The 144,179-nt window shown below is 36.2% G+C and overlaps 1 protein-coding gene across 3 annotated transcripts; it reads right to left on the minus strand.

Moving 5' to 3' along the window:
• Positions 1–928: 928 nt before the first annotated feature.
• On the minus strand, positions 929–111,112 carry Nlg3 (Neuroligin 3). 3 transcript variants are annotated; one of them, XM_049842151.2, is made up of 12 exons: positions 110,769–111,112; positions 55,096–55,658; positions 47,488–47,640; positions 36,055–36,252; positions 24,707–24,823; positions 23,027–23,152; positions 8,136–8,286; positions 7,683–7,895; positions 6,193–6,331; positions 4,198–4,349; positions 3,440–3,598; positions 929–3,196 (listed from the first exon to the last, which is right to left on the minus strand). In XM_049842151.2, the coding sequence occupies exons 2-12, from the start codon at positions 55,547–55,549 to the stop codon at positions 2,347–2,349; spliced, it is 2,712 nt and encodes a 903-aa protein (XP_049698108.1). In that variant the 5' UTR covers positions 55,550–55,658; positions 110,769–111,112; the 3' UTR covers positions 929–2,346. The 3 variants fall into 3 exon arrangements, with proteins under 3 accessions (XP_049698108.1, XP_021197425.1, XP_021197424.1); XM_021341750.3 differs by having other exon boundaries at positions 8,136–8,268; positions 47,488–47,643; XM_021341749.3 differs by having other exon boundaries at positions 47,488–47,643.
• Positions 111,113–144,179: the final 33,067 nt, after the last annotated feature.

Below are 144,179 nucleotides of genomic sequence, written 5' to 3' on the forward strand. Positions count from 1 at the left end.
TAAGTGTGCTATACGTGTACCTATCAATTTTGTTACTATGTAATATGTGTGTGTCTGATGAAGTGAAACTATGAATCAAATGGTTGATTCGGAATTTTGTCGGAAACACGCAAAAACAGCATTGGCTGTCGCCGTCCGACAGGGACATCGGATCGGACCACCTAAAAGCGTTCTTAGGGATTTCCCTTCAAAATTTTTATATTTATTTTCCTTTTGTATTAAAACGTTTATTATAAAGAGGATTTAGCTGGGAGCTGTTTCAAGTGTCGGGAACATCGTACACGCTGAAGCCTTACTGAAAAAATAAACGCACATTTTTTTTTGCTTTTTTATCTCAAGATGAACTTTCTTTGAGGTCAGTCTTGTACTTGTAAGTGTGAGAGATAGGAGTAGATTTATTTATTGAAAATATTTATTCTTTATAAGGCAAAGTTATGTATTTAAGAATTCTGCTTCTGTTTCCGTGACCTTAGGAAGATGCTGTGTGATTTTTCTGTTTTGCATATAACCTTTAAATTTTCATCGCCTTATCTTCAAATACATACCTCATTGTTGTTTGTTGATCATACTGCAATAGCCAGGCTTGCTAAATAAACTTTTATTTTCAAATTATTTTGGCAATATTCTTACTAAAAAAACACTATATAATTTTGGTAATATATAGAAAAAAAAAACAAAGCAATATTTTCAGGATTTTATTTTATTAAAATTTTTAGTCTGTATTTCGGTGAGTACTTTTTAATGAAGTCTTTTTACAGACTTTATTGATATCTATAAATACACTTACGTCTTTCGTAATAACAAAATTTTGTGCAAATGGACAGAACAAATTAAGTACTAAAATAAAACTGACTTTAAAAATCAATTTTTGATTTTACTTAAGTGATTAAACAAAAACAAAAATATTTTTTACAAAGTATTACTCCAACGTAACTCATTTCACTTAATTTCTCATACACCTGAGTTTTGTCAAGCTCAACAATTCATTGACTATTTTACAATATTATCATTGACTTAAATTGTAATTAATGTTAAACAATATAAACGAACGGGATCAGTCGTGGTTGGAAATCTAAATAAAAAGGATGTTTTACAACCTGTTATACCGTTTCCTAATTTATTTACATATTTACAAACACTATTGGTCCATCTATGTTAAAAATTAAAAAAGTCGCATTTATCGAAGAAACAGGTGATCTTGAAAAGTCAAAGAAAAAACTTAAATATTCAAAAGAATTGCTCAATGTCCTAGACAACTGTGAAATTTAATCCTTTTATGCAATTAACTTCATTTAAAACAACTAAAGACCACCTGTTTCTTCAGAAAATCTTTTTTTTTTCTATAAAAACTAAAATCACTTAAAAACCGACTTTTTCGAAGAACCATTATTGCTTCTAACTTCGATAAAACTTTCAGCGAAGATTACATTGGTGTCTCTTTATTCTTCAAATATCTAGTTTTTAAATTCAATATTAAACCCAAACTCGATCGGCTGTTACAATTTTATAGAAAGGTCATGAAAGAAAATGGCCTAAATTTCATTATCTACAGATGTTCAAAGGGAAATCAAAAAGGACCCTCAGTTTCTGTAAGGTCTGTGCGCTTGAACTATTAATAAAATACACTGATTCACATTAAAGCCGGCGACGGCAACGTTGTAAGTGAATTGAAATTAATTTTTCAATCGTTCAGCTTTAACGATATTTTAGCATCGGTTTAATCTTCATAGCCAGTATTACGGCAAATAGATATTAAATAGAATAAAACCTTATCTCAAATAGAATGTACCTCAGATTATTACGTCCTCGAATATTCCAGAACATAAATCTCGCGAATATAACGTTTATGAAACAATGTAATGTCTTAAACCGCGCTGAAACAAAGAAACTAATTCCACATTCATAGAATTTTAACAGCCGACCGAGAACAACGACGATTATCCTTTAATATTTTATTTAAATTTCACTATTTTTGAGATTATCATAATTGTAAATAGGATGGATATGCGGCTGAGCTGCTGAATTATATACAGTTATTTCGCTATTTACAACCATAATATACATACATCGATAGATCGTCCATAACACGCTATTATATACCGTCTTAGATATGATAATCACGAACGTCACTTATTCAAATGTTTCACTTCACAAAATCACTGATTCAGTTCACATTGTCTTTGGAAGAGTATTTAATATTAATAACCTTCAAAGTTCAAGCGGCACAGTTATAGTCTATATGTAGTCTGTGACACACTTGAGAAGGTCCGGCTCAAGTCACACGATCTCGTCATGGTGGACTACGTCGCTGCAACTGCCGGCGCGTTGCAGTCAGGCACGCTGCCGTCACACACGCAGTTCCTCCATCGTCACATTCGACTTCGCGTTCAGTTGCGTGTTCTTCTTCGTCAGAGTACTCGTATTAATCATCTGCATCTGATGTGCTGATAATAAAGGCTGGTTTTCTTGCAATTGCCCACTTGCTAACGTATTTATATTACTTTTCCCAAGCTTTGGAGGCGGAGGCGCCCGCGGCAACGTCGCCATACTTGCTACGTTATTGCTTGGCAAATCAGCAAACTCCGGCGGAGGTAGCTGATGATGAGAGTGATGGTGATGACTCAGAATAGTAGCTGGGTCGTTTTTTAAACTAGTTTGGTAAGTTAACGCTCCTTCTAGATCACCACATATGTTGTTCGGCATCTGGCCATTCTCCACTCTTTTTTTTAAGTGAGCCCCGTTGGTGTGGCCGTCTTGGCCGTTCATTCTCGTTTTGTCTCTTTGGTAGTATACGCCAGCGAATATGAGAACATTTAGTATGAGGAGTGAACATCCAATAGCGATGGTCACACTAAGAGCTGTGGAGTAAGCTGCGAATCCATCTTCTGGTGGGGCTGCTGTAGTTGCATCAGTTTTATGTACTTCAGTACCAGCAGTACTTTGAGTAGGAGCATTAATACCAATAATGTTGAAATTCAATGGTGAAGTAATATTCAGGACTCCTAGGACTGGGATCTTAGTTGCTAGTCCAGTGTCAGTAATGACCATGTCTGTAGTCTTTTTGAATGGTGGGCTGAATGTTTTGATGGTCGGCTGGAGAGCAGACTCTTCGTGTTCGAGCTGATGATGAGACGGAGGCACATCCTCGCCTCCAGGACGGTGGAGATCGGGTACAAGGTTCAACCAGAACGATAGTCTGTTGGCAAAATAAACGCTACACTAAAGTATTTATCTGATAAAATTCCCAAGTTTATTAAAACAATTTTGTAGGTAATACTTCAACACTTCAGCGTTAAAGAACGCGACATTATTAAAGGAGAAAGCTGGAATAAAAATTCAGTAATATCATTTTTCAAAGAAATTAAAACGCTTTCTTGGAAAAAATGCAGGAAGCTTCTTTAGAAACATTCGTAGGATATCCTTTTGTAGTGAGACGTACCTGTGAGCTCTGTAGTGGTTCTTCAATTTGGCTTTAGTGTCGATGTTCAAGTACTTCTTATGCACTGCTTCGTACGCCGTCCATTCAATGTTCTTCATCCTCACCCGTTCCTGTCTGCCGGCCCTTATTGGATCACTCTCTTGCGCTTCGTTAGGATTTCTAGACAAATGGAATAAATATTTGAAAGGTATATCTTTTATTCATCGAGTATGATAAACATAATATTTTATAACATTGGGTGTTTTTTTTTCTATCAAAGTTTTATAACGCGATAAGAGCAGATGATTTTGCAAACAAATAACACTGTTGTAAGAATACAATTCAATCAAATAGGTGATGAAAAAACATTAATAAAAAAAATGTACAAGCTCAAAATTGTAGGCAAATTAATTTCAGAAATACTATAAACATCTTAAACGAAGAGATAACAGATGTTGAAAAGAATCCAGATTTTTCTATTTGATTAAATTCATAAAAATGTTATGACAGAATAAAATTGAAATCAGGCCGAATAAATCTTTTATGAAGAATAAAGGCCCTCTATTTAATCTCGTAGATTCGCACGTTAATACTACGAACAAATAACGTAATAACTTTATTAACAGACAATTTATGCCAGGCATCCATTTTTTTTAAACATACAGGAAACAATGTTATCAAAATTGCTAGAAATTATTTCTGATGATCTAATTGCCATATCAAATCCATGGAGTACATTCTGATCAAATTTATCAAATGCCATAAGAAATTCCACTTACCCAGTCTTCGCAAAGTTGCCCCAATACAGCATGACGGATTCTGACAAGGCCACTTCGGCCTTCGTATAGTTCCTCGCGAAATGGGCCAACCCACCCACCAGGGGAGCTCCGAACACATAAGGCAACTCCTCACCATGGATGCACCCTTGTCGCTGCAGAAATACACAAGATTTAAGTAGAGTCGAAATTAGCACTTCGAACTCAAAGTTCCAAAAATAAAAAAAACAATTGCCTGCACTATTTACCAAAATAATATCGTCTACATAAAATTAATGTTGTAAAATGTAAATCATTAGTGCTACTATTCTGTTGTTCTTCAAAGCACCTTCTAATTCTAATATCATCATTGTTAAACCACGCACGAATGGTGATATGAAGTCACCCTTCCTCCATACATAGAAATCATTAGCTAACTAACTATTGCCTGGGACCTTCATAACACCAATTCCATACAAAATTGTTCCTTAAGCTGCCTCATTGCCCTCGTTAGCTCATCTATTGCAAACAAGGTAACTCCACACTCCCATATTAACGGAACCATCGCCTCACCATCCAGTTCAGATAGAACTTCCAATTCCCTATCGAACTTAGCTGAGAAGGGTCTTCATTAAATGGTCAAATAATAATTGCTCCTCAAAATGTGGATAGTTAGCAGTTTGTCGGAAACAGGCTGATGTTCGTTTTGTGATGTATCGATGTTAATGAGTAGGTTAAACTCGCGCTATTATTAGTAAGGGCGGCATTATCTCGGATTGATGTCCAAATTATGCGGTAAAACTGTTAATTTAGGACCATTTGGGATTAACATTTGGACGCAATGAAATAAATTATTTGTCAGGTTTAACTCGATCATTTAATTTTCCCATCTATTTTGTGTGCGAGAATAATTTGGTAATAAATATGTGTATTTTGCAATTTTCCTACGAAGCTTCAGCATCAATTGCGTTTGCAAAACTGAAAAGCAATTTTATTCACGCCCAGGCAAATAGGTGCTGCAATATTTATAAAGATAGATGACCTAAATGCTTCCTCGGCACGTATTACCTTTGTGTTCTGGGCCGCGAGTTCATTGGGACTAATATTTGCATGGCCTGTACAAATGTTTGTTCCATTTCCGAATGTTCGAGAATGTGGAACACCCTGCTAGCTATTTAGCTATGTCGGTATTAATTCAGTCACCGTCATTGGCTCATTTACTGGCCATTGCTGGACAAAGGCCATTTCTCAAATGTTAACAGGCACCTTGATATTTTGACAGTCATAATATCTCAGATATTCTCAGATCTTCAGAAATTGTTACTTGCCAGAACATTCGAAATTGAAGTGTAGGCGTTTAAACTCCAGCCCCGACATTAATCCTTTAGGAATAATTATTCAAAACTATTTACCATCTAAACTTAATCGATTATGAACTCCAAAAACTAAACAAACTCGAGCTAAGTAATGCAAAACTTCAACTTAATTGAATAATTTCATAAATCCAATTTGTGTTGTGTTTTGGCTCGTTACCACAAAATGTGAGCTGTTCAAGGCTACTTAATTGTTTAGTGAACTGCTATGAAATAAGTTTCTGAGAAACAATTATTTTGAAATTCGTTTAACTGTTCATGTTTGCGAAATTCTTAGTGATGTAAGTTCTTTTTATAAGTATTGTTCTTCTTTATTTGCAGGTATTTCTTTGGATTACATTCAAAAAGAGAAAAGCAAGCATGGCATGAGTTTATTAAATTGATAAATGAATGAAGATCAAAACCAATGGCATGCAGCTGCATCCAATACACTGGAAACTGATCCCCACTTATTTAAAAATAGGTTCGGCTGATAACAGGCCACGGAAGGAAACTTGACAGTAAGTACTACTCGCTGGCTGAATAAGAGAGGTTAGATTAGCAGTCGCATCAGGTCAAACAAGAATTCTGAGTGCAACGTATTTTCTTTACCTGATTATGATACCATATCAAAAAATCGGTAGGTAGCAACTTTTTTATCACTTACCTGAGGATAATCTCCATACTTTGTCTGGTAGTCAAACACGTACAAGTAAGAATTCCGTCTGAGTGCAGAATGTGTGTCTGCTGTCAACACCATTGGTGCTACGATTTGAGCATCGCTTAACGCTTCTAGCGTTTCGTCCCTGATAACAAATTTTATAACATTAGTACAGAAACCTTGACATTTTAGTTTTACACTGCAAACAATACAAATTGACTGCGATTCAAGGATTGAAGAAGATCATCACTCTACGGTTAGAATAGTTTTAAAACTGCGTTACTTTCAGAGATGGGAATTCTGACTAGATGAAAGACCATTAAAGTACTATATTTATCCTTTTTGATACCAGAACTGAAGAAGATCCTAATAATTATGGCTAGCGATCAAATAGCTGTCTCAATTAATATTGAATAATTAATTGTAATTAACCTGAATGTCCTATTAATTAGCATCAATAGATTTGATGGATTGATTTATGGTAATATTAGTCAATTCTTTCAAGATTATGACATTTGATTTTGACGCTATAGGACAGTATCTACTACCATATTTAGAAGATTTTAGAGTACTTAAATATTTTCGTCTGATTCAACGTGAACAACTAGACTAGACCATGTCTGTGGTCTCAACTACGTCAACTATGTAACACTATCGGGATAGTTATCCCACTCCATACTGTACCAAATTTTAACCAAAACTATTGAGCAGTCTGGCCACAAAATTCCATAACATTTAAATAGTTTTCATTTCCACAGACGACGTTGATGTTAAACTTTCTTCCAGTTTTCTAACACTAAGCTTAAGCTCAGTTTTAAACAGTTCCTAAATACAGTCGTGTTAACTTCGTCCATCGCTTGAGTCTGGACTTTCTAGACATTAGATATTGTCCTGTTAAGAAATAGTTCATTTTGTAGAAGTAAATGAAGCACGTTTCTTGAAGATGCAAAGTTTTTAATGACAAGTGATGTAGATACTTTAATTTTTTATTTATTACAAAGATAGTAAGTCTAGGTTATACTAAGCCCCACAAAACCTTTGCAATAGTTTTACTGTGGGGTATAAATATGTAGAAATAGATCTAATAAAACATACCTGCACTCGTACAGCTTTCTAGCAATTTCATTTCAAATTCTATTTATAATTGTAGGTATCGTTTAAAATATTTCTCGTACATGTATTTCACGTTTTATTTTCCCGTTTCTTGAGCACACGTGTATTTTTCTTGGTATACGTAATCTGATTAGGATTCTTGAATTTTCCGTAAATAATATAAAATCTTAAAATAACTACGCATGTCGAAAGAATATTTTAATGTTACAACATGTGGACTCTTTTAGTAAGAAATGAGTCTCCTACTTGATGAAAGCTGCACTTCTGCTATTTGGAAATTTATCTTATTGAAACACTCATAAGTCAAAAGTCATTCAAAGTCACATGTTCCAAATAAATGGCATCACAATCTTTATGGCTGGTAATTTGAAGAGCACACTTACCTAATATTAATCGGATGCTGCACAGGCCGCTCCCAATCCGTATACTCATTAATTATAGTCGCCAGGATCTCTGACAGATGGTAGCTGTAAGTATTCCTGACGAAAGACTTGAGGATTTTGGACCTCCTGTCGGCTTCTATGCCATACTGCACGTCATCACCACTGAAGGCGAAGTACGCCTCCGCTTTTGTTACTCCTAACATTAAATCGTACCTGAAAGAGGTGCTGGATTAGAAATGGATTTGATTGATACGTGTGTAAAAAATATAATGATTTCAAAAATCTGTCTAAATCTATCAAGCAGGCACCTGCCTTAATTTCAGGAATAGCACTCAAAGAAGATAATCAATCAGTTAAGTCAAAGGCCATAAAAGTGACCATTTCAAAATATGTCTACTCATGAACAAACCTTTACAGATACTACTATGGAATATAAAACAAATGAATACTTACTTAGTAAGCTGTGCCACAGCACTCTTCCTCATCAGCACGGCATTGATGATGTTGATGGCATTCTGGGCCTGCTTGCCCAAAGGTGCATGAGCCACCGCCTGACCTCCCCACTCGTACCCATTCTCAGGGTTCACTAGCAGATCACCGGTATCTGGTAAGAGGACACAGTATTGTATTATACACAGGAAGACCAAGATGTGTATCTTGATCTTCCTGTGCATAAAATGTTTTAATGGCTACATGCTATTTATGGTAGATTAGAGGATAGAATTTGTTGAAGACGGAAGGACGATTACTTTATTTCTATTGCATAAACAATCTATCTATACATATAATAAAAAATCGGTAAAAAAACTTTTAAGTCAAACGGTTTTATCTTATGTGCACTGAAAACTAGAAAATAAAAAAATACTTAGTTACTTACCTGTCAACCTACGTAGGTGGTCTTGGTCATATTAGACTAAAATAAAAACGTGGGGCCCATTAACTGTTGCTGTAGTACTTTCTTCTAGTGGTATAATAGGTGTGGATTGCATCGACTTACTATAATCGTAACTGGAGATTTTGACAATCAATAATCGGCTTCACCAGCGAACGCCAAGCTCATGATCTACCAAAGTATAAAGATATGCTTTGCCATAGGTAGGATTTCAGAGGGGCCCCACGTTTTTATTTTAGTCTAATATGACCAAGACCACCTACGTAGGTTGACAGGTAAGTAACTAAGTATTTTTTTATTTTCTAGTTTTCAGTGCACATAAGATATAAAACCGTTTGACTTAAAAGTTTTTTTACCGATTTTTTATTTTCTAGTTTTTAGTATTTAATGAAAATGCCTACCGAATATTCCTCATTCTATCTAATTCATTTAGTGCATCATTATTACACGGTCTCTTATCTGATAATTTATTACAATCAAATTTTTTTAAAAGTCATTTTTTTAACGACGCCAAAAATCATCAAGTGACCCCTCCCTGGGTCAGCAGCGGTAAGGGAGTGCCAGACTCTTACTGACTAAAAATAGTTATGTTTCGTCGTAGGCCTTTTATGTACCAGGGCCACGGTAACTCTTTCGAACAATCCCGCAGCCCAGGCAGGCCTTGGCCCTGTTGGGCCCCGCTGGGGTTGCTGACAGTATTCTACTTGTGCAGCCCTTTCATTTGATACCCATATTGAGGGGGTTGTGGAAAAATATGTAATCCGCCATTTTGTGCCGGCGGCCATATTAGATTTACAATGTTATTGATATTTCTGTATTGTATTGTCATCGGAATAAAAGGTGTATACAAAATTTCAGATTAATCGGTTGACAGGAAGAGGGTGAAATTTGAATTACTAAATTTGACCCAAAAATATAACAAACGGGATGAGCTAAATAAAACCGTTTAAAAATTGTTATCAGCCATTTGGTAGCGGCGGCCATCTTAGATTTCTTAGTAAATTAGATTATTAGAATTTTGCATAGTAAATTGTATTCTACTTGTTGAGACCTTTCATTTGATACCCATGTTGATGGGATTGATAAAACCTAAGTTATCCGCCATTTTGTAGAGGCCGCCATCTTGGATTTGAATTTTATATAGTACATTGTATTCTACTGGTTGAGCACTTTCATTTGATACCCACATTGACGGGATTGATAAAATCTACGTTATCCGCCATTTTGTACCGGCGGCCATCTTGGATTTGCAATGTTATTGATATTACTATATTGTATTGTCATCGGAAATAAAGGTGTGTACCAAATTTCAGATCAATCTGACAACAGGAAAACACTGAAATTTCAATTTCTAAATTTGACCCAAGAATGAATAAATAATAAAACAAACGGGGTGAGCTAAATAAAACCGTTTAATAAAATGATAGGAAAGTCAAAACTGTACATTGAATATTTTTTTTAAAGAATACTTGGGGGGTGATCTATTATCGATTCTGAACCCAAATATATAGTTTTTATAATTTTTGTCTGTTTGTCTGTTTGTCTGTATGTTTGGTCTCACTGAACTCGAAAAGTACTGCATAGATTTAAATCAAATTTTGCATGAATATTACCTGGGGGCCGGTTCAACATATAGGATATATATTATCACGCTATCACCTACGGGGGATGAGCAATGATACCCTAAAATTATAGATGAAGAAAATCATGCAGAAACAGATGTGCCATAAAACTGATAGTAGGTAAAATATCAATAATGACAGACTTCACTTTGTCATGGTATGTTCTTACTTTCAAGAAAAAATTATATGACAGCGTGTGTATTTCGCTACTATAAAAACACTACAAGAAATATCAGCGCATCATCAGGGACATTTTTATAATTCTTTCACCATTAGAAAGCTACATTATCTGCGAGTAACATAGGGTATATTTTATCCCGGTGCGGGCAGTCCCACGTCCCGAAGAAATTATGAACTTCCCCACATTCTTAAAAAGTCTACATATGTTGTTCTGACATAATATAAGCTATACCTCTCATAAACATGAATATCCAATCATTTCATCCGATAACAAACATGCATCACACTGAAAGTGCATTGCGAGTCTAAGATTTTATTATTATATAAAAAAAACATTGTAATTAATATTCAGACATCCTTAAAAATACGTTCCTGATTTTAATATATTACATTATTTTGGATTCACTTACATATAAATAGAAGGTCCTTATTAATATACTTTTTGAGTAATGAAGAATGTAGGCAAAATACGACCGAAAACATTGTGTCACTTCTAAAATTAACATCAATGGGAATAACTACCTGTCACAATACGTCAACAAGATGTCAACAGAAGACAAGAGTTCGTTCGTTCTGAAAACGTACAAATTACACGTCGCAGGCCAGAGACATACTTGCTTTCAACTTCTGATCACAAATCATCGAGCTAAGAATTATATCGCAAATACACCGTTTACAATTACGAACAGTCACAGTCAGACCCACGGACTGAGTCTAAAAAGACACCTTTTGTATAGCTACGTTTATATCATTTATATTATTCAGTTACAAAGACAGAATTACTATCAAACGTGTTTTCGCTAAATGTTCTATTAGTTTTTGCAAAAATACATTCCCAACTCTGATCTCATGGAGGTGGCGCCCGGGTGCCCGGGATGACAAAGAATGAGGCGGCGGCGTAGCGACTGAAAATTCCCAACTCTCATCCCAGCCACTGCGGTAAGACACCACGAAAGCCGGATGTCGAGGGACGGCTTCCGGCCACCGTAGGCGTGAGCGATTAGTTTTGAGTGGGTCATCGACCTTCCGGCTTCTGGGAGACCCGTTATTTCACGCGCCCCTCAAGGAGATTCAGCAAACCCCTGTGAGGCCCACTAGGGCCAAAGCCTGACACTCCCTCACGCTGCTCAAACTGATGGCTGAGAATTACGTAACTTTCCAGGATGCCATGCAACGTGTTGCAAATGCCCAGGCCTTTGAGAGCTTGATAATCCTTTTCTCCACCTTAACTTGAGTTTTGTGGTACATGAACAAATTAGAATAGTAATGAATTAGGTCATCTTCATCACGTTTACCAACTCTTAATGTTCAACATGCACACCCGCTTCTCTAACTTTATTGAAGGATCACTAAAATTGTTTCAGTTAGTTTAGCTACGCTACTATAGCCCGTTGTCAAACCTTTTAATATCAATTCTGTAGAAGTGTGAATATCGAATGTGTAATATATCGAATTTCCGTTTGTGCATTGCACAAAAACCAACGTTATGATTTTCGAGAAGTCAAAAGAGTCGGCCGGCTAAGAATTATATTCATCGTTGGTTAATTGAATACATTTTCAGAAACCACAATCACAGTAGATACCAAAGCGAATGATCGCTTCATAGAGCTCCGATTTTCTCGTGACGATCAAGTCAGTTCTGGTCTGTTCGCTCATCAGATCTTTGAAAACGGTTCGATGATAATATACTGTTCTGTCCTGTTTACCTACGTGTGACACATAATATGGTATTTAAACGTCCTCCGCAAGAGAGCCAACGTTTGTGCTATTTATAAAGACGAAATTTTACCGTTGTGCAGTAGTGACGCACAGTATACACTTATGTTTCTTCTGATCTGCTGGCTCCACCAAGAAATGACAAATTGCGAGCGTACATTTTGAAAATCTTGGAAGAACTGCAGGCTTCAAGTGCCAACACACGAATTGGACTTACTCCCTCGGACGTATACTTTACCTGATCGTGAAATTATGCAAACATTTCGGTGGAATTCCAACATAACATAGTGAGTGAGTGCACAGAAAATCCCCGAAATACAAGTAGTGAAACTATGCGCTTGCCTGATGACTCAGTCATCATCCACCCAGCTATTCCTCAATAGTGTGGGTGTTGGCTTCCAGTCAAACCGAATCTTTTTGAGTACCAATGTTTACTTGGAGTGCCTATCTGATCTCTTCAACCCAGTGAACTAGACACCGCGTTATCCATGGTCAGTAAAACTGTTTGACAGACTTTCTGGCTCCTGATTTGTCGCAGCTGCTGCAGAAAATGTACAAATGACAACTTTGTCAGACCTTTGTTTTATGTGAGAATTACGTAATAATTTTCCAAATCGGTTGACTAGATCCAGAGATTTCCTCAACGTCACAAACTTTACTTCTTTTGTTTAGATAAATAGTCACACATCGTCGACACCACCTTGATTGATCAACCCGTGCTGCTGCTAAGTGGTAATCCTAATTATATTGTTATGTAAAAGAATACACCTACGCTACGGCATAAGTAGTATTTTGACAATTCCAAATTGCCCACGCAGACGAAGTCGCGGGCAACAGCTAGTTATTAATAAGGTCATAACCAGGCTAAATATGATGATGGTCCATTGTGTAACAGAGAACTCTCTATGAATCTTGCGAGCACTCGTACAGTACTAGTATCATAGTTTTTTATGATAAAAGTGTAAAGAAAGTTAAAAGCATTTTGATCAATCTAAACAGAATGAAAGCACAACAATTTCCAAAATAACACAAAAGTAAGGCAAACCAAACAAACTTAAAAATTGTCAAAGCTGAATTTTATCAAAAAGCAAGCGAGACAGAAACGGCCATTAATTGTCCGACATCACAAAAAGCGGAGATCAACGTATAGCCCGGTCAAAATAGACATAAAAGTAGTGGTCAAATAACAAAAATTCCCACAGAGCCGATTTTTGGTGGAGAGCTAGATTTGATCATTATAAATAAAATACTAAAAGTCCCCATCGATCCCATGTGTGCGTCAAAAGTTATTCGAGGTCAAATGTCAAAATTTTAGGTTTTTTGATTATTTTTCGAAAACGGTAAGTTTTATCAAAAAAAGACATCGGACCAAAATCGTAGATCTTTAAATTTTCTACAAAAATGGCATTAACAGTTTTCTCCTAAATCTTACCATTCCTGAGATATAGCCATTCAAAGAGTCACACTATACATGATATGCACATATAAGCCACGTACATACGAGGGCTGCCTTTAAGTTGTATCGTTTGAAATAAGTACAGACAATCTAATAGGTTAATACCATTTATTGTTTTTCAAAGAATTCTCTGCGATATTTAATGCACTTTAGCACGCATTAAACCCAGTTCTTGAAACATTTATTCCATTCTGAAGTGGGGGTAGTCAAATTGGCCGATTTGTATGAGTCAACAGCCTTTTCAGGTGTGCTGAAAAGTTTACCACGAAGACTTTACTTAATTTTGTGGAATGTAAAACAATTGTTATGCCCACGGATCTATGTCACGGTATGTTACATGTTGGTCTGCGACAATTAACTGCCGCATAGCCTCGATATTATCTTGGGTCATATCGGGTTTGAACTACCTTCAAGTGGCTTGTCTCTAAGGCTAGATTGCCCACTTTTAAATCCTAAATATGAGCGTACTGCAGTCCTAAGGCATGGTTCTGCATCATTAAACACAGAACAATTTTTTTTAAAGCGCTGAAGTCGCGACAATGCGCTTTTAAAGTTGTAGAAAATTATCGCACGCTTATTTTCCTTCGACATTTCCATTTTTATCCAGAAGACTGGGGTTGGAAGGAAGGTACAAATCGGCCAATTTGACTACCCCCACTTTAGAATGGAATAAATGTTTCAAGAACTGGGTTTAATGCGTGCTAAAGTGCATTAAATATCGCAGAGAATTCTTTGAAAAACAATAAATGGTATTAACTTATTAGATTGTCTGTACTTATTTCAAACGATACAACTTAAAGGCAGCCCTCGCATGTACGTGGCTTATATGTTCATATCATGTATAGTGTGACTCTTTGAATCGCTATATCTCAGAAATGGTAAGATTTAGAAGAAAACTGTTAATGTCATTTTTGTAGAAAATTTAAAGATCTACAATTTTGGTCTGATGTGTTTTTTTGATAAAACTTACCGTTTTCGAAAAAAAATCAAAAAACCTAAAATTTTGACATTTGACCTCGAATAACTTTTGACGCACACATGGGATCGATGGGGACTTTTAGTATTTTATTTATAATGATCAAATCTAGCTCTCCACCAAAAATCAGCTCTGTGGGAATTTTTGTTATTTCATATGTCTATTTTGACCGGGCTAGTAAGAAAAAAAATCCCGTTGTTCAACAAACTGAGCTAACAGAAAACGTTGACGCTCGAAGAGCGCGAGATGAGAAAAGTTCCCTGAGACAATTTAATAACAGCGGGTGGACGAGACGCCGGAATGCCGATGTGAAAACACGGAAACTTTTGTGGATTTATGTCTCGTGTTTGGGTTATGGTAGCTGCACTTCATGAAATCTTTGCTGTTATTTTTTGGCTGTTGAAATTGAACAGTTCACAAATCACACAAATCAATTTTTAAAACCTTAAGACGATGAAAGAAGGTAACGATATTGGAGCAGCATATTGCTTGAAGGTGCTAACATGTCACGTTATTGTTTCAAACTGCTGGACATAGACAAAGAGCATTAATTGTGGTATCTATACATATAATAAAATGATAGGAAAGTCAAAACTGTACATTGAATATTTTTTTTAAAGAATACTTGGGGGGTGATCTATTATCGATTCTGAACCCAAATATATAGTTTTTAGAATTTTTGTCTGTATGTCTGTTTGTCTGTATGTCTGTTTGTCTGTATGTTTGGTCTCACTGAACTCGAAAAGTACTGCATAGATTTAAATCAAATTTTGCATGAATATTACCTGGGAGCCGGTTCAACATATAGGATATATATTATCACGCTATCACCTACGGGGGATGAGCAATGAACGATAATTTCTGTTAACGTTTCTGCAACAGCGGGTGCAATAATGACACATATTTGAATGTTGAACTTTGTAAGTTTATCGGCCTATTATCAATCTTTACATAGAAAATAACGCTTTTATAAGTAACTTGAGCAAAAAACTGAATTTAAAGAAATGATTTCCTAAAATTATAGATGAAGAAAATTATGCAGAAACAGATGTGCCAAAAAACTGGTAGTAGGTAAAATATCAATGAAAACAGACTTCACTTTGTCTTGGTATGTTCTTACTTTCAAGAAAAAATTATATGACAACGTGTGTATTTCGCTACTATAAAAACACTACAAGAAATATCAGCGCATCATCAGGGACATTTTTATAATTCTTTCACCATTAGAAAGCTACATTATCTGCGAGTAACATATTGTATATTTTATCCCGGTGCGGGCAGTAGTTCCCATGGGAAGCGGCACCCACGTCCCGAAGAAATTATGAACTTCCCCACATTCTTAAAAAGTCTACATATGTTGTTCTGACATAATATAAGCTACACCTCTCATAAACATGAATATCCATTCATTTCATCCAATAACGAACATGCATCACACTGAAAGTGCATTGCGAGTCTAAGATTTTATTATTATAAAAAAAAACATTGTAATTAATATTCAAACATCCTTAAAAATAAGTTCCTGGTTTCAATATATTAGGTACACTAGCTGTTGCCCGCGACTTCGTCTGCGTGGGCAATTTGGAATTGTCAAAATACTACTTATGCCGTAGCGTAGGTGTATTCTTTTACATAACAATATAATTAATATTACCACTTAGCAGCAGCACGGGTTGATCAATCAAGGTGGTGTCGACGATGTGTGACTATTTATCTAAACAAAAGAAGTAAAGTTTGTGACGTTGAGGAAATCTCTGGATCTAGTCAACCGATTTGGAAAATTATTACGTAATTCTCACATAAAACAAAGGTCTGACAAAGTTGTCATTTGTACATTTTCTGCAGCAGCTGCGACAAATCAGGAGCCAGAAAGTCTGTCAAACAGTTTTACTTACCATGGACTTACCATGGATAACGCGGTGTCTAGTTCACTGGGTTGAAGAGATCAGATAGACACTCCAAGTAAACATTGGTACTCAAAAAGATTCGGTTTGACTGGAAGCCAACACCCACACAATTGAGGAATAGCTGAGTGGATGATGACTGAGTCATCAGGCAAGCGCATAGTTTCACTACTTGTATTTCGAGGATTTTCTGTGCACTCACTCACTATGTTATGTTGGAATTCCACCGAAATGTTTGCATTCGTTCACGATCAGGTAAAGTATACGTCCTAGAGAGTAAGTCCAATTCGTGTGTTGGCACTTGAAGCCTGCAGTTCTTCCAAGATTTTCAAAATGTACGCTCGCAATTTGTCATTTCTTGGTGGAGCTAGCAGATCAGAAGAAACATAAGTGCTGTGTATACTGTGCGTCACTACTGCACAACGGTAAAATTTCGTCTTTATAAATAGCACAAACGTTCGCTTTCTTGCGGAGGACGTTTAAATACCATATTATGTGTCACACGTAGGTAAACAGGACAACAGTATATTATCATCGAACCGCTTTCAAAGATCTGATGAGCGAACAGACCAGAACTGACTTGATCGCCTCGAGAAAATCAGAGCTCTATGAAGCGATCATTCGCTTTGGTTCCTACTGTTATTGTGGTTTCTGAAATTGTATTCAATTAACCAACGATGAATATAATTCTTAGCCGGCCGACTCTTTTGACTTCTCGAAAATCATAACGTTGGTTTTTGTGCAATGCACAAACGGAAATTCGATATATTACACATTCGATATTCACACTTTTACAGAATTGATATTAACTACTAACTGAAACAATTTTAGTGATCCTTCAATAAAGTTAGAGAAGTGGGTGTGCATGATGAACATTAAGAGTTGGTAAATACGTGATGAAGATGACCTAATTCATTACTATTCTAATTTGTTCTTGTACCACAAAACTCAAGTTAAGGTGGAGAAAAGGATTACCAAGCTCCCATAGGCCTGGGCATTTGCAACACGTTGCATGGGATCCTGGAAAGTTACGTAATTCTCAGCCATCAGTTTGAGCAGCGTGAGGGAGTGTCAGGCTTTGGCCCTAGTGGGCCTCACAGGGGTTTGCTGAATCTCCTTGAGGGGCGCGTGAAATAACGGGTCTCCCAGAAGCCACTCGAAACTAATCGCTCACGCCTACGGTGGCCGGGAGTCGTCTCTCGACATCCGGCTTTTGTGGTGTATTACCGCAGTGGCTGGGATGAGAGTTGGGAATTTTCAGTCACTCCACCGCCTCATTCTTTGTCATCCCATTTCTTCTCGCTCCAGATCATGGTTTAAACCGGGGCCGGGTGCGATAGGTCGCACAGTCCGCACAGTGGTGACACCCGGGCGCCACCCCCATGAGATCAGAGTTGGGAATGTATGTTTGCAAAAACTAATAGAACATTTAGCGAAAACACGTTTGATAGTAATTCTGTCTTTGTAACTGAATAATATAAATGATATAAACGTAGCTATATAAAAGGTGTTTTTTTAGATTCAGTCCGTGGGTCTGACTGTGACTGTTCGTAATTGTGAACGGTGTATTTGTGATATAATTCTTAGCTCGATGATTTGTGATCAGAAGTTGAAAGCAAGTATGTCTCTGGCCTGCGACGCGTAATTTGTACGTTTTCAGAACGAACGAACTCTTGTCTTCTGTTGACATCTTGTTGACGTATTGTGACAGGTAGTTATTCCCATTGATGTTAATTTTAGAAGTGACACAATGTTTTCGGTCGTATTTTGCCTACATTCTTCATTACTCAAAAAGTATGTTAATAAGGACCTTCTATTTATATGTAAGTGAATTCAAAATAATGTACCTAATATATTGAAACCAGGAACTTATTTTTAAGGATGTTTGAATATTAATTACAATGTTTTTTTTTATAATAATAAAATCTTAGACTCGCAATGCACTTTCAGTGTGATGCATGTTCGTTATTGGATGAAATGAATGGATATTCATGTTTATGAGAGGTGTAGCTTATATTATGTCAGAACAACATATGTAGACTTTTTAAGAATGTGGGGAAGTTCATAATTTCTTCGGGACGTGGGTGCCGCTTCCCATGGGAACTACTGCCCGCACCGGGATAAAATATACAATATGTTACTCGCAGATAATGTAGCTTTCTAATGGTGAAAGAATTATAAAAATGTCCCTGATGATGCGCTGATATTTCTTGTAGTGTTTTTATAGTAGCGAAATACACACGTTGTCATATAATTTTTTCTTGAAAGTAAGAACATACCAAGACAAAGTGAAGTCTGTTTTCATTGATATTTTACCTACTACCAGTTTTTTGGCACATCTGTTTCTGCATAATTTTCTTCATCTATAATTTTAGGAAATCATTTCTTTAAATTCAGTTTTTTGCTCAAGTTACTTATAAAAGCGTTATTTTCTATGTAAAGATTGATAATAGGCCGATAAACTTACAAAGTTCAACATTCAAATATGTGTCATTATTGCACCCGCTGTTGCAGAAACGTTAACAGAAATTATCGTTCATTGCTCATCCCCCGTAGGTGATAGCGTGATAATATATATCCTATATGTTGAACCGGCTCCCAGGTAATATTCATGCAAAATTTGATTTAAATCTATGCAGTACTTTTCGAGTTCAGTGAGACCAAACATACAGACAAACAGACATACAGACAAACAGACATACAGACAAAAATTCTAAAAACTATATATTTGGGTTCAGAATCGATAATAGATCACCCCCCAAGTATTCTTTAAAAAAAATATTCAATGTACAGTTTTGACTTTCCTATCATTTTATTATATGTATAGATTATTTTGAATTCACTTACATATAAATAGAAGGTCCTTATTAACATACTTTTTGAGTAATGAAGAATGTAGGCAAAATACGACCGAAAACATTGTGTCACTTCTAAAATTAACATCAATGGGAATAACTACCTGTCACAATACGTCAACAAGATGTCAACAGAAGACAAGAGTTCGTTCGTTCTGAAAACGTACAAATTACGCGTCGCAGGCCAGAGACATACTTGCTTTCAACTTCTGATCACAAATCATCGAGCTAAGAATTATATCACAAATACACCGTTCACAATTACGAACAGTCACAGTCAGACCCACGGACTGAATCTAAAAAAACACCTTTTATATAGCTACGTTTATATCATTTATATTATTCAGTTACAAAGACAGAATTACTATCAAACGTGTTTTCGCTAAATGTTCTATTAGTTTTTGCAAACATACATTCCCAACTCTGATCTCATGGGGGTGGCGCCCGGGTGTCACCACTGTGCGGACTGTGCGACCTATCGCACCCGGCCCCGGTTTAAACCATGATCTGGAGCGAGAAGAAATGGGATGACAAAGAATGAGGCGGTGGAGTGACTGAAAATTCCCAACTCTCATCCCAGCCACTGCGGTAATACACCACAAAAGCCGGATGTCGAGAGACGACTCCCGGCCACCGTAGGCGTGAGCGATTAGTTTCGAGTGGCTTCTGGGAGACCCGTTATTTCACGCGCCCCTCAAGGAGATTCAGCAAACCCCTGTGAGGCCCACTAGGGCCAAAGCCTGACACTCCCTCACGCTGCTCAAACTGATGGCTGAGAATTACGTAACTTTCCAGGATCCCATGCAACGTGTTGCAAATGCCCAGGCCTATGGGAGCTTGGTAATCCTTTTCTCCACCTTAACTTGAGTTTTGTGGTACAAGAACAAATTAGAATAGTAATGAATTAGGTCATCTTCATCACGTATTTACCAACTCTTAATGTTCATCATGCACACCCACTTCTCTAACTTTATTGAAGGATCACTAAAATTGTTTCAGTTAGTAGTTAATATCAATTCTGTAAAAGTGTGAATATCGAATGTGTAATATATCGAATTTCCGTTTGTGCATTGCACAAAAACCAACGTTATGATTTTCGAGAAGTCAAAAGAGTCGGCCGGCTAAGAATTATATTCATCGTTGGTTAATTGAATACAATTTCAGAAACCACAATAACAGTAGGAACCAAAGCGAATGATCGCTTCATAGAGCTCTGATTTTCTCGAGGCGATCAAGTCAGTTCTGGTCTGTTCGCTCATCAGATCTTTGAAAGCGGTTCGATGATAATATACTGTTGTCCTGTTTACCTACGTGTGACACATAATATGGTATTTAAACGTCCTCCGCAAGAAAGCGAACGTTTGTGCTATTTATAAAGACGAAATTTTACCGTTGTGCAGTAGTGACGCACAGTATACACAGCACTTATGTTTCTTCTGATCTGCTAGCTCCACCAAGAAATGACAAATTGCGAGCGTACATTTTGAAAATCTTGGAAGAACTGCAGGCTTCAAGTGCCAACACACGAATTGGACTTACTCTCTAGGACGTATACTTTACCTGATCGTGAACGAATGCAAACATTTCGGTGGAATTCCAACATAACATAGTGAGTGAGTGCACAGAAAATCCTCGAAATACAAGTAGTGAAACTATGCGCTTGCCTGATGACTCAGTCATCATCCACTCAGCTATTCCTCAATTGTGTGGGTGTTGGCTTCCAGTCAAACCGAATCTTTTTGAGTACCAATGTTTACTTGGAGTGTCTATCTGATCTCTTCAACCCAGTGAACTAGACACCGCGTTATCCATGGTAAGTCCATGGTAAGTAAAACTGTTTGACAGACTTTCTGGCTCCTGATTTGTCGCAGCTGCTGCAGAAAATGTACAAATGACAACTTTGTCAGACCTTTGTTTTATGTGAGAATTACGTAATAATTTTCCAAATCGGTTGACTAGATCCAGAGATTTCCTCAACGTCACAAACTTTACTTCTTTTGTTTAGATAAATAGTCACACATCGTCGACACCACCTTGATTGATCAACCCGTGCTGCTGCTAAGTGGTAATATTAATTATATTGTTATGTAAAAGAATACACCTACGCTACGGCATAAGTAGTATTTTGACAATTCCAAATTGCCCACGCAGACGAAGTCGCGGGCAACAGCTAGTCCTTAAATAAAAATGTCTTTCATACCTAATTTAGTAGCAAGTGATGCAAATCTTTTCTATCTTCATCTAAACGCGTTTTAAATTGACTGTTTAAAATCTATTCCTATCATTTCCTGTACCTACTAACAAAAGACATTCAAAACGTCCACGTAAACTCTCTTAACCCAATTCCGGAATCCTTTATTTACCCTTTCTTAAACAGCATTAAATCTCCGCTAAGAAATTCGCAATGCTCATCTACAGAAGCGCTCGGGTCATCCAAATGAATTGCAACAAATCCTCGCTTTAATTCCTCAGTTCTTAACAGCTGTTGGTTCCAGCGAAGATTTGTAAAAGTACGTTGCAGAGATCAGTCTTAGCCGCAAAGCCCGAGACAAACAATAGAACAGTGATTATGAAGAAAAAGAAAACAAAATGATTAAACTAGTAACGGCTGTGTGGGCTACAGTGAACGGTGAACGGATTTATGAATCCGACTCGATGAAATATCTTAAAGATTGTGCTGTGGTTATAGAATTTTTAGAAGTTGGAATATTTAAATTTGTTTAGTAAAATTTTAATAAACCACAGTAATACTTGATGAAAACAAACAAATTGCTATTGGTTTAAGATTCTCAAAATATTTACCAACAATCCCAAACTTAGGAGATAATCAAAGAATGTTTTCGTAATTAGTTTTGTTGTGGTCTCCCATTGGGCCGAAATGTATCGATAAACTATTTGGGCGCTCGCCAATAAAATTGAGTCGTAACTACGAAATTGTACTTACAATGTCCTAGAAAGGATATTTCTTTTTGACGTCGAGTTCCGTCGATGGAAGAATAAAATATTATTTTCTTATAGTACTCATTAATTCGCTTATCCCTCGTCTGTTTGGAACATCCACAATGTAATTATCATGATTATATGAGATAACGTTATCAGCTGCGTTACTTACATTACCTTCTTGGAAATAAATTACTTTTCCTTTATACTGTTTCATCTAAATTGGAAGACCTATCATATTTGTTAGATAGCCCGAAATTGGTATCTTTTCCTTTATTAATATAAGTTAATTTTTTTCCTGATCTAGCGTTGAGAAAATTTTTTCTATATTTCAGTTGCGAATACAATTTCTTGTTTATACAATAATAGCGCTGTTATAAGTTTATTGAGGGCTGCGATTGATGTAATAAAAATGGCGATTCCATTGTAGACGTCTTTGTATATTTATAGACAAAATATATTTGGAAATAAGATTTCTTTTTTGAAATACTCGTCAATAGAAGTGAATGTTTATTAATCTTGACACAAATCTTTTTGGCAAAGTTAGAAAATATTAAGAAGTGCCCGTCCAAAAATAAACGACCTTTTGTGTTCCTTGAAAACATTTTATCGGAATTATTTTAAAAGTTGCTTCAGATAAAATAAAATCTTGACTTTTCGTCACAAAACGTACACCTACGACTTACAAAGATGAAATATCAAAGTAGGAAAAGCAAAACACTAATATAAAAGTAGCGTTCAAACAGCCCATGGCATAAATGAATATAATAAAGCTGCTACTACATATTTACATGATACTTTACCTATAACAACACCGTCGACGCTAGGCCCGAAGGCATAGGCGAAGTCGGGCGCCTGAACTGGTGCCGACAGTAGCGCCTCAAGCGGGCGCTCGCGTAAACACCGGAGCAACGCTGGCGGTGTTAGTTCTGCGGACAAAGTTGCTTTGTTAATCATATTGTTTGCTACTTCCTCGTACGTGTTATACGGAACAATTAATAATTTTGTTGATGTATGTTTGTTGTTTTATACTTTCTCTATTGTGTCACTTGTTTTTGGGAATTAGTTTGAGTACAGGTGTTAGGTAATTGGGCTGTGTGAAATTCCAAATCAAACTTTTCATTACAGAAGACCTAATTTCGTAATATTAGCGTACTCTTTGAAGGACCATTCAATCAATTAACTAGATACACATCGTCTAGCGTATTTATTATTTATCATCGCTCCTAGCATTCCTTGTCTCTCAGTAGTCTCATTTCACAAACTACAAGCACGTGACTATCACCTATAATTCCCTTACAGAACAGTTGAGCTGCTGAGCTCTAAACTCCAGGTGTCACTCCATTGTCACTGGTATTCATGTCACCGTCCAAACTAAACACAGCGCTTCACATTGCACTTAATACCACTAGTGACTCGGCTTCTGTGACACAATTGGACGGTCGGCCATTTTCGTCCCGGAGAATTTTAGCATGTTGCAAGTGACGTAATGCATCTGAATATGAATTAGGTCGCTGCTATTATTTGAATGGTGAAAGGTTTCCTCTATCTAGATCACTTTAAAGCTTAGAGATATATTTTGGGAATTCATAATGAAACAATCTTTGTCTATCACCCAAAAATCTTCAGTGACCGTAATGCCTTCTAGCAAAGTAATCAGTGTTGATTTATTAAGGAATTCATCAAGTATTTATAATCTACGTTGCGACTGTTGACAGAATGGAAAATGTATTTTCCAATTAAAAAGGAATGTTAACTATGTTCCAAGGAAACAGTCTCGCTATTTCAGGAACTGATTATTCATTTTGGAATGCTCAACTTGGTCCATTCCTTTTCTTTCTTGACTATTGTACTATCAGAATACCGTAGCAGCATTGCGAGGTTGCAGCATACTGAGGTCGGAACCTTTTCAAGAATCGGTATTCATATTTTTTTCCATTTGTCTTTTATTTTGCGGAACTGTGCGAGAGGTCAAAATAGTTTCTTTGCAATCTTTCTTTCTAGCCATTAAAGAAAATGCTGTCTCTAAATCTGCGGGATGAAATTCTTAATACATTTTTATAAAGTCTGTATTTTTCTTGAAAATTTTAGGTGGCTTTATGGTAGGGGTTTTCAAAGCTGGTAACTTGAAGTGTGTCGCGTTGGGAGGCACCACGTGCGTCAGTTGGAGGATTGCCAAGCGTGATGCCCCAATACTGTGGCAGTTCACTTAACAACAACTTACTGGGTTGTCTACTGCGTGTGGACTAGTTTAGCGCAGAGATAAACATAGCGTTTGGACATTTGATGTGTATCTTTTATCAGGATTTGATGGAGTAGTAGTGACAATACATAACAGATACCGATTTTCATATTCGATATGACTGAATTAAAATCGATTGAAGTGTACATACGGAGAATGGCAATCTCTATCAGGTACCTACATAAAATGATTCCCTAAAAAATCACTATAAAGTAAATTAATGAATATTAATAATAATTACCTGGGGAACAATTGGCATGTGTGGCCACTATCGCGGCGTATTTGCTAGGGTCAGCAACGAGGGACCACGGACTCAGTCCAGATCCTGACATGAGAACTGCTCTGTGAAACAGTAGTCCTGAAACAAATTCACAAAGTCAATACATTTGCAAAACTTGATACATACAATCTTTTCTTTAATGGCTTGGTTGCTGTTTTTACAAACAAAGCTATAGAATAGTCTAAATTGTCAGCACTATTATTATAAAAATGCAAGTCTTGGATATTTTAAAATATTCACAAGGTACTGACGATAACAGAAACGTTTTCCAAGAATTTTAAAACGGTTTCAAAACAAGCTTATTTCCGCAAATACTGTTTACAGATGTTTATTGCTTGAAACACTTTGGGATGATGAGTTTTTGGGATAGATAACGAGGTACATAATTTTATCGCGTTTAACATAGTGGATTGACAATTTAACCGTTCTGCAAGGATGTTACTTATATGTAAGGCTCCGTGTAGACCAAAGGATTCTTTCGTAGGGTTTTATGGTTACTTCACTATCAAATTATTTTAATATCAAAGAGTATCGCAGAGTATTGTTTCGTTCCCTCTTAAATAATTTGATAGGTAGAATAAGCAATTAGAAGTAATCTATTACAGATCTGTTAATGGTAGAGCCTATTTCTTGGTACCATATCATAGTCCAAGAGCGATACCAAAACCAACATCGAACCTATCGAATTTTACTCAGCTTCGATAAAACGCTTTCAATCTTCATCATCTTCAACAAGTTCGTACAATAGCCCAACATTTTCACGTTCCTAATTTGTTGGAGCACTTTATCTTGTTTGTCTATCAGAATCTGGAACGTCAAACGAAGCATCGTCAACGTTTTAAAGTGAAGTACTCGCGAGGGAAATCTTGGTGTAGATATACTTCAATTTTCCGTCCAAATAGTTGGTACACGTGTTCGCTTGTTTTTCATAGGAAAAGTTTTGAGCGATACATAACGTGGAGATTTAAAGTTGGAATGTTCTGTTGTGGTTGGTAAATATTTTTGCTGCTTTTTTTTTGACGTTGCGTTAGTATGACGATTCATTTTTTGTTTGACTACCCAAAATCCAGTTTTTTTTTTTATATTAATATCATCAACCTGATGACAAGCCTCTATTTTGTAATAAATATATTCTTGTCTTTATAGTTTTTTTTTATAGGTGTTAATGCACTGATATAGAAGAGTGATTCTTAGTTTAAAATGAAAATTTTAGTAGACTCTAACAGAATAATATTTCTTGCAACACAATAAGCAAATATTTCTTCACTACGAATGACATTAATATCGCAACATTCAATAAGACATTCTCAGAAGAAACTCGTGTTCATCGCGATAAAGCGTCAATACTTTGCCTGTCATAAATATTTCCGTGCAAGTAAACATAATAATAAAAGTCTGCTAAAAACTAGATATTTTCCTTCGTTCGCCTGTCGGAATGGAAATAAAATGTAAAGCTAGAACGTGGCGAAGACTTGAGGCTCACAACTGGGTCGGCGATAGTTTCAATTGTGAGAAAACACCCGATTAGGGGTGTCTAGAGAGACATTGTTGGGTAAGTGGTAATTCTTAATAATGGACTTTTGAGAACGTCTTTATGTTAGTAGGAAGTTGCAGAAAGATGAGCTAGCGAAATAGTCGCTTAAGCACTTTTTAATGTGACGTGACATTATAAGTACGTGTTTTTCTTGGAATTGTAGATAGAAAAGTATCTAGTCAAAGAAGTATTTTCAGTCAGAGAGTTGACACTGCCAACAAGGATAAAAGGTACGTTATAAGAAAGACTATTTTATGAGTTCTTGATGCAGAAAAAGGACTAAAATAGTAGTTCCATAATCATGAAAGTACTTAGACAAAGGATTATTCCTTCAAAAATAAAGAAAGAAGGAGGTAACAAGAAAGAATTTACTCGCTTTGTTTAGTATTTTGCTCGTTCCAAACATTAAACTGAAATGGCGCTTCGCACAGACATCTTCAATGCAGATAGAAGTTTTCTAGCCATTTAGTAGAAAAGCAAGCTAAGATAACCTTTTCACGAAACTCTTTAGCTTAAGTATATTAGCGACTCGCCCCGGCTTTGTACGGGTATAAATTACTTATAAACTAAAACCTTCCCTCTTAAATAAATCAATTTATTTAAAAAAAATCTTGTTTTGGAATTTGACCTTGCTTCAAGATGCATTTATTTATTTTTTCAGCTAAAAATACGGACTGGATAAATAGCCAAACTGCTATTTCTAATGGAAATATTCATTTTAAAATATTCTTGTATTTTTCCAGCCAATTAGGTAAGAGTTTCTTTTTGCTTAAAAAGCTTCTATCTACCAACAAAATGCATACCGCTTTAATTAGGAAAGACCGTAATCCAAAATAGAGGAGCTTCAAAACATTTTTAATCTCAAACACGAAGAAATAACTATAAAATTAACGAATCCCGGAGTTCTCGTGGAGGAGATGCTTTTAAAAACTAAATTACTATCACATCTTAAGGAATACCCATTTCTATGCGACGTCGGCGAGCATCCACCAACGAAATGAAAGCTTCAGCTAAATGTATGGATGTAAAAATGTCACTTACAGGGATTTGTACTTTTATTTTTGCCCTGGATAAACGGTTTGGAGATGTCATGTCTTGTATTTTTGCGGAATGAGTTAAGAAAGTCTTTGTTCGTTTATTTTATTTTTGTGTTATAATCACAGCTTTTTTGACAACTTTTGTTTAAAATCTTTATTCCAAGGTCATAACGTAAAGGAAGCTATTCCAAGGTCAGAATGGGTAACAATTCCAAGGTCAAAAATGAACTTATAAATTACGTAAAATTATATTCCTTTGTTAAGAGCTACACAAAATGCTTAGTACAAAACAATAAAAAATAAAACACCAAAAACGATAACGACCCTCACTAGCCCTCTTCATTTGTGATTTTTCTTTATTCCTTTGTTTTGCGAGTTGTTTACTCTCAAAGAGGGAACCTTATTAATATCTCTTCATTAGTCTTTGTGCCGTACCGGAACAAACGGGGAAGAAATAAAAGAAACACTGGTTTCAATATCAAGATACTCTTCATTTTAATACCGACCACGATTTATCAAGTAACTTGAATGAATTGGAGTCAATCGTTCTGCGTTGAGGGTTTTTGTATTGGAAATAAATGATCAGTTAGGATTTTTAAAATTGGAACATTAAATTGCAAAGACCTTTAACTTATTCTCTGATGCACGATGAGAGAATGCAAATAAATGAATATGAATATGAATATAGGTGTATGAGATTTTTAGTTATACTCAATGTAGTTTGATACGGATTGGCTACATAAATATATATTGATATATGCGTTACTATTAAGTAGTGATTATATGTATAGCTGTTTTTACAGAAGAGATGGAGATGGTTTTTTAGAGTTAAATATAGGGCAGTCAGTAATAAGTTATCGGAAAACAGTAAAGCATATATGTATAACCAAAATAGTTTAGATTCCCTAATTCCGTGCAAATATAACCAAGCAAATAAAAATAATCCCGATTCCATTAAATACCAAAGCACAACGACAACTGGAGCAACAAAAGATACCAGTAATAATGTAATTGGAACGCTTACTCAAAGAGCTTAAAGCAGATTTTCGAGCACAGCTTTCTTAATAGACTTAAAAATAAGCGCATATTAGCGTCTGCTTCGAGGCAACGAGGCAAAATAAGAACAGATCTGAGTATCTTTGAGATAGCTCAGTGGGAGGATATAATATTCCTCCGCGTTTCAGATTTGATTAAAACGCGGTCTGAAGTTGCATAAGTGCAGTTGTGTACATGAATGGTATTTGGTGCTTTGTTGTGTTATGTTATACATGTATTGACAAGTTTATGGTAAATACATGGTTTTTGGATGTTTCACAAAAAGTTTTTTTTACACAAAGTAGTTTTTGTAACATCATCTTTGTTTTATGTGTTTGAAGCTTATCTTAAATACTTTCTAAGCCTAACAGTAGGACTGTCCAAACATTGAAATGCCACTTGATTTTAAAGTCAGCTCAAACATTCTATTTCTGTAAAGATTACGAAAATTACATCAACTTAAAGTTAAGTCACGTTTAAGTATTGGTATGTCTCGCTTATAGAGTTAATGAAAGCCCACATTCACACAACTACCCTAAATTCCAGCCATCAACATATTTTCCGGCTAACATACCCCGAACACTTCAGACAAAAATGATAGTCATCGCTCCACCATCTCAATTCGCTCCGAACAATGGCGCCTGGCTAGTTCAAAATAGCCGCATTTCTCAAACTCAATGTAGGTCGATGTCCGTGAAATAAGATGAATGGTAACCCTTTTCAGCGGGAATTGCAGACTGCATACGTTGAATTGAAGCGGTTGCTTATTCCCAGACTCAGTTCCAAATGAAATGATTTTTGTTCCATTTTCGTGTGGGCTTTGTCTCGTCGCTTGCTTTATTATGCTCGGTTTTAGTAGTTTAACGAGATGTTGTAATTAATAAATGGAAATTGCATCTGTGTTTCATTTTGTCGTACAAAAGATTTTCTAGAAATTTCTATGCTTCGCTGCGAAATGTGAGAATGGAATTCTTATACTGGACAAAGACGTGTGGAATACGATGAATTTCAAAGGATGTCTGCGTTTATCTGGACGTTCAATATCTATGTTTTATTTCACATTTATAGCACTATCTCTAGCTGGCTCACTTTCAATACATCCAGAAGAGGTCGTTATTCATTTTGGCGCTATAATTTATGTTCATCGATTTTTTCATTGTTCTTTTCTGAAATTTATTCCTCACCCGTTCGGTGGGTATTATGGTTATCTTTGCAACAATTTTCCTTGTTATTTTATATTCTGCACCAAAATTTATGGAAATAACGTACTGTATAATTTGCATGTGTTTTACAAAGAACCCTTTTAAATGGGTTCCTTATGTACGTCGACTTCTTCGTCAACAATAACAAATAATATCATGTATGTTGAACTACTTACCCAATTCTGCCCTTGGAATACACTAGAACATTATTATACATTGAAACAAATGAACCACACAGTACAAATTCAATTCCCAATACATATTTCAAGCCAATCACCTGCAGAAAAGCAAAAAGAAAACAAACGAAGAACAAAACTCTAATTCCATAAAGGCACTTTCATAGCAATTCCCATTTCCGAACACTTCCTACGTCGGAGCGAAATGCAAAAATAAATAAAACTCATTTCGGAAAACGGGAAATGGCGAAGAATCCACAACATTCGAGTAGAATACTGGTTTTAATTACAAAAGCAAACTAACGGAACAATAAACCATGGAATGATGTTGTTTCAAGCCCAGTTTGCTACGTGAGGTACATAAAACTCAACAATAAACGAAGATATTGTTCTCTATCGAGTTTTTCTCAAAGAAATTACGTTTCATTGTTTTGTTGTTACGTGTGGGTACTCAATAGTCCACTTGGTATTATAGATAAGCAAGATTTTTCCTTCAGAATGCATCGGGCGCACTTTTTTGATTACCATTGCAATTCTTTGATAATGAATTACATCACATATCTACTTATTCATAAAAGTACCTAAAGCCGAAACAATTAAGGACTCATAATCCTGATAATCCGATGGTATTCCCATAGTGTAGTACTCTTTCAAACCTGACACTAATTTAATCGCAGCCCACACTTAAAACATAGCCCCATTTTATAGTTATCTCTGTTCCATTTGGACATTATTTGATACCTTCACAAAGTATTAATTTATCACCCAACACAGTAACATGCCCAAAATAAATCATCGTATCGTTTACCGCAATAGAGTAACAATATTGTGACCTATTAAATACTACACGTTATTAATTAGACATTCGATACTTTAAATTAACCATAGATTATAATAATTAATTGTTCAGTAAAGTTTGATCGAACGAAAGCATCTGTCTAGTCATTTCCTAACTATGTAGGGATAGGCTTCTTGGCCAACAAGTCACATAGAGGTAGGTCAGTATCAGTGTTTTACAAGTAGCGACTGCCTATCTGACCTCCTCAACCCAGTGGTCTGAGCAACTTCTTAGTAAGGCTACACGTAATGACTGGCAAAACATTTCAATGACTTTTCTACACTAGAGCTTAATAGGTAAAGAATAAAACGTATGATAATGTTTTGAAATATCACAGAATATTCTGTATTGCACGTAATATATTGTAGCCTGGGTATTTGCAAGTTGGAATTGAATAAGGGCGCAGCGCTGATACGAAATATTTCCAAGGTGTAATAAGATGGAGCGAATCTTCGTACAATCATGCGAATGAATGGGACTTGTATGTGCCAGAAAAATCTAGACATTTCTCATAAGAAATATCTAGACAGATAAAGACTATAATTGTTCTGCCAATGATTTTATCCGCGTTCCAAGGGAACAACTTCTCGCACTCGGATAAAAAGTTCGTTATTTCGTTATTTATTTGGATTTTTGTTGGAAATCCGAAATCTAACATGTAAGGGTTCCAAATTAATGCTTTTGAATTCAAGTAACCAGCTGAGTAATTTGCAACCTACAAAAAAATTGATCATGAATTGAATAAATTGAACACAAAATACACCCAATCAAATAGCAGGAAACTTTAAAAACAAAACCAAAATTAAACAAACAAACTAACTACCCGGAATACAGAATGATCATGCATAAATCAATCGTCATAAAATTCCAAGTTTACAAAAATAGTTTTCGATCACGTCAACTGACTATCACCTTATGCATATAGACAGACGTATTTTAACAGAGACGCATGAATATGTGAATAATCAAATGGATTCAGTTCACGCGAGTTATATGAAATTCAATGAAAAATAAATATTGCTTTTGAAATAAACCTTTACTGATGCTGAATTTTTATTAAACCTATTGTGTTTAAAAAACGTTTTGAAGCATTTCAATTACTTTTTGTGTTAAATAGTGACGAATTTATATTGTGGTCGCTTTGTTTCTGTTTTAATGCCAGAATGAAAGGCTAATTCTGAAATTAATGATGATAGTTATAATATTTTAAATGCTTTGGTTTGATAAATTTAATTTTGGATGGCGTGGTTTAATTTTAAGAGCATCTTTTTTGGCAATGTATTTGACGTACTATTTCAACTTCGTCTATATTTTATTTTGTTAAACGTATAAAAATACTTGGTAAAACATACGAATTCTGTACATTTAGTACAGCATTTTTTGTAATATTACGTTGTAAATTAAAACCAATTAGCGTACTTATTCAGAAATAAGAGAATAAAACAAAAAACTCGATTCAAAATAAACCTTTTGAATAATTCCAGAAATTAAAACAATGTTATTTATCCAACTATAAATTAACTTTGCACCTCTATTAATATCAAAACGTCATTAGTATCCCACATTAAAACCGGCTCCATAATAAGCAAACAAACTGAAACAAAATTAACTAAAACTTCACTCGAAACTAGTCCTTATTCCCTTTACATAAGTTACGAGATAGTTTTGCCGATAAAATCCAGAAGGAAATTAACGAATGTTTATTCAAAAGTATTCTCTATCCCGTTGGGATAAGGTGCATTGGATTTTATTTTAGTTTTACGAAGTTTGAACCCAAATTGTTTTGTTCCCTTCATCAGGTATGCTGCGAGGGGCTTTCGGTGGGAACTGAACGCAAAATTACTTCCTTAAAAGTGTGGCCACGAAATTGGAGGTAAGTGTAGATTAATTGGCATTTAAATTCCAATAAAATTATATACAACAATATAGGAGGATTATCTCGTGTAGAAAATATTATTATTATGAACATCATCCACAGATTAATAAGTTAACTTACTTCACAGCAGCGATAAGACTTCAAAGTGTTAATGAATAACGAGCAAATACTTTTTCTGAGGACATCATGGTACTCAACTATAAGGGCATAAAACGTGTTGCAAAAATTACATAACCAACAATGAAACTTCCACATTTCGAGTAAAACGGAACTAGCCTAATACCTAAAGATATTGATAGCAGCACAAACCATCCTCACCGATCGCTTGATAAACCTATTTCATGTCCAATTATCCCACTGCATCTGTTTCCGAACGTTTCAAATAGATCGTTTGGGACTGTCAACTATGCAGATAGGATACATTTCACCACGATATGTATATCTCTTCATAGACTTGCATGCGTTTTGACCTTTCACGTGAAATGGTAAGTGAAGAGTGGTGTCCTTTGGTAATATTCTGACGTGAAAGGTGCTAATTTAATGAGCCCACTTTTAATTGTACATTTGGTTTTATAATTTTCTTTTGCGAATTTTGGTTAATACAATATTTTGAGTACAGGAACGTTAAATATGCACGTTAAATGTAATTATTTGCTTAAGATCATCCATCTCTAATATTAGCTGCCTAGAGTTTACTAAAAACTGTAAATCGTATCCAAGTCTTAGCTAGAACACGATTTTGAGATCTATCTTTCAATTTCAATAATTAAGCAATAGTTCTGGTAAGTTTACTTAAACAGAAATTATTATACCCACATTTTACCCGCTCATTTAGGGAATCCAAGACTACCACTCTCAAACCGCGATAAATTGCATCAGCGATTTACTTTCTCTTTATCTTTTAGTAATGCCGCCAAAGAAAGAAATAAGTATATAGTGAAATAAAGAATAAAGTGAAATAAAGTTAAGTTCTGTTGATACTTTCATCAGGACCGTAGACTCCAACAATTAGTCTAACTTTAAAGTCACTTTCTATATCCCAGTTCTCATCTATTTCATTGAAGGTCTTTATTGAGCTTCTTTTGTTATCCATCTTGTTTAAGATTGTTAAATAATTGTTTAATTTTATTAAATATAATCGCAAAGTTCCGCCTAAATTGTTCGCATACAAAAAATTATACGCGGCATGAGTCCACTGCTAACACGTGTTCGCGCACAAAGCTCAGAATTTCTCGGACATTTTAGAAATGTTCGCACTCAGCTTGTTACTGTTAGTTAGAACGGATAGACTAGAAGAAGTATTTATGTGTTTCAGTTCCCCATGTCGTTCCTCTAGTGGCGTACATCTGTGGAATCTCGCCTTAGATACTGGGCAACTAGTCTCTAGGCAGTCAATTTGTTACGTTAAACTTGATACATGAAAACTGATGTTGGATAAAGTCAATTTAAAGATTTTTTAATGGTATCTTAACTCAATTTACAGATATTTTTCTTGGTCATTTTACTTTGCTTATTGAAATGTGTATGAAAAAAATTCCGAAACAACTGCATTTGGCAATATTTTTCTATTTTAATTAAAGTTTAATGCAGTGTCAGCTTGAAAAACCAGACAATATCTGCGTATAAAAATATATTTTTTCATCGTGATTATTTTCAACTTAAACTGAAACGTTTACCTACATAGCTACATGCAACATTACACAGCTCTGATCTCTAATATGCTAAATGGTACCGCGCGTTTATACGGGATGATTTTAACCACGGCTGGGTATGCAGATATACCGTGGTTTATGGGGGCCCACCCTGTTTCGGTAATAGGGTAAAGAGAACCCCGTAACGTTGCAGTAACTTTATGGTGTGTACTCACCATAAAATGTTACATTTTGTGATTTTGCACCCATCTTATGGGATGTTGGATGATTAAGTTAAAGATCTTCTAGAATACATAACAGTTTATTTCCGTGTTCAATTAATATTACCAAGTAAGTGTTCTGTGTGGTTCTTACTTTGCGCACCTGGATAAAAAGTTCATGTAACCTTCTTCAGTCAATGGGGTAAAACAATATTTAGGTAGTATTTTTTTACTATTTTCAGACACTTGATATAAAACTATAGTTACTTTTTTCTTAACAATTAAAGAGTTTAATTTCTCATAGTTTGCAAGATATTAAAACAATTTACCTTTCCACTTTAAACCGAGAAAACTACCAGGGTATCATAACACCAAACGTATGGTTAACACAAACATTGCCAATGTACCAGTAAGTTAGGACAGTTTGCACATGGCCACATACTGATAAAGGTAATGTACCAATACTGTCACGTAGCTGTGAATACTGGCTTATAATGAAAGATATTTCAGAGGTATCTTAGTAGCTACATTAGATACTATAGATTTTTTTATAGACTCCATCAAATGGTTTGTTCTTGAATAAAATAAGGTTGGAGTCATTCTCTATCTGTACCATTAACCAATGCAATACTCAAGTTGCAGATTTTCAGTTGTCACTGACACAAAACGCATAGTTTTTGCTCTATTAAAAACACCAACTCAAAAAAAAAACTACCAAAAAATTTTGCACTTACAACTTAACAACTTAGTGAGCACCCAGCTTTACTCTAAACCCACTCTGTTAACGTAACGCAGCTGAGATAAGGCCGTGTGCACAACGTTGGGTGCCAAACATCTTACACAGCATTTTGTTAGTGTCGCACTCAGTTTACATGTGCACCAAAATGGAAGCAAAAATAACAGATTTTGGTCTCTTGTGTTAACGTTTCGTGAATCTGGTAAAGATTTTTAGCACTTTGAAGCAGAATTTGCATGATTACGTTTAAAACTAGAAATAGGCGTGTTAAAAATGTATAAATAGATTGGAAGTCTACTTCAACATCGCATTGAATGTTACATGTTTTATAACAAATGAAAGCTTGATGTAATCTAACTCACTTATAATGGAATATTAATTATGATTATTTAGCATAGCATGTAGTTAGGAAAAGGCTTGTTATATGATGGTCACTAAATTGGTCTATTCAAGGAACAAAATATCAATAAACTTTTTTCAATTTTTTTTACTCTAGATAATGTGCCACAACAGCAGTTATGTATGAGCCTTTGCGGTTAATGGACCATCGAAGTGCATTATCTTTTGTAGTTTACTGCCAAAATATTGCTGACGTAGACCCGAGGGTCCCGATGGCGTCAATATTTTGAAGACGTGTACCGAACGTGTTAAAGTGTTTATAGAATAACATTATAGGGTGTTTCGAGTAGAGATTTTGAAAAGCAGTTCGTAATTTAGTTGTATTTTTTTTTAATGCATTTCACTTTTAAGGACGTTTTAACTGAACATAAATGCTACATGTTTACTCGGTATTTTAATTTTTAGCTACCAAAGTTCACAGAGATATTTTTCACGGAATACTTCGTAAGTGACCGCAGACACAGCAGTAAGTATTTAAATGGTGATTAACTAATATTATTAGCTGCCTTTTCCTTAAATTAAAGCATTATCTATTTACTGGCTGTGTATTTTATATAACTTGTAACATAGATGGACGAAACTCCGCTTAAAATTTTTGAAAGGATGACCTAAAGTTAGACTTACCTTCTGGCACTGCCAAGGATGTGAGCAAGAAATGCACGCAGGCGGCTCCCGTACCATGTCCCATCAAGGTGACATTAGTGGGGTCACCTCCGAAGACAGCCACGTTTTCCTTGATCCAGTGGAGGGCTGCTATCTGGTCCATGAGACCGTAGTTAGCGGGTGAACGAGGATATTCGTCTGATCGAGGGTTGAGGAAACCTGTCAAGAAAATAATAGATGAGATTTTGTCATGAGGTATTTGTTAAGTCCTTTGTAGAGTGGTCTGAGAACGTTTGAGTAGGTTATGGTAATTATTATACATAAAATTCATTTTCTTAGGCTACATTAATAAAAATCTGATATAATTCCAGGTACAAAATCAATATTTTGTTGAATACAAAGTAAGTAAAATTGCTTTATAATCGGGCAATTTTGATTTGTTAGATTTATCAGGTCACATTCTATATTACCTAGACTTTATCATCCGTCTAGACTTTTCTCATATTATTAAACTTAACAAACTGAATACAGCGCTTATTCTTCAGGGAAATAATGGCGTGATGTAGAGTAACCTTAAATATTAAATGGATATCCTTCTAAACTACCTACGGGGTCACAATGAGATAAATATTTAAAAGAAAACAGATAGGCTCCGTCCTATTCTAATAATATATTAACCATTGACTAAGTTTGGAAGGCGATGAAGGTAGATAGATAGGTAGAACGATTGATGAAATTCTTGTGTGAAAGATAATATAGCTGAATAGAATTTCACTAGTAAGAATATATGTACAGAGGTAGGTATTAGATAAGAAAATTGCATGAAATTTAATCGTTTTCGTTTGAAATAACATACGAGGATTACAACTGAATTCTCTTTAAATATTTGGGTCTATCTCGTTAACATTGAACGAGTCGTGTAATATACACAAATGTATCTATCTCATTTTGAAGAGATTGCGCGATTTCAAAGTATAATGATGTTATAAAAATAAATTGCGTGCCCCAAAAAAATATATTTTACTTAAATGTTGTTATACGTATCGCAAAAAAATATATACATATTTATTTTATTTTTCACAAACATTGTTAGCAGAAATCTTTCACACGTTACGTAGATCGGTATCGTCACACGGGTTGATTCAATTTTATCTATCGAGTTTTTTTTTTCAAATTAGATTTGTTTATATATTTTCACGTAAAAATGTATTTTCGTTTTGATCTAGCAACGTTAAAATATAGGATTTTTATTTGATCAACTAGTTTGGCACCATTTATTGGATTAGTATTTACTTTTGTTTATGTTTTTGATTCTCTTAACTCGAAATATATGTCGTTAAATAACCAAAATGCTAGGTAATTAGATACGACGGTAGTAGAAAATGCTAAGAGTTATAATAATTCATTTATAATTGCTGCCAAAGATTTCCAACATAAAATTAAGAAAAAGAACTACCTACATTATTTTATTATTCCTTCCTATCAAGGATAACAATGAATATTTTAATGACTTACACAGAAATACTTAACAGAATAATTATAATATTACCTTTAATAAAAATGTGACAATTCTTTCTCATTATTAACACACTAGAATTCACACAATAGTAGTAAACTATTTGAGTAAACTTCCCCGGGACGAACACAAAAGTACCGAGCAATTACTAGCTCCTAGAAATTAGTCTTTGTTAAAACAGTTGAGTAACAAACGGTTGGGAACGTTCCAGTATTTATTGAAATATATTACTTCATTCTAAGTTTATCGATCTGTCTTGTATTTTACATCTAGGTAACTCCAATGTTCTGAGTTTGTGAAGTGTTTCTCTGTTGTAGATTAGAACTTTATTTAGTAATGTGCTCGACTCCTACCTCATCATCTGCCGATCCTTTTGTCTACTATATTGGGGTCGGCTTCCAGTCTTACTGGACGTAGCTGAATATCAGTGTTTTATATGGGGAGACTACCTGTTTGTGGTCCTTGATCTTGTTACTATTTGGTAAAACGGATTGACAGACTTTCTTCTGACTACTCTTGAAGGCTGCCAAAAATGTACATAATGACAGCTGGGGCTCACCAATTTAACGCTCATAAGCTTTAACGCTCGTAAGTCATAAAAACTAAATACCTACCGTAATAAACATTTAGTATTGAACTTCATAGAAATAAAACCGAAAACTTTCGAGTCTGTAACTCAGAAATGCACTAACGTCTTGTTTATTACGTTTGCGCCATAAAATCTAGGGTACAGTGGTAACCTTAATGTTTGAGTTAACGCAAACAATTAAGTTTGCGTTTATTGAGCTAAAATGGCCTTTAGGTACGGAACAATACTTCAGATTAGGAATAAAAGCCTATTAAGAAAGGTTTAAATGGGTTTCGGGGAGTAATATAAAATCATTTACAGGATCTTTTTTCAACAATATTCATCACAGCACTTTCACACTAGCAGATTTTCAGCGTAGTTTTTTCGCGAAGCAACGCTCGGTCCCATGTCAACTGACAACTACAAACGATGATACCTCACACATTTTTGCAGCAGAAATGGGTTCCGCGTAGAAAAACCGAGCGTAAAAATCCGCTAGTGTGATGGTTGAGATGCTTTTATGTGGGTAAATATTGTGCGAACAATATGTATAATAATAATTAATGATAGTTCGAATTGCTTTCGCACCTACCTTTTGCAAACAGTTATAAAGCGTGGGTGGGCCTGATTGAGCAGTAGGTTGTAAATGCCACAACTTCATACAATATACACCTACGCAGCGATTAATTGTTGAGTATTTCTTTACAAAGACATTGTTTTAGAAAATGTTTCATACCTACAGGTTGTAGGCGTCATTGGAAGCTCGTGTCTAAGAAACAGCCACGAGGCAAACGTTCAATGAAATCGGCTTATCCGTTTATGGGCACAAACAGACACATACATATATACATAGCGATTCATTTTTTTTTGGGTTAAAAACGGTGGGACTGCCTGCTTGTGGTTTTACTAAAAACCTACCCTTATAAAGTTGGAAAAATACTAGACAGACGCACATTATTGTAGGCGTTATATATCCAGGTAAATAAAAAATCAGCCCATATCGTAAATGGAAGTTTCCCATGTACTTAATTGGATACGATATTGGATCCGATATTTCAGGTAATTTTAATATTTTCCCCGACTTAGTGGGTGGCTTTTCTTCACGTAGATGATATTACCTATTTGCTTACATGAATTTAAAGGTCGATACCGTAACGGTACCCTTTCTATAAATATCTTTGGATTTTGTATTGGGAATGTGGAAAAGAAATCTAATATGATATCTGATAAGTATGGAGCTTATCATAAGGTTGTTATTAATTTAAGGTCTAATTTTAGATAAGACGCTACCTGTGTACCAAATTTCATTTGAATCGGTTCAGTAGTTTTGACGTGATTGTCAGATAGATAGAATAACTTTCGCGTTAATAATACTTGTTAATCAAACAATCTTATGTAGTTTTTAAGTAGGTACATTTGTGAACTGCCAAATGTTATACGCATATTGCTAACGTTGAAATGAGTACGTAAAAAGTTTTTAATTTCATAATATAACTTTCCTGTTATTTATTCAAATTACTTGAATATACGCTTCATAAAAATGTTTACATTTAATTTGGCATACATTAACAGACTTGTTCTTTTGTTCTTACAAAGAAATTGTATTTATTCTAGCAAAAATAATATCATTCTTGAGAACAAACCCAAATTATTCGAGATAACAGTGAATTTCTAAGCTTTTTTGTCGTACAAGATAATGTGGTGTCTCATAATTTGGTATGTATTTTAAGACTAGACCTAATTTTCGTCATAAAATAAAGACTAAATTATGTACCACAATCTTACTTGTATATAAACATAAAGTTAAATCCATTAGAGGTGTTTATTCAATTAACAAACCCCAAAAAGATAATTTCAAGAAACTTTCGTTAAATTATTCGAATGAATTTTTCCAAAAATAAAATACAGTTAATATACATTTATTAATTTATTCGAAGCGTTGATGTTTTGTTCATTATTTATTCATAGAATCCATAAATTAAAAATGTTTTATTTTAATTTTGTGAATGTAAATGTTTTTCACTTGGACTGTTTATTTATGGTAGACAAAGATTTCTGATGTTTTATCATTTTGTAAATTTTCCTGTGTTTAAAAAAGACAGTGTGCATACGTTTTTCCATTAACATGTTTGGGTACTACAAATGGGAATAGCATACTAAGTAATCCTTACCAATATTTTAACTGCTAAAGTATCTCTGTCATTCTGTCTGTCGCGCTTTTACACCAAAACTACTGAGCCGATTAAAATGAAATTTGGTACTGTCTTAAGATTTTGTTTAGAGCCTGAGAAAGGACATAGTTTAACTTTACCCATATGCTTGTAATCCTTTGTTTACCTATACGTAGGTACAGAATATATGGTAGACAAGCGTGACCTGTATTAAAAATTGGTTTTCAAATCAAAAGTTTTAATTACTTATGTTGTGAGGCACCCGTTTGCATGTTATACTGCAATGTTTATTAATGAGACTTTTATGAGCATAGGAAACAATGTTTTCTAAAGGTTCCTCAAAATGCAATGTCAGTTGGCAGTTCGGTGCAGTAATTTTGGAGTTTTTGAGAACAAACAAAAAAAAAACTTTTTATATTAGTTAAGTTAAAATAAATTGCAACACTTCTGATAGTAATTTATAAAAGACATCCGAGTTTAACTTTGAAATATACTAAAGCAACAGCGGTAATATCACAGTGCAGTAGTATAAAGTAACATTCAACATTTAAAAAGTGAGTAACTCAAAAAGCCAGCCGTAATCCTATTTAAAAACGCTGTCAAAACTACAGCAGAGTTCATAGAAAATATTGAAACGACAAAGCAAACAAAAGTACTGTCCATATCAAAATTCAATCGCCAATAACAGGAGCAAGTAATAGTAGTAATAAACAATATCAATACCATTATATCTGAAGGTTCAACTACACTAGACATTGCTATCAAATCCTTAAGAACAATCAAAATATCCATTGTTATAGTCTATATTTATCAGCTATATCCTTTTAACAACGGGGCCTTATCAAATCCGACGGCTGTGATAGCTTGAACAGAGAATAAACCGCGGAGTAAGGAAAGATGAGCAGAGATACCATAGTGCAGGTAGGTCAGGCGTCTTCGAGTAGGTCAAATACGCACAGTGGGCATGATTAAAACCATCTCTTATTAATGAACTAACGAGGCGTTTGAGTTCTTTGTGACATCTGTCAACGATATTGGTATAAGGAATATAAATGCGAAGACAGTAACGTTTCCCGTCCCCCGTTCATCCGCATTTTGAAGCCCTATTTTTGTAGAAGATTCCGTTAAGGCACCTCCGCTATTCATTTTGTTCTCCATGGAATAAACTCAGAATAATGCTGAAATAAACTTGGATTGTCTCACTAAGTGGAATATTATCCGTTTGAGACAATGATTTCGGGAATAGAATGCTCGTTGAAGAGCACTTGTTTTCTTAAGTACGTAATGTAAATGTGGACTTTGTGTAAGCATGTATTTTTGGGTTAAATAAACTTCCTAAATGTGAGGTTTGTTTTCGGTGGCCAGGTTGGCGTGGCATTTCCTTATAGCATTTTAGATTTGTTATACTGTTAAAAGTATTTGTGCAAAAAGAAATCTAATCTCTACAGGAAAAAGAAGGAAGATGACATAATATTTCTATTTACAAAATGTGTTATCCAACCATCAATAAAAAAATCTGCTAATTTAATCATACAAATAAAATAGTATTTTTTCTTTTGTTATGAGATATTTTATTCTCATTTAATAAAATATCAGCTATTAAAGGCAAGCCAAGTAAAATCGACTGCTTTGAAGATTTATGGTATCATTAATATTACTCAAGTCAACGCGAATTTCCCAAAATAAATAATTTGATTACAATATCTGTAATTTATCATAATCTAAAGTAAAGTAATAAACACAATTTAACAAATTAAATAAACTTTTGATGGCTAAACTTTGTTGGTCAAACGACTTGGTTTAAATGAAGTGTGTTGGTGAACTATCAATTTATAATTCGAAAACTGATATAATTTTAACCATCTCTCTGAGATTCATCAGATTTGATTATTTAATTAAACTTTGGGTCATTTAATATTGAAATCACGCAACTTTGCCAATCTTGTTTGGAATTAATAAATTTTAAATTTCACGGGTCCTACCCGCACCATGGTTTGTGTAGGTGTATGAGTTATAATACCTTTGGGAATAAAAAGCCTTACAGTATTAGCAATTTTCACAACCACAATCTAAATTATTTTACAAACGCGTAACACGCGAGTGGCGCGGCGGTCACCGCCGGTGCCGGACGTGTGCGAGAGCGGGCTCTCCACAGTGCCTGGCGTGTCCGCTGGAGGGCGCCACAGTGTCGTGCACAGTGTCGCACGGCGGCGAGCGCGGTCAGTAGCGCGGCGGTCACCGCCGGTGCCGGACGTGTGCGAGAGCAGGCTCTCCACAGTACCTGGCGTGTCCGCTGAAGGGCGCCACAGTGTCGAGCACGGCGGCGAGCGCCGTCAGTAGCGCGGCGGCTACCGTCGGCGCCGGCGCTTGGGAACAACATCTCCCAAGCCGGATCGGAAATCCCCCGAAATTGTGTCTTGGCTAAATAGCAGACCACCACTGGTGGCAAGACACCGAGGCATCGCAGGAAGGCCTAGAGGCAGCGATAGGGATCGTGTTATCGTATGTCAAACTGCTGCATCTAACATCTCTCCGATCGTAGCGGTTCACCGTTCCATTGGATAAAGGGATGTTAGACGAGAGAGTGCTCTTGCGTTTGCGCGTATGTTTGAGCACTATAATATATCCTGCGCATCTGACTGCTTCCGTATAATGGACCCCGATTTGGCGAAGACTAGTGGCGATAGGTTGAGGTAGAGAGGTTCGGGCTGATGCAACCTGAGCTTTGTCTGAGACCTGCACACTAGCGGCTCTGGGGGTGTGAGTACATGCCGTGGTCGTTTTCTCTTTGAGCTGGGGGGACAGAGGGAATCCGGCAGCACCCAGAGCGACAAAGCAGCCCTTTTTAGGGGAGCACTGCTTTCCTTGCTCAGCCTGGGAGGGGGCTAGAAAAGGTGCCCTAAAAAAATGCTCACCCCAAACACTCTTTGGATAGCAGTAACCACGGCTGCTTCCGCATCTTTTTATTCGTGGTCGACGCAATAGAAATAAACTTAAAACACCTTTACTGACTTTTGGTGCATGGAATGTTCGCACCCTTCTCGACCGGGAGACAAACGCCTGCCCAGAACGAAAACGGCCATAGTTGCTCGAGAACTCCGCCGCTACAACATTGATATAGCTGCTGTGAGCGAAACCCACCTTGCCGATGAGGGCGAGCTAGTCGAGCATGGCGGTGGCTACACTTTCTACTGGAAGGGCACTGCTGCAACAGAACCAAGAAGGTCGGGAGTTGGTTTTGTGATCAAGAATAATCTTGTGAAGACACTTCAAGAATGTCCAATCCACATCTCGGACCGTATAACCACATTGCGCCTTCACTTAGACGGTGACAATTTCCTTAATGTTATCAGTGTCTATGCACCGACGCTAGATAGTTCTGACGACATCAAGGATAAATTTTATGAAGAACTTACACAATGTCTCCATAAAATACCGAACAGAGAAAAGATTCTCTTGTTAGGGGACTTCAATGCTAGAGTTGGTCAAGATTATGAAGCGTGGCCTAAAGTTTTGGGTAGGCATGGGGTAGGCAACATCAACTCTAATGGCCAGTTGCTGCTTAGTTTATGTGCTCAATTCCAACTTGCAATCACAAACACCATGTTTCGCCTTGCTGCTAAGCACAAAACTACGTGGATGCACCCACGTTCTAAGCACTGGCACCTCATTGACTATGCCATCACGAGGCAGCGAGACATCTCTCAGGTCCTAGTCACTCGTGCTATGCGCGGTGCTCATTGCTGGACGGACCATAGACTAATTGTCACCAAACTGCGTCTTTGCCTTCGGCGACCATTCAGGGCTAGCAGGAAAAAGCCTCAGAACATAAACATTGAGAAACTCAAACATCCGGGACCCCGAAGCAAATACGCTGAAACGCTGGCATGTGATATACACTCTCATCAAAATACCGGTGATATTGATGCAGACTGGAACGCTTTATCGTCGTCCATTCTTGACGTAGCCATTAACACCATAGGGCTAAAAAATAAACGCAAGCAAGACTGGTTTGATGAGAACGACGAAGTTCTTTCTAAAGCTATTGCCAAACACCGAGAACTTCTCAAGCGCAGTAATAACAGCGCACTTATAGGGGAGAGTGACCGTGAGTTGCGTAAACTCACGAGACACACTAAAGATAAATGGTGGCAAGACAAGGCTCAATACATCCAGTCGCTTGCTGATAGTAATCAGCTCGGTGATTTCTATAGCGAAATTCGCAATCTCCTGGGTACCACCAACTTCATAAAGGTACCACTGAAGTCGCTGGATGGTAAAAGTCTGCTGAAAAGCAAAAATGAAGTGTTAGATCGTTGGACAGAACACTTCAATAATCTACTTAATGTAGATCGAACAGCCGATCTACACTACATAGACAGTTTGCCTCAACTTCAAATAGCAGAAGAATTGGATGATGCCTTGTCTAAACATGAGGTACTTTGTGCCATCAAACAACAGCAAAATCAGCGTGCGGTTGGCCTAGACCTTATACCAGGTGAGCTTCTGAAGTACGGCGGCGAGGAACTGCATTCGCGCGTCTGGGAAATGTTTGTGCTTATGTGGGAGAAAGAACAAGTTCCTGAAACTTTTAAGTTATCACGCGTCAGGGCTCTCTATAAGAACAAAGGCGACCGGTCGGAATGTGGTTCTTACCGCGGTATTTCACTGCTCTCTGTCTCTGGAAAAGTCTTCGCCAGAGTACTTCTAAACCGCCTCAGGAACCTCTCTGAAAAGATTCTGCCGGAAACCCAATTTGGTTTCAGACCAGACAGAGGAACTTGTGAGGCAATATTCGCAGTCCGTCAACTCCAGGAAAAAAGTAGAGAGCAGGGACAGCACTTGTATCTCTGCTTTATTGATCTGGAAAAAGCCTTTGACTGCGTCCCTCGCGAGGCCCTCTGGAAGGTACTGAGAAAGTTGGGGTGTACAGAGAAGTTCATAAGACTCCTGCGACTCCTGCACGATGACATGCAATGTTGTGTAGCGGTTGAAGATGACCAATCGAGCTTCTTCTCCGTCACCTGTGGAGTGAAGCAAGGTTGTGTCCTGGCTCCCACATTGTTTGCATTATATTTCGCAGTTGTAGTCCGGGAAGTATTGAATTCTTCTCCTGAAGGAGTTCGTATTCGTTATCGGACTGACGGCAAACTTTTCAACCTGAATAGACTCAAGGCGACCACAAAGGTGTCCTATGCACATATACAGGACATTATGTATGCAGATGACCTCTGTTTCGTGGCTGAATCCCCTGAAGGCCTGCAACAGCTAGTCACGAACCTTCACAAGCAGTGCTGAACATTTGGTCTAAAAATCAGCATCAAAAAGACAGAAGTAATGTCTTCAGACAATCACGGACGTCATGAACTGACCATTATGCTTGGTGAAGATGTCCTGAAGCAGTTCGATAAATTTCGATATTTGGGGAGCATTATAACATCAAAGTGCGACCTTGACGCCGAAATCAATAGCAGAATTGGTGCTGCAGCCGCTGCTTTCGGCAAATTCGACAAGAAGGTCTTCAGCTCCCATGACCTAAAGATATCCACAAAGGTTTCTGTGTATATGGCAGTTGTGTTGCCTTGTATACTCTACTCAGCGGAAACATGGACACCGTACCGACGCCACATCAAGCAACTAGACCGCTTCCACCTCAAATGTCTGCGCAAAATATTAAATATCCGTTGGTTTGATCGTGTGCGTAACACAGAAGTGTTGAGGAAAGCCAATGTAGGTGGCATTGAAGCATACCTCATGAGGAGACAGCTTCGTTGGTGCGGGCATGTACTGCGCATGCCGGATACTAGAGTGGCCAAGCGCATCCTCTACTCCGAGTTGCAGGAGGGCAAGCGGAAACGTGGCGGACAGCTGCTGCGATACAAGGATGTGCTGAAGCGTCACATGAAAAGCTGTTCCATTGACCCGTCTCAGTGGGAGAATCTGGCATCCAACCGCAGAGACTGGAGAAGCCGCGTTAAAGCCAAAGTCTTTGACTTTGAAGCACGCCGACTTTCTGAGTTGGATGCCAAACGAGATGAGTTGAAAGCTCGACCACCTGTAGCTATCAACTACAACTTTGTGGCTGGTACCCTGACATGTCCGCAGTGTGCGCGGACTTTCACGCACAAAATTGGATACTCCAGCCACATGAGAGCACACGCACGCCATTAGGGTCGAAGTGGTCGCCGTTGCCGAAATCGGCGTGGAAGATTATTATTACTAAATTATTTTACAAACAGTCAAAATAAAGGCACTACCTCTAAAATTCACATTAGAGGTAAAGTCTTTCATAATATTATAATTAGTTTAACTCTACAAACACGCTCTTCAATTTAATTATTTCTAAAGATAAGTTAACAGCCATAGAAGTTAGACTTAAAATTATTTAAAGAGGTCTCTCTGGCTGAAATTGAAATGCAATTAGCATTGCAACGAAACTCACGGAGTTTCGGAGTCCTGGCGGCTGCTTTGAAGTAACAATCTTATTCACGACCCAAATTAACGAAGCACGGGAGCGTGTCCGTCTTCTCAAGCACGGAATGGGAATAATTAAATCCGTTTCAAGAGACTTTTTTGCTCACAATTTTTAGGAATACAATTTAGGAGCGAACTATTCATATTTTGGAATAGAATGACAATTGGAGGCTCGAGGATCAATATAATTGTCGTCTCAAAAGAAAGGAAATGTAAGGACGTATTGTGGTAATTCATAATGTATTATCTGTTTTCACAAAAGAAAACGAAAATCTTAGAGATACTCCCCACTTCAATCTTAATCGATGGTCAACGTAAGAGGGCTCAAGTGTTCTACTGGAAGGCCCGACCCTACCCTTAACTTACCATGTAGAGGCTCTCTACCCTACTTATTATTCAAACATTTCACTTTCCCGCAACCTGTACTTAATAGTGTCAACCTTGGCCCACGTGTCGACGTGTCCCCATAAAACTGGACAGTGTAGATTTATGGAAGAAACGATGTCAAGGAAAAATGAACTTTAACACCTTAAAATATCGAAATTGAACAAGTGTTGAAATATAAAACTGTTGAATACCTTTTTTAGAATTCAACATCTGGACTGTTTGTCTCCTGTCAAAGGTCGCTTAAATCCAGCAGTAGACTTTACTAAGGTATTGACACAAAATATAGATGCAAATGAACCTCAAGAAGCTACAGTAGCTTCAAAGATTCTAGTACTTACCCAAGATCCCGAGCCTGTAGTTGATAGTGACGACGACAAGCCCCGCGTGGGAGGCGAGGACGGTGCCATCGTAAGGGTTGCCAGAACTCCACTCGTAACTCTCCCCGTGGACGAACACTAGGACTGGGTAGCGGGCCACTGCGTCTCTTACACCTGCTGAAAATGTTAGAGAGGTTAGAAGAGAAAGTGTAAAGTCATGGTAGTAATGAGAGGGCTTATATCTGATGTGAGTTAGCAGAATCTGTCGTTATTTTCGTCGTACATGTTATTCTAGAAAACTTCAAAAAAAATATTTTGGCCTTAAAACAAAAATGCTGATGAAACCAATAAAATCAAAAAAATAAAATTAAACCAACAAAAAGTAATCTCACGTCACGTAGCTATTATTAATAAATTCCATAACAAAAACAAGAGCCCCAAAACAAATAGTAGTTAATCAACAATAAAGAAAGAGCGATAACAGATAATCACCAAACTTATCCAAGTGAGCAATATAGCTGAGGTCATAACCGAACTAATACGTCCCTCTCAACACGAGGACACAAAGATATGTTATACCTATACGTTATCTTTATGAGCGTCTAGAAACCAATAAATGTACTGATGATAGCTCTCAAGATGATAACGGATGGTCTCACCATTTTTGTGAAGAATACCTAAGTGTACATATCCATTTCACAAAAGAAGAAAATTCATATCACATTTTTAATATTATTGGACCGAAAAATGGGAAACGATGGATTTTGCTAAAGGTTAAAAATGCAGTCACATTACGCTCACACTGAAACAACTCGAGTTTGAACGGAATTCAAGCTAGACGTTCCAAATGTGAAACCAATTGAAATGGTTTACTTGAGATCTGAAGTGTTCGACGTAGAATATGAAAAGGGAAAACCACATGTAAATGGATCATTATAATACATTTTCGAGAGCGATAATGTACCGACCTGTCACTACTTATGCAAAGTTGTGACCTTTTAAGCCAACATATTACTTACTGCTCGCCTGAAGCTTGGAATAATGCCAACGCACTTAGTGTTAAAATTTGGCGTTCAGCTCACTCTGCAAAGATAAAAATGGGGGGAAACGTACCTACTTTAGTTTAAAAGGTCGATAATGTAGGAACGGTAATGCTAAAGGCATAAGTAGGTATATAAGATTTAAGAGCCACTACAGAGGGACGTAGTGAAAGAATTTCTAACCTAGTTAGCCTATTTTCCCCAAATGGCCTTATTGGATTTTTTTCTTTATTTTCGTTGCAAAGTTCTTTTGTCAGTTTTGAATCGGGTGAGAAAATGGCGAAGAAAGACGATAATCGACTTTGTAGGATGGAGATAAGGGCTAGAATAAAGTGAATTTTGATGACACATTTAAATCAGAGGGAACGAATAGTGGGGCATGGCGGGGATGGGGAAGGTTTCAAATAAATAAAGTGAGAACCATATCAAGAATTTAATTTATTACGCAGTGCCCAGTTTTTATTTTACTCGTAATGTATTAGTGTATATTGATCAAAACAAAACTTTTCCCAAGACATCTTAGAAAAAAAGTCATTCAAGTAATAAGAAAGTGTGAGGTCACCGAACAAACAAAAACCGCTCGAACAGTACTAATTCAGAAAGCATCGGCAACAATAGGACGAGGACGACAAAAATTTACCACATAAAAATTCAAACCTGAACAATACCAAAAACTCACTATCTCGCATCTTTCCATTCAGATTGTCTGATGGAAACAAAAAAAAGGATAGCTGTCTATCGGATTCGACGGGAATTTCCAGCGAAGGTTCGAGATATCTCACCCGTCCTCCCTCCAACCCCACTTCGTCTTATCTCAGCCATGATGGATCGGGAAGAAAAGGATAAATCAAGTTTTTGTTGGAAGTTAGATGTGTGGTGCAAGATGCGAGTGGATAGCTCACGAAGGATTCACATTTTAAACTGTCCAAATAAATTGAAGAAAGAAAAATATATCAAGCGCCACAAGTATTCGAATCATCCATTGATCTTGAATCTGTTTTATATTTGACTTCGTGTACAGTCTAGAAAATTGATACAGTCAGTTTAAATTAAGATTAGGTCAAAAAGGACACCTTAAAGCGACCTCTCAAAATGACACGAAGTACGAACAATTATCACGTCATCCAAGATATGACCAGTTTATTACTTAGACCATTACAGTAGGGACTTTCATAAACAGAGTCTGGGAACATCAAGGGTATCTTGCAAATCTGCACGGTAATGAGGGTAGAAAGGGATAGATACACGTTTATAGATTATCCCGAAGCATGATGTGATGGTAACAAGGCTTCAAAAATTGCTTATGATTTTGTTAAGTTGGGAAGATATTGAAAATTTCTCAATTTTAAAATGTGCTTCTTCTAATTCTGTAGGGTAAGAAATCTAACAGTAGGTAGTTGACATTTTTATTACGATCTTTGCTCAGGTTATTTGGTACTTATTTATTTTTATCTGATAAATCTACTCAAACAAAATTTGTTTATCATATCCTTACAAGTGGTACCTTAATTTGATTGGAATTCATCACTACTATCACTTCTAAGGTATCCATATTCTATTAGCTTAACAAGTTGAGCAAAACTTCATGCGAAGCGAACCGTATCATGATGATTATTCACCCCTCAGTCAAACTACGTCCAAATTGAAACATACTCCCGTATACATCATATCCTCCTCATCGATTGTAATGCAATTCACAAAATCGATGTGTTGTAAGTCAATCCACTCTTAGATATAAATCAAATCCGGAGTTCCGAAGCAATAAATCCGTATTTGGGTCACCATTTACTTGTAGCCATCGTGTTTTATTCAGTTGATGATATAAGAAGCGTTTCTAATAAAAAACCGTGGTGCTCAGATACGGAGTTTGACGTTGGTATTTAATATTGTTGATATTTTTTGTTCAGAATTTTTATAAAGGATTGAGTTAAGTTTTTGGAGCGGTTGATGTGAAAATTCCGGATGAGTGGTCTCTTGAGCTAAGAATAGAAAACCTTGTAATAGTAATAGATAGGTTACTAGGTTATAGTCAAGTAAAGATGGTCTAATACAAGGTTAAAGATAACTTCTGAATTACATCCTTCTCATTAATTTTTATGTAAGTGCATTGAGTAAGTGTCGATATTTAATTACTTCAAATCCACGTTAATGTAGGCACCTATAGCCCGTTTGATAAAAAGGGTTTTATTTTACATCGGTTTATCTAGACGATATACAAGTTTTCTTATAAAAAAATTAAGAATTAACAAAAGAACAGGACCTTTTTTGTGAACAAGGCCATTCATTACGAAATAGACTTAACTTTTCCCCAGAAATCTTGTAACAGTTTTTTGTTACGAGCTCCAAAAATCTAGATAAACTTTCTCGTCCCGATCAAACAGCGTTCTCTTGGGAGGAGTATAGAAAACTTTAGCCTACATCTCGACATGAATAAAGAAAAATATTTATCCACAAAAGTGATCGTGCTGCTTTGGGCCACGAGGGATTTTTTTCAGTTAACGCGAGTGAATCTAGGTCTCACGTTGGGATAGAGCGTTCTAATGCTCGCGTGGTCGTTGTTTTGAGATGGCACGGTACTACGTCATTCATGTTCATATGCCACAGCTCTTAGCTTGCTTGTTGATTTAGTAAGCGTATTAGGTAAAGTAACCAGGTCAGATATACCTTAAAGTTTCACGATCTTCGATGGGAATATCATTTATATCCCCTTGAGTTTCTTTGACTCATTATTCAAAAGTCAAATCAACAAGAATATTTCCATGAAAACCTATTGGGAAAAAATGATTTTAAATCTCTAAGACCAGCAACTATTTTATCAACACGAATGCAGACTCCCATTGTAAATGTCAAATATATTTACAAAACAGCCTCTGTTACCCAAGAAAAGCCTGTAATGCTTCCAATATTTCATACAGCGTATCCCTATCACGTTCAAATAGAGTTAACGTTGCTCAATCACTTCTCCGCCATTGGCTTTAAATGTTAAGCAATTCACTCGAATACGAGCTTAATATAATATAACATTTATAAAGAAATATAAGGTAAATCCTCATATCAAAGCAGTATTTGATATAGCGAAATATAGAACGAGTCTAGAGGATTTTTACTTTACGTTTGTTGAGTACTTTTGTCATGTTTTAGCTTGATTAGGTCGTGCTCACCGATTTGGTAATGTAAGACCTCTTTGCTTTCGTCGGGTGAATGGAGCTCAAACGCCGTTGGTGAAATCTTATCACTTTTTTTTGTTTCAGAATGGAAGTGATACATTTTGAAGTTATGAGAATATGTACATCCCCAATATTTCAATTCATCCCAAATAAAATGTCTGAGGATTTTGCTAATCTTTACACCTACATTATATCTGAAAAAAGTGGCAATTACTGAACTGGCTATAAGAATATTATAGCGAAACACTAGCTACAAAAATCCGACCACAACATAAAGAGCCTAACCCTAAAACCACCTGATCTATCACACAAAAAAGCATGACACCACAAAACACTTTACGCCTACGCCACAAAATTTCCCGCGAACCAGAAAAACGTAACAACACTATACATCATTGTAAGTAGATCCCGTGCTTCATAAACCGCCAACACTATCGGTTCTCCCTTGATGGATCGCATCGGGGGCATAAATCAACTTTCGCTATATAAATCCATAGCTCCACGCAACTGTCAAATCAATTTTTTGTTATAACCTCGTGGTTAGATTATCTTGTTATCCTATTTCGGGATTAGATTCCGCTAAAGTGGTTGTTTTTCGTGCTAAAAGAATTTTGGGCGTGAAATACATTTTTTGGGACGTGAGTGTCAAGGAGTATGAAGTATTTTTTGTTGCTGGGTGTAGTGACAGCGCAATTATGATAGAAGCCTCTAAGAAGCTAGAGGAGAAAATATAATGTGGAAATGAATTAAGTTAAATTGGTTCCAAGGAAATCCATGCTCAAAATATGGAAAGCAAATGTTGACATCGGTCAATGATAGCACTTATAAACAAGCTAAAATTACCGTGTGACTAGTACGCAGAACATGTATTGACATCCATCAAAAGCAAATATGAAAGATCGTGCCCAATCCACGTGAGATAGAATTTATTCAGCGCATTCAAATTGCATGGCCACGTTTTGGTCCGTGTAAATTCTGTACCGGAATTATGAACGCTTCGGGTACGAATACCGTAATACCGTTTAGACTCAAATACCGGAATCCGACGTACCGTAATTCGGAAGTTTTCCGGAACGCACGATGCTAAGGGAAGTATGTAAATGCTTAAAATGATCGTTGCCTTTTGGGATCTCATTTTCGGTATTTTAACATTTTCCTCTGTAGTTTGTCGCTAAAATTTGAGCGATGAATTTAATTCGTGATGAATTTGACTTTGTATTTTATTGCTTTCTGTACTATCTACAATGTCTACATTGTTCTTTGTTGTGATCTGACCTACTTGGCTATCAATGTTGTGAGCGCTCAGCTGTGAGCCGAAAGTAAAAGATTTTCAAATGTCGCGTCTAAATGGGTCATTTATATGTTTTTCTGTGACAATACATCACCATTATCTGTATTTTGTATATACATATTTGCATGATTGTTTTTCTCGTTACCCATATCTTCTTAATGCAGACATACATTAATATCTTAATCCCAATCGTCTACATCATAAACCCTGCCATCACATAATCTTCAATCCTCATTATAATTTCCGTGTACATCAGCGTTATAGACATAGGTAGGAATTTTTGGGATCCACATAGAGCGTCATTTACGGTTATTAAAAAGCCCGAAGACTATTTCGGTGTGGGGTCCCGAAACCGCGTACGTGTTCTGAGTTTGGTGCAAAATTTGTCGGCAGATCGCATTTTTAGGGGAGAAAATCATTTGAATTTCAATGTAGATCGAAAATTTCACGGTGTATTAGGCAGTAGTTATGTTGGAGGAATCGTAATGTTAAGGAAACTGTCAGGTTTATGATAACGATAGTACTGAGGATAAGGATTTTAGAAAAAAGCTGAAGGCTGCTGAAGACTTTTAAACAAAAAGTAGATTCTGAATCAGATAATTATTAATCATTGTTTAATAGCCAGAACTACAATCAAAAACATTTTAATGTACATTTCACAATTCACTTAAAATATCAAAAGTAAAGCGTTACATAGAAAAAGAAATAAATAACGACACAGCAGCCATTTTGACGTGCCAACTCAAAAAGCGCCAAACAAATCTGTTTCATAACCATTTTTCAAAACGAACAACAAAAGCTTCATTTTACGGAAATCTCACTAATCGCTGCCAACTCCATACTCGGATCCCTCCCAAAAAACGTAGGTGGAAAAAGTATTTCGTATGCGCAAAGGCGCACCACCGCATTTGTGACAAAAGCCTGTGACGTACCTCGGCCGGGAGTGTACGGCTGCCTCGTAATAAGCGAGAACAAGACTGCCGGTTTTTTTGGACATAACCATGTGTGCCGTAATGCGGCTTGCGTTTGACAAAGTTCTATCGGAAAGAGTTGGATTAAGGTGGATTCTCACTAATTAGTTACTAGTTCCAGGACTAAGGCGGTTTTGAAAGGTGGATCTGCGTTAATAAACCGACTGTTGACAAATCTGTTCTCGTAAAAAAGAGACGCCATTGTTTGAATGATAAATGAAATGAATAAATCAAAGAATGAACGGTGAATTCTTACAAAGAACGTACTCGTAATTTAACAATGGATTTACGAAATATAATGCCTGAATTAATCAGTTATCTTCCTCTTCCTTTCCCTAACAAGTACTTAAACCACGAAAAAATCCGTTTCGCGGTTTTCCTTACATACATAATATGAGGAAAATCGTAAAACGTGAATTTCAAGCCGAGATTCGTTGTTTCTTTTATTGCACAATTTGAGTGCGAAACAAAATCCACGCAGAAACGCAACATCATTACCAGCATTTACGTTCCAATTAGTCACATCCGTGGGCACCGTAATAAAGGACATTTCATTTATTTTTAATACCAAACCGCAGCCATTCAAAAAATATCGCTGTCCAACCAACTGCTAAAATGAATGTGAACCTCCCCAGACAAGGACAAAAGTCTTTTTGAAAATTAGCTCACTGGAGCTTGGGGAGGTTTTAACTGAAATTATAAATCAAGTTTTTGTTCCCACCCTCAATTTACGAGTGTAATGCTTGCCTGACGAAATTTGGATTAAAATGCCTTGTTTATATATCCCTCTTGCCACTTTGCCGTAACAAAGTAAGGGAATAAATTTGTCAGGAATGAGAAAATGGAAGTTGTGTTTGTGACGACGTTTTGATGACATTCCTACAGAAATAGGTCACATTTTTTCATATATTTCCTACGGTATACTAGTTACATGTCTTGGAAGTAAACAGCAATCAAGCTTTGTTTTTATTTACATGTTAATTTTCTTATAAAAGAGACGTTATAATGCAGAGCGTCTCTTAGCCTGCTTATCCATTTGAATGTTAATAAGTTGAGACGCTAATCGGATTTGTAAGCACTCTTTTTATTTCTTCGTAGTCTGTTTAAATGAATAACTAAGCAGAAGCACGATATACGACGGAGACGTTAATAGGACTTACCTTGAGCGGGCGCGTAGATATTCAAATACAAGCAATCTTCGGACTGATTCGTGAGGAACGGGAGTATTCGCTTCAAATACTCGAGGCGACCTTTCGAAATCCTTTTCAAGACCGCGGTCTCGTTTCTTATATCGGGAAGCACTTGGGGACACACTGGGCTGAAATCTTCAGCTATTTTGACTCCTGACCATTGCGCGCCGGAAACTGGAGGCATGAATCTCAAAGAGCCTACAGGGGGCGATGCATAGGGCACGCCTCTGAAGACTTCCACTGGTTCTAGGAACCTTGACTCTGGAGTCACTATGAACCCTCTGAGATCTCCATACTTAGTCCTCACTACTCGGGAACTGATGAGCGGTTGCGGTTGTTTCTCGTCCATTGCGGTTTCGCCTCTAACGAGTCTGGATGTTAGAACTGGCAGCGTAATGAAATGTATGATCATCAGAATCAACATTTTTCCGCTTCCACCGCCACCGTCCGAGCAAATGTCCCCGGCCGCTGACTGCTATAAGTCGACCATTTTGTAGCTTTGGTACGGTTCTGTAGAACATTTACTGGTTTATCTGTAACAAAGAGAATATATTTTTAGGCATTTTTAGTAACATCGTTAGAAAGTAGAGCCTTTTTCAAACATGAAAGTTTAATGGCTCTGTTAGCATTTCGGGGAATACTGTTATAACTATATTCTCGTAAACCATTTCAAAACCAAAATAATGGTTTCAGTAATAATTGAAGTATTCGCGATAAGCCGTTAACAGCCATAACTACATAATAGTATGGCGAGCTCGAAATTATTTAATTATAACCACGAAATGTACTTAAAACAATGGTGAATTTTCATGACGGGATGAATTATTTCAAAAATTATTCAATTTCATTGAAATCATATATTCAATAGTAATTAAAATGTGAATTTAATGTTTCACGTCATGATCTAAGAAAAAAAATAATTTTAGATGTCCGCGGCAAGACGATCAGCAAAAAATACTAGACTTCAGATTTTTACTTAGACTCTAAGTTAGTACAGCTAATATGTGTACTTAAAATTAAAGTATATATTGTGTGAACCCACCATTAGCCTAAAACCACAACAAAACTAACATAGATAGAAAAAACCTATTCCATTACCCTTAAATTGGAACGCAATCGCATCCCACCACGAAAAACCATCTCGATAACATTCGATCCCCCATCCGTTTCAGCAAACTTATTTGTTAACCCTATCCCTGATCAGATGCCACGTACAGACTTATTGGCACAATAAATACAAACCAGATAAACAAGAACAGAGCTAAACATGCAAACAGCAGTCGTAAAATCCTGCCCACGGAGTAAGGAAAGAGCGGAGATGCCATAATGCAGGTGAGGCGTCGTCTTCTAGGTCAAATTTGTACGGTGGGCGTGACCAAAATGATTAGATACGAACTAAGGCGTTCAGGTTCTTTGAGACTTCAAAACGAATTTGGTATTACAAAAATTTAAGGGTCGAAAGAAGGCGTATAAGAGCGAAAGCAGTAACGTTCCTCGTGCCCAGCTCACCCGCATTTTGGCGCGCTACTTCCTTAGGCGATTTACCATTATGGCACCTCCGCTAGTCATTTTGTTCTCCATGGTTCTTCCCCAAAGGAATCGCTTCCCAACCGAACATAAAACGAATGATATGTATTCTTTGAATATTTATAGCGAGTGGACAAACATGTGAATAGTTTTGGGGTCCGGTGAATGATTTATTTGTTGGATCATTTGTGTACAAAACTGATGAGGTGAGGTCAAGGTCAGCGATAAACCCTGGTCTGAAGAATTGCTCTAAAGAATGGACTAAACATTTGATTTAAAACCTTCCATAAGAGTATTCATAAGAAGTATTTAATCACTTTATCGATTCTAATCGAAGTAGAACCATTGATTGTCTTGTCTCAGATAGAAAAAAATACAATTCTAGATTAACACTGAAAACAGATAACAGTAAACAACACTCATACAAAGAGGAGGTAATCCATTCCATCTTTATCTTGACGACCTCACATCCCATTCAAACAAGCGCTAATAAAACCAAATTACCTTACGATAACACATCAAACCCTTTAAAATCAACACAATAACTTGACTTCAAAACACCCAAACAAAGATAAAAAAATAACATTAGAAAAGATTTTCAAAACACATAAAAATCTTAACCAAATTGTGCCAAAGCATGATTAAGAAGGTTGTATGACAAACGTGAATGTAGCCCCGACCTTACTTTCAAACATATCAGTGCCTATTGTGCACGATCGGACAATGTGCCCGGTTTACACCACAGATAAGGCTGAGCACACAATGCCGGGCGATACAGATGCCTTTCGGGGACTTGCATGCTCTTCATCAGGATTTTTTTGTAAATAAATATCGTTTGGGTTCGCTTCTTTGTTCGATGGTGGCTTCGTTTGTGCTCGTTGAAATTGAGGTATTTGATTTTTAGATTTAATAAATGTAATTGATTTATCGACTTCTGAATCAAATGTAGCTACAAAAAAAAACTGTATTTTGATTTTACGATAAATAAACAGATGAAGACGAAAGTTAAACAGACTTTTGACCCGTGTTTAAATTCAAGGTCAGCCAAAGGTCTGTTTAACTTTTTTTGTAATAACACAACAAAATCTTTAACGTTATATATAAAACTGAACAATATTGGAAAAAAAGGTTATTCTAAAAATACTCTGAAGTATCCAAACTCTGGATAAGGAGACAAGTGACATGAGAAAATTGTATCAAATTCGTATTTACGAGTAAATGGTGCTTGAAGATTGTGAACAAGTAGCTAAAGAGTGTTTTATCTGTTTCAGAAGCTGAAATATTATGAAAGATTGCTGAAACTGTTTCTTTGAGGTTTAGTCAAGCGTGAATTTTGGTGGTTGACGTTACGTGAATCATGAGTTAAGTAGTAAAGGGTTTTTTTTAAAAAAGAAAGTCAATATTATGAGTACAGAGAGTAGATAAACATTTTTTTGTCCATATGCTAACTCAAAAAAATCCAGTCCACATACTAATTGTATCAGTAAACATGATGAGATAAAACACACTTGAAAATCAGTCCGTAAAATCGTTTCTACTTTCCTTACACTAGCAGAATAAAATATTATCCGTAAAAGCACTCCACAATGAGTGTGGCCGAGCGATTCGGTAAAATAATTTCATCTCAATTAGGTACAAAATGTTACGTGTCACTTTATTTAACATAAGCTTAAAAGCATATCAAATTCAGCATTATCAATTCAGGCCAGGTACAGGAGTGTCAACCCCAGAACGAACAACGCTTACGGTATAGTCCGTGCATACTAAGCATGGAGAACAAAATGACTAGCGGAGGTGCCATAAAGCAAAAATCCTTAAGAAAGTCGCGCGCCAAAATGCTGGTGTGCGGGGAACGAAGAACGTTACTATTTCCGGGTTTGTACGCCTGCTTTGTACCCGACCATTTTTTAAATACCGTATCTTGACAGATGTTTCAAAGTACCCGAACGCCTCAATAGTTTTTATGATTAAAAAAAAAAATTCAAGGATTTTATCGCGGTTACATTAATATTTTTTAATCTCAACATTTCGGATCCCTAACAGCACCCATGGTCAAGGGTAGGCTCGTTTTTTCATGTCCACTGTGCGTTTTTGACCTAGTAGAAAGTGCCTGACCGACCTTTATGGTATCTCCGCTCATCCTTCCATACTCCGTGACACTAAGCTTAACTGTCAACCCCGGGTCGCAACCCAGGGGCCGCAATTTCCTGTAACAGAACCGACTCGACGCAACCGCTTCCTTTCCAAAAGGACAATACGTTGCGGGTTTTAAATTAAAAACAGTTTTTAGGCACGTCACTAACACAGCAATGGAGAGTTTACATTGCAAAGTTGCAGTAATTTCGTTTTGGATGTATTATGATAATGCAGTTTGTAGTTTTTGCTGCAATAAAACGAGTTATGAATGAGACGTTTTATATGCGTTTTAAGTTCGCTTTTTTGTTGGTGTGTGCACAATTTATTTTGTCGGTGTTTGTGTTTTTATTTCTTTCGTATTTGTGGGATTTATAGCGCAATTTTTTGAGTTAGTGCCTGGGAAGGAATAAATGTATTTTAGGAATGGAGATAAGATTATTTAACGGATACCCAATTACTTCTAAATCTATAAACGAGAATATGTCTTTGATCGTACATGTGTTATTCTAAAAATAACGTAAATCTAAAAAATATGTTCTTATATAATATAGAGCTTGAGAAAACACCAAAATTTCAGATTTCAACATCTTGTCAAACTCACAAATACGACCTACCAAAAAATAATCCATCAAAAAAATATAATTTTCCTCTCCCAGACATTTCATTCGAAACCTAAGTACTTTCTTCATTTTTCTGAGCACAATTGTATTGAAGTATTGAGGTATTGAGGTAAATCATTTGTCATGCAGCATGAAGCAATGACTATGGAATGAATAGACACGTCGCGGGAAATTGCAGTCTCATGGATGTGCGCATTGAGTCGCGTGACGTCATGGCTCGGATAAATGACGAGCGCTCAGAATACAGTGCTTTGTGAATGGAAAAATTGCATATTATGTTTCGTTACTTTTCTGTCATTTGAACGTCTTTGGCAGACGGTACGGGTAGTAGAGGGCAGTTAGTCTGACAACCAGTCTTATGGGTATTGGATTGCCAGAGTAACTGGGTTGAGGAGGCCCTGATGCTGTGCACTCGGTTAGACTGGAGGCTGACCCCAATATAGTTGGGAAAGGACTCGGGATATGCTGATTAAGACATGTCGCAGGAAATTGCAGTGTCATGGGTGTTAAAAAAATTGCACGTTAATTTTTGTTGTTTTATAATACAGTTAGTTAATTCAATTTACTATACCCTACACTACTACTCCATATACATATAGACATACCTACATATAGCTCGTGGCTATGTCAAGCCATGCGGATCGAGCGATTATAAGGTTCGCAGTAACGCTTGGCGCGGTCGATCCGTGGATGGGTGATCCTCTTGTGATAACAGTTTTTTCGTGTTTCAGAGGGCACGAGAAACAATAGATCCCTAGGATCATCATATCATATCATTTTAAAATCGTTGGCAGTCGTTAAGGGAACTAATATAACGGGATATAACGGCTACCAAGTAACCTAACTAGGACATCAGATTAAAAAATAATATGCTTATTACTATCCCTAAGTTGTCATTCTATTTTATAACCGACTGTACCATTTTATGAAAGAAATAAATTATTCAGCACAAAGCACTGTACAATAATTCAACGGTCAATTAAGCTTTTTTTATAATAAAACGTGAGTATTAAACCAGTGTTGTTCATTTGAAGCGAAATCCGTCAAAACAAAGTGCTTTTAAATAAATAAACAATGATGTAAATAAAATGTTTTTGTTCTGTTTATATATACAGCTTAAAAATACTTATAGCACTTAAATTAGCGGTAAACAATTGCTATATAATTTCAAAAGTATCACGTAAACCAATTATATTGGAATATTAATTATTTTAATCACTGATTAATCAAAACTCGAAACTAACAGTAAAATATGAAACAACAACTGAATTTGTTTATTTCTTTGTTGCATATTATAATGGCTGACCCAACCAAAATTATTTTGTTAAAGCAATAACATTTCCTCAAGCGCAATTACTTCTAAAATACCTACATTTAAAACGCACAGAAATAACAAGTAAACAAATAAAACCAATTTCGCAAAACTAACTTGAGTTTCCCAATTCCCTTGAAAGTTGTTGCCAAGATATAGATAACCAAGTGAATACTGTTACTGTATCAGTTTATCTGTAAGAGTTAATTGAAGAAACAATTCCCCGATGTACGGAACCAGCGGTTCAAAGCGAGAGCGCTTGCTGAACCCCAATTCTCACGTAATAGTGTAGTGAGTGAATTTCAATGTGTGAGTGTGTGTGTGTTTAATTGGATTGTTTGTGTGTTTGTGTTTTAATGCAATATGGATTTTTTACTGTAAGTATGTTTTTCATGACATATGACTCGTTTTGCTGGTTACTTATAAAGACCCTGCTGCTGATCTATAACTGAGAGATAACCTATAACTTTTGCTTCACAGGTCTCTGATAGTAATATATAGCAAAAATTATAAACAGTTTTTAGCTGTCAGATATCTGAAACTACCAGATTTATCGCTGACTAGTAAAACGGGCCTTAGTCTTATAAAGGGAATGTGGGGTCAGTAAAATCATTTATCATTTATCATTATTACTTGCTTGTGCATTTAATTAAAAATTCTGTTACTACAAAGATTTGATCCACCCATAATCTTAGTCATCTTTACTGACTACGGATAACTACGGTGCTACGATAACTACGGTGCTACGAGAGCTACGCTGCTACGAAAACTACGCTGCTACGAGAGCTACGAGTAAAGACATGTTAAAGGTCCGCACTCAGCAACATTTTATTGCATATTGTCTTGTTTGACCTCTAGAATGGCCATGGACTATTTTATATAGCTATTTTATGGGGTCGAGACATGCCACAAGGACATAACCCTCGATACTATCTGAGAAAACTGAACAAAGAATATTTTTAAAATTTTATTTAAGATTTGTAGACAAAGAGTTATGAAGGAGGTTTTATTTTACGAAGAAAACACCGGTTGTTGCTTTCTTTACTAATATTTTACATGAGAGACTTTGTAACCCTAAATACCCTTCACTACGAACGGCAAGATTTGGATTTTTTAATTTTGTATGTGTAAAGCTTTGTATGCAAATTCACACCATGAAAAACTGATAAAGGTAGGTACGTATAAAATGAGAACTGTTTTTTTTTTACAATGATACTTATTGGTATGTCATAAGATAAAGATTGATCGAAGTTATAAAACGTTGTCTCTCTTAACATACTTTACTTAATTCCTACCTTAAAGATGTAGCAGCTATGGAGATTTTCAAAATAATAAAAAATACTGTTTTAATCAAAACAGTAGTCAGTATTATCTACAAGTATAAATCCAAAATAAAATGGATAACAAATAAAATAGCGTAACTTACCGGCTTTGAAGCGTTTCGTATTACAATCTGTTTACCGAAGTTTTTCGGAGACAAAAGTCTGTTGTATAAAAACATAAAATATCTGAAGCAAATAATATTATAGTATTTATTACGAACAACGTCCTTGAAACAAAAAGAGTATTGTTTTGAGCCAAAATACGCTACACTTTTGTAGGTACCAGAATACATAAGTTATCTAGGTCTTTGAACTAAGAAAACTGTTTCATTTTTAACAAACTGTTTCTTGAGGAAAATATCTACCTACATAAGTACAAAAATTGAACTAAAAATATTTGTGTCATTAAACATGGCACAATTTACTAATTGCTCTATTTATTTTTTTAATGAAATCTTTGTACCGATCTATAATTAAAAGTAAGTACACAGGAATTTATTTTTAGCAATTTGTGTTAAGGGCCACCTTTTTGATTTTTAATTAGCTTCGGTCCCATTAAATAAAACCGGCCAAGTGCGAGTCGGACTCGTGCACGAAGGGTTCCGTAAATTACAGTTAAATCAACCTATCTCAAAAACTATAAGAGATACTTTGATCAAACCAAAAATCGTTGAAAGAGTTAATTAGCATGCATCACCTCTATTTTTTTTAGAATTTTATACCCCGTAGTTATAAAAATAGAGGGGGGGGGACATACTTTTTACGACTTTGAGAGCTGATATCTCAAAAACCGTTCACTTTAAGAAAAATGTTTTTTAGAAAACTTTATATCATTTTAAAAGACCTTTCCATTGATACCCCACACGGGTATGTACATCGAAAAAAAAAATTTCATCCCTCAGTTACATGTATGGGGGGCCCCACCCCCAATTCTTTTTTTTACTATTTAGTGTCATATTTTTGTAGCGGTTCATACAACACATATTCCCATCAAATTTCATCACTGTAGTACTTATAGTTTCCGAGTAAATCGGCTGTGACAGACGGACAGACGGACAGACGGACAGACGGACAGACGGACAGACGGACATGACGAAACTATAAGGGTTCCGTTTTTGCCATTTTGGCTACGGAACCCTAAAAAGCTTCTATATTTAGACACCGCCTACACAACCCCACTTCAATAGAAAACACAATACATTTTTCATTAAATCCCTTTCAAAGAACGACAATGACCACTTTATTCGCAAATTATATCAAAACTGGTCTATAAACGTAAAATATTTAATATCAGACGAAGTCACGACAAAGTCGCGTCGAACAAATTAATTAGCAAACTCCTAGTTTCGAGCTTTATGAGTATTTTACTGTTGCTTGAAAAGTAATCACTCCCAGTGGATGGTGTTAAAACATTAAATGATAACTTCATTACTGGGTTATATTCTGAATGGAATAATTAAAAACGTTGGCTTTACGTCACTGTTAGACAGACACGCGATAGGCGTGACCTATTATCCTTTGCGCTATTTTCAACCATATTTTTTGCACAATAAGAGTTGGTTTAGCTCGTTGGATTGAGCCTACAAAAAATATGCCTTATGGCCGCATATGTAGGCTATTAAATCATGTGTCCTTGTAGTGATTATGAATTCCCCTAGCGAGTTTGAGGCTCGTAATCAGATCAGCATAGATTTTATTACCTAGTAGACTATGTTGAAATGTAGGGCCTTTGGGAATAAACTAGCGTTTTCGAATAACTTTATTTCTGGTAGTGTAGACTGTAAAGGTTTTAGTATTATTTTTTAACAACAGCGGGCTATTTTCCGTTCATCTATCCAGGATCCAAACCCAGAAAGCGTAAATTAGCATCTACTGTAGTCATCTTCTAAAACACACAACTACACACTCTCACGGACACACACATACATACTTACACCTTACCAGACGGTAGTGTGCATAATAATCTTACAATATTATAATAAGTATCGTGCACAGACCACATTGAAACGTGGAAAGTTTTAAATAATAACCTTTTGCATTTTTAGGGTTCCGTAGCCAAAATGGCAAAAACGGAACCCTTATAGTTTCGTCATGTCCGTCTGTCCGTCTGTCCGTCTGTCACAGCCGATTTACTCGGAAACTATAAGTACTACAGTGATGAAATTTGATGGGAATATGTGTTGTATGAACCGCTACAAAAATATGACACTAAATAGTAAAAAAAAGAATTGGGGGTGTGGCCCCCCATACATGTAACTGAGGGATGAAATTTTTTTTTTCGATGTACATACCCGTGTGGGGTATCAATGGAAAGGTCTTTTAAAATGATATAAAGTTTTCTAAAAAACATTTTTCTTAAAGTGAACGGTTTTTGAGATATCAGCTCTCAAAGTCGTAAAAAGTATGTCCCCCCCCCTCTATTTTTATAACTACGGGGTATAAAATTCTAAAAAAAATAGAGGTGATGCATGCTAATTAACTCTTTCAACGATTTTTGGTTTGATCAAAGTATCTCTTATAGTTTTTGAGATAGGTTGATTTAACTGTAATTTACGGAACCCTTCGTGCACGATTCCGACTCGCACTTGGCCGGTTTTCATTTTAAATAATGACGTCATACGAAATAAGTCACGGCTTATTGCTGTGTATAAAGAGTATATTTTTAGGCGTTTGCGGTTATTTTAGAAATGTTCGTTTTTATGATGCATTTTTTCTAGTTTTTATTTTAAACTATGCAGCGAGCTTGAATTTATACAGTTTACATTTGATGCAATCTCACTTTCTTTGCCTATTTTTGTTTCTTTCAACGTCAAGCATTTTGTTTTTATGTTTCAAGGTTTAACTTAATACGAAAATACCCAATTTTAAAATAGCTGTTAACTCCGTGGTCAAGGAAAATAGACAAATATATATTCCAAGCGATTTATTCTATATTATGTTCGAAAGTAGGTCAATTAAAAGGTTATTTTAGTTGGAAACTAATAAAATATTCAACACATTCTCCTTTGAGCCACCAAAATAGATATTTGAATACAGGTTTCTAGAGAAATATCGAAAAATAGGAAAAAAAATACACTCAGTTACGGCCTTTTTAGTAAAACTTACTGGAGCTGCAAGATTGGGAAGATCTTGAAGAATCACCTTGACCCTCGTACAAGTCGTACACAAAGGGCATCAAAGGAATATGACTGGGTTAAAGTCTCTGAAATAGTATGGAGACCTATTCTCTCGTTCTCCACAAAGTATGCGATCAATTTTATCAATTAGCAAACTTTAGGAGCATGATGAATGATTAATTGAGAAATTATCCAGCCATATACGAGGTGTTTGCAAAACAATTCTAGTGCCAAGTTAGTTATGAAGGCACTTTAATATCAGTGGCTATCAAACAGGCTATGTATTTGCACTTATTAAATTGAAAATGTGTTGAACTACATATATTTTTAACTAAAATTGCTGTATCCATGTCTAAATAAAAAACAAACAGGCGACTTGAGTACCTTCCCCTTTTTTTTGAAGAAGTTTAAAAACTCGATAACTTGAGCAGCTACAATACTTCAGACCCAAAACCAGGCAATAATCTTCAGGCACCAAAAACAACGCAACAACATTAACCGAATACTAAGCTTCTACAATAATAGATGGTCGGATCTCAGTCGAGCTGAAAGTCCATTACTCAGTATCGACTAGTATCGAGTAGTATCGAGTCATTAATCGACTCGCTGACGATTAACGATCCGATCGTTAATCAAATGTATTTGGATTCAACTTGATGCAGCGGCTTTTTGATAGGTGTACAATTTGCAGTGTGATGCGTTATGATGCTTTTTTGATTAATTGTTTTTGAGAACATGATTATGACAAAAAGGTTATTTGCATAATTTACCTGTAGTAGATAAATCAGATATACATATGTTTACTTATAAATACTGTTTGTACGTGAGTCTGTTTCTTATACTTTTCGGTTTAACGACTGAATTGAAAATACTCAATGATTTCGATGAATGTAATGTTCTCAGAGGGTAATAGAACTCTATGTCATGTCAATTCATTTGAATAAATCCATATAGCATAGTTTTCCTTACCGATTTTATTTCTATTAAGTTTCTTTGTTTATGTAATCAACTCAATTTTAAAGCTGTTAACGTATACCAACAGGTATCTGTAGAGATCTAAGGGGGAGGCCCATGTTCAGCAGTGGACGTCCTATGGCTGACATGATGATGATGAAAATGATAACGTATACCCGACTGGCCTTCTGACATCACAACTCAATCGATGTTATTCACATCGAAATTGTGAAAAATATTTCATACGTTTACCTACAAATGTTTTTAATTAAATTATTCGTAATCTATACATATAATAAAATGATAGGAAAGTCAAAACTGTACATTGAATATTTTTTTAAAAGAATACTTGGGGGGTGATCTATTATCGATTCTGAACCCAAATATATAGTTTTTAGAATTTTTGTCTGTTTGTCTGTTTGTCTGTATGTCTGTTTGTCTGTATGTCTGTTTGTCTGTATGTTTGGTCTCACTGAACTCTAAAAGTACTGCATAGATTTGTATCAAATTTTGCATGAATATTACCTGGGAGCCGGTTCAACATATAGGATATATATTATCACGCTATCACCTACGGGGGATGAGCAATGAACGATAATTTCTGTTAACGTTTCTGCAACAGCGGGTGCAATAATGACACATATTTGAATGTTGAACTTTGTAAGTTTATCGGCCTATTATCAATCTTTACATAGAAAATAACGCTTTTATAAGTAACTTGAGCAAAAATCTGAATTTAAAGAAATGATATCCTAAAATTATAGATGAAGAAAATCATGCAGAAACAGATGTGCCATAAAACTGGTAGTAGGTAAAATATCAATGAAAACAGACTTCACTTTGTCATGGTATGTTCTTACTTTCAAGAAAAAATTATATGACAACGTGTGTATTTCGCTACTATAAAAACACTACAAGAAATATCAGTGCATCATCAGAGACATTTTTATAACTCTTTCACCATTAGAAAGCTACATTATCTGCGAGTAACATAGGGTATATCTTATCCCGGTGCGGGCAGTAGTTCCCATGGGAAGCGGCATTCTTAAAAAGTCAATTCTTAAATATGTTGTTCTGACAAAATATAAGCTATACCTCTCATAAACATGAATATCCATTCATTTCATCCAATAACAAACATGCATCACACTGAAAGTGCATTGCGAGTCTAAGATTTTATTATTATAAAAAAAAACATTGTAATTAATATTCAAACATCCTTAAAAATAAGTTCCTGGTTTTAATATATTAGGTACATTATTTTGAATTCACTTACATACAAATAGAAGGTCTTTATTAACATAGGTACTTTTTGAGTAATGAAGAATGTAGGCAAAAAACGACCGAAAACATTGTGTCACTTCTAAAATTAACATCAATGGGAATAACTACCTGTCACAATACGTCAACAAGATGTCAACAGAAGACAAGAGTTCGTTCGTTCTGAAAACGTACAAATTACGCGTCGCAGGCTAGAGACATACTTGGTTTCAACTTCTGATCACAAATCATCGAGCCAAGAATTATATCACAAATACACTGTTTACAATTACGAACAGTCACAGTCAGACCCACGGACTGAGTCTAAAAAAACACCTTTTATATAGCTACGTTTATATCATTTATATTATTCAGTTACAAAGACAGAATTACTATCAAACGTGTTTTCGCTAAATGTTCTATTAGTTTTTGCAAACATACATTCCCAACTCTGATCTCATGGAGGTGGCGTCCGGGTGTCACTACTGTGCGGACTGTGCGACCTATCGCACCCGGCCCCGGTTTAAACCATGATCTGGAGCAAGAAGAAATGGGATGACAAAGAATGAGGCGGCGGAGCGACTGAAAATTCCCAACTCTCATCCCAGCCACTGCGGTAAGACACCACGAAAGCCGGATGTCGAGAGACGACTCCCGGCCACCGTAGGCGTGAGCGATTAGTTTTGAGTGGGTCATCGACCTTCCGGCTTCTGGGAGACCTGTTATTTCACGCGCCCCTCAAGGAGATTCAGCAAACCCCTGTGAGGCCCACTAGGGCCAAAGCCTGACACTCCCTCACGCTGCTCAAACTGATGGCTGAGAATTACGTAACTTTCCAGGATGCCATGCAACGTGTTGCAAATGCCCAGGCCTTTGGGAGCTTGGTAATCCTTTTCTCCACCTTAACTTGACTTTTGTGGTACATGAACAAATTAGAATAGTAATGAATTAGGTCATCTTCATCACGTATTTACCAACTCTTAATGTTCATCATGCACCCCCGCTTCTCTAACTTTATTGAAGGATCACTAAAATTGTTTCAGTTAGTTTAATTACGCTACTATAGCCCGTTGTCAAACCTTTTAATATCAATTCTGTAAAAGTGTGAATATCGAATGTGTAATATATCGAATTTCCGTTTGTGCATTGCACAAAAACGAAGTCAAAAGAGTCGGCCGGCTAAGAATTATATTCATCGTTGGTTAATTGAATACATTTTCAGAAACCATAATAACAGTAGGAACCAAAGCGAATGATCGCTTCATAGAGCTCTGATTTTCTCGAGGCGATCAAGTCAGTTCTGGTCTGTTCGCTCGTCAGAACTTTGAAAGCGGTTCGATGTTAATATACTGTTGTCCTGTTTACCTACGTGTGACACATAATATGGTATTTAAACGTCCCCCTCAAGAGAGCGAACGTTTTGTGCTATTTATAAAGACGAAATTTTACCGTTGTGCAGTAGTGACGCACAGTACCTATACACAGCACTTATGTTTCTTCTGATCTGCTGGCTCCACCAAGAAATTACAAATTGCGGGCGTACATTTTGAAAATCTTGGAAGAACTGCGGCTTCAAGTGCCAACACACGAATTGGACTTACTCTCTCGGACGTATACTTTAGCTGATCGTGAACTAATGCAAACATTTCGGTGGAATTCCAACATAACATAGTGAGTGAGTGCACAGAAAATCCCCGAAATACAAGTAGTGAAACTATGCGCTTGCCTGATGACTCAGTCATCATCCACCCAGCTATTCCTCAATTGTGTGGGTGTTGGCTTCCAATCAAACCGAATCTTTTTGAGTACCAATGTTTACTCTTCAATCCAGTGAACTAGACACCGCGTTATCCATGGTAAGTAAAACTGTTTGACAGACTTTCTGGCTCCTGATTTGTCGCAGCTGCTGCAGAAAATGTACAAATGACAACTTTGTCAGACCTTTGTTTTATGTGAGAACTAGCTTTTGCCCGCGACTTTGTTCGCGTGGAATAGTGACTTTCGGCAGATTTTAGGTTTGACCAATAGATGGCGCTATACGTCCGGAATAAAATTTATTTTTCTATTTTTTTGTAATAAAAACTATCCTAAGTCCTTTCTCAAGTTCCAAACTATGTCTGTACCAAATTTCAAACAAATCAGTTCTGTAGTTTAGGCGTGAAGAAAGGACAGACAGACAGACAGACAGACAGACAGAGTTACTTTCGTATTTATAATATTAGTTAGGATTACGTAATAATTTCGGTTGACTAGATCCAGAGATTTCCTCAACGTCACAAACTTTACTTCTTTTGTTTAGATAAATAGTCACACATCGTCGACACTACCTTGATTGATCAACCCGTGCTGCTGCTAAGTGGTAATCCTAATTATATTGTTATGTAAAAGAATACACCTACGCTACGGCATAAGTAGTATTTTGACAATTCCAAATTGCCCACGCAGACGAAGTCGCGGGCAAAAGCTAGTAATGTAATGTAATAACAAAAATTTCCATACGTAATGTAATTGGATTCCGTTGTATTAAAACTTATTAAAAGTCCTTCGCAATTACACTTGGAAATAAACCCTGGACAATTTTTAAGCGGATTATACTTACGTTGAAACAAAATCGTGATTCTGATGATTGTGTGTTGATTACATGGTTCATTTTTCAAAAGTATCATTATTTTCTGAACGACCTGTCCTTTTGTTGTTCGTTTTTGTTTATTGTGTATGTATGTTGGATTTTGATATGATGATAGTAGGTGAATCAATTGAGAAAGCTAAAAGTGCGTGCTTTCAAATGTATGGATGTCGTATTTTATAGACTAAGTAGAACATCAGAAGTAGTGTAGTTATCCTAAACTTAAAAAGCTACTCAAACTTTAATGTTTTCTTTTGTTGATTTTGAACACTATATAAATGTAATAAATATTGTTCGCCAAGTTCCATCGCCATCAAAATAATAATTTACCGAAGACCACGTTCCGATTTCATACTCGCACAAAAACACGTTATTAAAGCATGCAAGATGAGTTCTCAATAAAGGACGCCAGACAAAAACTTGGGGGGTACAATATTAAATTTTTAAGCTGGCCGGGAAATTCTGAAACGTCAGCGCATACATATATAATGAAGTGCAGAAATTCGGGCCAATATCAAGGGAATCGTCGCAGCGACAGATGAAATGTGTTCGAGACGCTTTTAGCCATGCTGAAAGCAAAATAAAATGGTTCCAGTCGTTATTTTATGCTTTCGAAACGTTTTAGGAATATTTTTGAGATTGAAAATGTTTTCTCGGTTTAGTGGTTGGCTGAAGCATTCAGAATATGCAAATGTCTTACTAATGACCACGTCCAGTCGTTTGAGTACTAGAAATGGTTTTAACTTATCTCTATGACTTTTTAATTGTTTCCTTTGTAGTTTTAATGTTACGCTTGCTTAATGGCAGAAAAAAAAGATTTACCTACGTCGTTAATTGGTTTTCTAGAAGACATTTCTTGAATCATTGAATCAATCATTTGATTACTGAAATAACTCTGATGACAACACCACTTATTTTAAAGCTTAAATCCCTCAAACTGTTTATATCCTAATTTGCATAACAGCCACCCATTTCAACCAAAAAGGTCATTAACCTATAAAAAATCCCCGACCTCCTTTCACAGCGATTTAACAGTGCGTCAAAACAAAAATTCACATTCATAATCAACACTTGATCGTAAGTCGAAAATAATTGCACCCTGACATGTAGACTGTCACGTCATCATGCAGGTTAATTAAAAACGATTAAGGGGAACCAGCCAGTATTGTTAGTGCATGACAGATTTGGGTCACTGACGTCATCCTAGTCCAAACGTGGACAAGTAAAAGAGTGCCACAATGCAAAATGGACTTTGCATCTTTGTTATAGAGTGGCTATTTGATTGCTGTGTTGCGTAATGAGAATTCAGAATGATTTTACGTTGTAAGGCGTGAGGTTGTATTTTTTGACTTTACAAATACACTATTATGCTGTAAGTTATTCGTAGATTTGTTACGTAAAAATTTACATGGTCGTAAAATATTATGTGATATTTTTCCCTGAGTGTTAAAAAATATAAAACAAATTAAATAATCAGATTATACCTGAGGTACTATTACATATCAACCTCATTTACCAGAAAGTATTTAAGCCTTTAAGACCGGTATTATAAATTAAGCACTAGGTGATTGAATCAATCACTGTTAATTCCTGAATCAATCAATGCGTTAATAAAGGAATCAATCTAATAATTAATTAACCTAGTAACGAACTAATTAATTGGTGATTAGTGTCTTGATTAAGTTCTGATGGCTGAATATTTGTTAATTCAATGTAATTGATGAAATGTTTAAATCCATTGGTTTGACATCATCTTTTGGACTATATTGGCCGACTAGGTAGTGACCAGTGGTTCTGATGGACACATTCTTTCGTTGTTTTTCTATACTAATATTATAAAGAGGAAAACTTTGTTTGTTTGTTTGTAATGGATAAATTCAAAAACTACTGGACCGAATTTAAATATTCTTTCACCATTAGAAAGCTATATTATCTGCGAGTAATATAGGCTATATTTTATTCCGGTGCGGGCAGTAACTCCCACGGGACGCGGGTGAAACCGCAAAAAAACGGCTAGTTGTCTAATAATTATATTGGGATGGAGTGTGCTTTTACTCGACTAGCTTAAACGCACCCAAAACATAACGCTAAACCGTTATCCACGCCCCTTTTTGCAGTAACAACAGACGATCAAGCTAGGAAAACGAGTCATTGCAATAGGAATGGCTAGGTACGTCGTTCAATGATAAAATACATTCACGATATATTTAGTGGAAACCCGCCTAACACAGTTGAATCTGTGACAGCCAGAACATCTCGACAAATAATGTTGAAATTATTCTCGCCACGCCTCAACCGAAATATCCATGTCTGGAATTAGGTTTACTGGAAATTTCCCCTTTCCTGAACAAATAAGTATTATTGTACTAGGTGGGCAATAACAGAGCATAGTGAAATTTAGCACCTGTCTTTACAAATAATAATTTGATGTTTGATTTCTTTATTTAATTGACTTTGGTTTTCCGCTGAGAAATGCTTGGTTCGTAAGGTGTGTGTATATGAGCGATAGAGAACAAACTGGTACAAACGATGACACACAAAATCGAGTGATAAGTTTTTGGAAAAATCCGCTAGTGTTAAACCTCTGCATAGTGCATAATACCACTTATTTATTTATTAATATTCACTTAATTCTGCCATTAGTACCCACCTTGGAAACGACTAAAGTCCTGAAAACTGGATTACCTAATACATTTACTGAGTACACGATTCAATATCCTTATTGCAATATATTGCGCGTTGCACACGAAGAAAGTTCAGTCTACTGTCAACTTTGTGAATGGTTTCTACGTATGTGATAAAGTTGCGATATGTGCGCAATTCTATTTGATAATAATTATGTTCAAAATCATTTGCCAATTGCTGCAATACTTTAAATGAAAAGCACCTTTAAATAGGTACGTTTATATTTTTAAACTAGCCGTTTCCCGGGGTTTATCCCGCGTCCCGTGGGAATTACTGCCCATATCGAGATAAAACATAGCCTATGTTACTCGGGAAGAGTGTAACTTTCCAACAGAGGAATATTGTTTTTCAAATCGTAGAGTAGTTTCGCCTTCAGTAGAGCCTATCAGATACTAAGATAATCTCCGCTCCTCTAATAATCGTCTTCTTCACTGCCCTGCTCACCGTTCAGATATTATTCATTCTTCCTTCTTTGTTAAGTCTATTCTTCTCTGGAATGAGCTACCGCTGGAGATCAGGATGGTCAACAGTCGTTATTCCTTCAAAAAGAAATTACGCGACCACATCCATAGGAAATTGGCAGAGTCGCAACTGTAGACAGTTTTTTTTGTTGTTTTTTTTCTTATTTTTTTTTTTTTTGTTGTTAATTTGTTTCTTGGCATCTCTTGGCAAATGTAAAGGGGTCTACACACCAAAGCCGCTGACCCGGCGGCACAGCCCGGCGGCACGACTGCCGCGGCATGTGGTGTTCTAGTAATTGAAAGCCGGCGGCATGATTGTACAAAATACGGCCGGGCGGCGGGTTGGGCCGCCGGGCTGTGCCGCCGGCATCAGCGGCTTTGGTGTGTAGACACCTTAATATTGTATGTATTGTAGTATGTATGTATTTAAGTATGTATGTATACTGTATATTTATTATTATTCATATATTGTAAATATATATATATTTTTGTGTTCTTTGTTGACAATATTTTTAACAAAAACTTTGCACCTACCACAGCTTTTTCTCCACCACCCAAAGGTAGACTGGCAGAAAACACCTATGGCGTTAAGTCCGCCTTGTACGAAATGTGCAGAAGCATTAAATAAATAAATAAATAAATAAATAAATACAAACAAACAAACAAAAAGTTGTTCCCTCTTTATTATATTATAAAGCGTAGATCACTAGAAAGATAGTATTAAGTATCTACTACTGAGACTTATCTAAGCGCAATAATTCAGCCTAAGCATCCCCAGTTTACCCGTGACACGGGCTGGAGTATGTATTGATTTTCATTCGGTCGTGCTAAGCTATGCTGTAGGTCACTCTGTATAACGTCACGCCTGATTTATCTCGAGGTGGTAGGCAGAATAGAACTTATTTAGTACATAAACTTTGACGGTTATGTGACCTATGTAGGGGACCTTAAAGTCAAACCGTCATTACCATGCTAAATAATGGTTGATTTGTGGAGATAACGAAACAGCATTAAGCACTGCTCAGTATGGCACATAATGCCAAGTACATTTTTTTGGTAATAAGTAAAGATTTAATAAAACTAGGTAATAAGATGCTATGTACTGCAAACCTCTCCTACCTCTTCATGGTGTGCGTCCATATTGCGGGTCCATATTGTCTCTAATATATTGTTTAAACTTTATAAAAATACCACCTGTTTAACATATGGAACGCAAATAAAGAATAAATAATCCTATCTGGTTAAATCAATTATTATCTATCCTTTCATTATACCCTTCATTTAGTCATTGTAAACGAACACCAACATTTGGTCACCGCAAATGAACCATGATAAACCGCAGTAAAACTCAATACATCTAAAATAGAAACACAAAACCTCCGCCCAATAAATCGAACAAAAATACAACAATAGAAAATATCATGATATCGAATTAGTTCAGCTATAAACGTCCCAAGCTTATCCGTGTGACACAATCTCACCCGGGTATTGATTTTAATGCCCGGGTTTTGATCTTCCATATACGGATTGCTATCCGGTTATTATTAATTGAATTTGTAAAGCCGACCGGCCTCTGTTGGATCAAATGGGATAAATGAGGCTTTTTTGCAGTAAGCCAAAATATTCATTCTATATAGGTTTGTATAGGAGCGTTTTTGTGAAAATTATACATTTTTACACCCTGTTGGGCAAAATTGTGTTGTGTTTTATGTTGAAAGGTTTATGTTTTTGTTTTGAGTTCGTGTAATGTATCTGAAATATCTATACTAATATTATAAAGCTGAAGAGTTTGTTTGTTTGTGTGAACGAGCTAATCTCAGGAACTACTGGTCCGATTTGAAAATTTATTTCAGTGTTAGATAGCCCATTTATCGAGGAAGGCTATAGGTTAGTTTTTATCGGACGGGAAGTAGTTCCCACGGGATGCGGGTGAAACCGCTGGCAGAAGCTAGTGTATTTTATAAAGTGTATGTGATGTAAAATTAATTTTATTTTGCCGTGCCCTACAGGGTCCACAGTTGAAGTTAGCTCTGAGCTATTTTTGTAATACATTGTGGAATGCAAATAAATTATACGAATTGAATACATACAATTTATGTTATCTCTCCTGGTATCGGGGTGTTTAGTGTATAGTGTCTTAATTACATATTTATTTAGTCTCTTTGTATCATCAACAAGACGGATTTCAGCGAGAAACAATAAAACAATTCAAAGTACCTATCTACTTACAGTCAAATGTTTTTCTAAAAATCAGGGTCTCATAATTTACAAGAGTTCGTGAAAAGGTCGCATTCAACCTATAGATACCCAATACACCATCCACTTAAGAACAATATACCCTAATAAATAACTCGTAAACTTTAATTGACATTCCCAGAAGACGTAAGGAGATCTTTTCCCTTTTATTTCTCGACGATAAAAAAATATCCAATGTCAAATAAAACAAATGTCAGTCATCTGTCACTTGAGTAAGATTGTAAATGTATAAACATGCTTTTTTATATGTATATGATGAAGTATTAATATTGATTTTATGTTCCTTTAAAGCATTGGATGTACCTAGACTTTATTCATCATAATTATAGCTAGCCCGTGTGTCCTGTTGGTGAAATACTAAATAGTACCCTTTATAATTTCGACACGAAAGGATTTTCATTCGTGTCGAGTTAGTGAAACTTAATTTTCATCACTGACACATGTTCGCATCTTATTTATTTGTTTATACTCTATGCACAATGTTAATCTAACATTTGCTTCTGGACACACGTGTGTCCAATCTCGTGTGTCGAGTAGACGAATAACCCTTTTTAACATGCGTTTCCCGCGACAAAGGGCAATATTACGGCCAAATATAAAATTCGTTCTTGTCTTTGTTTAAACTGCCATGGCTGTAATATTAGTGTGTGTTTCTGTTACTGTAATACAGGAATATAGTATTTTTCATACCCTTCCCAATGTACAATCTACGATTATTACCAAGCTGATAAATTAACAATTGATTACCAAACCACCGCCACATACTAACGACTTCGACTATTATTAATTACAAACTATTTAGTTAATATACCCCCATTTCGGCTCTTACGGATAATTACCACGTCTATCAAAACGTAATTATTGACTGTACCTCATTCATAGAACTTGATACCTGCTATGTGCGCCTTTAATCTTTTAAAGGGGCCGGAAATGGGTCACAAAAATGGGCCATCGGAAAAATTTCGTAAAAAGGAACGTAGGGGCAAGTTTTGTTATTGTGAACACAATTCAAAACAAGGTAATTAATAGTGTTGAACTATTTTTTGTGGATTTTATATCGTAAAGTCGGTTATAATTTTAGTACGTAATCACAACAAAAAACTATTTCTTAAAACCATGCAAAGAAAACAGACATATAGACCAACTTATAACACCCCTCTTTTTAACCAAATTTCCAAAAAGGAAGAGGTTTTCAATTCATCAGGATCTTTTTTCTCTATAATGACTCTTGCTAAGTTAATCATAGTCTCATGTTCATAATGTCTACTAACGCGCACATTTCAAAATGTTCATCGAATAATGCCACGTCCTGTATCTAATAAACCAATATATTAAACAAATTGTTTGTTCAGTTATTGTAAACACTATTAAAACTATGTTGGGCTTGTACTATTAAAATGTGTGGTGTAAGCGAATTGCTAGAATATCCTCGTGTTTATGTGGGTAATCAAATTTTATTTTGTTTGATCAGGTTTATGCTTTGTTAGACATCTGTTGCGTAACTTTTTGGTTGTGCTTAATTATATTTTGGAATTATAAAAGTCATGCTAAATTGATTAGTACCGTATATATGTATTATGGATTCTATTAACGAGGTTGAAATCGAGGTAATAAAGTTAAAAAAATTGTGACATTATCCACATTAATTTGTTATTAATATCTGTAATTTTTCTATTTTTTATTTTATTTTCTATTTTTTAAGTATATCTTAGACACCAATGACTGTGTTTCGGATGGCACGTCAAACTGTAGGTCCCGGCTGTCATTGAACATCCTTGGCAGTCGTTACGGGTAGTCAGAAGCCAGTAAGTCTGACACCAGTCTAACCAAGGGGTATCGGGTTGCCCGGGTAACTGGGTTGAGGAGGTCAGATAGGCAGTCGCTTCTTGTGAAGCACTGGTACTCAGCTGAATCCGGTTAGACTGGAAGCCGACCCCAACATAGTTTGGGAAAAAGGCTCGGAGGATGATGATGATCTGGAATTTTTCTATCAACATTTTTAAAGTAATATATGTCGGACACGTTTGCAGTTCCCGTGGTTTCAACTAGGCCCCCTAGGCCTGCTACTCACACGGTCTGATAAAAATAACTTAAATTTCGATAAATGGGCTACCTAACACTCAGATTTATCAAATCGGTCTAGTAGTTCCTGGAAATAAGCGCCAAATCAAAAATCTAAATTCATTCTAGCAGTATAAATTCATTTTAGATTTCACCTAGTAACCAAATAATAGTAAAAGCAGAATTGTCAAAAAACAAACTAGAACACTCGTCTTTTCAATAAGATTCTATAGACACTTGTAAAATTCGAAGTCCCTAAGTAAATTTAGGTCTACAACGGTTTAATTAAATCTATTTTAGCGGCTAAGTAATTGTTCTAGTTGCTTAAGCTGCTATTACTCTAATGCTTAATTACTGGACCTTTTTAATAGACGTCCCGAGGTCCCCTTTTGAGTTTAGGACCTTCCAGTTACTTTGCATGGCTTTCTAAAGGAATTTACATGGAGCGTCTTACATAATTACGGCTTGCGAGAGTAGACGTATTAAGTCTTTAGCTTACACGATTAAAGGGTCAATATAGGTAGGTAAGTGTACTTAAATAATAAAGCGGAATAACAATAACGTTTTTTCGCATTTCTTTAATGTTCTATATAATGTTTATAAAATAATTTGCAATAAACTCTAGCCTACAAGGGTTAGTCAAAAATGACAAAAAACTAATTTCCGATGACCAATCCAACCACCATCTTATGCAACTACCCTTATTCATCGAACACAATATCGCAAGGGTGGTCCACCCACGAATATTTTATGCTCGACCCCAACAGGACAGATTAATTCCAGAAACGGCCCTTTCCTGAAACTCAATGGGGTCCCTTGATTAGAAAACGTCTTAAGGTAGAATTAGATGGCCCCTATTTTTCGGCTTGCACCTTGTTAACTCAGAAATGTTTTACCGATAGGATAAGAGGCAATTATGTGGGTTTTGTATGTATGAACGGTTTCAGAGAATTGGGTTACCGTGCTAGGGGTTCTGAAGTCAGATGTGAGAGGAAAAGTAATTAAGTATCTATTATGTGTTTTCCTCTGGCCGCTCTCCTCCTATGATATAATAATAAGTCAGCCAATATTCATGTTATTAGACTAGTTTCTACTAGTGGTTTTACCCGCGTTCCATGGAAACTATTCCGCTTAAAAATAGCTTATTATATTCCTCAATAAATGGGCTATCTAACACCGAAAGATTTTTTATAATCAGTCCGGCAGTTCCTGAGATGGGCATGCAAAGTGAACTAGGACACTCTCTACGCAACAAAATATTACTGTTCATGAAAATGTCTATTGTGAAAAAAATAATTTACGAAATAATGTATGCAGGGGGAACAAGGTTGACACAAATACAAAATGCCAAGTTTCACCAAGTTACGTGCATAGTATTTGATTATCTACGTGCAATGTAACCGAACCGCAATGTAGCCTAGACCAAAATTTAGTTCGACCAGAATGTAGAGGGAATTTGCGAAACTATTGCTTGAAATATGTTACGATTTGGCTGAAACTGTTCATTTTGCTGGTCACTGACTAAAGGACGGTGGCCCGATATAATAATATTATTATATTCATCATCATCTGCCTACATGGACCTACAGTTTATTGAGCCCTCCGAAACATGGTCATTGCTGTCCAAGATATACTTAGAAAGTACATACAAAGTTATAAATAACTCATGTCAAAATAAAAGCTTACCTACATAATATTAAAAGTAGTGCTACAAAAAAATAAACATTTTCAAAAGCCCCAAATTAATTTCAACCAAAATTAATTAAACGACAAATAGGTGCTTTAGTTATTTCTTAAAGTTGTCCGGTACCTATCAATTTATGCGAAACAATTTACAAATACCTCAACAATAGAATTTTGGAACAATTAAAACACAATCTAAATTCTAAATAGGTTTATAATTGCCATCGGTATTTCGTTAACAGGTTTCGGTTTAATCGAGAATCGTTTAATCCGAACGAAACTTGATCTGAAATATCTCGATCATTAAACGGAACGTGAAACTTATTGATATATCAAGTGACATTTATCGTCACTAATAATATAAATGCGAAAGTTTTCATTCTGTCTGTCCGTCTATCGAATTTTCACGTCTAAACTATTGAACCCCCTTTACATGACACTTTGGTACACAGATAGTCTTTAAAAAAGAAAAAAACTGTTAAAAAATATTTTTTGACCGGGTGCGGTAAGTTGTTCCCCCAGGACACCGTTTTCAACGAACTTCTTAGTTAATACATCTCATATATTAAAGCTAAATAAACAGATAAATGGAGATTGTAGGTACCCTAAAATGTGTGTTGTTTTTATAACTTTTTAATTTTCATTTTACAAATATTTTTACGTATAACCACTGATGATCTGATAAAGTATTTTGCAGGAATTTGGTTCAAAATATTAATTTGAATTCCTATACACATAAAAAAATACAGTTTTTAAAGGTATGTCATGAAAAGCTACTGAATATACCTACTACTTTCCATGAAAATATTCATCTTTATTTTATCTGTGGCTTTACTTTGAAAAAATCAGGTCAGAATTATTTTCCGATGAAAAGCTACGTTGTTGAAACGCAACTGTATTAAACAGAAGTATTTCTTGCCACAAAATAATATTTCAGTATAAATAGTATTCCGTTTTAATTAAAAATAATGTTTCATATTTATTTTAAAACATTCTTGTAACTTATAGTTATTTTTTATATATTCGACGTATTTAATTTGCATGATAGGTATTTTACCTAACTTTTCTTAACCAGCAAACCCATATTCACGGAAATTATGCCCATTTGAATCACGACTTCATCGCATAAACATCAATTTCCATCACTCGGTTAAACGGGCCACTAAAATGCTGCAAACAGCGTGTAAATAGAGACATGACAGCGTCATTTTAGCGGCCACTGTTGTGGTCAGTCATTGTAACGAGTATGATATTATAATGTGCAATTTCGTGAAGTCGGTTCAGTGAACAAAATGTATGGGCAAACTGATTGTTGTAGCGTGGTTTGAATCGTTTGTATGTTAATTATGAAATTATTTTAAAAATCTACTGAATAGTGTTAATCGATACAGAGGATATGAAATAACTTATTGCCGAAAATGTATATTATTATGTTGCTGAATTCCTTTGTTAAAAATGAGTTATGTATGTATACTCGTATGTTGTTGCATTCGACATTTTTTGCCCAATAGATTGGTATATTAATACAAGGTATTTTTAAAGTAGACGTAAAGCAAAAAAAAATATTGTGGTTATTTCATACTCTTTATTATAGCTTAAGCTCTCTTCTTACAATAAATTATAAACATAGTTTAAGTCAATACATCTTTAAATGACCTAAAACTAAACAAAATCCTCCCCAAAAGACCTCAAAAACAAAACACGTCACCAAATATTTCTAACCACTGTCCAATCCCAAACATACCAAAATGGTGCAAACGTTACCACTGCATTAACCCAGGTCATACTCATATCCATAAATAGCAGAAAACATTAACCGTTGCGAGGATAACTTCGGCTCGTAAATATCGATTGGCAGGAAACGGGAGAGTAACGATCCATGGCGCACCATGATTTATGGAGAAATGGTTGGAGTCGGTACACGGACAACTTTTAGTCGGCCGATAGTTTGCTTGGGCTAAATCAGTAGGAAAATGAATAGTAAGCACATAACAAAGATTAGCTATCTTAGTCGAGTGAGGCCCAGCAGAGCAAAGCCTGCCGGGGCTGCAGGACTGCTCGAAAGAGTTACCGCGACGCTGGTACATAAAGGGCGTAAGAAAGAATATGATGGGTCCCCTGGCTGGAGGCCTTAAATCCTAGCTATCCATTGGGAAAAGACCAGTTAAGCAGTACACGGCCTCCTAGGCTGAACTTCGAGATGCAAAACTATAAAAAAGAATCAAAAAACATGATGGATTTTAGACAGTAAGAGTCTGAAATTCCCTCACGCTACATCCACAGCGGGAGTGGTCATTTGATTATTTCCCAAAATAAGGTATCTTAGCCGACGAATCTGACGAACTACTGAAAACTTTGATTGGAGTTAAGATTTTCTTCAAAGAAAATTACCATGCTTACCATGGGGTCAACTGTCGGCCGACTATTTAGTTTGCAGTTTGCGGGTACTCTTATAGTTACTAACTGAATGCAGCATCATTACCTGTGCGTTAGGCGAAATTTGCCATGAGAGGGTCGGATCCAAGTTTCAAGTTTAGTTTACCGTGTGAGCAGTTGCGGCTTAGGGAGTGTTAAAGTTGCTTTTTGTGGTCCATGAGAAGATTATTTTTGGTTAAAAAAGAGTACACTTTTGAGTTTATATTATGTAAATTTCAGTGATTTCTTGTTGTAGGTAATTTAAACTTAACATACCTAAATTTTTACAAGAATTTGGCATGATTGAATGAGGTAAAAGGTGCATCTGCATTGTCATTTAAATTTACAGAAAATAAAGAAATTACATAAGTACCTAATTAAATAACTTTCATTTTTTCGTAAAAATCCCATCTGGTGAAATAACCCCACCAGACCGTGAAATAAAACAAAAGACTTTTCTTGAACTCATTCGTTCGCGTACAAAGTTAATTAATAGCAGACTAAGTACCAATAACTTACATTATTAATTTTATTTCATTCGTTCGAGAGGACACTTGGAAGATCTATCTTCTAATAGATATTTCTTGCTCAGAACTTCAGAGGTACTTTGTAGATTGCATGTAATATTGACTTTGTTTGTTTGTCTTACTATAATGGATAGCAAAGTAATATTAGCTAAATGTATGCTGATAAAAGGTGAGTCAATCTATACTAGTCTATAACTTATTTTGATGAAACTTAGCAGAATCATAGCTTGTAATCATCATAATCATCATCCTCCTGCTCTTATCCCTATTTGATTTGTGGTCAGCGCAGCATGTTTTCTCCTTCCATACTCCTCTATCTACTCTTCTATATAAATATTACTAGCTGTTGCCCGCGACTTCGTCTGCGTGGGCAATTTGGAATTGTCAAAATACTAATAATGCCGTAGCGTAGGTGTATTCTTTTACATAACAATATAATTAGGATTACCACTTAGCAGCAGCACGGGTTGATCAATCAAGGTGGTGTCGACGTTATGTGACTATTTATCTAAACAAAAGAAGTAAAGTTTGTGACGTTGAGGAAATCTCTGGATCTAGTCAACCGATTTGGAAAATTATTACGTAATTCTCACATAAAACAAAGGTCTGACAAAGTTGTGATTTGTACATTTTCTGCAGCAGCTGCGACAAATCAGGAGCCAGAAAGTCTGTCAAACAGTTTTACTTACCATGGATAACGCGGTGTCTATTTCACTGGGTTGAAGAGATCAGATAGGCACTCCAAGTAAACATTGGTACTCAAAAAGATTCGATTTGACTGGAAGCCAACACCCACACAATTGAGGAATAGCTGGGTGGATGATGACTGAGTCATCAGGCAAGCGCATAGTTTCACTACTTGTATTTCGGGGATTTTCTGTGCACTCACTCACTATGTTGTGTTGGAATTCCACCGAAATTAGTTCACGATCAGGTAAAGTATACGTCCGAGATAGTTAGTCCAATTCGTGTGTTGGCACTTGAAGCCTGCAATTCTTCCAAGATTTTCAAAATGTACGCTCGCAATTTGTCATTTCTTGGTGGAGCCAGCAGATCAGAAGAAACATAAGTGCTGTGTATACTGTGCGTCACTACTGCACAACGGTAAAATTTCGTCTTTATAAATAGCACAAACGTTCGAGGTACGAGGACGTTTAAATACCATATTATGTGTCACACGTAGGTAAACAGGACAACAGTATTATCATCAAACCGCTTTCAAAGATCTGATGAGACCAGAACTGACTTGATCGCCTCGAGAAAATCAGAGCTCTACGAAGCGATCATTCGCTTTGGTTCCTACTGTTATTGTGGTTTCTGAAAATGTATTCAATTAACCAACGATGAATATAATTCTTAGCCGGCCGACTCTTTTGACTTCTCAAAAATCATAACGTTGGTTTTTGTGCAATGCACAAACGGAAATTCGATGTATTACACATTCGATATTCACACTTCTACAGAATTGATATTAAAAGGTTTGACAACGGGCTATAGTAGCGTAGTTAAACTAACTGAAACAATTTTAGTGATCCTTCAATAAAGTTAGAGAAGCGGGTGTGCATGATGAACATTAAGAGTTGGTAAATACGTGATGAAGATGACCTAATTCATTACTATTCTAATTTGTTCATGTACCACAAAACTCAAGTTAAGGTGGAGAAAAGGATTACCAAGCTCCCAAAGGCCTGGGCATTTGCAACACGTTGCATGGCATCCTGGAAGTTACGTAATTCTCAGCCATCAGTTTGAGCAGCGTGAGGGAGTATCAGGCTTTGGCCCTAGTGGGCCTCACAGGGTTTGCTGAATCTCCTTGAGGGGCGCGTGAAATAACGGGTCTCCCAGAAGCCGGAAGGTCGATGACCCACTCAAAACTCATCGCTCACGCCTACGGTGGCCGGGAGTCATCTCTCGACATCCGACTTTCGTGGTGTCTTACCGCAGTGGCTGGGATGAGAGTTGCGAATTTCAGTCGCTCCGCTGCCTCATTCTTTGTCATCCCATTTCTTCTCGCTCCAGATCATGGTTTAAACCGGGGCCGGGTGCGATAGGTCGCACAGTCCGCACAGTGGTGACACCCGGGCGCCACCTCCATGAGATCAGAGTTGGGAATGTATGTTTGCAAAAACTAATAGAACATTTAGCGAAAACACGTTTGATAGTAATTCTGTCTTTGTAACTGAATAATATAAATGATATAAACGTAGCTATATAAAAGGTGCTTTTTTAGACTCAGTCCGTGGGTCTGACTGTGACTGTTCGTAATTTTAAACGGTGTATTTGTGATATAATTCTTAGCTCGATGATTTGTGATCAGAAGTTGAAAGCAAATATGTCTCTGGCCTGCGACGCGTAATTTGTACGTTTTCAGAACGAACGAACTCTTGTCTTCTGTTGACATCTTGTTGACGTATTGTGACAGGTAGTTATTCCCATTGATGTTAATTTTAGAAGTGACACAATGTTTTCGGTCGTATTTTGCCTACATTCTTCATTACTCAAAAAGTATATTAATAAGGACCTTCTATTTATATGTAAGTGAATTCAAAATAATGTAATATATTATAACCAGGAACTTATTTTTAAGGATGTTTGAATATTAATTACAATGTTTTTTTTTATAATAATAAAATCTTAGACTCGCAATACACTTTCAGTGTGATGCATGTTTGATATTGGATGAAATGAATGGATATTCATGTTTATGAGAGGTATAGCTTATATTATGTCAGAACAACATATGTAGACTTTTAAGAATGTGGGGAAGTTCATAATTTCTTCGGGACGTGGGTGCCGCTTCCCATGAGAACTACTGCCCGCACCGGGATAAGATATACCCTATGTTACTCGCAGATAATGTAGCTTTCTAATGGTGAAAGAATTATAAAAATGTCCCTGATGATGCGCTGATATTTCTTGTAGTGTTTTTATAGTAGCGAAATACACACGTTGTCATATAATTTTTTCTTGAAAGTAAGAACATACCATGACAAAGTGAAGTCTGTTTTCATTGATATTTTACCTACTACCAGTTTTATGGCACATCTGTTTCTGCATGATTTTCTTCATCTATAATTTTAGGATATCATTTCTTTAAATTCAGTTTTTTGCTCAAGTTACTTATAAAAGCGTTATTTTCTATGTAAAGATTGATAATAGGCCGATAAACTTACAAAGTTCAACATTCAAATATGTGTCATTATTGCACCCGCTGTTGCAGAAACGTTAACAGAAATGATCGTTCATTGCTCATCCCCCGTGGGTGATAGCGTGATAATATATATCCTATATGTTGAACCGGCTCCCAGGTAATATTCATGCAAAATTTGATTTAAATCTATGCAGTACTTTTCGAGTTCAGTGAGACCAAACATACAGACAAACAGACAAACAGACATACAGACAAACAGACAAACAGACAAAAATTCTAAAAACTATATATTTGGGTTCAGAATCGATAAGAGATCACCCCCCAAGTATTCTTTTAAAAAAAAATTCAATGTACAGTTTTGGCTTTCCTATCATTTTATTATATGTATAGAAGATAACAAGCAGGCATTTTTTAATTCATGTGTGGGAAACAGTTTTTCTGGCATGTTTTATCATCGCAGGGCAATGACTACACTCTACGAAAGTAAATAATAATTGTATCCAGATCAATAATAGAGGTAAATACAAAAGACCTTGTCTCGGCAATACAGCCTTTATTTCTTTATTCTCATTGGCGCTTTGTACCTAGGAGAATATTAAGAACAATTTAGTTTATCTAGCTCTATTTGTGATTATTGTTGCATTATTATTTACCTACACTTAATATTATTATCGTCAAAATAAGATGAAGTAAAGATGATTCTCTTCATCTGAACGATCTTTCGATCGCTTAGATTTTTATGTTGTTTCTCTCTTAAGATACAGTGATTCAATTGAAAGGCTTGTTTGTAAATTGTAAAGTATGTTATGTTTTGACACATAAACTATCAATTTGGTAGAGAACTTTATTAAAGTTATCAATTAAATTAGTCTGTATCTCCACCAGAATTTAAAATCATAATACTCAGATTTCTCATTACAATTATTGTAGACTAGCTGTTGCCCGCGACTTCGTCTGCGTGGGCAATTTGGAATTGTCAAAATACTAATAATGCCGTAGCGTAGGTGTATTCTTTTACATAACAATATAATTAGGATTACCACTTAGCAGCAGCACGGGTTGATCAATCAAGGTGGTGTCGACGTTATGTGACTATTTATCTAAACAAAAGAAGTAAAGTTTGTGACGTTGAGGAAATCTCTGGATCTAGTCAACCGATTTGGAAAATTATTACGTAATTCTCACATAAAACAAAGGTCTGACAAAGTTGTGATTTGTACATTTTCTGCAGCAGCTGCGACAAATCAGGAGCCAGAAAGTCTGTCAAACAGTTTTACTTACCATGGATAACGCGGTGTCTATTTCACTGGGTTGAAGAGATCAGATAGGCACTCCAAGTAAACATTGGTACTCAAAAAGATTCGATTTGACTGGAAGCCAACACCCACACAATTGAGGAATAGCTGGGTGGATGATGACTGAGTCATCAGGCAAGCGCATAGTTTCACTACTTGTATTTCGGGGATTTTCTGTGCACTCACTCACTATGTTGTGTTGGAATTCCACCGAAATTAGTTCACGATCAGGTAAAGTATACGTCCGAGATAGTTAGTCCAATTCGTGTGTTGGCACTTGAAGCCTGCAATTCTTCCAAGATTTTCAAAATGTACGCTCGCAATTTGTCATTTCTTGGTGGAGCCAGCAGATCAGAAGAAACATAAGTGCTGTGTATACTGTGCGTCACTACTGCACAACGGTAAAATTTCGTCTTTATAAATAGCACAAACGTTCGCTCTCTTGCGGAGGACGTTTAAATACCATATTATGTGTCACACGTAGGTAAACAGGACAACAGTATTATCATCAAACCGCTTTCAAAGATCTGATGAGACCAGAACTGACTTGATCGCCTCGAGAAAATCAGAGCTCTACGAAGCGATCATTCGCTTTGGTTCCTACTGTTATTGTGGTTTCTGAAAATGTATTCAATTAACCAACGATGAATATAATTCTTAGCCGGCCGACTCTTTTGACTTCTCAAAAATCATAACGTTGGTTTTTGTGCAATGCACAAACGGAAATTCGATGTATTACACATTCGATATTCACACTTCTACAGAATTGATATTAAAAGGTTTGACAACGGGCTATAGTAGCGTAGTTAAACTAACTGAAACAATTTTAGTGATCCTTCAATAAAGTTAGAGAAGCGGGTGTGCATGATGAACATTAAGAGTTGGTAAATACGTGATGAAGATGACCTAATTCATTACTATTCTAATTTGTTCATGTACCACAAAACTCAAGTTAAGGTGGAGAAAAGGATTACCAAGCTCCCAAAGGCCTGGGCATTTGCAACACGTTGCATGGCATCCTGGAAAGTTACGTAATTCTCAGCCATCAGTTTGAGCAGCGTGAGGGAGTATCAGGCTTTGGCCCTAGTGGGCCTCACAGGGGTTTGCTGAATCTCCTTGAGGGGCGCGTGAAATAACGGGTCTCCCAGAAGCCGGAAGGTCGATGACCCACTCAAAACTCATCGCTCACGCCTACGGTGGCCGGGAGTCATCTCTCGACATCCGACTTTCGTGGTGTCTTACCGCAGTGGCTGGGATGAGAGTTGCGAATTTCAGTCGCTCCGCTGCCTCATTCTTTGTCATCCCATTTCTTCTCGCTCCAGATCATGGTTTAAACCGGGGCCGGGTGCGATAGGTCGCACAGTCCGCACAGTGGTGACACCCGGGCGCCACCTCCATGAGATCAGAGTTGGGAATGTATGTTTGCAAAAACTAATAGAACATTTAGCGAAAACACGTTTGATAGTAATTCTGTCTTTGTAACTGAATAATATAAATGATATAAACGTAGCTATATAAAAGGTGCTTTTTTAGACTCAGTCCGTGGGTCTGACTGTGACTGTTCGTAATTTTAAACGGTGTATTTGTGATATAATTCTTAGCTCGATGATTTGTGATCAGAAGTTGAAAGCAAATATGTCTCTGGCCTGCGACGCGTAATTTGTACGTTTTCAGAACGAACGAACTCTTGTCTTCTGTTGACATCTTGTTGACGTATTGTGACAGGTAGTTATTCCCATTGATGTTAATTTTAGAAGTGACACAATGTTTTCGGTCGTATTTTGCCTACATTCTTCATTACTCAAAAAGTATATTAATAAGGACCTTCTATTTATATGTAAGTGAATTCAAAATAATGTAATATATTATAACCAGGAACTTATTTTTAAGGATGTTTGAATATTAATTACAATGTTTTTTTTTATAATAATAAAATCTTAGACTCGCAATACACTTTCAGTGTGATGCATGTTTGATATTGGATGAAATGAATGGATATTCATGTTTATGAGAGGTATAGCTTATATTATGTCAGAACAACATATGTAGACTTTTTAAGAATGTGGGGAAGTTCATAATTTCTTCGGGACGTGGGTGCCGCTTCCCATGAGAACTACTGCCCGCACCGGGATAAGATATACCCTATGTTACTCGCAGATAATGTAGCTTTCTAATGGTGAAAGAATTATAAAAATGTCCCTGATGATGCGCTGATATTTCTTGTAGTGTTTTTATAGTAGCGAAATACACACGTTGTCATATAATTTTTTCTTGAAAGTAAGAACATACCATGACAAAGTGAAGTCTGTTTTCATTGATATTTTACCTACTACCAGTTTTATGGCACATCTGTTTCTGCATGATTTTCTTCATCTATAATTTTAGGATATCATTTCTTTAAATTCAGTTTTTTGCTCAAGTTACTTATAAAAGCGTTATTTTCTATGTAAAGATTGATAATAGGCCGATAAACTTACAAAGTTCAACATTCAAATATGTGTCATTATTGCACCCGCTGTTGCAGAAACGTTAACAGAAATGATCGTTCATTGCTCATCCCCCGTGGGTGATAGCGTGATAATATATATCCTATATGTTGAACCGGCTCCCAGGTAATATTCATGCAAAATTTGATTTAAATCTATGCAGTACTTTTCGAGTTCAGTGAGACCAAACATACAGACAAACAGACAAACAGACATACAGACAAACAGACAAACAGACAAAAATTCTAAAAACTATATATTTGGGTTCAGAATCGATAAGAGATCACCCCCCAAGTATTCTTTAAAAAAAAAATTCAATGTACAGTTTTGGCTTTCCTATCATTTTATTATATGTATAGATAACTATATAATTATTTCTACCTTTTAAAACAGCCATATAACATCGCTTTAAACCTGAATAAATAAGTAATTTTAATACAAAAGCTTGTAATAAATTCGTATTAAGTTTACACAGACAGAAGAACAATATGAAATTCAAAAATTAAACACAAAGGTGACGTGTTTACGTCTGGTAGTTAAATATTTTCCGAAATCTGAACATCGTTTTGGATCGTGGTATTGACATTTAAAAGTTTCTTATTAATTCAAGCTGAAAATGAAATTCGAGAGGATATTATCTATATAGTACCTACATATTTATAAAAGAAAACATTGTTTTTCTGTATTTGCAATGATATCAAAATCGACTGAACGGATTTTCATGCAGTTTTCTATACTAATAAAGTGGAAAAATTTGCTTATTTACTTGAACCCATAAAGACAAAAAATTTGCTTCTTTGTGAACACTCAAATCTCAAGAACTATAATTTGGTCCAAAATGAAGAATTCTCTCAGCATTAAGTACCTACATAACTCATTTATCGAGCAAGTTATATAGAGTAAAAAGAGGGTTAAAAACGGTACCGGAAGCAAGTAATGCAATAAAATTCAACCTTCAGCAGCTCACAAAATATTCAAAGGTATTTATTATTTCCAGAAATAGGTAACCCTTTCCAGTTATTTTTAGATTCGGTCTCTTTGTTTTTGGAATGGCCAGTCACAGTGACGTTTTCGTTCCACAATTTCTGGGTCAGTCGCGATGAAGTGCAGTGCTCATTTTAGGCCGGATTTTTTGCTTTAAGCTTGGTTATTTTGAAGGTAAGAAGGTGTTTAGGAGTATTAAATAGTGAGTACACTGTTTACTTGTAATTATTAACGTAAACTCGACATAAACCTGATATTTGGCTGATGACTGTAAAATGATACTAGGTACTATAGAAATATGGGCAACCAATTCGCATTCTAATCTTAAACATATACAGTGAATGTAGGTTTGATTAAAGTCTGGAATTGTTTAATATCGAAAGTCCCCATTTTTTGTTACCTAAACATTGGAGCCTTTCTCTAATGTGAACATCGAAATAACCTTTTTCTTTAATGAATATAATTTAATCCCCAATTTATAGAATTATATTAAAATATCTATCCCTGTTTGTTTAAATCAGGATTTACACACTATGGATCACTCTTGGAGTTATATTTAAACCTAAACTAATATAATCTATTGACTTTGATTTGACTTTAATTTTAAATTTTTGAATATTGTAAAGAATAAAGCATTTTAAAATTTTAAATTCGCGACGTAATTTAAACTTACAAAACTGCAATCTCACTTTTTATAATGAAGGGAACCTCTGAAAGTGTCATTTATTAAGAATTGCTCAAATTAGTTTTGAAGGTGATCTTTGAACGATCACAGCTTTATCATATTCTTAAACATGATTGTTTAAAATTCAAAATATTTCTCCTATTTTAAAGTATTCTTCTAGGGTCGATAAATATTGTATCGGTCGCAGTGTTGATCAATAAATTCGGCTTTAAACGAAACGTAGACGTATGATTGAATAGTGTTATTTAGTCAAAGCACTAGCTTTTTGATGGACTGGCTATATCAGCCGTATTGCTACAACATAAAGATAGCCTGAACCCTCAAAACGTTACAAAATATCCAAGTATTTAAGGTAAACAGCTATTTGCAAGTAAACTTAAAAGTATCGTGCCTTATCTCATCTTCATTAATTCAAAACGCCGGCAAACCCGTAGAGATACAAACTTAATTCGCTCTTAAAACAAAGTCGAACAGTGAACGTATAATTTCATGTAATTCTCTTACAGTTGATACTTTTCTAGCTTATCAGAGTTCGTTGAAAATTCCTGTTTATATTCCAGTTAACTTGAAGTTCTTGAGATGATAGGCTATTGCTGTTTCGTTTATGAAAGAGCTCTTTAGTATAACGATACTTCTTTGTACTCTGATTTTTGTTTTCACGGCCTTACTAATATTGTAAATGTGAAAGTAAATGTGTGTTACGCAGCCACGATAACAATACGCGCCATATAAGTTTGCATTTCTGAAGTTAGCCATTTGTCTCATTGCGAATTTGTTCGTACCTTGGCGTGAAGTTTTGTTTGTCCGAAGATGACCTTTATTGTTTTTAACATGTCAACATATTTAAACAAAAGACTATCACGACAAATGACTATCTTCAGAAATGGAAATTTATTTAAAGCGAATTTTAAGAGGTTGAAACGGAGAGATGTCGCAAATTAAATAGGTGGATGGTGCATTGTAGAAGGAATAGGATAACTTTTAATAAAGGTGATAGGATGTTTTCCCCGTAACGCAGGTGAAAACACGGACCGAAGCTAGTACTACTAAGACATATTTAACCAATATTTGGTAGCTTGCTATAAGCTTCTTTGTTGAGAGATGGAAACTGATCTCGTTATATAAGTTAATTAATACCTCATATCGTATTAACAACACGTAATTATATTTGAGAAACAAGATTTTGGTATAATTAAGCAATTATCATCTAATCATTGGTTTAGTGTTTTACCTGTAAATGGAAGCTGAATACAGCTGTTTTCTATTAAATCTTAATAATTAACTAAGGATGACTAATTGAGGCTTTTATGGTTGTTATTTCAGTAGTGAAACAGGTATATATTTGTTACTTGCATATAGTTGAACTGATTTTGATAGAGCTTAGCATAAATATGCTGCTAATGCATAAGATTCTAATTGTCTAGCTTGTTTCGATTAAAAGAGCCGAGAGATATTATCTAGATATCCATTTATCAGCCATAAAAAAGGCCGTGGGTGATTGTAGGCGTAAGTAACCTATTTTGACATTAACGCGTTATCATATTTATTCAAATAATTGTAAAAGTAATGAAAAGTAAGTTAATCCATATAATGATACTTGTCTAAGCACAATATAGTCACTAACATAAACATAATGTTTGTTGAATTTCAAGCGAACTTGTGGGAGCTATGGGTCATCTATTCTAGGAATGTCTTTGTAAACTATAATGTACAAGAATTTACTTTGGGTAAACAGATAACATAGTTATATAGACATGTTCTATCTGACGAAAGCGGGTAAGCTATGTTTGTGTGTGTAAGTGAACATACACATTGTCTTTCACCTTCTCAATGATATGATTAGGTATCAAGTTTGATGTACATTTTTCATGTTTATGAATGTGTTGAAGAAAATTGCCATTTCTCATTTCTCATTTTTAGGGTTCCTTACCCAAAGGGTAAAACGGGACCCTATTGTTTTCGTTCCTCTGTCTGTTCGTCCGTCTGTCATCAGGCTGTATCTCATGAACCGTGATAGTTGGAGAGCTGTTCACAGATGATGTATTTTTGCACACTACAAATACTGAAAACTAGAGTTAAATAAATAATTTGGAGGGCTCACATCGAACAAACTTGATTTTTTGTCCGTTTTATAAATAAACGGTACGGAACCCTTCGTGCGAGAGTCCGACTCGGACTTGGCCGGTTTTTACGGAAAAGCTTGAGATTAAAATAAACTCTCGTTATGTTAGGTCATCGCTGTTTGACTCTTAAATTAAGTAAATAATTCTCGAACTACAGAACTTAAACATAACAGTCTATGTAAATAACTATTTGGTAAACCTTTGAGCACCTTTTACGTTTAACTCCAAGTTTCAAGTTGACCATTTCAACGATACTATTATTCAAAAGATTTTGAACAAGTTGAAATTCAAATTGGCAAAGTTTCTAAAGTCAAATCTGAAACAATAAACAAAAACTTGGTGGAACCAGCTAACTATTTTAGGCTATAAATTTGTTCAAAGTATGGAGAACAAAATAACTAGCAGAGATGACGTAACGAAAATCTCCTAACAAAGTAACGCGCCAAAATGCAGGGGACGAAGAACATCACTTTGTTTGGAAGTACATTTTTTTGTAATACCAAACATCGTTGACAGATGTCTCAAAGAACATTAACGTCGCGTTAATTCACACGTAACTAATCGTTTTGGTCATGCCCACCATACATATTTGACCTAAAAGAAGGCGCCTGACCTACCAGCATTGGGGCATCTCCACTCATCTTTCATTACTCCGTGGTTCGAAGTAATTTTATGGCTGCGCTCCGTCCCCAGTGAAGTGAAACTATCCGCTCTGTAGATATATATGGAGGAAATGAATCCCCTTATTGGTTGACGGCACAGATTTCAGAGTAATTTGAATTCGTGACAACTTCAGCTAATTGATTGAGGTTCGATTTTAATCGATTTTGAAACGTCCATGTTTTAGAGAAATTCATTGGGTAGGTATTGCTTATACTATGTTGTTAAAATTTGTGTTCTATGATATTATCGTTAAAAGCTAATTGAATTATGAAACCGCAGATTAGGAATACGTATAAACGTAACATGACATTGAATAATTTTTGAGGACACTTGCACTAAAATCATCTCGTTAAAACTGAAGAGTTGAACTCAGCCTTTGATGCTGTTTATAATTATATTGAAAAAGCAAATTAAATTTTCTTTTGTGTTTAAATTACAAAAGAAACTTTTATTCTACTCGCTCTGCATTTTGAACTAGAGCCAAAATAATGAGTGGGGCATCTGAAATTCTCGTTGCAATTTCAGCTAACTTGCTAAGTTAAATCTCTGTGCTGGCTAAAGGGATCACTTTTAAGCAGCCTAATTATTCCGAAATTAGTCTCTCAAAAGACAAGACTCATACATTTTGACACAGAGTTTTGAACCACTAATTACTATTTTGATTCATTTGAAGCAAGAAAGGCGCTCAGATTAAAACTTTTACATGTAATTTTACACTCTACTCTATTCATTTCTGTCATATTATTTTCTTTTACGCTTAGTGGTAATTATAATTTGTATTCGGATAATATTGTAATAACAGGTTTAATATTTTTCTGTTCAGTAAAATGTTTAATGCTGGTAATAGGGTTTCATAACACTCGAGTATAAAATGGATAATGCTGACCACAAAATGAAATTGCATGAATCATGTCGGTCAAATAGGTATTTGATGATTTAATCTCACCAAGCTGGTTAGATGAGACTTTTTACAATTTAATATTACGTGATTTACCCTTTGTAATAATATACAGTTCTATTAAGAAATCTGCTATAACGACGGCTTGCTGCTTTCTCAAAACTTAATATATTGCGGACAATAAATTCTGGTAAGCACCCATTCGCTTCCTTCATAATAAAACGGAACGTTGCCATGGCTACGTTATTATTGTATTTTATTTCCAAAGATTAACATCGCACGTTTCTTTTTGGACATTTTCTCTAGTATTACTCTCTTATATTATTTTGCAAGTCAAGTTTTGTCTGAAAGTTCTGTCATTATGTATTTGCTTACAAAACGCAAACTTTATTGCTGATTCAATAGAAGTCAAAATGATTTGAATAGACTATACTACTAGAGTATTTACTTAATTGTTTTATGATGCACTAATTGAATTATTAGTGCTGAACTTAATTATGTGACTAAATTAAATTAGTTTAAGAATAAATGTTTTGTTCAGTTAAAATGATATCAAGTCTTAATACATTTTACTGTTAAAGAGAGCCTTTTGAATTTTGAACGTATTTTGTTTTACTTTTTTTTTAGTTTAATTTTAATTTAGTTTTGACCTCGCTTTTAGGCCTTTACGTTTATTACAATTGGACTATAAACCTTTTTGCTGAAATTCTGTAGCAGTTAGCCTAAAATTCAGTACCTACTGGTAATAAATCGTAAAAGCTTATTTACGACTTATTTTATACTAAGTTATCATTTACTTCATTTAGCCTTTTTTGGTGAAATCTTAATTTATAAAACATGATTTTACTCTATACCAAGTCAGAAGTAAATCGTGTAAAATGTTTCGGTAGTCTAAAAAGCAGTACAGAACAGTAGTCACTTTTATTATTATAAAACAAATAGTTTTTTTTTTTTTATATTTATAAATGACTACTGTCCAATTCAGTTTTGATTCACATAATTTAACAATGCTCTTAGAAAGTTCAAACTTAATAACAAACCATAACTGTTATCAACTAATAACTGTCAATCTTTATTTAAAAGTTCAATCTCCACAATTTATTATCCCCAAAACAAGATTACTCGTTTAACATGGATCATATAACTATCCTCGACTTACGCAAGTCTTTACAAAACTACCCCATAACCGTCCAAATGGGCGAACTAATTAAGTAATACCTAAACATGGTCACACAAAGCGATACGCCATTAACTCTGAATGAATTAAACCCTCCATTATATACTGAGCTAATTAATTACAGTGATATAGAAGTGGCCCTCGAGTAGGATAATATGGATAGATATGAAGATATAGGTATGCTCGTAGATGATATATCTTGATCATCGAGTAAGCGGACAGCGGCACTGGCAAACTACAAGCTTTTATTTTTAAAAATACTAGCTTCTTCATCATCATCCTCCTGCGCTTATCCCAATTTTATTTGGCATGTTTTTTCTATCTGCCCTCATATCACAAATAACATTCTTTCTAGCCATATCGTTCTTTCTTTCGAATGTTTCTTTGATCATCTTCTTTCACTACATCCACCCATGTTCATGTCCAGAATTTTCCTCACAACATTAAAATTATAAAGAAATAAAAAAACCCTACGTGAAATTAATGATTTGCCTTTGAACAAAACTAAAGTGGCACCAAGTTCGGACAGCAAGCTAAGACAATCCACCTGAGAACTAACTGGCTAAGCTAGCTTGAGAAATAAGCTTCGTGTATCCTGGGCATTACTGTTAAAAACGGTTCGTTTTTGAAAATGAAACTGTAACGCTCTGTTTCATAACCACGACGAAAGTAGGGCTTATTATACCGTGCAGACGAAATGCTAAAACAGCAATTCATTTTGTCGTGAAATTCATCTAGATTTTTCATGTCGCAAATGAAGTTTCCCATTTCGAAAGCTGAAACCATTCGTCACTTTGGATTAAAAGTTGAAAAGAAATATTTTTGAAAATTTACTTCCAGGAATTTCAATTAAAATTTTTCATTCCACTATTCCATTTTACTAGCCGCAGCTAGAAAGATAAATCCGCTGTACCACTAGGATGAATAGTAGTGAATTTTATTTTGATATATCTATATATATTCCTTCCAAATCTAATCAAAACCCTCTGCGTAGTAATTGTTTGAAAGCGTTACAAAATTCTCCTATTTAAACTGCCCCGTTTTTAAAAGCATTGTGATGAACGTAGCAGAAAATACTTTAACTTTAACTAAACTTGTGACCATGAACTAATATTTTGCAAGCCCTTAAACTATTAGTAGCCCCCAAATCTTAATAACACTTTCAAAATATCAGATAACGCAATTAAAATCGTATAATACTAATCTCCATTGCTTATTATGGCTGGCCACATTTCAATTACGGTCGTGTAATAGGATTACACTTGCTATAGTCGAAATGGACCACGTTTGTCCGTAATGGGTCATACAATAACCAGATTACATGTGTCTTATATTGACATCTAAAGATTTGTTTCGATAGCTGTAATTATAGGAAAAGCTATTTTTACGTGAACACTAGCTTCTGTCCGCGGCTTCACCCACGTCTGGTTCATTTCCAAGAGAACTTCTCAAAAGTTCGGGGTAAGTACTATCCTATGTTCTTTTTCAAGGTCAACCCTATCTCTGTACTGAATTTTATTAAAATCAGTTCAGTGGCTCAGACGTGAAAGCGTAACAGACAGATGGACAGACAGACAGAGTTACTTTCACATTTACAATATTAGTAGGGATTTCGTAAATTACCATTTTAACTGATACCATTGTGATATTTTAACATGTTTTCATACACGAATCCTCAATCAATATAATCCGAGATTGATTGATGGTAAATCTAAATTTTGAGAGATTTCCCAGAATTTGGCAGCTAACACCGAATAACAACGGTCGATGTGTGGATCAAAATCTACAAACCAACTAGGCTAGGCAGTTCATAGATATTCGCTTTACAAATAACGATAGCTGTACTGGATAATCCTGGAAAGTCAACATGGACGTTTGTAGCGTTTACAAATACCGTTACTAAAGGATAGTTTATTTGGCTCAATGGTAAACAATTTTGATGTCATAATTTTTGTTTTGTTTACAAGTGTTTTTAAATCATCAGTTTTTTTAGTGTCCCACTGTAGGGTAAATACCTCTTATCATGCCGAAAAGGTATGAGCATTAATCGCCAATCACTAAGAGCCAATTTTCTATCATCAAGGTTCAAACCCCAAAAATGGTTAGAACATTTCGAAAGACTCTCATTTCTAAGCACACCGTCTGTATCATCAAAGAACACATTCCATCCAGTCTTGTTATGCAAAACCACGAAAAAGCAAACCCGTGTAAAATAACAAATATATGAACTGAACTAACACCTCGTACCTTCAGATGAAGGTACTCCTTACGTAACCACAATAACCTACTTACTTTTAGGAGATACTGAAATATTTTACGACTTATAAATATTTGAGTAGTATTTACTCGGCAGAATGTAAGTAAGCTGGTTAGATGGGGATAATAAAATTAATGGTAATAACTTCTTGCGATTTTGTCTTACAAGAGTTGGGTGTAGATTTGTTGTTGTATATTGTAGGTGTTATATTGTATCTGATAAATGGCGTTGAAGTTTAAAAGAAAATAGTTGAAAAAACACGCTGGTCATGTATTGTCATCAGAACTCAGAGCGTGAGCAAAATTTTATCCGGGAATTGGGTCAAATTAATATTCTACGATTTTCTTATATGGGTACATAGTTAGTTACAAGTGAAGCTAATATACCCAAGCGTGTTAAAAAGAGGTTCTCTTCAAAAATATATCGTCTACAATATGTATTGTTATTATTGATTTTGTAAGTCCTTTACACAAGAAATCACACAATCAACGGTAAATTGAATGAGCCAGCTCATTATCGAACCTAGAAGTATAACTAATCCATTGCAGGTATTATGTAATACACCAGCGTATTTAGTGACAATCCTGTCCAATCTCTAGTATATTAATAATGCTGAACGTTATGCGCAGTCCCGATAACAGATTAATCCCGCATCGGACGTCTGTTCCGTGTGTAACCAGATATATCATAACCCGATCCACGCTGCGGATATCGTCAAATCGCGATAAACAATTTGTTCGTAAATTTAAGCTTAAATATATTAGTTAATGGCGTCATGGGAATTGAATTATGGTATTTTGATTATATTTAACTTTTGTTACCGTAAATGTGTAGTGGGAATTTGTTTAAGTAATTGTTTGATTAATTTGTTTTGTGTTGGTTTGTTTGGACGACATTATTGTTGTTTAAAATTTGTGTCTATAATAAAAAATATGATATTATATCTGATTCATCAACGTTTCACACAGAGACCACATACATACCGAAGGGGAATGAGCACAGTCAAACTTTAAATCATTTCAAAAAGTTTGATACGAAGCAGAACTTAATCTAACTTAATACGCGATGCAAGCAGAGGAGATAAGGATCAAAATCTCAACAACAATCAAACAGCAGCTTCGCGACTTTTATTCGCAAGAAACGAATTATAAGGGGTGAAGAACCATTAATTGTACGGCATTGTAGCCCTCCCGGGAGTGCCCGAGCACTCAAGCACTCTGAACTGAGATGCTGATGAATCAATTACAATCTATGTAACCGAATTTTGATGATGCTACTCAAGGTTTTGGGTATTTTATTTTTGTACAGCTTGAGTATATATCTGGCTATCTTGAGCAATCGTTACGGGTAGTTGGAAGCAGAAAATCTGACTACCAGTCTTATATAGGAGTATTAGGTTGCCCAGGTAACTGGGATGAGGAGATCAGTTAAGCAGGTAAAACGCTGGTCCAAAACCCTACAGCAAGGAAAGGGCTATGATGAAATGCTTTAATATTACAATCAAATCCCAGAAGATAATTTTCTGGGATTTTAGGCATCGGGCAACAAAGCAATTTTGCTGCATGATGGCATAGTGTTGTGTCCATATTGCATTGAAAGTGATTATGTTTTACGATATTTCATACTTAAAATAAAACCGTCACATATTTACTTGAGTGAGAGCCATTTTCTCATATACTGCTCCTACTACACTAGGCACTTAAAACAGAATGAATGATAGCTAATAGAAAAATCAAATCCACATTATTATGATAATTAGGTATCATGTTTAAGTATACTACGTATTAGAAATCCTATATTAATGTTACTTTAAATAATTAATAAATGACAGATCTTATCATTATCTCTTTATTGATTATGTTATAATTATGTATTAATAAATTATACTTTTGAGTCTATAATTATGTAAATGTAGGCCAAACAATTTATTGATCGAAGACTCACAACTTATAATGGAGTTACAAAGATTGACATGCAAGTGGCCTTAATTGGTTCAGTCGTTTCACATAAAAACATACTCAGATGTACAAATTTATAAGTAAGAAGATATGAACACAAGTTGTTTAATAATACCGACAGCGAAACTTCTAAAAAGCTATGAGATAATGTCTGTGGAATATTCAAGGGAATTAACTTTAATTGGATTGACATTAGCTGTCATTTGTAAGGGAAGAATTTTTATTAAATTGAGAAATAGTATCCGGAAGAGTTCCTCCACTAGCTGCTTGTCGAGGAATCCGTAGCCGCCTGTCACGAACACGGTGGCGCCGCAGTAGAACTGCTGCACGGCCGAGTCTCCGTGGTACTGAATGCATACGTGTCTGATTTTAACAGCCTCAGAATCATAAGCATCGGACCTTCTATATAAAACGCAGGCTACCGCCTGAGAAGCCGGGGCGCGGGACTGGCCGGCCGGGGCTGGCCAGTGAGTCCCGCGCCGAAATATGCCGAAACCAGCGCGACTGCGTCAAATTGACATTTTGATTATTTGTGTTTTTGAGTGCTATTTTGATTTGTTACTTTTATTATTGTAAATATTCTTTTGTGGAAAATTAATAGTTGTAAGTGTATACAAATAAGTAGCGTAGGCACCCAGATGTACAGTAATGGTGATGGGAGTGTAAGTGCTTGTCAATCTTCAACATCTCTGGATGCCCTGAGATGCCCGCTGTGCCCCCAAGCACGTTTTTTTAAAGGTAAGCGGGGTTTGAACGTGCACATTGGGAAGACACATAAATCCCAAAGTGCAGTTCCTCCCACACTAACCCCGACAAACCCAGATACCGACACACCTTTGGAACCGTTTTGGAAAAGACTTTCAAAATTCAAAACACAATTCCAATCCTAAAGCGGGTTCCCCGAGGCGCCAGGGCTTTAGTAGCTCAACATTTGGCAGGTTGTGTCCGCCTGGCTGCACGGGAGAACTCGCAACGTGCTTGGGAGAACTTACTCACCTTCCCTTATAGAATCTTACATATTCAAAAAAATTTGGCATCCAAAAAGTCCTTAACGACCCAAATTAAAGATAACTGTAATGTTTCGGCCAGAGATTTCGACACTAAATCACCGACAACAGGATCTACCTATTCGAGGAGCATCCCCCACCTGGTAGAATCCAAGTTAAGTGAAGGTGACATAAGTGGTGCAGCGAGGATTCTTTTCAGCAGTGATGTGGTGGCACCTTGTTCTCCAGAAACACTTTCCGCTTTGGAGAGCAAACACCCTGCCCCATCCGATGACCTTTCTTTTCCCGACCCCTGATCCGGATACCCATACCCTCATTATTACAGGTCGACAATTGAGCACGGCAATAGGCTCCTTCAGGAGCGGTTCCGCAGGCGGCCTCGACGGCTTGAGTCCGCAACACCTTAAGGACCTTACCTGCCCAAGCGCCGGGGAAGCTGGTGAGTCGCTCTTGAAGGAGCTTACAGCCCTGGTCAACCTTATGCTCGCCGGCAAGGTGGACGAGGCCGTCATCGACGTCTTGTATGGAGCGAACCTCTGCGCCCTACGCAAGAGGGATGGCGGCATTCGTCCAATTGCCGTAGGGACTACTTACCGTCGCACGGTAGCCAAGATTTGCTGTAAATTTTGTAGTGAGGGTGTTTCGGAAAAATTTCAGCCCCTTCAGCTGGGTTACGGCTCAAGAGGGGGCTGCGAGGCTGCCGTGCACGCGTTATCGACCTATTTAAATTGTGGCAAAGGAGAGGTCATAATGAAGGTTGACATAAAGAATGCCTTTAATTCAGTCAATAGGGACACCTTGCTGGCAGAAACGAAAAAAGAGTTACCCCAAATTTACAGTTTTATTTGGCAATGCTACAGACATCCATCTAAATTACTATATCAGGACAACCTTCTGGAATCTTCTGTTGGCTGTCAGCAGGGTGACCCACTCGGGCCTGTGATTTTCAGTTTAGCCATAAACCCAATAATTCGGCAGCTAAATTCGGAATTCAACGTTTGGTACCTTGATGACGGAACCTTGGGGGGCAAAGTAGATACAGTACTTGGTGATTTTTCTTTTCTCCAAAACAAATTTCAAGAAATAGGTCTAAATCTAAATTACTCCAAATGCGAACTTTTTGTACCGGACAATACTGACAGACAAGACACACTTTCAAAATTCAATGCAATAGCCCCGGATATTAAATTAATTGATAAGGACTCTCTTTGTCTCCTTGGTTCCCCAATATATGAAAATTCATTTTCGAATTTTATACAGGACAAAATACAAAATTTCAATCATATTTCGGAAAGGCTGCTCCAAATTAACATGCACTCAGCCATTACAATCATTAGATATTGTTGTTTTGGCCCAAAATTAACATACTATTTGCGCGCTTCCACTCTATGGAAGCACACAAACCTTTGGAACAACTTGACAAAATTATCAGACACACATTATCATCAATTTTAAATGTGGCCCTAGACGACCGAGCCTGGGTTCAGGCTACTCTTCCCATTCGCATGGGAGGGCTTGGCGTCCGCAAAATTTCTAGTATAAGTTTACCGGCCTTTATATCCTCCGTCCGTGGTACTGAGAAATTGACCAGGAAAATTCTCCCTTCCACACTGGTCAATTGCGAGGTACCATGCCTGGCTGAGGCTGTAGAGGCTTGGAAAATCACCTGCCCGAATATTGATCTACCCGTCAACCCATCCTCTCAGAGACAGTGGGATGAGCCGCTCTGCAGAGCTACACGGAATAATCTGATTAATACGTCAATTTCTTCTGCAGAGCGAGCGCGCCTTCTGGCCGTGGGCGAATGGGAGTCGGGTTTATGGCTTCTGGCACTTCCGTCGTCAAACATAGGCACCTTGTTTGATGACACCACTTTCCGGCTAGCTATTTGCTTGCGTTTGGGTGCTCCGTGCTGCTCTCCTCACCGCTGCCCATGTGGAGAAGCTGTCAGCAGCCTTGGACACCACGGCTTGTCATGTAGCCGCAGCGCCGGCCGTTTTGCACGGCATGCGAATATCAATGACATAATCCGTCGCGCTCTTGTTGCCGTCGGCGTTCCAGCCATATTAGAACCCAGTGGTCTGGTACGCGACGATGGCAAGAGACCAGACGGTATGTCGTTGTTCCCGTGGAAGATGGGTAGGTCTTTAGTATGGGACGCGACCTGTGTCGATACTCTTGCACCATCTCACCTTCCTAGCTCGGCGCGATGTGCTGGTTCCGCTGCTGCGGCTGCAGAGGACCTCAAACGGCGCAAATATAGTACCCTGGTGGGTAACTATACCTTTGAGCCGTTTGGGGTTGAAACCCTCGGGCCGTGGGGTCCAAGTGCTCATCTCCTATATAAGGATATCGCTAAGCGACTTGCTGACACTTCAGGTGACCCAAGGGCTGGTTTTTATTTTGGCCAAAAAGTAAGCATTGCCATACAACGTGGCAATGCTGCCAGCCTCTTGGGTACACTCCCGGTGGGCAGCGATGAGGAGTTTTTTGATGCAATTTTTTAAATATTTTTATTTATAGTAAGTGTATATATTAGGTAATAAGTTAGTTGTATGTTGTATATATATTTATTATTAAGTTATTGTAAAAAGTTATTTGTAAATAAATTATTTAAAAACTAAAAAAAAAAAATTAACTTTAAGAACTTGTAGGCATATCAAAGAGCTATAAATCTTCAACAACCTACTTTCAAAGTAAGTCAATTTTTTTGAAAAACTTTATGAATATAATTAAATAATATACCACGTGTTTGTGAGTGTGTACTGATCACTTACTATGCGCACACCAGTATAACACACTCGCTTTTGTGAGGTGAAAAAATATTATTTTTCTTTATTGAAAAAAATACATATTTTTCAGAATGTCGAAATACTGAATTCTGGTTCAACTAAAAGTAATTTTCTTAATGTACCTTGTTATTTGTTAAAATTAATCACGCCTTACTGCATCAATGGTTTCAGTAATTTTTTGGCATCTGCTGTATTTGGAACTCCTTTTAATTAATATTTTCGGTACCCAAATAACAAACCTGGTTATGAGACTGGGTCATACAAGTAACATGTGAACACGAATTACACTTTTAAAGAAATCTTTGGTTTTTCTATCTCACGAAAGCGGGTGAGCAGACTTGTGTGAGTAAATGTATGAAATGAAATGAAATCGTATATTTTGCAAGTTGGACATTACATCACTTTTACATGTCATTTTAAGAACGCTGGGGTCGGCATTTCCTAACTGACTGATCCCTGAGAAGAAACGTATATGCACATTGCCTTTGGATGCGTAAGATCGGGAACGCAAGTAGTTTTGTCAAATAGCCAAGGTTAGGTTAGTGTACTCCACTTCTATAAGTACAATACACCAAGTAAATAAACAGTATAAATATAAATAACTGAGAAAGTTAAAAGAAAACTCAAGTAAAAGCTTTCAGTTTTCATTGCCACTTCATAAGTTATTAAATGGATCAACTACTGACCCTGCCTACTTACTGTTCCTCAGTTTGTCCCACTTTACTACTTTCATTGATATTTTAATCAGGTGGCTTGATTACACAACTTTGACAGTCGGTGTATTCTCGCTTTAGAAGAGGTTTATCTTAGTGAAACATTCAATCTGTGGTTCAGCTATGTAAGCTATGCAAGCAATGTTTAACTTCAAAATAGGGACTGTAGATTTTGACATTGAATATCATTTATGATTCTTATTGATGAATGAATGTACCTATACTCAATGGTTCTATTAACATCCTATATCTAGGAACAAGTGAAAATGTTTTTTTTATTTATCACTTTTATGATAGTATATCTTATTAACATAAATCAGAAAAGAAGGTCAGAAGCTCATAAATCTATGTAAAGCTTAGTATTTTATTTACGAAATTCCCCTTCTCCTTGTATCGAACGCCATCATTTGGATATCTACAGGAATTTTAACACAGACACCGCGACTACAATCCGCTAGTGTGGAAGTGTTAATTGTCAAATAAGATTTTAGTGGCTGACTTATGAACCCAACACATTTTTTTTTTTTCAAAATTTATCCATTTTAAGTGAATCAAATCACTCGTCAAGATGAATTATTACTTAGAATTCTAAAAGTAATGAAAGAAAATCTCTTCAATAACATGAGATTGAAGCTAAGTGATTATTCAGCTTACTCGTTCATAAAGGGTTCACAAACGTAATTCCGACATGAGTTCACGTGAGCCCAGCGAAGTGAAACAGACTATTGACGGGTAAGTCTTTAAAACACTCCCCAGTGGTATTTTTTGTAGGCTTTTACACAATTTTATTTGTGTTCGGGAACCCAGGGGACGCATGTTTCTCGTTCAAAACAATTACAGTGCGCTTAAAGGTAGAAATACCGCTCGAGTTAAAACGTGGAAATGCTTTGAGTATTTTTTTTTTGAACACATGTAGATTTGTGCGGTGATCTCGATTTAAGTGAAAAGGAATGGGCTCGAAATGTATGTATTTGTTTTTTCGAACTAAAAGGTTTAAGTTACGCTGTAGGTATGGTGTCATTTGAAAAATGGTTTATTTTAACAGAAACATTGGAATAAAAATATTTTGAATGAATATACAAAGATTTAGTCGTTTTTACAGTATTATTAAACTATTGAAGATTGGATTTCAAAAATTTTGTATTTCAATATTTTTTATTTCAATAATGTTATATTTATAACTTGCAAAAAACTGGATATTTAGTCTGTCAGTTTTCAATATAGCTGATACTGATAGGGACGATCAAGCTTGTGACTGTAACCAGCACCATCAGTTTATCAATATCTGCATAATTCATTTCAAAATCGGACAAAACGTGGTCGGTTTGTTGAAATATTGTTCAAAAAAAAAGTTTTTTATTAGACTTTCAATGACACAGCACATAATCTGTTTTCAATTATTCAGTAACTACCAACTGTTTTAGACCTTTAAAGACATCTGTGCTTTTCCCTGAAGAAAGTCCAAATTTATTTACGCAACACTTTATCCTACTAATATTATAAACTAATATTATAAACGCAAAAGTTTGTATGTATGGATGTATGGATGTTTGTTACTCTTTCACGCAAAAACTACTGAATGGATTTTAATGAAACTTTACAATAATATAGCATATACATCAGAATAACACATAGGCTACAATTTGTAAACATATTGTTCGAAATACTAAACCTGCGCAGACGAAGTCGCGGGCACCAGCTAGTATTTATTTATTTTCAAAAATTAAATTTTATTAACTGTTCAAAAACTTATCTACTCTGCTACAATTTTGTGTAGTCATAGCAATCATTTTAATTTTTAGTTCCTACACCTTCATAAAATAACGGTTTGTTCTCAAGTTATAAGATATATCATCAAGAAAAATCACGTCGTAAAATTCATTTTACTTCTTAATAAAACATAAAACTTGCATACATTACTTTCACAGAGTTATTTACATGTTCCTAACTTTTAATGTAAATCACTATTACTCACTCTTCTAAATGGGTACTGAATTTTGAATTTCACAACCACAGACACACTTATTTCAGCTACAATATTCCTACTATATTCAGTGAGAAAGCTTATAAAATTCTAGTGTTTCTTTTGTCTACGTCTGGGAAATATTTTGTCCACAGTGCAAAAATGGGTTTTGAATTGTGTACCTAATAACTGTCACTGACTTATGAATGTGTTGTATTGTGAGGTGAATGACTTGTAGTAAAATGTTGTTGTGTGTATGACTTGCTTTTATCGCGATTTTGCCTGCTTTTCGACGTGCCTACCTAAAAACCTCACTCTGGTAGACGATCCAGGATCTACAACTTAAAACGCCGTTTCATTGTGCAAGTACTGTAAATTGCATACCTACATGCACAATGCTACAATTGTATGTTCGCATCTTCATTTATGATGTTACTGAGACCAATATATTTTAAAATACCTATTAATACCTACGGAAAAAATATATTTAAAAACCCATAAATCCCCCTTTCAATCAAAAAACAATAACAGCAAAATAAAATTCAAAGTTTCTTTTTCTCTAAATAATTTTGAAAAATTTATTAGAGCCCTCACAGACCCCTCTTTTCGGGAGAATGGGAACACTTATCGCCTCGTCGCGTTGCTAATGGACTGTCGAGGCCGGATGTATCGCTTTTAACGCAAATAACTGACGCCCTCGAATCGATTACGACCGCGAATTTTGGCAGAAATTCGGACCCCGATTTGTCTAACAGGTGACGGAAGGGTTGCTCTGTTTAGTACCGATATGTTATATTCACGTTTGGTAATGTACGGGCTTAGATTGATGCATGGGTGTGTATTTTTAACCCTTCATCTCGTGGTTATGTAGCAGCCTCTCGGGTTGACCGATCCAGAGGTTTATTTATTTAAACTTTATGCAACATGAGTCGTGTACAAAGGCGGACTTAAAGCTATAGGCATTCCTTCCAGTCAACCTCAAGGTGATGCAGAGATAACATGGTAGGTGCATTTAAGGTTAAATTCAGCTTAGCGCTCCATACGTTTTTTTATGCTTCAGATTTGGTAAGTGTAAGAATAACAAAAAGACAAAAGTGTAAGTCAAGATCACAGATTTCCCAAAAACTGTACTTCTTGTACATACAGGTTTGTGACACAAACATTTGTTCAAACAAACACTATTAATATTTTATTTATCTGCCCTCATACATTTCCATGTAAATAATTTACGTCTACCTTCAAACTGTCTAACTAGTTCGACATTTTAGTGAAAATCCCATGGGTACTTCATAACACATGAATACATTACGTTGTTTTGTAAAACGGGGATGCAAAAGTGGGCTTTATTGTTAGGAACTTTAGAATCAAAATTGCTAAACAAAAGTTGCTTAGTCACCGTGTGTCTGACACATGTGTCCCAAAAGAACAAAAGAGACACGTCGCGAATCAGCAGTTATATGTTCCGCTTGAAATTTTATGTACGAAACAGAATTTTACTGCAACATTTCAAAAACTGCAAATTTATACTAAGTTTCATCGCCTGTTGTGTTTGAATTCAAGGAAGCAAATCAGAATTCTATTCAGGGAAGTCGTTACTCCATCATATTCTGAGTAATGGAGCAATTTTATAATCATCATTCGAGTGAGGCTAAGGGATACCTATTTGTCCACGAATGGAGGAAACGTGCATAAAAAGTAGGCAAAAAATACTGCCACCCAAAAGGAGAGTAGATTCAGATTCCAATGTCTTTCACCAGCAGTTTTCCCACAACTAGTGAGAAGTACTCCACACCCAGATATTATAATGAGTAGAAATATTTTTTAAATCTTAAATCGTTGTAGTTATTGAGATCAGCATGTTCAAGCAAATAGACTGTTAACCTCTATAATATTATTACAAGATAGATACATGAATAAAGAGAGAAAACTAACGACAATATTCAGAAGACAATATATTGAAAGAAAAGGACCCACAGTACTCTCGATCTCTGTCTACAAATGCGTCACCCCTGTCTCCTGTTGTAACCTTGTATGTGTTAAGCCAGAAGACAAATCCCTATTGACATCAATTAATTGAATAGTTCACTAGTAATGTTCTAACAATATATCGCCATTAATATGCTGTACCTACACGTTATGGCAATTGTCTCAATCGGCTGTTAGTTGTATAACATTATGGGGAATTATATCTTCATTCACAGATACCTAGGCGTCCATTTATGATATCTAGTTTCATATTAATGGTTTTTGATTTATGAATGTTATTGACTATTTATAACACAATGAGGGTTTTCGTTTCTCGGAAAACAGATTGTGATGGCCCGGCTTTTACTAGTAATAGCTTTTGACAGAAATCATCAAGATATTACCAGTTGCAGACAGGTATATATGATTTATCTCATGAAAGCAGGTGAGCCATCCTTGTGTGTACCTATAAATACATATACACTACTTTTATATTCGTATGCTCGGAAGCACTTAGTAGTGACCGCGTCGCATGCAAAAGTATGGCTTACTTGCTTTCTTGAAGTAAATAATCTATACCTGTCTACAATTGTCAATTTCCTGCAAGGCTCTGCCACTTGCTACAAAATCAACGAGGTACTCAAACAACCTTATGTAATTACAGCTATCGCTCCAAAGTTCTTCGGCCCACTTCCCTTGGAACATGGAACTGTAATAACGTTTTCCAAACTATGCCATACAATGTTATCGAACAAGTTATCCGCACTTCAAACATGGATCTATTATATTGTGTCGAAACTCATCAGTGGAGCGTTTGGTGCCACATCACTGAACAATATTGGTGGCAAAGTTGTTGAACAATATTTTAGGACTTCAGATGACGTGTCAGCATAAGCTGTGTCTTTCCTCTAGAACTTAGGGGTTTGGTTCTAGTGTTCTGGGTAGGTTGAAAGAAACTGGAGAGTTTTGAAAAGTCAGCAGAAGCAAGACCGAATGCATGTTTTGCGATTTTGGTGGTCTCTCCAGTCTGGAAGCCATAATGATAACACGCCTTTTCCCATCTACTCCAGCTTTAAGTATTTCAATTCACTAATTCAAGGCGATGGCAAAATAGATTGGACAGACAGCACAGCATTTACATAGGATGGATGAAATGATGGCAGACCAGATCTAAGGCTAAAGTCATACCTGCACTTCTGTATGGATCAGAGTGTTGGGACACAAAAGGGTTGAATGAAAGACTGCCTGCGGCTAAGAAGGGAATGTAAAGAGGAACGTCTGGTGTTATGAGAGTGTATAGAATAAGGAATGAGTACATAAGAACAAGAAAGCGGTACTAACAACATGGTATGGGCATTATAAAAGAACTGTGGATCATGTGAGGAAAATGTTGAACATAAATGTTGACAGGTACAGAGGAAGAAGACGACCAAAGAAACGATGGATGGTTTGGGCTGGGGGGCTGGAAAGAATTTCAATAGTGAGATGATGACAAATAGAGAAGTATGGAAGAGTATAGAATACTCACAGCGCCGATCCCAAATGAGAAATTGGGATAAAAGCAGGATGACAACAATTAATATTTACCTGTTGGAAACATGGTAGGTATGTTCATATAATAATGCAAGGGAGCAATGAATAATGTTATCAAAATTGCTCCTCGTCCGAATGGGGCACAAATTCATAAACTTTTCAGCCGGGCACGAGCTGAAAACCGCAGAACTCCGGAAAATACCATCACATAGTGAAGAAAATTAACCATTACCCTTATCAAATAAAACAAGTAATCTTATTATACCATCGACATTTTAATTACTTTTAAAATTTAAATAGGTTAACTTTCCAAAGAGAAATGATTAATGTTTATTTATGAAAGTATAAGTTACTTTTACAAGTTTATACGTACTATATTAAAAGGATTGATTACTTTAGGAAACGATTTTTCATAGTTAAATGTGGACCTGTCGTGTAAATTGGTGATTTTGTAGTGGTAGCCAGAATAGTCGCCAAAGTCGGACAAGTTTAATTACAATAATGTAGGTTGATTATAATTAATTGCGTTTTTATTTTGTACGACTAATCTACATAAGAGCGACGGAAAGTACCACTCATTCTGATTCATATGTATAATTATTTTTTTTGACGTAGAATAGCGAAAATGGAACTCATCAGTTATGTTAAATATTATAATTTACGTCGTACAATGTATTACACCATTTATGTGCTTTAAAATGCTAAAGGATCACTTTAATTGATAAGTCTCCATTAAAGGTGACAGAAACACGCCATAAATAGTCAAATTGATCGAAAAAATCTACAAAAACGCCTCGTAGTAGGCATGATTAAATTTATGGATCGTAAAAATTCTTCGCAGAATCTTTATCACCGAGCAGCCAGTTTATATCTATGTCAAACCTTCATAAATCCAGAGAATAAAAAACATGACTCACAAAAAACTTTTGTTATCAAATGTACAGAAATGTGTGATCCAATTACCTTAATGACCGCCTTAATATTTCTTTTAGCTTATGATTAGTAGTCACAGCAAACGTTGTCGTTACTTACCATCGAGATAATCCCAGTACAATCAACGACACAATCGTCAAATGTCTAAACACACACACAAAACCGGCATACTCCATTGCACTTTTACATACACAGTAACTCACTTATACTACAAATTCGAATTATCGTATACACTACGCGACGAGTCGGTCGCGCAGAAAAGTGTTTGGGATTAAATTAAGCTTATTTTTTTGAACGATTTTAGTACACTCACGCGGTAAGGTGGACGTGTTATAATTTAAAATATTATTGTTAATTTTTAGATCGGCACTACCGAGGGCGCGGTTAAAACGCGGTGCGGCAAGGCGCGCCGCTCCACTGACGGTGTTTGACGGGGAGTGGGCACTGCGCATGCCTGCCCGCGCAGCCTCGGCCGAAAAGGGATGAAAACGGCGCGTGCCGATTGTTAGCGAGCGTACGCCGAATTGTGACGAATATTTCTCAGCTGCCGTGACGCGGCCCTCGTTAACGGTACCTCCGCTACGTCGTACTGCGATAAATCGCAGTTAATTCTGTTATTGTGTTACGGATTTATGGGTATGTTGGCTTATTGTGAATACGTATTGCTTTATAATGGCCTTGTGTAATTTTATGCGAACACACGACGCCATGTATTCGCTCTGAGGTAAATTAAAACGCGACGAAAATGAGACGAAATTTCGCTAGCGAAACGGTTCGGGGTTGTCGCCCAGAAAAACCGTTTTCAGCGCGCAGCTAAAGGCAATATTCGTCATAAGCCAAACCACAGAACTTTATACGCATCAAAACAGTTACTATAGAACAGCAACCTAAATAGATAATTTAAAATAACCCGAATAGGCGTCACAAAGCCCACAAACTATTGTCGCTGTTCAAAGATTCAATCCATATTACCCAAATCCCAAGTTCGCAGACCGAACTGAAGACAAATTTCCTTTTACTATCTAATCACATATGTAAATTTGGTTCCACTCCAAATTGCCTTACTGAAAAAGTTTTCGCTTCGTACCCAAAGTCAGCGAAAATCGGAGGCTGTTGACTCTATAGTAGCTCGGATACGTTCGGGCGTCTTCGGTTATCATCGGTCGCTCGTAAACGGAACGCTATTTTTATGAGTACACAGTTACATGGTCAGACCACGTTATTTACGCATTTGCTCAAGACTTTATACTCCTTATGTTAAGGCTGAATTTCACGTGTATTTGACGTATGTTAGTTGTGAGTGAGCAAAGAATCGGACCGTGATAGCCTTTTCTGAATTTTTTCCGGCTATCTTTCTTTGAGTAAAAGGATAAACATGTGTGCTGTGAAAAATATGTATTTGTCTGCAGTTTCGAGGAGTTAGTTTAAGGTGAAAAGTTATTTGTTAAAAAAATACAGTGGGAATTGACAAAATAGTCGTTATTCTAAACCATTTCTTAACGCGTTGGATAAAAAATCTAAGACCACCTTTTTAAATAAAATAAAATTGTAATATCCTGAGTACGCCAGCTGTTTCCTAGAATTTGAACTATTGGAGAAACGAGGAATACCAACCGAGCGTCCTCCATCACAGTTTACGTTCAGAAATGAATAAAAATAAGAACTTTATATTCATTTTGACGATAAATAACCTTCTCTAAGAATTCTAAAATATTATTAGAATCAGTTCTACCATTTCCAAAACTTTTGCTAAATATTCATGTCGTCAATGTTCAAATCTAGCAAATGTTAGTGATTATTTATTATTTGTTGGACTTTAATTATTTACTCTTAAACACCGCTTTTTGCCAACCCGCACCACCACGCTTGCTCAGCGTGGTGGTTAATGCTCAATCCTTCTCCTTATGAGAGGAGGCCTGTGCCCAGCAGTGGGACGATAAAAAGGCTGCAACAGTAACAGCAACAGTAACCGCTTTCTGAACTAGGTTTTTATTAAAAATAAAAATAAAATCTATCTATTTAAGAGATACGGTGTTATAGTACCACTAGATAAATCAAGTGTTCAAACTAATTACTATTTTTCGTCGGGGTTAAAAATGGACTCAAGTACTTTTTATACGCCTTGATATATTTTTTTACATATAACTGAATTTATTCAAAAATAATAAATTATCAACTGCTCACAAACCACATGAATTTCAAATGCGTTTTTATTTTTAAATTAAACCCTTGTGGTCTTCTGTGCAACGAACTCGAATTAATTAATTTATAATGTTATTCAATTAATTATAATCTGACCAACTAATGAATTCTATTCTAACTAAAACAACGTGTACTTTAATTGGAACCCACCAAAGCTAATAAATAAAGAACTTGGGCTTTGTTAAATGTTTTAAAATTTTCTAGTTTAATAGCCATGTAGCAAATATTGTATCAACTATGATTTCACAGAAAATAACTATTATTTTTTCAGACTTTTCATGTCATATGAAACAGTCAGAATCCACAAAGTCTGAGAACCAGTCCTACCGAGGTTCCTTGGGTTGCCCAGATAACTGGGTTGAACTGGTAAAACAGGCAGTTACTCCGTGTAAAATACTAGTAAGTACTTAGCTGCACACACTGTTAGACTGGAAGCCCATACCAACATAGCTGAGAAAAGGCAAGGCTGATGATGTGAGATCACCTTAAACCACATACATAGGTAGATAAATGTACATTATCTTATCTTTACTATAATACCCATCGACAATGTTATGACTTAAGAATATGCGCACATTACCATCTTTTAGTCGGCCGATGGCTGGTTTGGGCTCATAAATCCGTATGAAGATTAATAGAAGTACGTACACACGTATGAAAGATCAGGTATTTTTCCTGTATCAGACCGACTAAAAACTTCCATCAAATTCACGTTTATAAAAATGAGAAAAAAATCCAGCCATCGATGCAACAGTCGGCCGATTTTTTACCCGACTGCCAAAGAAGGAGGGTAATGTTTTTCGAGTGTATGTAAGTATGTATGTATGTATGTATGTATGTCTGTTCCTTTGTGACCTCCTGTAGCCTAAACGGCTTGATGGATTTTGATGTATGAGGTATCGTTAGATTTGTCTTGATTACGGGAGTGTCATAGGATACATTTTATCCTAAAAGTCCCACGGGATATTTTTTCTAAATTTCCCTTTAAAAAAATATGTATGCGGTATCATTAGATTCATTTCAATCACGGGAGTAATTAATATAGGATACGTTTTTTCTCAAAATTCCCACGGGAACATGTTAATTCTGCGTCAACGCAATGCAACTCATGCGTTAGCAAGCAAAAAGCGATTCTTTTGGCGATACAATCACGTCGTCTTGATCAAATGCATGAACGTCGTCTTGATCGTCTTGAACGTCGCATTGGCGGTAAATTTATGTTGCGGAGTAACATCACTCGTAATCTAAAGCCAAATGTCGTCGAAATAATTTAAAATGGTACTTACATATACATAGTCTTCTACATCTACAACATTTTCGTTAAATAAAACAGCTAAAAGTTATAAATAAAAGAATTATTATTAAAAACAAAATACCCGACTGCACACTAAAAAAAGAGTAAAACAAGCCCCACAATAATATTGATCAATACAACTTTACTGAATATAATTTATAAATATTGATGGAAAGCATCGCAGGCGGGGACCACCTTGACCGCCACCAACGAAAATTCTGCTAAATGGTGCACAACCGAAATGACTATAAATAAGCCTCTGTTGGTCCCCGCCTGCGATGCTTTCCATCAATATTTATAAATTATATTCAGTAAAGTTGTATTGATCAATATTATTGTGGGGCTTGTTTTACTCTTTTTTTAGTGTGCAGTCGGGTATTTTGTTTTTTTAATAATAATTCTTTTGTCTGCACTGTGCGCGTATGCTAAGAATGTAATAAACGTTTTTATCCTATATCCCACTTACCTACCTAAGTAAACCATTTCACTTTGATATAATAATACAATCTTAAAGCCGTATACCACATAACCTAAGTAAAGAAATTCTCAAATATTTTCCAAGAAAAATCAACAAGCACGTTAAAATAGAAAGGACTTAGTGAGCAATTTTTTATTCATAAAACCGACTCGGTAGAATATTTTATACATGGTAGATATGAGAAATTAATTATCTAGCGAAGAGAATTTAATTCCATTGTTACCGTCCTTTTGAGATCTTAGAACGCAAGATGAATTTATGATAATCTTATTATCTTAAAGTTAAATATAGATTGGGGATCGGCGATTAAATATTATTCATATTGGTGGGTATTTAGGCCTATTTGTATGCCGACTGCGTAATATGGATTTTATCAGTTGTTTGATATCTAAGAGGCTGTTCGGGAGGGTTAGTATAGAGATGTTTGTACTATCGTCGACAAACTGTTTGTTTTAATGTCTTGTGTTATCTAGACACACGGCAGTGTGTCCGCCAAGTTCGAGCAAAAAAAAGCGACACACCGGCCGTGGGTTATATTACACGAACCATTTCGGGCCAAATTCGACCCCCCTATAACTCAAAATCTATTCTATTTACGCATATCAAATTTCTAGTATCTGTTGAGACCCACTCACTTATCTTAAATACAAAATTTCATTAATATACCTATTATAAGTCTTGAGATATTAACGTCAGAAAATCGCTATTTTTACTATACACTCACTGACTGACTGACTGACTCACTCATCAAAAACCTAGACCACTTCCAATGGTCGTATTGACTTGAAATTTGGCATGGAGGTAGGTCTTTATGTCAAGGTAAAGGGAAAAATCTGAAAATGGCCAAGTGTGAGTCGGTTTCAAAATAATGAAGGTGTTTTATACCCGGTGTAAATTTATACCCCTAAGGAACTAAAACGAACTAAATTTATCTACATTTATATAATATATCTTCGAATGGTCGTACCGATCTGAAATTCGTTACAAAGGTTTGTATTCAGTCAAAGTAAAGTAAAAATCTGAAAACGGCCAAGTGTGAATCACTTTCGTAAATAACGAATGTGTAACTTTGATCCACGAACATAATATATGATAACATGTCATGTCAGTCAGTTGGTAAATCTAGTCCATTTCTTTGTAAGAAGCATAGTGCATATTCAAAAATCTGAAAGATAGTATAAATGAGACATTTCCTTAACTAACTTAATCATAAGAAAAAAATAAAATAAACAACCTTACAAAAATAAATGAAATCCCACCCAAAACAAAAATGTGAAAGACTGCCAAGTTCGATAATATGGGCATGCTTCCTATAAAAGAAGTGAGACCTGAATAAGTACCAAGTTCCATAAACATACCTCAGTTAAAAATAGTTACTTTTTAATGATGTTACTTGGCAAGTTTAAATAGAAAATGATATACTTGATTCATTGCGTTTAGTAGGTTTATAACAAGGTGTGTGAAAGCTTGCCAAGTAACATCATTAAAAAGTAACTATTTTTAACTGAGGTATGTTTATGGAACTTGGTACTTATTCAGGTCTCACTTCTTTTATAGGAAGCATGCCCATATTATCGAACTTGGCAGTCTTTCACATTTTTGTTTTGGGTGGGTTAGGTACTTACAGGATTATTATGTGTAATATACGCTTCAGTATTTTCGTAATTCGTACTTTTAAAACGACAGGTAGATATTGTATTATTTTATTTTATGTAAGTAACACGAAAGTTTTTTTTTTCTTTTTAAATGAGTGCTTTTTCATAACGTTTTTAGGGTTCCGTAGCCAAAATGGCAAAAACGGAACCCTTATAGTTTCGTCATGTCCGTCTGTCCGTCTGTCACAGCCGATTTACTCGGAAACTATAAGTACTACAGTGATGAAATTTGATGGGAATATGTGTTGTATGAACCGCTACAAAAATATGACACTAAATAGTAAAAAAAAGAATTGGGGGTGGGGCCCCCCATACATGTAACTGAGGGATGAAATTTTTTTTTTCGATGTACATACCCGTGTGGGGTATCAATGGAAAGGTCTTTTAAAATGATATAAAGTTTTCTAAAAAACATTTTTCTTAAAGTGAACGGTTTTTGAGATATCAGCTCTCAAAGTCGTAAAAAGTATGTCCCCCCCCCTCTATTTTTATAACTACGGGGTATAAAATTCTAAAAAAAATAGAGGTGATGCATGCTAATTAACTCTTTCAACGATTTTTGGTTTGATCAAAGTATCTCTTATAGTTTTTGAGATAGGTTGATTTAACTGTAATTTACGGAACCCTTCGTGCACGAGTCCGACTCGCACTTGGCCGGTTTTTTTTTTTAAGTTCAAACAATTGTATTGTTTTCTTTTTATTTATCTAAATTATGTTTTACGCTTTATTAATCCATCTAATTACGTTGTTACATACAAGTTGACGATGAGGCAAAATAATTAAACAAGAGAATTCGGAATGAACTATTCATTGAATACATTTTGGCAGTGCCACCACAACAATTCTCTGACCTCAGAAACCCAAACTTAATGGTTACACTTAAAACTATTCAACTTGTCTATTAGACATCACTAAACTGTCCGTAATTAAAAACATTCCACAAAATTGTTAACAATTATGTTAACGACTGTACCCCGAACAATTAACTAGAATAACCAGAAGTATTCTTAGTACTTAGACCGTAAAACTATTGTGCTTGTCAGTACTAATTTCAGTTTTGGAACTTTTACGTTGTTTGTCTCAAGGACTGAGAGGAACTTGAAAGGAAAAACGAATATTTTATTTTACGTTTGTTTTCGAATATGTTAGTTTAGGAATAGTATGCAGCAAACATTATTTTTAACAGATTCATGGATACCCGTCGGTAAGACTGGTTAATATTCTGGCCTCCAACTACCTGAGGCTGCCTGAGGACCGGGACGCACCAACGTAACCACCTCATTCCTATATAATTCTTAGAACGAATAGCAAACTATAGGTACATTTATTTTGCAGCCACTGTGTTACAATGAAGTAATAACAATGAGCACACTGCAAACTTTTAGTCGCCCGACAGTTTGTTCGAATGGTAGTGCGCATATAAAAAGGATCAGGTATTTATTCTGACTAAAAGCTTGATTGAATTTACGATGTTCTTAAAAATATATTTTTCTCCAATCATCAGGTCAACTGTAAGCCGACTTTTTTGTCCTTAGTGTGTAGTCGAAAGGTTAAAAGATAAGATGGTATCCTCTATCTCCGCCGCATTAACTGAACTAAGACATTTGTTAAACGTTATGTCGGCTACGCAGTGAGGGGCGTAAGTAAATTGTTAATTTCTGGAACGCTTGACCCAATTCCCAGCTTGCCGCCGGTTGACATAGACTAGGTAAAACAGAGAGGTCACTCTTTTGACACGACATTTTATTTAAAAAAGTATTAAAATTGATTTTTGATATTTCACTTTTTGATGTTTCTAGGAGACGAAGAACTTCAGTCTGCATCCAGGTAACAGTTTATAATGATAACTGATTTCATATCAATTAGAGAGAAGCAAATCTGAATTGTTACAGAAAATTGCATCCATGTCAGCATGTAAAGATGACATTAATCGATACATTATTATCATGAACGTTGTCTAAGGTACGCCTTTTCGTACTAAAGCACTAACTTTTGGATACTTGCTAATAATATAAAAATGAAACACCTTATTATAAAACACATCCTCATCGTGAAAATATTAAGTTTTAGGGTAAGCTTTATGTAAATGAACATGACTTCTCTATATTTTCACTTACTCTATGTCCTTTAGCGCAGCTTTCATGCACTGCTTGACTTATGATTTATTTTGCAAATACGTTACTATTGTAACTGCTGGCTGTTAGTGTGTTTTGTCCATATTCCTAGTGTCTCAACACATGTGGTGCATTCTATAACAATGCTAAAACATCTTGATATAAGATGGCAAAAGAAATTCTACAGTGTAACACTACGTATTATAAAAATGAATATGTCGGAGGCGTCATCAGGATGGCACTATTGTCCGACATCAGTTTGGGTAATCGTACAAAGAGATAACTCAAAAGAACTCCAAACTCAAAAATGTTTATTCAAATTAGTCAGAACAAAAGACAGCCCCCAAAACGCCCGCCCTTCGCCACTTCCTATGTGTTTTGGCTGGGGAGAAGAAGTGGCGGAACAAACTCCCCAGCAACACATGTCTGTCTGTTAGGTTAGAAGAACCTTTACACTTTAATTTTACAAAAGACACTTTACACACTTTACAATATGGATCTACAACGGTACTACAACACTAGACGTGACGTAGGGCAGTTTCGAGATGTGTGCAACACGACGACTCAACGAAGACTGAGCTCCTTCGACGCCACGCTGACCACCACCAAATGTTGTTTCACCGGAAACGCCACCAGATGGCGCGCTTGCGTCGCGTTTAGTGTCCGTACTATTGACCATCTCCGACAAATATATTTAAATGCCGCTCGAAAATAAAGCTTCCTTTTTACTTTTGACTACTAAATGGATCTTCATACCATCACCAATAATAAGATTGATTCCTGGGGAAGTTATTTCATTTAATTTTATACCTTTGCGAAATGGTAGTGTCGCAACTTTGTAGTATTGTTGGTACTTCTAGTTCTTGATGTAATGAAGTATCCTTGTGATGAAAATACTTATTTCCAAACTAAAGGTGCATTATAGTAAAATAATCTTTAAACACTGTCAGCTCCATTACTTTGCTGAGTGCCAGCGACACAGCATTTAAGTGACTGAAATAATCTTCATCTTATCTCTCCTATATGTTAGTACTTATTAATATTACTGTAAAAAGGATTTTATTTTTGTACCCAAATGGCTCCAAAACTACTGAACCAATTTGAAAAATATTTTCGCTGTTGCAAAGTTACACTCTTTCCGAGTAACATAGGCTTATATTTTATCCCGGTATAGGCAATAGGTCAATCAAAAGTGTGTGTGTGTGTGTATATGTGTGAGTTGCGACTAAGCAGTTGTTAGGTAATTAAGCTGAGTCAGTACAAGGAAAATAGGGTAGCATATGCACAAAAAATATACTATTCAGCTAGTGTGAAGATTTTCTCCACCTTTGCATGAATTTTCGCTGTTTTTCATTTATGTATTTTTCACTTCGGTACAACAAAAATGCTTTTAGTGATTTGATCCACAATATAGTTATTGTTCTTCTTTTGTGTGTCAAGGGTGGTTATAAACGATTGTATACCTATTTTAAACTTTTTAAAATAATTTGGATACATTACCTCTACAACCCTGAGATATGTGATTGGTTTAAGTACCCATGTTAATAACTATATCAATTACCAAAATATACACCAGATTTTTTTTGCTCATTATCATTCATTACAATAGACTGTAATTACGTTTTTATCAATTGAACTTTCCTCCAAGGATCAACAATGTCACTTCAATTGTATTGAAATTTGACAAGATTATACAAGAGACTACAATTCAAATAGTGGTCTTGCGCTTACAATACACCGTTTACCTACAAATGATATACCGTTTACCCAGTATCTAAGACAAACTGCAACATTATCAATTCTCTCAGCCAATAAGACGTAACCATAGCCGGTTAGATTCCCCAAGCGCTTGCTAACATTACAATATAGCCACAATCATTTGAATAGAGACGATACACTGCCGCGACTGCATATCCTGCAGCCTCGAGGCTTTAGAAGTAGCAGTAAAAGGTATAAGCTTACAGCGGGTAATCAAATGTAGGTAAATTCTTGGCAAGTCGAGACTATGTATAATGTTCATGGGTCGTACTGTCAAAAAGGTTCCAAACTTCATCTACATTTTAATCAAATCAAGATTCTGTTGATAGTTTCATCCGCTTCCCGTAGATGCAATTTTCCATGCCCGGGTGAGGGTCGTTTTTATGGTCGTTTTCTAGTTCTAAGCCGTGACGGCAGGAAGTTTTAATATGTATTAGAAAAGTGAATGCGCCACTATGCGAGATTAAGCTCAGAACCGACGTGCTATCTGATGCATGGGTATCAATCACCAACTTATAGACTGCGGCCTATTTTGTGAAAGGTTCTTAAAGCCCACACAGCAATAGGTCTGACCCGGGAATCGAGACCGAGGTGCCGGCCACATCAGAGTATAGCATACTAAGTATACCAACGGGGCAGCATTTTATACATGTATAATTCGTCAATCTAGTATTCCTTGGAACACACAAAGCCAATCTTGATAGCAGGTAATAAAGTTTTAACCTCAGCTAAAACTGCAAATCCCCTCGGATCAAAATCTCATTGAAACTCGACTAAAATGTGAATTTTATAGTGTACTGTTTCGACGGAACTTTTTTTTTGTTTCATGTAATATACAAGTAAATTCTGATAACGTTTGATAATTTGGGAGATAATTTGTGTAGGTTCACTAAGTCAAACAAGGTGAAAATATGTATCTAAGAAAGTAAGCCACCATTTGAGACGTTCTTAATATTTGCATAGAATGTGCTAATCTCAGGAATTAATGTTCTGATTTGAAAAAAAAAATATGTGTTAAATAGCTTATGATAATAGCGATGAAACTAATTTGATCACAATTTCCAATATCATTTTTAAAAGCGATGAAATATAAAACCATCAGCGCACTCCATTTATGAATAACCACTACAGTTGGACTTCAGGCCTCTTTAACACAAGTACGAATACTAAAATTAAAGCCATTCACACACAAATCTGTGAGGACTACTCTTTTTGAGGGTTAACACTCTTCCACTCCCTTTGACCTTTCGCAAAGGAACGATTAATTATTTAATTCACAAACGTTGGAAATTTTGTAAATTACCAATATTCAAACCCGTGAGTAACGTACGTAGGTTTGGATATTGTGTGGTTCTTTTTTTAATTTATTCTATAGCGATTTACAGTTACAAAAAGTCAGAAGAGAACAAAAAAAAATTTTCGCTTGGAGTCGATGTTCGCAATGTAGCGGACATGTAGCAATGTTCGCATCTTTTTGCTAAAGCGAACAGTGTAGCAAGATGATGGTTAAAACCGAGCGACTTTTGTCGTCTGATCCAGATTTTTTGTTTTCTTTAAAGCCGATTCCAGTTTATACTAAGGCCTAATGATTTGAAAATAGCCACACAATCCCTTAAAACTCACTAACACACTAATCTCGAAGATTACAACTAATAACAGCATCCTCTAGTATACAAAGCGTAATTCGCAGTATTTTCTCAAGATTTCTCGGATCTCCCAAAAGCAAAGCAGTTGTTAATAATAGGGGTTAAAGTATGAAATTGCCGATTTGTACTGAAAACCTAAATTGTATTTTTTTTAAATTTTTAACAAACTTATTTAATCAAAATAGTTGCCATTATTATCTATACATTGCGGTCATCTAATAAGAAGGTCATTTATGCCTTTACGATAGAACTCTGAGGATCTAGACTGCACAAACAGTGTGAAAGAATTTTGTTCTGCCTCCTGGGAAGAAACTTCTTGTGACGTAGATAATTGTCCAAATCACAAAAAAAAATGGTCGTCCGTTAGAGCAAGGTCTGGCGAATATGGAGGAAGACGAATAGTTTCCAACTGCAGTTCCTGAAGAGTTAAAACGGTTTATTTTGCTGTATGAGGCCTCGCGTTGTCATGGAGCAATAGCGGTGAAGGTCGATTCATGAGTCGTGGCTGTTTTACTGCTAATTTTTTCAACATTATTCGGTGTTCGGCTGGGTATCTGGGTAGTTTGACTAGGATCGGCGTTCACCGTCTCTCTTAATTTCTCGTTAATCACCTGTCAGGCGGTCTTTCTCATGGCTCGTTCTTCAAGTCGAAGTTTCCACCACGAAAGCGTTTAATCCAAAATCGCACGGCGCGTTCTTTAGCAGACACCTCTTCAAATGCAGCATTGATATTGCGGGCTGTTTCTGCCGTTCAATCCCGCGTCGGAACTCATATTCAAAAATTACTCAAATTTTCGCAGTATCCATCTTTCTTGTTTAAGTTGAATAACAAAAACAATTGAACATCGATAATCAAATGTTTCACATTTTTTAAACCAACCATGAAGACTCTATGGCAATTCAAAAACCTACTAGAATAAAACGGCAATTTCATACTTTAACCCCTAATATTAACTAACTAAATACTGGTTGTTAGAGCAAGTCTGAGAGTCAGTCTAGAATACTAAAGGCCTAATAACTGCTAACCAAGGAGTGTTTGCTCGGGATTTCGTGTTCGCTGAGAACAGGTTTCTTTGCTTATGCAATCCGATTTCTTGTGTTAGTGTTTATTTTTTGTTTTGATTGGAATACGTAAGCGTTTAGTGTAGTTAACTATAATGTAAGGTATGTAGGTCTCCGTGGTGGGTACTTCTACGTGTCGTTTGAATAATTGCTTCAGGACGTGGTTTCATTGAAGTGTAGAAATAAAATAATATTATATTTTTATTACGAAAATGAACATATTAGAAAGGCAACTCCAAAAGAAATCTAATTATTATAATTATTTCTTTTCTCTGTACATAAACAGCCTTACTTATAAAATAATAAGTTATACTTAAGAGATGTTTAAGAAAAAATCTTACTTATAAACGTGGCTGAAATAAATCATTATCTTAGCAATGTCTTAAATGAGCTGTCAAATTAAGTAGCCTCACACCCTTGTTTAACCCGCTAATTATCAAAATGGTTGGATTCTTACCAGCTGATTTTTCATTTCCGGTTTATTGACAGCTCAACTTTTTAATTTTATATTTTACGGATGCCATTGTTGCCATTACACAACGTTTTGATGACAAATATTTTTTTAAGCTACCAACATTCCGGTAGTGTTGAGAAATTAGTATGTTTTTATGTCATTATCTGTTCATTACTTAAGACATGCTTAAGCAACGTTTATAGGTCAAAATAATTTAATCACTACTTAAGGCTTTAAGTAGTAATTACTTAAAACAATGCTTAGAAGATGATTTGTTGATTTTTATAAGTAAGGCTGAAAATGTATAACTTTAAACTGTAAGTATTATGAAAAAACGAATTGTCGACACCATCTTCAAAGATATAACGCGTACGAGCACGTTTTCGATTTCCTGACAATCTATAACTAAATTTTGTTAATTACTTGCAGCAATTTTTTGATAAAATATTTTTGTATCTCAAATAATACAGACTTCTTCAAACTTGTTTCTAATACTCCTAGACCAACTAAAATGTTTACATAAACTAACCCCAAATATGCAAAGGTTTAGTCTTAGAATTTAGTCCCACATAAAAATAACATTCCTTTTAAATAAAATTACTTGAAGCATGTACTAAAATGCCTAAGTTACTGAAGCTTATACTCAAGGTGTCGACAAGTAACATAGATTTAAGTTACAAGTCACCGTCGTGGCGTGTAACTTAAACCTTTAAGTTAGTGTTGAGACTAGTAATTTTCTGCATGAATCGTTACGCCTTCGCTTCGATAAATATCTAAATTTTGATCCTAGAGTGGCTTCTGCCACGGTGCTAAGGTTAAAGATTTAGCTTCCAGTATATTTTCGTTATTTCACACCTAAAGTGATTTTGATTTTGTTGGAAACTTGATATTATTATATTGTAACGCGTAAAACGTCATACCAATACGCAACATTGAGAGGTATAATGATTCTAATTTCTACTCGCGGTTTCAACCGCGTTCCTTAAAAAAATTGCAAAAATTCTTCAAAATCTATTCAGCAACTCCGTCTCGATAAAACATCGAGACAGAGACATCGAGACATCATACAATAACAATAGTATGTTAAGACATTTTCCTTACATTTTAGCTTTTTATTTCGGGTACCTAATAAATTTTTGCTCAGCTAAAGTAAACTTAAACTCCAAAACCGGGATGATTTATTATAAATACCATACTTTCCTACGCCAAATAATATTTTTGCTACCACAAACCAAGTCACTGCAGTGAAGCCTCCTCTTGAAAAATAGTAAACAAAACAAAAAAATGTCTCTGTACACATCACGAGCTAATATTAGCTAAAAAATGCGCAGTCACGCGCTCCCCCTTCGCATCAGATTATTAACCTAATATAATATTTATAATGGTAACATAAAGACAAGTATAGAAGGTTAAAACTCTTGGTTTTGAAGGGAATATCCGCTGACTAAATGGTAGTGTTGGTATTCATTTTGATGTCACCTTGGATATCTCCATATCTCCAATAAAAAGTATAGTTATACTTTAATGGATTTACCTAACATAAGGCACGAACTTTTCAGTTAACAAGGATATCTACTGTTCTATGAAATCTTTTAGAAGTCATAAATAACTTGGTAGTTAACCTTATAACAACGCAGTGTAAGTTATTTAAAGTATATTTCTGTAGTTTCCCAGTTAGTGTTCTTAAAGTCGTAAGCAGAAAAACGACAGCACGTTCAGTCTCAGTAACATTATTAGCTGTCGTACAAAAACGGTAATCTTGTGGTCAGAGGTCAAGGTCATATAATCCGACCTTGAAACGAGTGAAGGTACGTAATTTAACGTTTAGTTTTTAGGCTTTCAGCTCCGTCTGTAGGACCTCACATATCGCTTCATCAATATTTCTTTGTGCTTGTGAATTCTGAAGATTTATTACCAACGCTGGATAAGAAAAGGTTTTATGTATTTTTAAAATACTGGTCGTATTATCTCACTTAGGCTCCTAGTTTCGTGCTAGACTTAGACTTGAATGTGGGATGTTTTCTTTGTTGGATTGTCACTAGGTTATAAAATTTTATTGGAAACTACAGTAACTATGTTTACGACAAAATAATATATCCTTAAGTTTTTTACTTACCCTTCGAAGGTCAAGTACTTTTCTTTTTTTTATTCTTTATTATTTCTTGAAAATGGTCACTAACAACTGAACAAAAAAACTGATTACTTAATACCTAATTTTGATTAGCACCATCATAATATTATAATGTGAGGCTCATGTTGATAAATAAATTAATTAATAAAGTGACAGACACAAAAAAAAACTACCGAAGGTAAACCACGTAATCAACCTAAAAAGTACACAGAGCTTTAAACGTGCTATACACAAAATTGCAGTATCCTAAGTCTCATTATTAGTGCCAATGTTTCTATCATACTTGCAATAAAAAAATCACCTAACAATAAGTAGAAAAGCTCAGTTTGTTTCTAAACAATTCCCAATAAATGGCCTTTTTGACCTTGACCTTTTCGTGACCTGTCATAAAAATTGCATCATTAGCTAAAAGGGAGAAATACTTTCCTATAACGTCCACTATTACCAATGCCGTCAAGCCCGTTTCTAAGGGTAAAACGTTTCCCGCCTCTAAAGCAATTGTTAGAGAATTGAAGTTGACAGGTCCATTATAAGCTTTCTATGTTGTTAGGCGACTTTGAATAAAACAATATTAAATTGTTGCGGATATTTGCGGAGGTAATGTATTTATAGGTTTGTTTTGGTCTTCTTAAGGAAGTGGAAAATGGATATCTTTGAGAAAATGTTATCATTTTTTCGCATTTAGATTAATAAACCTTTCAAAAAATAACGTGTACGTAGCTGGTAATTTAAATGTTACATGATATAAAAATATTGGTATACATATGATACAATAAAAGACTTATCTATATCTTAATACTCCCCATCTCACTGCGCCCTACTTTCGCATAAATATTTATGTCAATAAATTATGCTAAAGTGTTCAAAAAATCACGTTTCCCTTGCGCCGTTATTTTCAAGAACCATTCACTTATTTTGCTGATTGCAACAAAATCGTTCCGAGTTCTCATATAAAAATATACGTTTAACGAGCACTCCAGCGATTTTCAGTGTGTTGTATCGAAATTCAGTATAATGGCGTGGTTTGTTACACTGGCTCGTATTTTATAATGATATCTGACTTTTTGTTGAAAAAAAACTGAATGACCTCTTTCTTCTCTTTTCTTTACGTGTAAATATCTACCTTTTTGATGCTTCACTTACATTCTGAAGGAAGTATCCATTAATAACTGTTTATATAGTATGCATTTAACTAATTGAAGAAAAAAATCGTTCATCCGTTTTACCGCGGTACTTACTGTTTCCGCTTCTTTCACTGTCGTTCACTCTATAGGTACATAGGTATTAACTTACAGTATCTCTTATTTTTTTCTCCTGACCGAATTATATCTAACTCAGTAATTTAATAGGAAAAACTATACCAATAACCTACTAAAATTATGTTGTAACATGTCTTAAAAAACAATTGAAATACAAAAGTCAGCAGTTTTTCTCAACTACGAAATTCTATATGAACTAATGAAGTGTTCGCTAGCGGTGTCAGTAATTACAATTTGAGTACTCGCAGCTTCTTCGCAAAGCCACTAAGCCTTCACCCTGTTACCTGGGGGTCTACTATTTACTCAACTAAATGAAATATGGGAAACTCCCGACAATGAAACGATGTTTTCACAGTGAAACTATGGAAATTAAATTCCGGACGCGTATATAAAGTATTATTTTAGAGTAGTTTCAGACATATTGCAGTCTACTGGACCTTCACAAACAAAAACAGTCCAACTACATAATATGTGTCTACAGTGCTTAGTTTAATCTACACACGTATCTACACATGCACTTTCAGCACTACACAACACACGTATGTACACATGCACTTAATCTACACACGTATCTACACATGCACTTTCAGCACTACTACAAGTTTTAACGCCCATTCTGGAATTTGCAAGAGTACACTTTCTTATGAATCTCATCGAAACAAATAAAGAGTCGGATTTTTCGACCTTGAACTTGAAAAAAACGCTAGCCCAAAAACGCTATTCTGAAATGCTACTTATTGTCACCCAATTTCTTGCAAAAATATATCTAAACTACATATAAACTTCGATTGAATCTGTTTTACGTCGAGCTAGAGTATACCTCGTTTAATGTATATGTCTTTGATAAATGGGCGCTACGCAATTAGTAGTTAATGCTGGCACTTATTACCGTATGAAACACGTACTTTGATGTAGTACAGTGCCGGGGAATTTGAGTGAGCCTCTCTAGAACAGTCTAAAGTACGTTAAGATAGTTTGATTTTTCACAAATGACTAGCTGATTGAATGACTTTTGAATGATTAAATTGAATGATTGGCTGACCTTAGGAAAAATATACAACGTGGACGGTGTAGATGCTATTATAGTTTTAACTTTCACAGCAAAACTGTTTACACGGATAAAAAAAAACATCACTCGAAATGAAGACAGCAAAATAAATACTTATTACACCTCAAAATCAATTGGTCTTCCAACCAAAACATTATACAAACTTTAGTCAGGTGTTCAAGAAAAAATATCCAAATATTTTCTAAAATACGTGACGAACATCTGTTAAAATTTTTTGTAGTAAGAACTAATATCTCTTAATTTCTACACCAAGGGAACCCATCGCATCAATGCTTCAAAAAATTCACCTTCATTCCAAATTCGAAACCATCCATTCGTCATTCAAACCTCGATACCAAAACACAATCATACCACGTAATAATTTGCACAACATGAGACCAATAAAAAGTATCTAAAAGAACGGTTTGGTAGAAACTGGCTAATTCATCATTGTCGTGGCAAACGGTAGGAAAAACTTCCTAATGACCTGCCAGGGTTTTTGTTTCCATGAAGTAGGACTGACAGATGGGAAGGTCATGAGAACTGACTTTTGTGTTCGACGTAATCTAGTGCTATTCTTAAGGGATTTGGTTTAAATGTTGGTGGTGTGATGCGATTGCGAACAGTTACGAAGAAAGAAATACTTATAAACTAGATACTAATGTTTTTATTTAGTGTCATGTTTTATTGTGCATATTGAAGGGTGAAAAGTTGGTCTTCATTAGTACCTAATCAAATTTTTGTAGGACCCTCTCATGACATCATATAGGCTTTATTTACCTAATCGCATGAAATGGTAAAACTTTTCTTACATAAGACATTAAATTTTATTTACTACCTTACATAATCTGTACCTTTATAACAGTAAATAATACTTGAATACAACAAAATTGGTTTTATAAGTAGCACATAGCGAAAAATTGGCCAAGTGCGTGTCGAGCAAGCATTATTCTAGATTCTTGATTCTTCTAACAGCGCTGAAAATACTTCTGTTGGTTTATTTGCTAAACTAATCATTTTATATGGCCTATAATAATATTGAGCTAAGAAAAATGCTAGGGGAATATAAAAAGTTAAATAATATTAGCAAAGTTTTATAGTGTTAATTAATTTTATGCACGGACTTTATGCCGCGTCATTTTAGATGGAAGCGAAACGGAGCATCTTCAGGATTAAAAAAAAGAGTTTAATGTCTTCCGTAATAAAGTTTTTCATGGAAAATTAAAGTGTCACAAGCGTCACGTATTTTATATAAGAAAATATTTTTTTCACACAGACAATTTCTTCAATAACCGAAACTGCAAAATATTATGAAATATACAAGAAGTTTGTCACCAACAGCAATTTTTCACGAAAAATAAAATCGCAAAATGATTTCTGATTTATCCCACATAATATTAGGAGGCATAGAGCGTCCAAGGCGTCCTAATCGACGTTCTAGAAATTGATCACAAGGACGACAGATCAGCTATAATAGTTGGTCCCTACCCAATTTGCTCCAACGTTACTTCCACGCAATTTCGCAGATAGACCGAGAGCCCGTGGCTGACAGACCTTCGGCATACGAAGTCTGAAAAAAGCTTAAAGTACAGTGTATATGAACGATTGGCTACCACAAAGTTTGACTGGTGGTATTACACATCAATGGTTTTAAGTTGGTAGAGTGACACAGATCTTTTTACCTGAACAAGGTCGATTATTGCTAAAAACAATTATGTATATTATCATTTAGTAAAAGGACAAGGAAAATAAAACAATTGGTTAAGGTTCGTTAAGATGTGTTTCAATCAAAAAGTAAATATGAATGATCACTTCTACGAAGTTTGAATGAAGTTCAAAATTAGCACAGTGACGAAGGTCCGATGATCACAAGCTCTCCGTCTACGAGGATAATCCCAAAATTGACCTTTGTTATTTACCGATTTACTATGAATCAAATTTTGGAGTCGTATCAAGCAGAAAAGTCAATACAGAGTTTAATCTTTGAAATAACCCGGAGCGGCTTGTGGGTAGTTGTACAATCTCCTCTTGTGGCTAGTTTGTCGAAAGTCTGTGTTTATACTGAGAAAGTTAACGGTTTGTTTGTTTGTGTTGTCATAACTTATAACTTCGTGTGGTATTTTTGGAGAGATTATCTTGTCATCATTGATTTTTATGTGAAGTCTATTTTACATAAGAATTCGGATTGCTTATGTATATATACGGCCTATACTTTTGACATAAACACAAAAAGTAAACAAGTTACTAATGTTGACGCCTTTCCATATATTTCATCCACATTCATACTGAAAATACAAAGTACCTATAGTCAATTTTCTTTTTAATTTTCCTAATGAAAGTACAACGGAAACATCTCAATTGGATGGCCAAGAACTCCTAAGCTCTCTTCAATTATTGAGGGCTGTAGTCAATAATCCTCCTTCTAATAAGTCGGTTTAAATTTCCAAAGATTTGCGGCCAAGGCCTGCAGTAATGAAGAACGACTTACAACTCTGTTCCAAATGGAATAGTCTTGTTCCTGCCCTTCGATTTTTCTATATATAATTTTCTTGGCGTTAGGAATACCGATGTTGGCCAAGGTTTATTTGAAACTAGCTTCTTTGGTCGACTCCACTTGAATGTTAAGGAATTTAAAAAAAAATATTCTAAGTGATTAGTCGAGGCACATTACATACCTACTTTTAGTCGACTGATAGTGTGTTTGGCCTCATAAATTAGACGAAAAGAGTGGTACTACAAAGATCTCGGGAAAAACTTGAATAGAATCGAGATTTTCTTTGAAACAAATTTTTGCCAGACATCGGATCAACTGTTGGCAAACTTTTTATTCTGTAGTGTGCTAAAACACAGCCTCATACTTTAGTATGAGGGTGCGGGTTCGATGCTAGGTAAGGCAATATTTTAACGTGGAGCAAGCGTGGTGATTAACGCTCGTTCCTCTTTTATGTAAGAAAAGCTGATGATGATTTTGAAATATCTGGTAACCGGATAAAAAACGCCAAAACTCTTCAGAGTCCCAGTTTTCTCCTTGCCTTTTTATTCAGTCGGTTAATCCACAGAAAGTAAAACAAATAAACACAATTTCGTATTTATAATATTAGTAAGTAAATAAGTTACTGTACATGAAGTATAAAGCCAAACAGTTTCTTTGTTTGGTCGGAGTTAGCGGAAATCATTTCAGATCGGAAATGTCTGAACTAATTTGTGTTTTGGTTTTAGATGATTACGGTTCTCGAGGCTTTTGAATTTCATTGTTTTCAATGAAAATGTCGAGGTTTGAGGTAAGGCTTAATGGATTATTATTTTTTTTTTTACCAGCTTCCGCCCGTGGTTTAACTTTTCTATAGATATATATATATATCTATATCGTGGTTTACATAGTTGAAAGTTTAACAGTTAATAATATACATATTTTATCGATAAGTGCTAAAACTCTAACTAAACTAACTAAGATTGTGGTCTCTCTTACATTTATTTATTTATTTATTTATTTATTTATTTATTTATTTATTTATTCTTCAACCTTATCACTAACATTACAGATATACAATCCAATGCGTTAGTGAGGCACTTATATTATTTTTTACAAAATTGAACACATTTGGGTAGTAATAACACAATATACATATTTACACAAAATAAAATTGAAAATTATAACAATAAAAAAAATAAAATTAAACAATAAAAACAAAAGTACTACAAGCCTAGTCTACATAACATAATATAAATAAAATCATCTTTGCGAGTTCACTGAACTGGCAAGAAAAAATGTCAATACTTTTCTGGATTTCGTTAATAGTACGGATCGCTCGCGTGAGAGGCGTTTTGGCCAGAAGGTTGGTCCTGGCAGTCGGCACTGACAGCAGTGGCGGGCGCCGTCGTCTCTCCACATAGCGGTCCGGCACACAGAGACACAAGCACCGTAGTACGCCGGGATTGTGCTCCTTTCCACGGAGTAATTTTATTAAATAATTTATAAGAGCAAACTCTCGCCTCACCTTCAGCTGGTTGTACCCGACCATACCCAGCACGAACAATGTGGGGTACATAAGCGGGTACAGCGGATACACCCCGTACAGCCTCCAGTACAAGTGGCGCGTGAACTTGTTCTGCACGCGCTCCAGCATGACAGAGTACTTGGCCTCGTGTGGAGCCCATATGACACCACCATACTCCAAGTGACTCCTAACTAGTGCGTCGTATAATACCCTTATTGTTGTTATATTCGTAAAGCCCTGCGACTGCCTAAGTACAAAGCCTAGGTTTCTAAACGCCTTCTTACATATGTTAATAATATGCTCGCGAAACGTGAGTTCTGGAGTGAGGTGAACCCCCAGATCACGCACCTGCGTCACTCGTGTCATGGGTGTTGCCTCTGCTTTGTACTCATAGCAGACAGGGCTTCGCGAACGTGTAAAGGATATTACCGAGCATTTGGATACATTGAAGTATAGTTTATTGTCATGACTCCACTTCACCACTCTGTCAATATCATCCTGGAGTCGCGTACAGTCCGACTCGTCCCTTACCTCGAGCAGCAACTTGAGGTCATCCGCGAACAATAAACATGTAGCATGTCTGACTACTTCCGGCAAGCTGTTTATCATGATGATAAATTCAAGAGGCCCCAAATTGCTGCCTTGGCTTACTCCAGACCGTGTGTAGTACGGCTCCGACTCAAACCCATTATAATCAACATACTGCTGACGGTCTTTCATGTAGCTGACAAAGAACTGCAACAGATGTGGTGTACAGCCAATATCAGCCAGCTTCCTCAATAAGACATCATTGTCTACGGTGTCAAAAGCCTTTCTGAAATCAAAATACGCCGCATCTACCTGGACCCCCGCGTCGACCGCCGGTATAACCTGCGCCATGAAGTTAAGCAGGTTGGTGGCAGTGCTGCGCCCCGGCCGAAAGCCATGCTGAGCGTCCGATAGTTGTGCTCGGACCTGCCCCTGTATAGAACTTTGAATGGCGGACTCAAAAACTTTAGCCGGTGTCGACAGCACTGCCACTGGTCTGTAACCGCTGACATCTGGACCTGACTTACCCTTAGGTACTGGAACGACACGTGAGATCTTCCATCGTTCAGGGAATGTTGACTGTTGTAAACAGATATTATAAATGTGATGCAGTGGACCTGCTAAAACTCTGGCACAGTCCCTGAATAGAAAAGGTGGTATACCGTCCGGACCAGATGAGCGTTTTGGCTTGAGATTTTGCAGCGCTATTTGAACTTCATTAAGGCTTATGTGGTTTAAATTTACCCGTGCACTGGTCACACCGGCTTCCGCCGCCGCCGCCTGTGCATCTAGTGTCGGCGGTACTTGGTTATATACCGACTTAAAAAAGTCGGCAAATTCTTCAGCACACTGCTCGTCTGACAAATCTCTACCATTTTTTATTATATTTTGTCGATTAACCCTGCTTTTTTTGGACTTAACATATTGCCAGAATGCTTTGGGGTCCTTCGCGAATTGATTCTGAATTTTATATTTGTGATCTCTGTATGCTATTTCTATCGATTTTTTAATTTGAGTCCTAATCTTAGCGTATTCTTTATAATCGCAATCAAGTTTTGACTGTTTAAACTTTTTATGTAAATATGCTTTTCTTTTAATATCGCGAATTATTTCCCCTGTGTACCATTCGGGATAAACGTAACGTGAGTTTCCCCGGACACTCGCCTTCCTGGGTACGCATAGATCTAAAATATGACTAAGCTGGTCATAAAAGACATCTAAAATATCCTCTAAGTCATGTGTCTCATACAGTGTACTCCAGTCAGCATCAGTTAACATTGTATATAGCGACTGATAATCGGCTTTATAAAAATTCCACTGCGGTCTAAGGCTATGTTCAGATGGCAAGCGCATAGCGCGCGTTTTGATAACGTGCGTTTACAAATACATACATTTTGTTCAGGATGTACACATGCTAACGCGCGTTAGGCGTTATAAAATGTATGTAGTTGCAAACGCGCGTTATCAAAACGCATGCGCTATAATAAATACGCGGCGGCACCGGCGGCGGCGGGCGAGGACGCGAGCGGCGCGGGGTGCGCGGGCGCGGGGCACACGCTCGCCGCGAGCGGCGGGCGGGTGGTGCGCGTCGACGGGCACGAGCGCGTCGTCCGCCGCCGCCACACACACCTCCCCGCTAAGACCCGTACTCAAAACCAAATCCAGCTGACGACCCAACGCATTTTGAACCTTATTACTTTGTGTGAACTCGCAATATGACATAAAATATTCAAAATAATTAGTAATGTTAACAGGACACGAATATAAATTAAAATCTCCTATAACTATAACTTGCTTATATCTATCACACATATTTTCTATTAACCTAAACAAAATCATATAGTCATTTTCAGAACTCCCAGGTGGTATATAAACTACACAACACAAAAACAAAAATCTATTATTTAAATGAACCGTTGCACAAACAATTTCAAATACGCAGGTGTCTATCGACGCGTCCGCGACATGTACTTGTCGCAGCTCGAAACGGTGTGTGGCCACGAGAAGCGCGCCGCCCTGCTTGCGGCCATCCACTCGGTCACATCGTAGTATTTTATACCCTTGCGGCACAATTTCAGCATCGTGTATAGATTCATTGCAGCCTGATTCGGTAATTGCGAATAGGTCTGAGTTAAATAATATCAGGTTATTTCGGAAGGTGTCTAGTTTTGTACGAAGCCCCCTTACATTTTGATAAAATATGTCTATTTTATTGTTATTTATTGAATGTAGTTTCGGATTGTTTACGAAACCAAACCCATTCATTGAATTCGGCGTTAACTGGCCATATTTCAGCTTTATTCAAATCATCATACATGCGTTCGGGTACACCTATTACGAAAGACGCATAGTCTCTCTCTGTTTTGTGTTTAATTTTTTGAACTTTCAAAATTATATCCTGTCCACAAATACTTTTTATATGGTTGGTCATCGCTTCTTCTGTCGTTTCAGGATGTAAGCGCCAAACATGCAGGTGTTTCTTGCGTTCTGTGGCTTGTATTGCCTTTAATTCAGTATTTTTACCAATACCTATATTCTTAGATACGCGATTAAATTTCTTATTATGCACCGTAGTCCAACCCCCTTGAGTTTTTTCTTCATCTTTCCCTTGTTCCGATACTATAGTAGGCACTGATTCGCCGACAACATTCTCCTGAGCCGACGATGCCGTAGATTTCGTGGCCACACTTTTATTAACATTTTGCTTTTTAGCGGTGTTTTGGCTACTCGCGATCTTTGTGTGTTGAGTGGGCTTAGCATTCAAGGTCACGGCTTCAGCAAATGTAGCGGGCGAGCTCGAAGGTGCTACTTCTGGTAATACCTGGTGGGATTGATGGGCCTGGGACCGAGTCACTCTGCTTTCTACGACGGCCATTATATTGACCAGGTTACTGAGATCATTTTTTGCTAGTGCAAATTGGTGCTGTTGTTCTTTAATTGCATTTGCCTGGCTATCTAAGCGGGCAATAATATCTGAACGAAATTTCTTGAGTTCAACCAGTAAAGCGGCATCCACATCTCTATCCATCATAACAGGAGAAAACTGAGCTTGACTGCCGCGTTGTGTGTTTACATTATTTTGCGGCGTGGTGGTAATAGCAAGGTCAGCTAAATCTTTTCTTAGTGGCGTTTCCATATTTCCACATTTTGGCTTAAGGCAAATGCAATCCGGACATACCCATTTCCTTTTATAAGCTAGGGTATATGCAGTAAAAGCACCAGGCATAATATTAAGACACTTTAAGTCGTATCTTTTAACGCATTTATCATTAGAGCATTCCATAAAAAAGCTGTCTAATATAGGTGAACAACAAGCGCTGCACTCAGTAGCCATAGTTTTAATTTAATAAAAGAATTATTATTAAAAAAACAAAATACCCGACTGCACACTAAAAAAAGAGTAAAACAAGCCCCACAATAATATTGATCAATACAACTTTACTGAATATAATTTATAAATATTGATGGAAAGCATCGCAGGCGGGGACCAACAGAGGCTTATTTATAGTCATTTCGGTTGTGCACCATTTAGCAGAATTTTCGTTGGTGGCGGTCAAGGTGGTCCCCGCCTGCGATGCTTTCCATCAATATTTATAAATTATATTCAGTAAAGTTGTATTGATCAATATTATTGTGGGGCTTGTTTTACTCTTTTTTTAGTGTGCAGTCGGGTATTTTGTTTTTTTAATAATAATTCTTTTATTTATAACTAGCTGTTGCCCGCGACTTCGTCTGCGTGGGCAATTTAGAATTGACAAAATACTATTTATGCCGTATAGGTGTATTCTTTTACATAACAGTATAATTAGGATTACTACTTAGCAGCAGCACGGGTTTATCAATCAAGGTGGTGTCGACGATGTGTGACTATTTATCTAAACAGAAGAAGTAAAGTTTGTGACGTTGTGGAAATCTCTGGATCTAGTCAACCGATTTGGAAAATTATTACGTAATTCTCACAGGAAACAAAGGTCTGACAAAGCTGTCATTTGTACATTTTCTTGAAGAGGCCTATGTCCAGCAGTGGACTGCGATAGGCTGATGATGATGATGTACATTTTCTGCAGCAGCTGCAACAAATCAGGAGCCAGCAAGTCTGTCAAACAGTTTTACTTACCATGGATAACGTGGTGTCTAGTTCACTGGGTTGAAGAGATCAGATAGGCACTCCAAGTAAACATTGGTACTCAAACAGATTCAGTTTGACTGGAAGCCAACACCCACATAATTGGGGAATAGCTGGGTGGATGATGACTGAGTCATCAGGCAAGCGCATAGTTTCACTACTTGTATTTCGGGGATTTTCTGTGCACTCACTCACTATGTTATGTTGGAATTCCACCGAAATGTTTGCATTAGTTCACGATCACGCAAAGTGTACGTCCGAGAGTGTGAGTCCAATTCTTGTGTTGGCACTTAAAGCCTGCAGTTCTTCCAAGATTTTCAGAATGTACGCTCGCAATTTGTCATTTCTTGGTGGAGCCAGCAGATCAGAAGAAATATAAGTGCTGTGTATACTGTGCGTCACTACTGCACACCGGTAAAATTTCGCCTTTATAAATAGCACAAACGTTCGCTTTCTTGCGGAGGACGTTTAAATACCATATTTTGTGTCACACGTAGGTAAACAGGACAACAGTAATATTATCACCGAACCGCTTTCAAAGATCTGATGAGCGAACAGACCAGAACTGACTTGATCGCCTCGAGAAAATCAGAGCTCTATGAAGCGATCATTCGCTTTGGTTCCTACTGTTATTGTGGTTTCTGAAAATGTATTCAATTAACAAACGATTAATGTAATTCTTAGTAGGCCGGCTCTTTTGACTTGTCGAAAATAAAGAAATTCGATATATTACATATTCGATATTCACACTTCTACAGAATTGATGTAAAAAGGTTCGACAGCGGGCTGCAGTAGCGTAGTTAAACTAACTGAAACAATCTAAGTGATCCTACAATAAAGTTAGAGAAGCGGGTGTGCATGATGAACACTAAGAGTTGGTAAATACGTGATGAAGACGACCAAGTCCCCGCGACCAAAACTAATTCATTACTATTCTAATTTGTTCATGTACCACAAAACTCAAATGCAGGTGGAGAAAAGGATTACCAAGCTCCCGAAGGCCTGGGCATTTGCAACACGTTGCATGGCGTCCTGGAAAGTTTCGTAATTCTCAGCCATCAGTTTGACTTGTTCATTAGAGAATGCAGTCTTCTGTCAGCGAAAATGTGATTGCACTGGTCCCGCTATGGGTGCAGCGTGAGGGAATGTCAGGCTTTGGTCCTGGTGGGCCTCACAGGGGTTTGCTGAATCTCCTTGAGCCGGAAAGTCGATGACCCACTCAAAACTAATCGCCTACGGTGGCCGGGAGTCGTCTCTCAACATCCGGCTTTCGTGGTGTCTTACCGCAGTGGCTGGGATGAGAGGTGGTAATTTTCAGTCCCTCCGCCGCCTCTTTCTTTGTCATCCCATTTCTTCTAGCTTCAGACCATGATTTAAACCAGGGCCGGATGCGATAGGTCGCACAGTCCGCACAGTGGTGACAAACGGGCGCCACCTCCACGAGATCAGAGTTGGGAATGTATGTTTGCAAAAAAAATAATAGTACATTTAGCGAAAACACGTTTGATAGCAATTCTGTTTTTGTAACTGAATGATATTCAATGATATAAACGTAGCTATATAAAAAGTGTTTTTTTTAGACTCAGTCCGTGGGTCTGACTGTGACTGTTCGTAATCGTGAACGGTGTATTTGTGATCAGAAGTTGAAAGCAAGCATGTCTCTGGTCTGCGACGCGTAATTTGTACGTTTTCAGAGGCAATAAGGCATTTTACGTGCGTATTGTATTAAAGCGAGAAAGCTCTCATTTCTTTAATCTGCACTTTGTATCTGAGCTTGTTTCTAAAGCTACACAAATTTACCTTAACTCACGCTTAGCAGCCCTTGCGAGGGACATATCTTTCTTCTAGGATCATTAAGCGTTACATATTTTGCACCACACAAAAAATATTTAAGGTCTACTTAATACTGCTCGTTCAACGTAAGTTGCGTTTAGGCCGCCACATTAATGGAAGAATAGCTAAAATAAAACCCCAGCTCAATTTGTTTATGAAAAAAAGTTATAAATTCACAACTCTATCTATGACTTTACGTCTAATAATTTTGACGTTAATATTGTTGACTTATTGTGACAGGTAGTCATTCCCATTGATGTTAATTGTAGAAGTGACACAATGTTTTCGCTCGTATTTTGCCTACATTCTTCATTACTCAAAAAGTATATTAATAAGGCCCTTCTATTTATATGTAAGTGAATTCAAAATAATGTAGGTAATATATTAAAACCAGGAACTTATTTTTAAGGATGTTTGAATATTAATGACAATGTTTTTTTTTTATAATAATTAAATCTTAGACTTGCAATGCGCTTTCAGTGTTATGCATGTTTGTTATTGGATGAAATGAATGGATATCCATGTTTATGAGAGGTATAGCTTATTTGTCAGAACAACATATTAGGTATGTAGAGTTTTTAAGAATGTGGGGAAGTTCGTAATTTCTTCGATACGTGGGTGACACTTCCCATGGGAACTACTGCCCGCACCGGGATAAACTATACCCTTTGTTACTCGCAGATAATGTAGCTTTCTAAGGGTATGAGAATTATAAAAATGTCCCTGATGATGCGCTGATATTTATTGTAGTGTTTTTACAGTAGCGAAATACACACGTCGTCATATTATTTTTTCTTGAAAGTAAGAACATACCATGACAAGGTGAAGTCTGTTTTCATTGATATTTTACCTACTACCAGTTTTATGGCACATCTGTTTCTGCATGATTTTCTTAATCAATAATTTTAAGATATTATTTCTTTAAATTCTGTTTTTGCTCAATTTACTAATAAAATCGTTATTTTCTATGTAAAGATTGATAATAGGCCGATAAACTTACAAAGTTCAACATTGTAATATGTGTCATTATTGCACCCGCTGTTGCAGAAACGTTAACAGAAATTATCGTTCATTGCTCATCCCCCGTAGGTGATAGCGTGATAATATATATCCTATATGTTGAACCGGCCCCCAGGTAATATTCATGCAAAATTTGATTTAAATCTATGCAGTACTTTTTGAGTTCAGTGAGACCAAACATACAGACAAACAGACAAACAGACATACAGACAAACAGACAAACAGACAAACAGACAAAAATTCTAAAAACTATATTTTTGGGTTCAGAATCGATAATAGATCACCCCCCAAGTATTCTTTAAAAAAAATATTCAATGTACAGTTTTGACTTTCCTATCATTTTATTATATGTATAGACTTTTTAGCTGTTTTTATTTAACGAAAATGTTGTAGATGTAGAAGACTATGTATATGTAAGTACCATTTTAAATTATTTCGACGACATTTGGCTTTAGATTACGAGTGATGTTACTCCGCAACATAAATTTACCGCCAATGCGACGTTCAAGACGATCAAGACGACGTTCATGCATTTGATCAAGACGACGTGATTGTATCGCCAAAAGAATCGCTTTTTGCTTGCTAACGCATGAGTTGCTTTGCGTTGACGCAGAATTAACATGTTCCCGTGGGAATTTTGAGAAAAAACGTATCCTATATTAATTACTCCCGTGATTGAAATGAATCTAATGATACCGCATACATATTTTTTTAAAGGGAAATTTAGAAAAAATATCCCGTGGGACTTTTAGGATAAAATGTATCCTATGACACTCCCGTAATCAAGACAAATCTAACGATACCTCATACATCAAAATCCATCAAGCCGTTTAGGCTACAGGAGGTCACAAAGGAACAGACATACATACATACATACATACTTACATACACTCGAAAAACATTACCCTCCTTCTTTGGCAGTCGGGTAAAAATTGAACGTTATTCGAAGAATTATATGGATGTGTGCCAGTGGCGAAGGGTGGTTTAATGAAATAGGGAAGCCGCAGCAAAAAAAAATTGGGGGGGGGGAGTACTCAGGGATGGGGTGGAGAGGTAATGGAGGTAATTTCTCAGTCCACCTTTTAGCACTGACTGAGAGACTGATAGTTTGAACATGTTTTCTCGAGGAATTCGGCAGATTATTAATATCTATAAAACTTTATTATCTTGAGTTAGGTATATTAACTACTAGAATCTGAGAAAAGTTGGCACTAGAAACAATACATTTTAAGTATTTAATTTACAACGGCCTGTTAGCCATTGATATTTATCGTAGGTATATTATGTTTCATAAATCCGTCAGGACGTTAGTAATTTTAATATTGACGTAATATTGGTAGGTAATTCACCCGAGCGGCGTGCCCGAGTTTTATAACACGTCTAAAGTAAATAATCTGTGGAAAACAGTCTAATGCGATTAATGCTATCCTAGTTAAGTTTTAAAAGTACATATGTACACTAAATAAAGAAACCTGATGCAAACTGTCTAGGTATCAAAATAACTCATTTCAACGTAGGTCTCTCTATTATCACTACACACACTGTACTTGTACTGAGTTCCAGGTCATAGAGCGATCGCGGGGATTAGTAGGGAGTAATGATACTTCCAACTACTTAATCAAATTTATATACTCGGTGGATACGGATAATTATAAATTCCCAACTAGGGTCATTAAATCGCGGAGAATCTTAACACCGCGATTCAGGATTTGCATAAAAATGCACAACGCCATCTATGTTGACATAATGTAACTAAAACACTTAAACTAACATAAAATATTGTACACACACGAACTATGTTATTTCCAAATGATACACACACTAATAAATTCAATTAAGTAATACAAAGAACAAATTGTTAATGGTATTATCTAAAACAAAATAAGAACAATGAGAGTGAATTTGTCTGATTTGTTTGTTTACATAGGTATTTGAAAGGTCTAAGCGCTGTCACTCGCGCGTAGACAGATATAGCTACTCTACTCTTGACGCGTTCTTTCTCGTTCACTCGCGAGTTTTGATTGGTGGAACCCGCTCCGTGAGCCGGCTTACCGCTCGCCCTTATTTTGCGAACATCGCGCGGCGCGGCGTGGATGACGTCACGCAAGCGTAGTTTTGTATGGAGGAGGAAGCCGCGGCTTGTTTAGTAGGAGCAAAATGTTTCAAGTAATTTATAGACAATTTTTTTTACGGTGGTAGGCGTTTTGTTGCCTACATATTTAAATTGTGTGGTTTAAATGATTATATTAATTATACCTATACCTATATTATAACTTATACCTATGCTTCTTTCTTGAAATTCTAAAGGGAAGCCGATGGGAATCGGCTTATAAGGACGCCTCGCCACTGATGTGTGCGTGTACTTGCCGAGCGCTCGACGCTTCGCTGCTGTGCGACAAGGATGAATTATTTTCCGCGCGCAGCCCCTCTCTTTTACCCGAGGTGAGGAAGAGCTTACCTCGGCACACTCGGTACGCGCGATATTGCACTCGCGAATTAAATTTCAAAAATAGTTCACACCACTTTAGGCACTTAGTTCAAACTTTTGTTTACACATTATGAGTCAATATTGCATAACTAATTATTCCATTTTTTTTGGAAAATAACAAAAAAGGCGTCCGCACCCGACAGCGTATGACGACGTATACATAGGCCAAACTAAAAGAAGCATAGGGACCCGCGTAAAAGAACACATCGCCGATGTCAAACACCGCCGTCACAAAATACATAGGTACAGAAGTCAATCTCATGTATGTACTTCACTTTTCATGCCTAAACTCGGCGGTCGCGCTAGGGTCGTCAACTTTTTATGCGCATAAAACTAACGTGGTAGTGGTACTCGTATCTAATTATTTGATTTATTGTTGAGAATAAAACAGGAAAAATGAAATATAAACCAATAATAATAAAATATTTAATGTGGCATACATGAGGTTAATAAACACTTTCAACGGAAATTCGTTTGAACGAGATACAGAACTTTTTCAGAAACCGCAATTTATAATTTTGTTATTCATACATATACTTATCATCATCATCATCATCATCATCAGCCTATCGCAGTCCACTGCTGGACATAGGCCTCTCCAAGTGCATATACTTATAGGTACTTACTTATTACTCTTTACTTGCGAAAAAAATATTTTTGTATGTAATGGGTTGGTACAGTCCCTGATCTAAGCTTGCTTCTACCTACAGAAACCTTGATTTGCGAGTTTTATTTCGTCTACCTTACAACATACTCTCGCCATGAATTATCAACTCCTACTACTTAGTAATAACCTTTGAGGGTAGGTTGGGCGGTTCGCCTGGGCCGACACTAGCAAAACTTATTACGGCATTGGGCCAGAGGCCGCCAGGGCGCTACCTACCCACCTAACTGTACCTACCTACTGCGTTTATTAAAAGAACCATCGAAATATGAGAAAATAAGTAGGTCCATACTATAGGTAATACGGCAGGCTAAAAAACGACAGTTCACTGTTTATTGTTGTATTAAAACAACCGTCCACTGAACAATTACATATAATACGACTTTTTTTGTTACTCCATTATTACTTTTTCTTTTGTTATTAAAATTAAAAATATTACAGTCAAATTACAGTTAGGTAGGTATCAAAACGCGTGCACATTTATCTACCTTGTGTGTGACGCGCGTATCTCAAGAAAACGGCAGCCCCGCTCGCACTGTTTTGAGTTGTTTTGAGACAGCGCGTCTGTGAACACGCACACATAGACACCTATGTCTGCGTGACTCGAACGCGCTTTATATGTAGATTGACTTCTGTACCTATGTATTTTGTGCCGCCGTTCCAGACAGTCAGCAGTTTGTGAACACACACTAGACAAGGCCCAGCATTACATCAGATTTGATAAACCACAAGTCCTTCCAAAAGAAAACCGATTCCTACCTAGGATGATTCGCGAGGCTATTGAAATTAAAAAACATCCAAATTTCAATAGAGAAGATGGCTGGGTCATACCACCTGCTTGGAATCCCATCATAGAAACTATTAAATCAAAATCCAAGCCTACAACTGCTCGACCTAAGGATACAGTGAGCTCGTTTTGCGTGAATCGGATTGTCAATAATAATTAACAAAATGTAGGGTAGCTGTTTTTAACTAATATATCAAGACGACCAACACCTTAGTCTGCCCGTGACCATGGATGCTGTAAAGGATCCGAAACGTTGGGATTAAATAATATAATATAACCGCGATAAAATCCGTAAAAGTAGTTTTATTTAAATGTCTAATATTCGCGTAAGTGTCAGAAATCAACGTGCTAAAACTCTTCAGAATTAACCACAGCACTTCTAAAACCAAAAATGATTAAAATATAATTTCTTCGGAGAAGTTACGTACATAATATGCAAAACAGGAAGAAACAGCCAGCCATAATAAATTCCTGAACCGCACCCAATTATGTTGGTACATAGGTATAGACCTTATATTGGCCTTAATATCGTTATCCAAAGGAGTAATTAGTGCGGCAGCCGGTAAACTAATGCACCTACGAAGCCGGAGTATCGCAATAACGCGTTAGATTATACACTGAACGCTTAGAGTAGTTAAACAACGGGAATCAAAACTAGCACAAAAAGATGATGACGTTTTTATATTTTGACCAACCCAATTTGATAATAAAATGTTTTTTTTTTTACGAAATATCGGCCAATTTACGGAGGCAACACAACATATAGTGATAACTCACTCTTCTATTCTCGATTACATTGTCACAGTGTTTAAACAGCGGCGGATTTATCGCTCAGATCATAAGAAGATACCGCCAACAAACCGCACAGCCAATAAACAATTGACAACTGCTAACACAAAAATTACGTAAAAAGAAATGTAATTTTTTTGAAGCTCCGAATGTGTACGTTTAGTTTTACTACTAGC

Source organism: Helicoverpa armigera, chromosome 5 (genome assembly GCF_030705265.1).
Source record: "Helicoverpa armigera isolate CAAS_96S chromosome 5, ASM3070526v1, whole genome shotgun sequence".
NCBI lineage: Eukaryota > Metazoa > Arthropoda > Insecta > Lepidoptera > Noctuidae > Helicoverpa > Helicoverpa armigera.

What these genes read in the sequence shown, in the direction of transcription:
- Nlg3 (XM_021341749.3), bottom strand. Translation starts at nt 55,549, where the DNA reads ATGTTGATTCTGATGATCATACATTTCATTACGCTGCCAGTTCTAACA. An exon ending in ATCCTTGGCAGTGCCAGAAG is followed by an intron (nt 24,824 to 36,054) that starts GTAAGTCTAACT and finishes AATTTGTTTCAG; the next exon opens with GACTACTGTTTCACAGAGCA. An exon ending in CGTCGACGGTGTTGTTATAG is followed by an intron (nt 8,287 to 23,026) that starts GTAAAGTATCAT and finishes TCCTCTTACCAG; the next exon opens with ATACCGGTGATCTGCTAGTG.